The sequence below is a fragment of the Poromitra crassiceps genome (assembly GCF_964638095.1).
Source record: "Poromitra crassiceps genome assembly, chromosome: 10".
Taxonomy (NCBI): Eukaryota; Metazoa; Chordata; class Actinopteri; order Beryciformes; family Melamphaidae; genus Poromitra; species Poromitra crassiceps.
The window spans coordinates 39,440,712-39,584,890 of record NC_139631.1 but is presented as its reverse complement, the minus strand read 5'-3'; the positions used below and the strand labels follow the sequence as shown (position 1 = coordinate 39,584,890).

Below are 144,179 nucleotides of genomic sequence, written 5' to 3'. Positions count from 1 at the left end.
TGACATCACTGATGGCATCACAATACGTTGACAATGTGACATCATCACTGTCATCACTCTGTCTGTCCCCTCTGTCCCCAGTATATAGATACAAAAATATACTATACAAACTTAAGAGTGCAATGTTTTTTACTGATGCACAGATAATGCTAAGGGAAGATGTTAGGGGGTGTTTTTGTCTTCACTTGCAGAGTGAAGCATCAGCCCACAGATGGAAGGAAAACCAGGGTTGAGTTCAGCCCCGACAACACGTAGCAAACCGTTTATTTCAACGGAAACGGCGGTGCTTTGAACACCCTGTTGTGTGACGCAAGTGTTGTATCTGTTGGATCCACTGTGCACACTGCCTTTTTCAACAGTGCCAGGGTTTATAGACACGTCACTGCTCAATGGGGTAACACCTCTGACACACCTACCAAACAAGAGACAACGTACCTCAAAGCCAATGTTGCACACCGTTGCAGACCGTTTCGAAGAAACATGACGCTCAACCCGGAAACCGTAGCACACGGTGCACAGCGTGTTTCAGATTGAACACACCCCCTGATGACGCCAGTTTTCTTCTTTGGAGATCACACACACACACACACACACACACACACACACACACACACACACACACACACACACATTTAAATGATTTATTTATGTCCACATAAATACAGAGTACAAAGGACATAAACACTAATAATGCAGTCAGATGCTGGGAGACAGTTACAAAAGTGCCTAATTGGCGACCACAATAATGCGTACCAAAAAAAATAAAGGAACACCACACAGGGTGATGATGGCAGTGGCAAATTGACAAATACAGTTACACTGTAATACCAGATATTGGTTAGTATCCACTTCAAGGATACAAAAAGCAGCGCCTTCTCCATATTGAGCGGCTACCAATAATAGCAGAGACTGAGCAATACCTTGCTAGCTGTTTGGCCCTTCTCTTAGGTAGTCCAGCCATCTGGAGGCCTCTCACAACCAGTTTGTGAACATGACCCAGGCTACCGAATATGAAAACTAAAAGTTTACAACTGTAGCCCAGCTGTGAAATGGTCTGCTTCAGCTGTTGATACTTTAACATCTTGGTCAGAAAGGCCTCCTCTAGGCTGTGGTCAAAGGTACAGCCAACCTCTAGGATGAAGACCTATCTGAGATTTTCATTGACAAAAAATGCGGGGCCAATAACGACGTTTAAAATATCAATTTTCCCGATAGATTTTTGTTTTAACTGATATTACTGATGTTTTTTTATTACCCCTTCTGTGTCAGGGAAACAACCAAACAACTGAACTGTTTTGATCCCTTCATCACACTATCTTTGAAGGAGCACAAATTAAATCATACAAATTGATTATTATCACAAACAAACTTTAATATAACCTTCTTTCACATGACAAAGATTCTTTGGTGAAAAATAAGTTTCACCAGGTTCAATTCTTCTCATTGAGTAGGTAGTTGTATACAACTACCTACTCAATAAGAATTTCTCAGCACTTATACTGCATGAGTACGGTAGTCAGGCAGAAATGATGTGAACCAACTGCTATCCGCCACTGCAATTGGTGAAGTGTGAACGCCACCTTTTTTGCCGATAGGCAGTCGTCAACAAGGCCAATATCGGCCGATATATGGCCGATATATCGGTGCATGCCTACTGAACAGGGTCCGTTAATGTTTTGAGTTCTTCAAGCAGGGTCTTGTTCTTGTTCTCTAGAACAGCCACAAAGCTTTCCAGACATTTAACATAAACCTTTTTGTTCTTGCGACATTCACGCGCTGACACTCTGTTTCTTGCAAGCCGAGTTGCCCTCTTGATTCTTGGGTCCCTCTCTGGGATTGGGACAATCACACAGGCTAGGCCTAGCTTCTTCCTCCGGCGACATTCACGGACTGCCTCTCTGTTTCTCGCAAGCCGGCTTTTCCTCATCATTGGGACATCGTCATCACTCGTGCCTTGAGACAGTCCCACAGGAGAGGCCATACCTCCGCTCTGAGACAAGGAGCTGGATGTGGCTGCTGTGATCTGGTTTATATAGATCAGTTCTCCTCCTTGTACGACCATACGGTCGCTGGGCGCCATCTGCTGGCTGTCAGGTGTCTGGGCATAGTGCAGGGTGCTTTGCTGGGCTATGGAGTCGGCCAGGGGGAGAGGTTGTAGTCCCTGTATGACTTCAGACACTATGGTGGCACGTTGGATGGTGCCACTAGGAGCTATGCCATTGCTGCTGTGGTAGATTAGAGTGCTGGGCACGTTAACACCTGTCACTCCTGTGGAGGCAAGGCTGTCATCATATCCCTCTGCATTGATGAACTGCTGTACTAACGCTACTTCCATAGTCACTTCCAAGTGTGTAACTGCTCCAAGATCAAGGAGGTGTTCTTATAGTCTGCGTCATAATAGGCTACTGGTTTGACGTCATATATCACGTCATAGTGGCTGTGGCGTCTGGCCAATAGACGGTAGGTTCCAGGCAGCATTTCCCCGTTCATTTTTCCCATTTTGCCATAACTTACAGTAGTCTATTTAAGACAGGAATAACGCGAGTTCACCCCAATAATGAAAATTCAGTCATATTATCTACTCACCTCCATGACAGCAGAACATCGGGTAAATGTCAAGACGAGTTGCTGAAGCAATCAGAGGTTCGGCTGTCCATCTCGTCCTCGTGTTTAGGAGAGGAGAGGGGGCTGGGAGAGGAGCGAGGAATGAAGGAACGACGTGTTTGTGTCGCTCGTCTCGCTGTGTCTCTCTTCAATTCAAAGAAATAAAGAAACAGTAACAAATGAAACCACAATAAACATCAGCACTGAATTGCAAAACAAAAGAACATGTCAGAGGTCAGATGCAGGGTGAAAAGAGATTTGCGCATCTCGCGCAAAATGACGCTCATCATGAATGGACTTTTCAGGGCTACTTCCTGTTAGCGACCTGCTCCAAAACTCAGACAAGTGAGTCTGCGTGACAGAATGGACACTATTATGATCAGTGGGTGGACGTCGTTTTATTTTTCACACTGTGAAGAGAATATTTTGGAACTGCTAAAATCCAGAAGGTGGCAGTAATGCACAAAATGCTGTTTGCCAACCGCCATTAAACATCAGAAGAAGAAGAAGAAGCGACCTGCTCCTATGGTTACCAAGGAGAGAAGGCGTACTTTGACAACAACAGCTATGTTAGCTGTTAGCTAACTAAAAAGGTCAACTAACTGGAAGAGACGTGTCTTCACTGGATGTGTTAGCCAGGTGGTTAGCTTACATCTTTATTTGGTGTATTTTCCAAGTATGTCCACATTGTAGCCGTCGCAAAAAAGTCCATTGTGGCCTTTTAGAGGGCTTTGTCTGTTGGCTAACGTTAGCTAACGCTAGATTGTATTCGCGTATCCAGCAAAGAAGAGGACCACAGCAAAGCACGTTTCAAAGTTTTCAAGATGAGCGAACAGCTGAAATTGATTGTTGAACAACTTAACAAAGCCCCCTTCAAGAAAAACTTCAATCTCATCACGTTTTACTCCCTCGAACCAATGCAACTGCTCCAGATCCTAAACGATGTTCTGGCTGAAATAGACCCAAAGGTGAGCGAAAAGCTTCTATTCATTCATAACTTTACGCCAGGCCTGTCATTCCTGCAGCAGAATAAAGTGTCCTCATATTGTCTGTCTTTTCAGCAAGCTATTGATATCCGTGAAGAAATGCCTGAACAGACTGCAAAGAGAATGTTTACTCTGCTGGGTATGCTGAAATATAAGCTCCCTGGCAATGTTACTGATGTGTAAGTATTGATCATATCAAACATGCCCACGCCATTTGATAAGTCGAGTCAAGTTCAAAGCATGTCTCAGAGGGATTTACAGAGAATGTGTCTAGCTAAGCACTATCAATTAACAGGATTGAACAATCTTATATTCGAGGAGGGGGGAGAGAGAGAAGAGAGAATAGAACAAGTAATAGAATAGAATAGACTATACTGAGGCTGGGCAATATGGTGAAATCAATATGATAATATGGATCTTTCTCGATATCAATATATATCACAAATAGGCTTCATGTAAGCAAAATCATGTCAAATTATCATATATTATTATTATTACCGAGCAATTATATTACCATGATATGTGATAATACTGTAACGTGTCAGGTAATCCAAGTATTACCTGTAATGTGATGTGCAACATAAGTGTCTCAACGGTAGCTAGGAACTAATGTGTGTGGGTGTGCCCCTAGGGGAAACGGGGTATATATGACCAGCGGCCGGGGTGCCGGATGGCAGTCAAGCTATGGAGTGAGCGAGACCGGGTGTTGTGTGTAGAGCTAGCTCTGTGAAGCTAGCTGCTAGGAGCTAAAGAAGCCTGTGAATAAAGAACCTGTACCAACTACAACTCTCCGTTCCTTGGCGTATCACCGATACGTTACATTGGTGTCAGGCAGTAAAGCGGTAGCGCCTCTGATTCGGTCGAGAGGGGAGAGAGTGAGGAGGAACAACGGAGAATAGTTGGAGATCAAAGGCTCGAGCGACCTAGCGGTAGCGAGCTAGCTGTGTGAGCTAGCTGCTACGAGCGCCACGTGTGATGGTGCGCCTAGAAGAAAGCCTGTCGGCGAACGGGAGAAAAGAGGGGCTGACGACAGAGATCAGCTCGATGCTGGCGGGCATGGAGGCCCGTGTGTTGAAAGAAGTCAGACGGCTGGTGGAAGGAACTCCTGCCTGGGCAGTGGAGGTATTGCGGACGCTGCGAGAAGTCATGCAGCGGTTGGATTTGATGAGCGCAGAGGGAGCGCAGTGTGAAGAACAGCCGGAGGAGCCACAAAATAGACTGTGTTAGAGCTGTGGAGAACCGGGCCATGTGGCGAGGTGGTGCCGAGGCGGACCCGGGAGACGGACCGGGTATGCGGGACAACGACATGGACAGCAGGGAGCCTGCTGGGCATGCGGCGCGATCGGACATTTAGCCAGAGAATGTCAAGAAGCTGTCGGGGATTGGAGGACAGCGAGAGAGGAGAGACAGGTGAGGCTTTGTTGGGCTTGCCAGTCGCCTGAACATTTAGCTAGAGACTGCGCTAAGAGTGTGAACGCTGGAAGAGACACACAGCCGGGGGAGCAGCCCGAGCAACAAGCAGTGGAGCAGCCTGAGCAACAAGCGGCGGAGCAGCGGAGCAGTATAGAGCCGATTGTTCTGGGCAGGAGAGTGACTGTTGAGCCGGCCCAGGCTAGCTGCTCTGCATGCCAGCCAGTGGTGGGGGAGATCGCCATCAGCGACGAGACCATCAGGATAATGGGAATCGTTTTGAACAGCCAGAGGGAGGTGAGCGACATCATCTGCAGAGCTGTTACAGTCGGGGGAGCGGCGCTCGTGTCCCCGGGGGAGCGAGAGGGGTCAACGCTGGAGGAGCCGGCCCAGCCAAGCCGCTGCACAGCCCCCACGGCTGCGCTGCAGAAAGTCGAGGTGGAGATCGACGCCGATGGTGTCCGCCCTGCTGTCCTCAACACGCCGCCCCCTGGGGGAGCGGGACGGGAGGACGAGCGAGTGCAAGAGGTGGAGCAGACAGACGAAGACAGGGCCATCTGGGAGGTCGACGGGCATGAGCGGAGACGCAGACAGATGGAGGATGCGGATATCGGTCCGGTGTATGCGTGGGTGGCGGCCGGACGCCGGCCCCCTGTGGAGGAGATTCACATGTTTTCCGGTGCCACGAAAGGACTGTGGAACATGTTTTCGGACCTGCAACTGGGTGGAGCTGGGGTTTTAGAGAGAAAGGGGCACGGGAAAAGCGGGACCCAGTGGGTGGTACCCGGTTGCCTGCGAGAATTGGCACTGAAGTGGATGCACAAGGGCCCATACGGTGATCGTGGGACCGAAGAGACACTCAGCCTCATCCGTGGACATTTCTACTGGGGCAAACAAAAGGAGGACGTGCGGAGATACTGCAGGGAGTGTGAGGTCTGTGGGGCACAAAAGGTGGGACAGACGCTTTAAAAGGGGGGATGGAAATAGTGGTTGAAGTGAAGTGGGATAAGGTGAATAAGAAAAAAAGGTTTAAATGAAGGTAATGGAAAAAGAATGATGTCAATGTGATGGGTTTGAGTTAAATTGAAGATGAGTGCAAAGAGAAAAGAGGGAATGTAAATGTTGGGGCTTGTGTTAAGTGAAAATGTTGGGGAAAAGGGTGCTAATGGGAATGTGAACGGAAATGTGGGTCGAATTTAAAGGAATGGGAAAAGAGGGAAGAAATGAAAAGAAATGCAAATAGTGGTGGTGGAATGAAAATTAAGAAGTGCGCTAAAAAGATAAGAGACTATGTGGGAAATTGGGGGAATACAAAATGTTGTGGGGTGGTGTGTTTTGGTACAGGGGGATATGTGTGGGTTGTGGGTGTTAACGTGGGCGTTAACAAATGTTGGGTGAGGAGTATGTAACGTGTCGGGTAATCCAAGTATTACCTGTAATGTGATGTGCAACATAAGTGTCTCAACGGTAGCTAGGAACTAATGTGTGTGGGTGTGCCCCTAGGGGAAAGGGGTATATATGACCAGCGGCCGGGGTGCCGGATGGCAGTCAAGCTATGGAGTGAGCGAGACCGGGTGTTGTGTGTAGAGCTAGCTCTGTGAAGCTAGCTGCTAGGAGCTAAAGAAGCCTGTGAATAAAGAACCTGTACCAACTACAACTCTCCGTTCCTTGGCGTATCACCGATACGTTACAATACCACTGAAATACAATAAATGGCAATACTGAATTATCGCCCAGCCCTACTCATGGCTGTTGCTAAGGCAGACAACTTCTCGTTTGTTTTTATAATACACTCGTCTCATGTCATACAGGAGCAGTTTCAGACAGGGTCTGGTGACTGGCAACAAGCCTGTGATCCACCCTATCCTCCACTGGCTGCTCCAGAGGGTCTCAGAGCTGAAGAAGAGGTCTTACCTGGCTCGCTTTCTGGTTAAACTGGAGGTGCCTGCAGAGTTCCTGCAGGATGATGTCATCAACGACACCTATCACCAGGTTTGTCAGCTTGTTTCACAACATCACCACATCTGTTTCCTAGTATTTGAATGGGACATTGTATTAAGTATTAATGTTGTGCTTCATACTATAAATGTGTAGTATGAAGAGCTGGTGGAAGGATTTAAGACGTATCACAAGGAGTGTGAGCAGCTGAGGACTTCAGGCTTCTCCACATCAGAAATCCGAAGGGTAAAATATAACAAGACTTTTTAATATAACAGTCTATTAGAAGTCATTGAAGGCCAACTCTGCTCTCTGTATAAATTGTTGTGTGGAATTCATGTGACACATGAACATGATTCTACTAATCGTTGACTAAAGTTGCTTCGATGTATAAATAATTGGTCACTTTCTCATGCTAAGTTGATACAATGACCCAAAAACGATCGATCTTCTCCCCAACAATAGGACATTAGTGCGATGGAGGAGGAGAAAGACCAGCTCATCAAGCGTGTGGAGAGGTTGAAGAAGAGGGTAAGGCAGACTGTCTAAAGAGACGCCCGTCCTCTGATAATGCCTGGGAGTCTTTGGGCTTGACTGACAAATGAAAACATGACCCCCGTTATATAACGGCTTCCGTATTATTCCGTACAGGCATCTGATCGTATTAAACCCTACAGGCATCTGATAGTATTAAACCCTACAGGCATCTGACAGTATTAGACCCTACAGGCATCTGACAGTATTAGACCCTACAGACATCTGATAGTATTAAACCCTACGGCACGGTGGCTCAGTGGTTAACACTGTTGCCTCACAGCAAGAAGGTCCCGGGTTCAAACCCCGGTCCGTCCCAGGTCCTTTCTGTGTGGAGTTTGCATGTTCTCCCCGTGTCCGTGTGGGTTTTCTCCGGGTGCTCCGGTTTCCTCCCACCATCAAAGAAAGACATGAAGGGTTAATACTCCTGTCAGTGCCCCTGGCCAAAGGTACTGGCAAAATAACTGGAGTTGGTCCCCGGGCGCTGCACAGTGGCTGCCCACTGCTCCTAGTTCTAGGAAGGTTCCTAGTAGAGGATGGGTCAAATGCAGAGGATGAATTTCCCCAAGGGGATAAATAAAGGATAACTTAACTTAACTTAACTTAACTTACAGGCATCTGATAGTATTAGACCCTACAGGCATCTGACAGTATTAGACCCTGCAGGCATCTGATAGTATTAAACCCTACAGACATCTGATAGTATTAAACCCTACAGACATCTGATAGTATTAAACCCTACAGACATCTGATAGTATTAAACCCTACAGACATCTGATAGTATTAGACCCTGCAGGCATCTGATAGTATTAAACCCTACAGACATCTGATAGTATTAAACCCTACAGACATCTGATAGTATTAAACCCTACAGACATCTGATAGTATTAAACCCTACAGGCATCTGACAGTATTAGACCCTGCAGACATCTGATAGTATTAAACCCTACAGACATCTGATAGTATTAGACCCTACAGACATCTGATAGTATTAAACCCTACAGACATCTGATAGTATTAAACCCTACAGGCATCTGATAGTATTAAACCCTACAGACATCTGATAGTATTAAACCCTACAGACATCTGATAGTATTAGACCCTACAGACATCTGATAGTATTAAACCCTACAGACATCTGATAGTATTAAACCCTACAGACATCTGATAGTATTAAACCCTACAGACATCTGATAGTATTAGACCCTACAGACATCTGATAGTATTAAACCCTACAGACAGACATCTGATAGTATTAGACCCTACAGGCATCTGATAGTATTAAACCCTACAGGCATCTGATAGTATTAAACCCTACAGACATCTGATAGTATTAAACCCTACAGGCATCTGATAGTATTAAACCCTACAGACATCTGATAGTATTAAACCCTACAGGCATCTGATAGTATTAAACCCTGCAGACATCTGATAGTATTAAACCCTACAGGCATCTGATAGTATTAGACCCTACAGACATCTGATAGTATTAAACCCTACAGACATCTGATAGTATTAAACCCTACAGGCATCTGATAGTATTAAACCCTACAGACATCTGATAGTATTAAACCCTACAGACATCTGATAGTATTAAACCCTACAGGCATCTGATAGTATTAAACCCTACAGACATCTGATAGTATTAAACCCTGCAGGCATCTGATAGTATTAAACCCTACAGACATCTGATAGTATTAAACCCTACAGGCATCTGATAGTATTAAACCCTACAGACATCTGATAGTATTAAACCCTACAGACATCTGATAGTATTAAACCCTGCAGGCATCTGATAATATTAAACCATGCAGGCATCTGACAGTATTAGACCCTACAGGCATCTGACAGGCTTCAAGGATTTTCCCTTCAACCAGCATGTGAAGTAATGGTGTTGATTTTAGTGGGTCTTATTGACTTTGCAAAAGGGGGGGGCTTGAGCTGTTAGAGATGCTTGGTTATTTCTGCTGACCCTGTGATAACCCCCCCCCCCCCCCCCACTGCAGGCCATCATATTTACTTGTTGATCCACTAGGTGGAGTCAGTGTCCAACCATCAGCGGATGCTGGAACAGGCCAGACAGCTCCGTGTGGAGAAGGAGAGAGAGGAGTCACTCGCTCAGCAGAAGCAAGAACAGAAGAACCAAGTAATTGCCTATGACTGCTTGGTCACATTTGCTCAGAGTGGGATATCATGTTGATGTATCAGTAACTCATAGATCAAGTATTTACTCTGTACTGTACTGTCTTCTCAAGTCTTTTAGATATCTGTTCACATAATAACAATAATAATTCACACCTGTAGGTCGTTTGCTTTGTTTCCGATTCAGGGGCTTAATTGATACAATTGTTGCATTTGTGCCTTGGTTCGTTTGTGTTCACACAGCCACAAATCAAACGGTCCAAATAGTATTGCCAAGCCTCCTAGATTGGCCAGGAGACACTCCGGTAGGCTAACCTCTCGTTTTTCCTATATGATTATAAGAATGCGTTTTGTTAGACCTACATTGTAGGCTACATCGGGCGTGCGCTGTGCAAGGAGGGAGAGAGAGAGAGAGAGAGAGAGAGAGAGAAAGAAAGAAAGAGGGAGGGATCGGGAGAGAAAGAGAGGGAGAAAGTTATTTATTTATGTATGTATGTATGTATGTAGCCTATGTAAATGTATTTATTTAGGCTATTGGGAATTTGGAGATAGAAGATCAAAGACCCTCGCAACTTCTATTACTATCACGGAGACTTCAGAGGATTACGCATATGAACACCTGTCCTGTCAGGAATAAAATAAATAATGAATAAATAATTTAATAATAGCCTACGGACATTTCGAGGAAGACATGCAATCAGTCTGATTGTCTGATTGAACCAGACAATCTTATCACAAAGAAGGCTGGCTCTGATTACCACGACTTGTTTTCATTTATTTAATGGAGACCAGATAAGTTGTTCGAGTTCAAACTGCTAATGTGATGATGCAAGTCGCCAAAACAGGATCTGAATGAAGATGTTGTTTTTAAACAATAAAAATGCTCGTTCTTCAGGCCATTACGCACGCTGACTACGGCAGCTGGTTTATCCAAAAATGCGCACTGTTTCCTGCAGTTGTGTCGGATCACGTTCTCACCACAAACGAACCGCACCAGAGTTTGTTTAAAGCGGACCGAGACCACCCTTTCTTGGCGATCTCGGTCCGCTCGTTTTGTCCCGCATCCGAGTGCGATTGCTGTGTTCACACTCCCCCAAACGAACCGCACCAAGGGGGAAAACGCTGTCTGTTTCGGAACAACTGCTCCAAACGAGATAGGTGTGAATGCACCCTTACACACTAAGAGCTTTCCGTTCTTGTTTCTTGTTTGACATGATCAGAAACCCCAAAGCTGTTTAACAATTTGTTAAAGGCACATGATCTGTGCAGGAACTTCCCAACATCAGACCTGGAAATGTCAGAGATCCTGCTATTCCTAAATTAACTTGCAGCTGCAGAATCCTGGCTTTTGTTGTTTAGTGTGTGGTAGACATCAGCAAGCTGTTTATGAAGGAGCATGTTGTTTAGTGTGTGGTAGACATCAGCAAGCTGTTTATGAAGGAGCAGACTTGGTGAACAGATAGCTTCAAGCACATTTGTTGAGACATGCTGAGTTAACTATATATAACTCAGAGGTTCTCAAATGTTTTTCAACCAAGGACCCCTTACAAGATAGAAAATATACCGGGGACCCTCTCATTCTGATTTGTGATTTTGGGCTAAGCTTAATTGTTTCCACAGTAACATGCTTGACTTTTAAATTGATAGGTTTGTTAGATTAGAATGTAATCCATGAACCATTTTAGATTTAAAGTATAAAATATTTTCGTTGAACTATGAAGCTTTTGCAAAAAAAAGAAGAAGAAAAAAGTTTTTATTTTTATTTTCCTGAAAACTTTTCACGGACCCCCTGGCAAAGTGCCACAGACCACTGGGGGTCCCCGGACCCCCATTTGAGAACCACTGATATAACTAGCCATGACTTCATGTTGGGTATTCCATTTTGACTGTACTAATGGAGTTATCATTTGCATGTGCTCAGCTGTTCCAGGCAGAACAGAGACTGCAGAGATCCCAGCTGCAGTTGAAGGATTTGCGACAGGCAGCAGCAGATGCCAATCCAGAGAGTGAGTAACCACGCCCCACTGTCACTACTGTAACCACACCCCACTGTCACTACTGTAACCACACCCACTGTCACTACTGTAACCACACCCACTGTCACTACTGTAACCACGCCCACTGTCACTACTGTAACCACTCCCACTGTCACTACTATAACCACACCCCACTGTCACTACTATAACCACACCCACTGTCACTACTGTAACCACACCCACTGTCACTACTGTAACCACACCTACTTTCACTACTGTAACCACGCCCACTGTCACTACTGTAACCACGCCCCACTGTCACTACTGTAACCACGCCCACTGTCACTACTGTAACCACACCCACTGTCACTACTGTAACCACACCCACTGTCACTACTGTAACCACACCCACTGTCACTACTGTAACCACACCCACTGTCACTACTGTAACCACGCCCACTGTCACTGCCCTAGGCCACAGCTGGATGGAAGTTGAAGGACACAGAGTGTTTGTGGTGTCTCAGTTAATAGGCAGTTGAAGGACACCGCTGAGTGTTGGGGTGTCTCAGTTAACAGCCTTGCATCTATTTATGCCCTGTAATTACCCTATAATTATCATTTCCAAAATGACCTATGCAGCGCAGACTGCACAAGGGCTGCACAAGTGAGGTCATTTGTCACATTTGTCCGTGCCAAGAAAAGCACTTTGAAAACTCATGTCAGACAATTGCTGAAACTAACTAATATTAATGAAATACAAATGTCAGTGTCTAAACATTTTCACAAGATCGTGGCTTGTTTTTCCGTTCACTCAGTGGCTTTGCACAATACATTGATCATTTGTTTAATTCTCTGAGTAATAAGAACAGGTCCCACTGTGTGTGAAAGCTCACCAGGCTGATCTGATCCTGATCAAAGTAGGGATGCACCAATCCACATTTTTTCACTTCCAATCCGATTCCGATACCTGAATTTGGATATCTGCCGATACTGATATTATGCCGATACCGATATTTTTCTTGAATATACAGTATAGGCAAAGATTTCGCCAATTAAAGATTTTTTTTTAAATAGCGGCCCGTGCTGGAATTGCAAAAAAAAAAAAAAAAATCCCCCGATTCCGATCCGATTTGTGAATTAGTGCCAATATCGGCACCCGATACCGATATTGGATCGGATCGGCCCCATCCTTAGATCAAAGATCTACGTGACATCTCCGTCTCTCTCAGGCTTAATGAAGAGGCTGGAAGAGGAGATCAAGATCAACTCCTACATGGTCTCTGAAAAACTCCCCAAAGAGCTGGAGAACAAGAGGCGCACGGTGCAGTACCTGCAGAAGGTGGTGTCCGAGCCCGCCATGGGCCAGGCTGAGCTCCAGGTGCTGGAGGACAAGGTGAGGACAAGGATGTGGTACAAGTGGTCAGAGGAGACGACCACATCACTCATTTCAAAGACTGTGTCATCATTTCATAAAATCAAGATGTCTGGAAATATCTCTGATTCTTCTACAACTTACGTTTTGACAGATCAAAGAAGTGAATTCTCAGATAAACCAGCTGATCGAGAAGAGGATGATGAGAAATGACCCCATGGATGACAAACTAACTCTTTTCCGGCAACAGGTGATGACTTGATGTCTTTCATCTTGGCTTTGTCTTCTTCTCTCCTGCATGAGCTTGGTCGTTTCCATGTTCACGTTGGATAAACGATGTGTAATGTTCAAGCTCGGCGATGATTTAATGATGATTTAATGGTTCATCAATTGCTTTACTTACATTGCAAAAATGAATTTATAAATGAATGCACAATCGTCCCAAGACATTTTCAGTCGGTGCTGGTATCATAGACCTCGCATAGGCCATGTCCACACGGAGACGGAAGCGATTTTTTTTTTCCCGTTTAAGAAAAGTTTTCCATAAACACGGAATCGTTTCAAGAAATGAAACTGAATCCGCTGTAGTATATATGCCAGGCCGGTAAGTGGCGCTGTAACGCTGCCACGTCACAGTGCAACCTGTGGTCGTCAAAGCTCTCACTTCCCTATTCACATTGTATTTGCGAGGGATATATATAGAGCAGCCCGAGTATGTCCGTTACACTCAGGGTTTACATTTCATTTCATTTCATTTTGTCCAATATTAAAATATTCCAGAATTGCATGTTGTATTAAAAGTAAATATTATTTCTATCTAACACGTTTAGCCTGATTTTGTTTGTGTTATTGTAAAAACTTAGCCGCCGCTAAGCCTTCTGGGAAATATCCGATGAAGGGAGGGGAGGGGTGGATGTGTGGAGCCCTGAGGATGTACGTACACGCTGTTCTCCATGTCCACTTGTTGCTGACGGTGGTAATAGAGGAGCATTATATTTTGCTGCAAGAGCCCTAACAGGCTCAGTAGCTGCTGTAGCACGAACGCTAGTGCACTGTAAGCCTAAATTGTTGCTGGCGGAGAGAGGTGGGGCTATGGCGTCATCGGTTCAAGAAAGATGCGTATGGGTTGTAAACACGGAAATGCAAGGGTGGCGTCTTCCGATTTATTCACTCTGGGACCCGGTTTAAAAAATTAGCGTATACTCCCAGAACGTATACTCCCAGAACGCTGGTTCCGTCTGGACGAAACGTCTATACGAGAAAAAACTTTAGCGGATACACCTAAACTCGTCTCCGTGTGGACATGGCCTTAGACAAGTGAGGCGAAACGTTTGTTTGTTTGCTGTGGGAATAAGGCCTGGGAGAATCAGTGGGTAACCTCATTTCCTATGACGGAGCGCTGTAATGTGACCCTCGCAGGCCTCCATCATCATACGTAAGAAGGAGGCAAAGGCCGAGGAGCTGCAGGAAGCGAGGGAGGAGCTGGCTGCAGCAGAGAGGGAGCTGGCTCAGAGGAGCAGCCAGGCACCAGGGCAGGATGGAGAGGAGGTCGTCCGGGGTGACGAGGTACAAACACACCTGGACCTGCTTCTTCCCATCCAGCGTGGCTGCTTCTTCTCGCCACCTAATGCGAATCGCTCATAATCAGGAGCTGTGGTGACGTTTTTAGCACGTGCTGCTACAGTATTGATTTGTTTTGTGCGGAATCTGGTAGCAACAGCCAAAACGCAAGTATTTAGTGTATAATTCTCACTTTTTTTTCCTTCGTCTTTTTTGAACTAACTACCAACATTATCCCCGATGCTACACATAAGGCCAGCTTGATGAGGAGCGTGCACACCACCAGTAGACGTGTGAACCACAGAGAACACAAGAGGCTATTTCTGCTCTTATGTCAACACGGAGGGGCTCGCTGTCTAATGTGACTTATCCCTTCTCCCTGCTCTCCCCCACATTCCCATGCAGAGACATAAATAGAACACAACGGAGAGTAGCCAGAACCAGGAAGTGAACTGGACAGACCAGCTGAGAAGATGTTGGCCCTCTCCCTCATCTGTAGTGTCATCAGTCTTCTCAATCAAGTCAGCAGAGCGCATGAAACAAAACGGCCGCGTAAATCCTTCGTCTATCTTTGAACTCCCATGATGAGGATGGGTACTGTACTCCCCCTGTCAAACACACGGCGTGCTGTGCCCTGACCTGTTGAGGAATATGACCGACCTGTATTGGCAGAGAGAAAGAGCGAGAGAGCGAGAGAGAGACTCAAACTTACAGCGTCTTCGGCCGGTATAAAGCCTAGAGGCATTGCTGCTTTGTGTCAGCGTACACCTCGGTCTATGCATGCATCAAAGTCACAGATAAGGAGCAGCGCCTCCTCCTCTTCCCTGTTGTACAGACTTTAAACAGACCTGCTGTATAGATGCTGTGGGTTGTGCTGGTGAGCGTGTGCACTAGGGCTGGGTATTGGTTCAAATTTCAAGAATCGATTTTGATTCCGATTCACAAGGTTCCGAATCGATTAATCCCGATTCGATTCGATTCCGATTCGATTAATTTCAATATCGATTTGGTTAGTGATACTAAAACATGTTTTTTTTAAGCTGTAACCTGAATTACATGACTGTCCAGTTGTCTAACACAGGGGTTCCCAACCTTTTTTGCGCCAAGGACCGGTAGATACATGGGGGAAAAAAAGTTGCGGACCGGTTGTCAATTTGAATGGTTTTAGTTACACATATATTTACTCACCAGGTGGTGACAAAGGGTAAATAACAGCCTTTTCATCTGTCAATAAAGACACTTTCACAATTATGCACAGTGATTTGATTTCAGCCTATATCATTTCTAAAAGTAGATATTAATGATCAAACATTTCCATTTATGTAGCCTACAGTATTTATGTTTTTGTTTCAACTACAAACATAAACGTCAACTTGAAACTGTTTCAACTACCACACACAGCCTATAATAGTATAGCCTATGTTTATAACAAAATAATGATAATAAAAAATAATCGATCTCTGGACATATGAATCGATATCAATGGATTCAAATAAAAATCGGAGAATCAATTTTTTTTTTAACCCAGCCCTAGTGTGCACACTGTGGGCCTCAGTGTTGTTACAGCCAGGCGTTTGACGCACAGCATTATCCGTGTGCTGCCCAGGCACAGGGGACGCAGCGTGTCTGAAATAGCAATGACTTTCTCCCTGCTCTCCCCTGAGTCCTGCAGGGCTTCAGGCAATCCTTCTAGATTGTGTGTGTGTGTGTGAGTGTGTGTGTGTGTGTGTGTGTGTGTGTGTGTGTGTGTGTGTGTGTGTCTTTGATGGGAGATACTCTTCACAGGATAGTGTACAGTACAGCTGGCACGGTTCATCATTTAACCGACTTGATCGACAGAAAATTAATCACCAACTAGTTTGTCAGAATGGATTCATCGTTTAGACAAATTTTTAAGAATAAAAAAATCTCTCATTGCAGCTTCTGAAATGTGAATATTTACTGGTTTCTTCTATGACAGTAAACTGATTGATTCTCTTTGGTCAGGACCAGTGTTGGGGGTAATAATGCATTACAAAGTAACGCATTACTGTAATCACATTACATTTCTCTGTAACGAGTAATGTAACGCATTACAGTCCCTAAAACCAGTAATCACATTACAGTTACTATTCGGTAGGGGTGCGCGGTGCTTCTTCATGCATTCAGTTATGTAACACGACTAGATTGGATGGTCTGGAGGGACGGGGAGGAGGAGTCAGATGTTGTGTATGTCCTTATTAGGATCATAGATTAGGATAGAGATGTGTGCTGATATGGGCATATGTAAGGTTTCATGTAATATTGTTAACTGGCAATTAGGTGGCAATGATGCATCTCAGACGATGCTGCAGAGTAATGCAAAAGTAATGTAACGAGTAGTGTAACTAATTACTTTCTGCAGGGAGTCATTAAATAAAGTAAGGCATTACTTTTTTTAAAGTAATAATGTGTAATGTATAATATATTACTTTTTTGAGTAGCGACTCCCAACACTGGTCAGGACAAAAGAATGCATTTGAGGGTGTCATCTTGGACTTTGGGGGAAAAAGTCATCAACATTTTCCACCATTTCGTGCCATTTTATACTAATCGATTGGTCGAGAAAACAATCAGCAGATTAATCGATAATGAAAGTAATCAGTTGCAGCCCTAGTGTACACTACAGTGTCGAGAGATGAGAGCGAAAGAAGCAATGACACGCAACAAAATTGCGAGTGCTGTATCCTGCTACGTAGCATTTTAACGGGAATAAACCACATTCATTTTGAGACATTAGTATACCGTAAATTCCGGACTATAAGCCGCACCTTTTTTCCCGTTTTTTGGGCTTTTTTGGCCCCTGCGGCTTATATAACGGTGCGGCTTATCTATGGATTTTTTCCAAAAAAAAAAAAAATCTCTCTTTTTTAGCACTCTTTCTAACTATAAATCCTATATAACTATAATAAGTTTTAATTTCCTCTCTTGCCCTCTTTTCACCACACTGTATGACACTGTATGACACTGTGTGCACTGTAAAAAACAACACAGGTGGTGTTGTGTTATGTTGTTTTGTTGAAATGTTAATAAATGGGAGCTTCCTCAAACAGCCATCTCTTTCCCGACAATCCCCTCTGTGCATGAACCCTTACATATGGTAATTAAACATTAAAACACAATAAAAAAAAAAAAAAAAAAAAAAACATTAAAACACCCGCGGCTTATAGTCCGGTGCGGCTTATATAAGAAAAAAATAGTCAACTTTGCAGGTGCGGCTTATACACCGGTGCGGCTTATAGTCCGGAATTTACGGTAATTAGCGTCCGTAAATAAACGTGTACACACGTGTGAAAGAAGTGGCCTAAAGGATGATGCAGGCCTGGCTGCAGAGACGGAGAGGACACTTTGAGTCTGCACTCTGCAGATGAATGAAGTGGATGGAAAATGTTTGGTCACACACACAGGCTTTATCAGACTCCCCCGTAGTGATTGGAGGCCGTCGGGCCATGGTGGGAGATGATCGCTTTATCACAGCTATTTTCCATTCTGCTCGCCGTGTGTCATCACAGGGTCTCTCTGAGGGATGACTACATCTGCTCATCTCTGGCTGGTGGTAACGTGATACCACTGGATCCACCCGCCCGTCTGTCCTCCCATTGGTTGCATCCCGTCTCAGTTTGGTGGTTCAAACGAACGCAGTAATAAATGCTCTTTTCATCTTCAAACGTCTGCTGCTGTATGTGTGTGACAACATGCATGCAGTTATGAGGAGCATCTAGCAGCATTTGTTTTGTTGTGTTTTGGGGGGGGGGGGGGGGGGGGCTTCATGTAGGTGACAAGAGAACACTATGTAGTGTTATTCTCCTGTGCTAATTCCTCTCTCATCCTTGTCTGCCCTTGATGTCCCAAAATACGCAAAGAATAAACGCACACGCACGCACGCACGCACACACACACACACACACACACACACACACACACACACACACACACACACACCAAGCCTTGCAGGCTCCCCATGGGATATGAGACACGTTGTGTGATTTCTGGGGCTGTTCTCCCGTGCCCGTGGACATTTATAGCTGCTCTTCAGGAGTTTTGATGGTGTCCTGACAGAAGAGTCATGGTGCAGAGTGAGAGGTCCAGTGAGGTGGTGCTCACTGTCATGGTGCAGAGTGAGAGGTCCAGTGAGGTGGTGCTCACTGTCACGGTGCAGAGTGAGAGGTCCAGTGAGGTGGTGCTCACTGTCATGGTGCAGAGTGAGAGGTCCAGTGAGGTGGTGCTCACTGTCACGGTGCAGAGTGAGAGGTCCAGTGAGGTGGTGCTCACTGTCATGGTGCAGAGTGAGAGGTCCAGTGAGGTGGTGCTCACTGTCATGGTGCAGAGTGAGAGGTCCAGTGAGGTGGTGCTCACTGTCATGGTGCAGAGTGAGAGGTCCAGTGAGGTGGTGCTCACTGTCATGGTGCAGAGTGAGAGGTCCAGTGAGGTGGTGCAGAGTGAGAGGTCCAGTGAGGTGGTGCAGAGTGAGAGGTCCAGTGAGGTGATGAGGTACATCACCCAAATACATGTATGTCATATTAATCAGATTAGTAATGTTGCATGTGCAATGTGCATCCTGGATATAGTTTGTTACAATAGTATTAGCTCAAATGCTAACGTTAAACAGTATGTGGATGGACAATGCTAACGCCATTAGCACCATGTTCTGGGATGTACAGTAAAATAAAAACAGATTTGGGTGGTCTAACCTAACCTAACCAAAAACATCCACCTTGTATTTATTTATTTTGGGGGGGGGGGGGGGGGGGGGTCCAGTGAGGTGGTGCTCACTGTCATGGTGCAACGGTGGGGCCCCTCGCTGCCGACGCTAAACTTTTAGCTAACCTGTTTGCATCTATGTTCGCAATGGCATCCCAAGTATCATCATACTATTATGGGATGCGATGTGTTATGGGATGTGCGTTTCCCAGGCAACGACACATGTTGACACGTTTTGGAACAGTGCACAATGCTCCTAAAAGCAAAATGCTTATTGTTTTGAATGATTTGGCATCTTCTATTACTGTCAACAGCAGTATTGTTGTATTGTAATAATATGCCATAAAGGTTTATTGAAATTTTGGGGAGAGCAGGAAAAAAAAAAAAATATATATATATTTTTTGCATTTCCTCTTCTGGCCTGGCGGGGGCGTCATTGTAGAATGCTAGGGGAAACACTGGAGGTGCTCACTGTCATGGTGCAGAGTGAGAGGTCCTGTGAGGTGGTGCTCACCGTGTGGCTGCCAGATGGACATGTCACTGGCCGGGCGCCTGAGAGGGATCAGGTGACCGGCTCAGACCACAGCGTGGCCCCCAGCCACCTCTGTGTTGCGGGGACTGCCATGTACTAATCCATTCCCTCCCCCCGGCTCAACCCATTCTCTTCTACAACTCTCTTCTTCTACATGGTCTACATCAGAGGTGGGCAACTGGCCGCCCACTGGCCTCATGTGGCCCCCGACCTTACTCAGTGTGGCACCTGGGTCAACCCCCCCCCCCAAAAAAAAATACATACAAGGTGGATGTTTTTGGTTAGGTTAGGTTAGGTTAGACCACCCAAATCTGTTTTTATTTTACTGTACATCCCAGAACATGGTGCTAATGGCGTTAGCATTGTCCATCCACATACTGTTTAACGTTAGCATTTGAGCTAACACTATTGTAACAAACTATATCCAGGATGCACATTGCACATGCAACATTACTACCGTAATCTGATTAATATGACATATTTGGGTGATGTACCCCATCAAATTGCTGTAGCGCGGTCTGTTTTAAAGCTAGAGCAAAGTTTCTGGTGTCATCTGAATGGAAGAATTACTCAATTTGAATATGAAAAATATAAATGTTGGTATAATAAACTTTGATTACCAGTCATTTTCATCAAAGTAGTAGCTATAATTGGGAGTGATGGTGTTGCAGTAGGCTACTGGTGGAAGTGCACGGTCACAATCTGGTCCTCTGGTAGCGAGGACATTTGTTTGTGGCCCTCTCTATCATCAAAGTTGCCCATCCCTGGTCTACATGTTCTTCTTCTACAATGGTCTTCTTCTACATGGTCTACATGTTCTTCTTCTACATCGGTGTTTCACAGTATTTTAGTAGCAACATCATGGCAATTATGATTTTGCCTTTTTCATTTCCCTTTCTAAACGAGCAATGCAATTACGGGTTCTCACCTAAGGTTAATCCAGACCCTCAGAAATGTCCAAAAATGTCCAAATGTTATATTCATTTAATTAGAAAGTAATGTTCAATTGTGTCTCTTGGTTGTTCACAGCTGAAGCGCTTGGTGGGGAAGTTGCGCGGCAAGGGAACGATGCACAAGAAGAAGCGGCAGGAGATCTCCGAGCTGAAGGCAGAATATGGCGTCCTGCAGCGGACGGAGGAAGTCCTCAAACAGAAGCATGAGACCATCCAACAGCATCTGGTAACTCTTGAAAGACTTTTAATATAAGACGAGCCGACTAAGAAGAAGAACACACTCTTATTCACAGCGGCAGGCTGGAGAGATGAGTGCAGGGCGAGGAAGGCTAACACATTCACGTCGCTCACACTCGAAAGCTTCCCAATGCTACCGTGGTCTGTTGGCTGCTGAGCAGCTCCACTGGAGCAGTTACAGCGGGATTTCGAATCGCACATAGGTTATGCAAAAACCACGCCCTGTGCCCGCCTACGCAGCAGTCAAGCGCCGGGATTGGCCAGGAGCAAGTCTTTTGTCTTCTTTTGACAGCTGGAATCCCCCACACCACAACCACTGCAGGCACGCAGCCCAGCGATTTCATGAACCAATAGCGGACATTGAAATGAATTAGTGTATTAACACTAATGAAAACGTAACACACAAGCTTTTCAAACAAACATTTCCCACACACCACAAACACTGTGCCCAGCCCAGCGATTTTATTAACCAAATTGCTCTTGATTGATGAAATTACTGTAATAACGCCAATGAAAACACAAGCTTTTAACACACAATCGATTTTTAAACATTTATTTCAAAACATCATTGTAAAATTCAGGCCTTTAGCCAAAGCTTCAATAACAGAGCTCAGCTGACAGTTTAACCTGCAAATGAAAAATATAAAAAATATAAAATTAAAAATACAATAGGCTACAGCACATAGGCCTAGCTCCTCCCCCCACCCCCCACCCCCCAGTCCAGCCATTTGTTCCAGGCCAGTGAAGTCCCAACAATCTACAAAAACATGCAATAATATAAAATCATAGATAAAAAGTTGAATCATACACAATAAATAAAACCAAAAGTAAAGGGTTAGCCTTCCCAAAGGCCAAGGGCAGCATCTGTTATTCTGGCCTCATAATAAGCACTGAGGCGGATGGTCAGAAAGTCAAATAACATTAAAATACATTGTATGCTTTGGTGCGATGTAGGATTTTGTCTTTCAATATCCTCGCTGCAGCCTTGCTTGGTGTTGTTGCTTCTCACAGGAATGGTGTCCCTGTAACAGAGAGCCCAACATGAGCATGAGCGCCTGGCCAATCCCGGCGATTGACTGCTGCGTAGGCGGGCACAGGGCGTGGTTTTTTGCATAACCTATGTGCGATTCGAAATCACGCGCAGTTGCAGGGTTCAGTGTTTTTCACTTTGAAGCAGAGACCTTTTTTGCTTCTCCAACATTGAAGGCACCCTCCTGTATCCCGTCCAGCCCTCTCCCTGCTCCCCTCAGGGCACCCTCCTGTATCCCGTCCAACCCTCTCCCTGCTCCCCTCAGGGCACCCTCCTGTATCCCGTCCAGCCCTCTCCCTGCTCCCCTCAGGGCACCCTCCTGTATCCCGTCCAGCCCTCTCCCTGCTCCCCTCAGGGCACCCTCCTGTATCCCATCCAGCCCTCTCCCTGCTCCCCTCAGGGCACCCTCCTGTATCCCGTCCAGCCCTCCCCCTGCTCCCCTCAGGGCACCCTCCTGTATCCCGGCCAGCCCTCCCCCTGCTCCCCTCAGGGCACCCTCCTGTATCCCGTCCAGCCCTCCCCCTGCTCCCCTCAGGGCACCCTCCTGTATCCCGTCCAGCCCTCCCCCTGCTCCCCTCAGGGCACCCTCCTGTATCCCGGCCAGCCCTCTCCCTGCTCCAAACCGCAGGTGCCGTTTTATTGGCATCTCCCTCTTCGTGCAGGTTGTGCTCACAGTGAAGTGGTAGAAGCTTCATGGAACTGACCTGACACGTCTGCAGCCTCCCAGCTCCTGACGCAGGCCAGGCTGAGCTGCTGCTGTTTATGACGGCTGCATCTGCTTCCTCTGCCTGCATCTCACACATTTGATCAGCGCTGAATGTTCTCCTCCTCGTCACGTGTCTCCCTCGCCTGGTAACCACCCCAAATGAATCCTTCATTGAGGAGTGTGACACAACTGCCGTTCATATGGGGCTGGATAGCAGGCTAGTGTCTCCCTGCTAAGAATCATTCACAATACATGTCATTACCAGGCAGCCGGTCTGCTATAGACCCTTTTCACGGGGGCCATTTTGTGTGGAAAAGGCAGAATAAACACAGGTGCAAGCAAAACACTAATGAGGGTTTCCAAATTCCAATCGTGGAAGTTTGAAACCCTCATTAGTGTTTTGCTTGATGATAAAATGGCTCCCGTGAGAAGGGTCTATTGTTTTCACCTTGTGAGTTTGGGTGTGTCTCATCGGGGTAACATGCGGTCCTGGAGACTCCTATTGTCGTGGGAACTACCACAGAAGCAGCTTTGAGTACTTTGCCAGGTTGTTTATATATGTCTGCGTCTATGGACAGATTGTGTTAGCGCGATAGCCAATAGGGTCAAAACCGTGCGAGATGCAGTCACGAAACTTGACAGGCGTGTCGTCGACATCGAAATGAAGGAGGAGTTTGAAAATGGGCGTGATCCGAGCAACGGGGCAACGCCCTTCTTTACGCCCCCTGGTGTGATCCCATCACAAGATGGCCTCTAGTTGGTCGAGTGCTTTTCAAGGTACTCAGATGCTTGAAGATGGCAGCATGTCCAATACACTCCTTCACTTCCATGCACTCCTGTTTTCACGCTGCTGCTTTTCTGGACCAAAGGAATCAGCTGGCAGATATGTGCTTTCCTCCTCATGTAAAGGATAGCGTTACTGAATTGAAGAGAATCAAAGAGGCCATTTACACCTGGCATTAACATGCGTTTTCTGCCATCAGATTGCAATCCGATTGTATTTTATCACTTGAAAGTACAGGTGTAAACACCCCCAAAACACATTGAAGAAGGATTGCAATCTGATCACCTAAAACGCATGTTAGTGCCAGGTGTAAATGGAATCAGGCTGAAGTGATAAAATACAATCGGATTGCAATCTGATGGCAGAAAACGCATGTTAATGCCAGGTGTAAATGGCCTCAAAGTGATTCTTTGTGGTTTCGTAAAGAATGGCATGGAGAGAGTAAGTAGTATTGTTGTTTTGATGTCACGGCATTCACACATGAACCTCAGTGACATGAGGAGCAAAGCCTCCCGGCCAGGTGTCAGGCTGACTTCTTCATTGCTGCAGCTGTTGTGCCCTGGGGTCAGCTGGGGTCAGCGCTGTATTAAATCGAGGGTTACTGCTCTAACTCCACGGGCTTTGATGACAGGATGACACATGGACAATCCTGGAGGCCGCGCAGATTGTTTTCAACAGAGGAGATGTCAGACACAATCCATTTGGATGACTTAATAAGCTATTATCACTACACACTGTATTGTGAAAAATAGTTTGCCTGCCTTTATTATGCCAACAAATACATGATTAGGTCAATTCACAATGCATGGGCACAATACAAATTATATGAACACACTGTGACTGTCTGCAGCAGGCAAGCTGCCTGTGATTTAGATGAGTGGCTGTGATGCCTCCTGATGATGGCACATGTAAAGTATATAGAGTGGAGCTCACGTCACCCAACAAGTTTGAAGAGGTGCAGACTTAACGAAAGGTCAAAGTGCACCCTGACGAAGGCACTTTCGCCGAAACATGTTGGTGTAACCCATTAACACATTGAGTGCCACAGCGCTTCAGTAAAATTGTCTGGAGCCTGTGCCAGATTCACTTCCTTTCAGTTGAAAACAGCTATAGAATTTTTTCTATTAGGGCTATATGAACAGGGCTGGACTCTAATGAAACATTGGACACTCCTGCTTCTTTCAAAGAAGAAATTTTGTTTCTAGACAGTTCCATTATGAAATGACAGCCTCTGAAAGAAGAGCACTTTCAAGGGTTTTCTGCTGTCTTTTTTTACTTTTCAAGATAAAGTCACTTTTATGAATACTTTTTGCACTCTAATTTCAAGCACATTCACTGACTCTGGCTACTATTTTCTGATGTAGTGACATGGTATAGTTCTGTGCAGCCTGCGTGCCCCACCCCCCCCCTCCCCCCCTCTCCACCCCTGAGCTGCGGGCTCCTCCCCACACGCACACAGTCTGTTTTCGCAGCCTCGTTTTTGCCCCGGACGGATCCCAGCGCAAGGAAATGGCAAATGGGACTGAAGCAAAAGGTTTGGCCGTTCGGCTTCGGGTGCTGCCTTTCTGGCAGGGAATCGTGTGCAGAAACTATATGCAGACAGATAGACAGAAGCAGAAGAGCTCAGTTGTGGGCGCGGATCGAAGCCAACTGTCAGCTGCAGACAGAGCAATCTATATGGCTCTGGGTGCAGCATGCATCGGTTTCGCTTTGATCACGGCTTTCTCCGCTTTCTCCTGCACAAAGTAAAGGATCTGAGGTGGGTGGCGCAGCTCCCGTGTAGATGTTTAAGGTGGCGCCGTGTGATCCCTTGAAGGGATTCATGCTCACTGGCTGGGTACGACCTTAAACAGCAGAATTATGGAATAATATGAATTATGATTTTAGGACGTCCACAGACGTCCTTGGCACTTCTCGTTACTTTTTTTTAGGACGTCCACAGACGTCCTTGGCACTCAATGTGTTAAAACACAGCAGAGGAGACTTTGAGTGTGCAACTTCCTTTCTTTATGTTACATTTATTTACCACCAAATCTACAAAAAACGATTATTAACGATAATTATAATCTAATAATATATATATATAATTATATAAATGATAATTGTTTATGTGGTAGGAATTCATATAATTTATCATGTATATTGATTATTCATGAATTAGTTGCTCACTGTTTGATTATTAGTTATTATTACTAATCAATGTCTTTCATGTGTCAAGTATATTCCACTTAGTGACAACTGGCTTAGCCATATAACTAATGAGTGTTCAGGTTTGTGTCTGACTCTCTGATCTGGACATGACACAGCTGCATGCCACAAGTATCATCCCTCAAGTTCTGCAGACGAGGATTAAGATCAGACCAGAGCAGAGAGAGTGGGAGACTGACAAAGCTATACTTCTTCACAACCCTGGGCTTTTGCTCAAGGACATAATAGGCTTTGCTTCTGATTCATCGTTTGTGACGGTCGGACATGAAACAACTCTTTTGTTCGCCAGAACCATCGCAGACTTTGTGCAGAGCGCTGTGCCTCTGTAAGGAGATACAGACTTTGTGCAGAGCGCTGTGCCTCTGTAAGGAGATACAGACTTTGTGCAGAGCGCTGTGCCTCTGTAAGGAGATACAGACTTTGTGCAGAGCGCTGTGCCTCTGTAAGAAGATACAGACTGTGTGCAGAACGCTGTGCATCTGTAAGAAGATACAGACTTTGTGCAGAGCGCTGTGCCTCTGTAAGAAGATACAGACTGTGTGCAGAGCGCTGTGCCTCTGTAAGGAGATACAGACTTTGTGCAGAGCGCTGTGCCTCTGTAAGAAGATACAGACTTTGTGCAGAGCGCTGTGCCTCTGTAAGGAGATACAGACTGTGTGCAGAGCGCTGTGCCTCTGTAAGAAGATACAGACTTTGTGCAGAGCGCTGTGCCTCTGTAAGAAGATACAGACTGTGTGCAGAGCGCTGTGCCTCTGTAAGGAGATACAGACTTTGTGCAGAGCGCTGTACCTCTGTAAGGAGATACAGACTTTGTGCAGAGCGCTGTGCCTCTGTAAGGAGATACAGACTTTGTGCAGAGCGCTGTTCCTCTGTAAGGAGATACAGACTGTGTGCAGAGCGCTGTACCTCTGTAAGGAGATACAGACTTTGTACAGAGCACTGTACCTCTGTAAGGAGATACAGACTTTGTGCAGAGCGCTGTGCCTCTGTAAGGAGATACAGACTGTGTGCAGAGCGCTGTGCCTCTGTAAGAAGATACAGACTTTGTGCAGAGCGCTGTGCCTCTGTAAGAAGATACAGACTGTGTGCAGAGCGCTGTACCTCTGTAAGAAGATACAGACTGTGTGCAGAGCGCTGTGCCTCTGTAAGAAGATACAGACTGTGTGCAGAGCGCTGTGCCTCTGTAAGAAGATACAGACTGTGTGCAGAGCGCTGTGCCTCTGTAAGGAGATACAGACTGTGTGCATAGCGCTGTGCCTCTGTAAGAAGATACAGACTTTGTGCAGAGCGCTGTACCTCTGTAAGGAGATACAGACTTTGTACAGAGCACTGTACCTCTGTAAGGAGATACAGACTTTGTGCAGAGCGCTGTGCCTCTGTAAGGAGATACAGACTGTGTGCAGAGCGCTGTGCCTCTGTAAGAAGATACAGACTTTGTGCAGAGCGCTGTGCCTCTGTAAGAAGATACAGACTGTGTGCAGAGCGCTGTACCTCTGTAAGGAGATACAGACTTTGTGCAGAGCGCTGTGCCTCTGTAAGGAGATACAGACTGTGTGCAGAGCGCTGTACCTCTGTAAGGAGATACAGACTTTGTGCAGAGCGCTGTGCCTCTGTAAGGAGATACAGACTTTGTGCAGAGCGCTGTGCCTCTGTAAGGAGATACAGACTTTGTGCAGAGCGCTGTGCCTCTGTAAGAAGATACAGACTGTGTGCAGAGCGCTGTGCATCTGTAAGAAGATACAGACTTTGTGCAGAGCGCTGTGCCTCTGTAAGAAGATACAGACTGTGTGCAGAGCGCTGTGCCTCTGTAAGGAGATACAGACTTTGTGCAGAGCGCTGTGCCTCTGTAAGAAGATACAGACTTTGTGCAGAGCGCTGTGCCTCTGTAAGGAGATACAGACTGTGTGCAGAGCGCTGTGCCTCTGTAAGAAGATACAGACTTTGTGCAGAGCGCTGTGCCTCTGTAAGAAGATACAGACTGTGTGCAGAGCGCTGTGCCTCTGTAAGGAGATACAGACTTTGTGCAGAGCGCTGTACCTCTGTAAGGAGATACAGACTTTGTGCAGAGCGCTGTGCCTCTGTAAGGAGATACAGACTTTGTGCAGAGCGCTGTTCCTCTGTAAGGAGATACAGACTGTGTGCAGAGCGCTGTACCTCTGTAAGGAGATACAGACTTTGTACAGAGCGCTGTGCATCTGTAAGAAGATACAGACTTTGTGCAGAGCGCTGTGCCTCTGTAAGAAGATACAGACTTTGTGCAGAGCGCTGTGCCTCTGTAAGGAGATACAGACTGTGTGCAGAGCGCTGTGCCTCTGTAAGAAGATACAGACTTTGTGCAGAGCGCTGTGCCTCTGTAAGAAGATACAGACTGTGTGCAGAGCGCTGTACCTCTGTAAGGAGATACAGACTTTGTGCAGAGCGCTGTGCCTCTGTAAGGAGATACAGACTTTGTGCAGAGCGCTGTGCCTCTGTAAGGAGATACAGACATTGTGCAGAGCGCTGTACCTCTGTAAGGAGATACAGACTTTGTGCAGAGCGCTGTGCCTCTGTAAGGAGATACAGACTTTGTGCAGAGCGCTGTGCCTCTGTAAGGAGATACAGACTTTGTGCAGAGCGCTGTGCCTCTGTAAGGAGATACAGACTGTGTGCAGAGCGCTGTGCCTCTGTAAGGAGATACAGACTTTGTGCAGAGCGCTGTACCTCTGTAAGGAGATACAGACTGTGTGCAGAGCGCTGTGCTTCTGTAAGGAGATACAGACTTTGTGCAGAGCGCTGTGCCTCTGTAAGGAGATACAGACTTTGTGCAGAGCGCTGTACCACTGTAGATTCTCACTTGTTGCAACAGTTAAATTTTTTATTACTTTGAGTTTCAAGTTTCCTCAGTGGTCTTAATGTCTCAACTGCTGAAGGCACATCTTTGATTAGAATAGCACACTAACTGACGGTTCATATTAATTACGGTACAGACATTAGGCTCGACTCCCTAAGACTAATTCCAAAAGACCAGGGGCCGGTTGCACAAAGCACCTTAGGTTAAGATTAGATTAAGGTGTCCATAAAATAAAATCGGTTGCACAAAACACCCTTAAATATTCTCCTTAAGGTTAAACATTTTAAGGTTTAAAGATGAATAAAAGAAGTAATTTGTACCTGTGTACTTCACAGAGTTAACATACAGAGTACATCTTCACAAGTAATTTCATCAGGCTGAAAACCAACGGTTGAAACGCGTTGCGTTTTTTGTTGTTTCCTGTATCAATTACTTGTGAAGATGTACTCTGTATGTTAACTCTGTGAAGTACGCAGGTACAAATGACTTCTTATTAAATTTATTCATCTTTAAACTCTAAGCAGCTCATTTTTTCGCTTTGATATTCTAGTTGCCTGCTGAGTTGCTTTGGTCCACACCTTTTTGTCCGTTCCTAAACATTTTAAGGAAAACGTAAGCACAAGATTTAAGGGTGTTTTGTGCAACCAAGTTTATTTTATGGACACTTTAACTCGCACTCTAAGGAAAATCTTAACTTAAGGTGCTTTGTGCAACCGGTCCCAGGATACCGGACACAATATTTCACATGTGTAGGCTCATTTAAGATTGTATGTGACCACTTGATTTCCGTGCTGAAAAAGATATTTGTCGTGTGTGTGACTGTGTGTGTGTGTGTGTGTGTGTCTGTGTGTGTGTGTGTGTGTGTGTGTGTGTGTGTGTGTGTGCAGCAAATCATGGAGGCTCAGAAGGGCATCTCCGGCTACAGTGACACCCAGGAGGAACTGGAGAGGGTGTCGGCCATCAAGAGCGAGCTGGACGAGAAGAAAGGACGCACACTGGACGGCATGTCTGAGATGGTGACTATATGACAGGAGCATGTCTGAGATGGTGAATATATGAGAGGGACATGTCTGAGATGGTGACTATATGAGAGGGACATGTCTGAGATGGTGACTATATGAGAGGGACATGTCTGAGATGGTGACTATATGAGAGGGACATGTCTGAGATGGTGACTATATGAGAGGGACATGTCTGAGATGGTGACTATATGAGAGGAACATGTCTGAGATGGTGACTATATGAGAGGGACATGTCTGAGATGGTGACTATATGAGAGGGACATGTCTGAGATGGTGACTATATGAGAGGGACATGTCTGAGATGGTGACTATATGAGAGGGACATGTCTGAGATGGTGACTATATGACAGGAGCATGTCTGAGATGGTGACTATATGAGAGGAGCATGTCTGAGATGGTGACTATGAGAGGAGAATGTCTGAGATGGTGACTATATGAGAGGAGCATGTCTGAGATGGTGACTATATGACAGGAGCATGTCTGAGATGGTGACTATATGAGAGGAGCATGTCTGAGATGGTGACTATATGAGAGGAACATGTCTGAGATGGTGACTACATGAGAGGGACATGTCTGAGATGGTGACTATATGAGAGGAGCATGTCTGAGATCGTGACTACCGTAATTTCCGCACTATAAGGCGCACCTGAGTATAAGCCGCAGCAGCAAAATTGCCTGTTTGTTACATATATAAGCCGCACCGGACTATAAGCCGCGGGTGTTTTGATGTTTAATTACCATATGTAAGGGTTCGTGCACAGAGGGGATTGTCGGGAAAGAGATGGCTGTTTGGGGAAGCTCCCATTTATTAACATTTCAACAAAACAAGTTGCATATTTGCATAACGTATTCAAGTGTTACCATTTAGTGCAATAGTAGCTACAGAACATGTACTGTGCTGTGTAAATTTAGGGGTCCTTGGCATGAAAAAGGTTGAAAACCACTGATCTACATTATAGCCTACAGTAGTACCATAACAAAAAACAAAGCTTACAGCGCTTGACGAGGCAATATCAATGGCTAAATTAAATGTGTTTTTTTTAAAGTGCAAAATAAAGTGCCTGTAACACGACAGTAAGCGCGTAAGCCTAAAGTTGCAGTAACACGGCTGCTTAAAATATACGGTAATCAGCCTACCAGAAAAGTCATTAATCCTCGTCTTCATCTTTTAGGCTAAGGTGCAGTACACGGCTGTAACCAGAAAAGTCAAGTCATTAATCCTCATCTTCGTCTTCTTCCTGCGTACTAAAACCACCAAAGTCCTCATCTTCAGTGTCGGAAACGAACAGGCTCAGGGTGGCTTCGTCAGCCACTCTCCTCTCTCCTTCGTTGTCGCTCTCAAAACCAACGAACTCCTCTTCGTCACTGTCGGAATCGAACAGCCTCTGAAGGCCCTCAGCTGTGGCGGCGTCCTCCTCTTCATCACGCAGCAGTCCAGCCTTTCGGAACCCGTTGGTGATCGTGGATGTTTTGACACTCCTCCACGCTGTCAGGATCCACTGGCAAACTTGAGCCTTCAGTCGGATCTGAACGGTGGACACACCTCGGCCGTCTGCTCTCTGTGTCAACACCCTGATGCCAAGGTTACGTGCTGCTGCTCGATTTCCTTCTTTCCTTCTTCTTCTCGCCGCCATCGTCGTAACACAGCCAGTTCTCCATCTTTTGAAGCATGATGTTAGATTACAACGAGCTAGTTGTGTGGCTTAGCCTTCCAAAATGTTGCCGTTAGTTTTTTAGAATGTAATACATAGAATTGGGAATGTTACATTCAATTTCATTCAGACTGTCTTTCAGGCTCAATCGCTGCCATTTTCCCCCTGGAGCGAGGGAGGAGGGAGGGTGTTTTACTGTAGTGGCTGAGAGAGCGTAGTGGCACAGTGCTCCAATCAGGTCGCGAGGCACATTTTTTCCAACATCATCCAATCAGGGTCTCGCTCTCGTAATGTCTGTCTTGCTCTCGTTCTGCCTCATACCAACATCCATAGATTTTGGAGGTCCCCGAGCGACCGTTAGCTGATAAAATCCATAGATAAGCCGCACCGTTATATAAGCCGCAGGGCCAAAAAACGGGGAAAAAGCCGCGGCTTATAGTCCGAAATTTACGGTATATGAGAGGAGCATGTCTGAGATGGTGACTATATGAGAGGGACATGTCTGAGATGGTGACTATATGAGAGGGACATGTCTGAGATGGTGACTATATGACAGGAGCATGTCTGAGATGGTGACTATATGAGAGGAACATGTCTGAGATGGTGACTATATGAGAGGGACATGTCTGAGATGGTGACTATATGAGAGGGACATGTCTGAGATGGTGACTATATGAGAGGAGCATGTCTGAGATGGTGACTATATCAGAGGGGCCTTGAAGTAGAATTCACCCTCAAAAAAAATTCACATGTTGCTCCACTTATGGAACAATGATCCAACACCAATCTTCTCATGACCCTTTGGCCCTGGAAACCTACTGAAAACCCATTGTGTGTTTTCAACAATACAGCGGTCTCAATGAGAAAATAAGCATTCTTCATAACTGACTTCCTTTTAGCAGGTGCATTGTTTTCAGGCAGCCTCAGTGACATGGTATTCCTATGATCTTCCTATGATCTAGTTCAGATTTATGTCAACGAACAAGTCTTTCCCAAAGCTAGACACACGAGAGCTTTCTGGAACTGCTCCACTGACAAATGAAAGCAGATTGACTCTTTGGACTCTGTAGTAAACATCAAATAGATTTAAGTTGACTCTTTGGACTCTGTATTAAACGTCAAATAGATTGAAGTTGACTCTTTGGACTCTGTAGTAAACGTCAAATAGATTTAAGTTGACTCTTTGGACTCTGTAGTAAACATCAAATAGATTGAAGTTGACTCTTTGGACTCTGTATTAAACATCAAATAGATTTAAGTTGACTCTTTGGACTCTGTATTAAACGTCAAATAGATTGAAGTTGACTCTTTGGACTCTGTAGTAAACATCAAATAGATTGAAGTTGACTCTTTGGACTCTGTAGTAAACATCAAATAGATTTAAGTTGACTCTTTGGACTCTGTAGTAAACATCAAATAGATTTAAGTTGACTCTTTGGACTCTGTAGTAAACATCAAATAGATTGAAGTTGACTCTTTGGTCTCTGTAGTAAACATCAAATAGATTTAAGTTGACTCTTTGGACTCTGTAGTAAACATCAAATAGATTTAAGTTGACTCTTTGGACTCTGTAGTAAACATCAGATAGATTTAAGTTGACTCTTTGGACTCTGTAGTAAACATCAGATAGATTTAAGTTGACTCTTTGGACTCTGTAGTAAACATCAGATAGATTTAAGTTGACTCTTTGGACTCTGTAGTAAACATCAAATAGATTTAAGTTGACTCTTTGGACTCTGTAGTAAACATCAGATAGATTTAATTTGGGTATGAAAGCTGGGACTGTTGCAGCAGTCCACACATTTAGCACTCACAGAGGAGTGCAACTTCAGAGCAACCCCAGAAAATATCTCTTGATGACATCACATGGTGCAGTCTTTCTGGGGAGAGATTTTAGTTTTTGCAAATATAAAATGGATACAAATATTGACGAGGGAGTCAAAGATTAGTGAAATGACATAATGTATTTTACAAATTTTATGCCACAATTTCACTTGTCACTTGAAGAGATATTGTCACTGTCAGCACATCTGTATCACACACAGTCAGTGATGACTTTAGAAGAGCCTCCACTAAGCATGCATTATCCTGCTAGCTCATGAGCTTCTTCATTTGACTTGAAAGTGGGATTGTTTGCCTGTCAAAACTGCTCTTCTTTGATATCATTCATGGGAGGAAAAAAAGGTAGTAATAAAGTAATGTTATGCCAGCGTAGCTCACAGTTTAATAAAGTAATGTTATGCCAGCGTAGCTCACAGTTTAATAAAGTAATGTTATGCCAGCGTAGCTCACAGTTTAATAAAGTAATGTTATGCCAGCGTAGCTCACAGTTTAATAAAGTAATGTTATGCCAGCGTAGCTCACAGTTTAATAAAGTAATGTTATGCCAGCGTAGCTCACAGTTTAATAAAGTAATGTTATGCCAGCGTAGCTCACAGTTTAATAAAGTAATGTTATGCCAGCGTAGCTCACAGTTTAATAAAGTAATGTTATGCCAGCGTAGCTCACAGTTTAATAAAGTAATGTTATGCCAGCGTAGCTCACAGTTTAATAAAGTAATGTTATGCCAGCGTAGCTCACAGTTTAATAAAGTAATGTTATGCCAGCGTAGCTCACAGTTTAATAAAGTAATGTTATGCCAGCGTAGCTCACAGTTTAATAAAGTAATGTTATGCCAGCGTAGCTCACAGTTTAATAAAGTAATGTTATGCCAGCGTAGCTCACAGTTTAATAAAGTAATGTTATGCCAGCGTAGCTCACAGTTTAATAAAGTAATGTTATGCCAGCGTAGCTCACAGTTTAATAAAGTAATGTTATGCCAGCGTAGCTCACAGTTTCAACATTATTTATCAACCTGTCATCCCTTTGTGTCAAGGCCCAAAAGGAAGCAGTTACAAGTGATTAGGCCACATTCCAAGGTGTAGTGGTCAGGAGGCTTGTTCAGGTGGGCTGGCACTCTGCACATTTGGCAAAGGACAGGCCACTTTCAATGATGGATTCAGATATCTCTGGCTTCAACCTGAGAGTAGACTCACTCTACTCGCAACCGGCACATGCCCCAGAAAGCCATCAGAAATTACTTCCTCAGCCCTACCAGCAACCTCTCCAAGACGTTCAGAGGACATTGACACTGTAATGATTGTCAGCTTAATGATGTATGTTTGTCGGGGCATGGTGGTGCAGTGGTAAGCACTGTCGCCTCACAGCTAGAAGGTCCTGGGTTCAATTCCCACCTGGGACGCTGTGAGCGCTGAAGGAATGCGTGCCCGTCCGCATGTCCTCGAGTGCCCACCGCCCGGGTGGGGTCGTCAAAAGGGCCTTTCTGTGTGGAGTTTGCATGTTCTCCCCGTGTTCCCTGGGGGTTTCCTTCATATAGGAACCCCACACCAAAACATGCAATATCCTGGTTGCTAATGTGGTTCCTCCTCTGGACGTTCGGGGCGCCTGTTCGGAGGGAGGGGAACTCGTTGGAATAGCGTGATCCTCCCACGTGCTATGTCCTACCGGTGAAGCTTCCCCTGTCAGGTGAAAAGAAGCGGCTGGCTACTGCCCATGTCTCGGAGGAAGCATGGAGCCAGTTTCGGCTCTCCCCAGATTGGCAGAGGGTGGAGCAGCAACCAGAATAAATATATTTAAATTAGCACTAACGGGGGATAAAAATGGGATAAAAAAATCTGTAAAAAAAAAAGTACGTTTGTCAGTCTGAATGCACTGTGTGCTTTTGGTCTCTCACAGGTGAAGAAATTGAACTGTGTGATCGTGGAGAAGAAGTCTGCTCTGGCGCCGATTATCAAAGAACTCAGGTCACTGAGGCAGCAGTGTCAGGTGAGGATCAAACCTCTACTACTGTGAACTCAGGTCACTGAGGCAGCAGTGTCAGGTGAGGACCAAACCTCTACTACTGTGATCACTCAGGTCACTGAGGCAGCAGTGTCAGGTGAGGATCAAACCTCTACTACTGTGAACTCAGGTCACTGAGGCAGCAGTGTCAGGTGAGGACCTAACCTCTACTACTGTGAACTCAGGTCACTGAGGCAGCAGTGTCAGGTGAGGACCAAACCTCTACTACTGTGATCACTCAGGTCACTGAGGCAGCAGTGTCAGGTGAGGATCAAACCTCTACTACTGTGAACTCAGGTCACTGAGGCAGCAGTGTCAGGTGAGGATCAAACCTCTACTTCTGTGAACTCAGGTCACTGAGGCAGCAGTGTCAGGTGAGGATCAAACCTCTACTTCTGTGAACTCAGGTCACTGAGGCAGCAGTGTCAGGTGAGGACCAAACCTCTACTACTGTGAACTCAGGTCACTGAGGCAGCAGTGTCAGGTGAGGATCAAACCTCTACTACTGTGAACTCAGGTCACTGAGGCAGCAGTGTCAGGTGAGGACCAAACCTCTACTACTGTGATCACTCAGGTCACTGAGGCAGCAGTGTCAGGTGAGGACCAAACCTCTACTACTGTGATCGCATCAAACAATCCTCACATTGAGTGCGTTTACATGCACACCAATAAACTGTTTATTAGCGGATTTCTGAGTTACCTGATTATTCAAGTGGTCATGTAAACAGCATAAACCGATAAGCTTTATCCGTTTATGGTCATAAACGGGTTATGAATAAACCGATAAACACACCTAGGTTTCTGGCCAATAATCGGTCTTCTCTCTGCATGTATACACCTTAACCGGGTTTCTTTCGGGTTTATATATCTGCGCATGTACGAGTTGTGGGAGAGAGATGCACAGGAGCGCGTGAGGTAGGGAGAGACGCGCTGCACTCACTGGCCCCTCTCTCCTCCCTCTTCCCCGGCCACAGCGGGGGGAGAGCGGAGCGGAGCGGGGAGCTCTGCTCTCTCTCCCCCGGTGTCCCTCTAACAGGCACCGCTGCTGCACTGCACTATCATGTTGAAATGTCGATATTCTACAGGAGACGACTGTGGTGTCTGCTTGCACGAATAAAGTCCCCAGTGCCATGCCGTGAACATTACAGGGACGAACATTTGTCTCGGATTGCAAATAGAATGATGAATTTATTAATAAAACGCATTGTCCAAGGTGCGTGCGTGACGATGTTTTTCAGATGACAGATTAAAAAAAACACGTAGCCTACGGACAACAGACTCAGTCGTTCAAAACACAAGACACACATAACGTTAATATCCGTCACAAATTCTGTCCGTTTTCTGACAGGTAGAGTATTTCAATTCAACACACGTTGTGGGTCATGAACATTTGACGTGCTTAAGTCACCTCACCTGCCTGCCTCTGTGCTGTGTGCTCGGTAAAGTTGGAAATATTATTGACAGATGCACTTCCAAAGTGACGCGATGCCTATTCCAATTTTAGTAAAGTAGACGAGATACACAACCTAATTTTCACCTAAACCATCCTCTGCGCTGGACAAATAAATTAGGAAAATGTGATTTTGCATTTTGCAACTATATTCTGTTGTTTTATTGCGGAATTAATGCTGCCTTTCTGGAGAGAAATCCGACTAATTGACTGAATCATGTAAACCCGGGTTTCTCCTATTGTCGGATAATTAAAGTGCATGTAAACGCAGAAATCAGATTATTGCCATAAACTGATTATTCTCAGTTATCCGTTTATTGTCTGCATGTAAACGCACTCATTGTGTCCAGGTCTAAATATGAGCCTTCAAAGGGCTTTACAAGTGATTATTGTTACAATACACACACTCCCTTTCACGCCCGCGACCCAGGTTTATAATGACCAACAGCGATCACAACTTTTTGGGGGGGCAGTTTGACATTGTTTGTAGACTGCGGGCAAATTTGTTCACCTTCCTCCAGTGATGGCAAGAGACATTATTTTCAGTGGTTGACCACTTCCCATCTGCCATTCACACATCTATACAAGTCTGTCCATTTAGCTCTGTGCTCTTCTATACAAGTCTGTCCATTTAGCTCTGTGCTCTTCTATACAAGTCTGTCCATTTAGCTCTGTGCTCTTCTATACAAGTCTGTCCATTTAGCTCTGTGCTCTTCTATACAAGTCTGTCCATTTAGCTCTGTGCTCTTCTTGAACTGTATCTAGTAACTGAAAAAGACGATTGCCCAATGGACACATGTTATAAACCACTGTCCAATAAACTCTCCGCACAAAGCAAAAAAAACAAACACATGATCAGTTGTAAGTGAACTGTTGCTTTTCTTTTGATAAATGTCTTTATGGCCTTAATCTGTTTTAAGTTTGACAATGGACGGGGGAATCCATAAGCACATGCCTCCAAGCCAGTAGGAGTTGACTTGTATTGTGTGTTATCATGACAGAGTCCATTAAATATAATTTACATGCTCCATAAATAAAAAGTGTGATAGGGAAAGCCCCCCCACATTGCTGCACTAAAGCCCAGGATCATATTTTCCTACACATGTTCCCAGAATTGCTCGGCCATCTTAATGAAGAGCTCCATCAGGAAGACATAAATAGACTTTATAAGACATAAATAGACTTTTATAAGGGCCAGTTGTAAGTCAAACTGCTCAAATACCGGCCCCCGTCCAATGTTGAGGATGTGAGACGGTATTAAGACTGCTCAAAATAGTCTCTTTTTTATGTTTTTTTTTTATTATTTTTATTTGTGATGCATATTCCCATCCTAACAGGAGCTAACCCAGGAATATGACGAGAAGAAGGCCCAGTATGAAAGCTGTGCTGCTGGTTTGGAGAGCAACAGATCCAAATTGGAACAGGTATAATGATTGCCCTGTGATTTCAACAATACGCTGGTACCAAGGGGAAAATAAGCATTCTTCATTCCTGACTTCCTTTTTGTGGGTGTATTGTTTTCATGCAGCCCCAGTGACATGGTATTCCTATGATCTTCACTAGTTCAAATTGAATGGATTTAATATGACGCGATGTTATCGTCCTACACTATTATATCCTATGAATTAATTTAAATAAATGTGCGCTTATTCATCCGGTGTATTTGATATTGGCGGTGTGTTTTTTGCTCTTCCATAACAACACGTGCGTCTGTCCCTTACAGGAGGTGAAAGCGTTGAGAGAGGAGACGGGTCAGGAGGAAAACCAATACCATCACATCAACAGCATGACGGAGGCAAGGAGCTTGAAAACGCAAAGAAACACTCGGGGCAGGAAACTAAACTGGCTTGGCCACTTTTAACAGTGGCAGGTGTGCCCAGTCATCTTCAATATTTAATGAGGCCAATTTAAAACCTGAGAGCAGAATATTTGAATTGAAAAGGAAGTGTGAGCACTGAACATTTGGCTAGTGGCCGGCCCCCCACACCCACACCCACACCCATCCACACAGTGAGTGTAACCCCGACACCCACCTGTCTGCCCTCTACAGGTCATTGAGGTGCAGATGCAGCGAGCCGCCGACGAGACCAAAGCCTACGTGTCGTCTGACCCACAAGAGAAGAAGAAAGCCATCAGGTGAGCATGAAGAGCCACGCCTGCCAGCTGCTTTCAACACCAAGACCCTTTTCACCTCAGCAGCCTCCTGTTACGTTGTAATAGGAGTGTTGTAATCATTACAACAGCATCCTGCTCATGCTGCTGCTGCCACCTCAGACTTGCATCAAAGCACGCACAGTGATCCACTAACGTGTCACCACCACACCGAAGCAAACGAGATGTGCTGAGACATCCCACGTTGATTGAAAAACACTGCATGAGTTAGACACATTGAAATTGCATTGGCCTACAATTGAAGTGTACCTGCCTGGCTCTTTTGCAGGGAGGTGTACATGAAGAACATTGCAGAGCAAGACTCACTCGGCAAGGTGAGCGCAGTGTGTCTTTACCTACCTCAGTGTGTCTTTACCTACCTCAGTGTGTCTTTACCTACCTCAGTGTGTCTTTACCTACCTCAGTGTGTCTTTACCTACCTCAGTGTGTCTTTACCTACCTCAGTGTGTCTTTACCTACCTCAGTGTGTCTTTACCTACCTCAGTGTGTCTTTACCTACCTCAGTGTGTCTTTACCTACCTCAGTGTGTCTTTACCTATCGCAGTGTGTCTTTACCTACCTTTAAGGTGAGCGCAGTGTGTCTTTACCTACCTTTGCTATCTGCTTACTACTTCATACTTGGAGTTATTTCTTTTTTATTCTGTCAAGAAGTGAACGTGGTTGGCGTGCAGACAGGGTAAGACGGAGAGGCTCATTGGACGAGGCAGACAGGGTAAGACGGAGAGGCTCATTGGACGAGGCAGACAGGGTAAGACGGAGAGGCTCATTGGACGAGGCAGGTTAAGGATGATGCAGCAGAAGTGCAGTAATGGTGATTAAACCAGACGGACAAAGCCCGTCTTTATGAAGCGGTGGTCAGCTGTCTTTATGAAGCGGTGGTCAGCTGTCTTTATGAAGCGGTGGTCAACTGTCTTTATGAAGCGGTGGTCAGCTGTCTTTATGAAGCGGTGGTCAGCTGTCTTTATGAAGCGGTGGTCAACTGTCTTTATGAAGCGGTGGTCAACTGTCTTTATGAAGCGGTGGTCAGCTGTCTTTATGAAGCGGTGGTCAACTGTCTTTATGAAGCGGTGGTCAGCTGTCTTTATGAAGCGGTGGTCAGCTGTCTTTATGAAGCGGTGGTCAGCTGTCTTTATGAAGCGGTGGTCAGCTGTCTTTATGAAGCGGTGGTCAGCTGTCTTTATGAAGCGGTGGTCAACTGTCTTTATGAAGCGGTGGTCAGCTGTCTTTATGAAGCGGTGGTCAGCTGCGGTGAAATGCCCGGGGACCAACTTCTTCCAACCGCCGCTGGTCAGACGACCATCTTTTGCATTTTTTTTTAGTGGGGGGTTATATATGGAGGAAACCCCAGGGGAGCACGGGGAGGACATGCAAACTCCACACAGAAAGGCCCCTTTCGGCGAGATATAGCCCACCTGGGCAGTGGGCACCGAAGGGGGGAGCACACCCTCAGCGCCCACAGCGTCCCAGGCGGGAATCAAACCCAGGACCTTCTAGCTGTGAGATATATATAGTTTGGTGGCCTGCAGAAACCCTTCACATGGTGACAATTTGACATTTTCTATTTTTGACATTTCCACAAATTAGAAACTTTCCCCTATATATCACTTTTTGAATGACTGAGATACTGTAGCTCTCTCACATCAAAAGTTATTTAAGCAATATCACACCAGAGGGAGTGCTGTTGTTGGCTAATATCGTCACGACTGTGATTCGGTCGTAGGCCCGAGGCCGCAGGCCGAGTGTCAAAGAGAAGTAATTTGCAACAACAGATGATTTATGTCTGTTATTCGCCTCGGCCAACAAAAACAGTTGCCTCAGGATTTCATTACCAACTACCAAGTCGTGTTGGCAAGCAAGCAACAACAGGTAAACTTCATGCCTGCAGTTCCCTGACTGCAAGCTAGCTAAGCTAACATTAGCTACTTTGAGGTTACCGCAGATGACGATTTCAGCTTACCGTTCATAATTAAAGGAACACTCCGCCCATTTTCAACCAGCTTTGTATCATTAGAACATCAGTAGTATATCAGAAAACTGTAAACTGTTTTGAAGTCTGTCATTTAATTTGACAGTTATTGAGTGTTAAAGTGTGTACCAGTGACATCACTGGTCCACACTAACTCAAATTAATAACTCATGAACTCAAATCAACTCTCAATAACTGTCAAACTATTCATCATTCATCTAGTTTGACAGTTATTGAGAGTTGATTTGAGTTAATGAGTTATTAATTTGAGTTAGTGTGGACCAGTGATGTCACTGGTCCACACTTTAACACTCAATAACTGTCAAATTAAATGACAGACTTCAAAACAGTTTACAGTTTTCTGATATACTGATGTTCTAATGATACAAAGCTGGTTGAAAATGGGCAGAGTGTTCCTTTAAGGTTAAATCCGTATCGTCGTCCCTGGGTGCGAGCGCTGTTTGAACGCAGCCTAATCCAGGAAACGTTGAGAACAGCTGTGAAGTGGAGGGATATACACACAGTGAAGCGCCCGTGATGTTACCGTGAAATATCAGCACTGCTAAGATCCCTCTTGTCCAATCAAATTGCTCAGCCGGAACTAACTGTTGTATAAGAGTCGACCTTTGGCTCATTACCACCAATGTGTAGCAGCAACATGTGAAGGGTTCTCCCAGACCGCCACATACACATACACACACACACACACACACACACACACACACACATACACATATATGTATATAACATCTTAAGCTTAATTTATACTTATTAGAAAGTGTCGCTCAGCACATGGTCGCAGACGAAAAAGAAAGTGTCGCTCATGTTGCTGCATTTATACTTCAGTGAACGTTCGCCTCGGTTCAACGGTCATGTGACACTCGAACGCTATAAGCAGACAGCCAAGAGAAGAGAGGGAACGCACAGTGAAACCACCTCGGAGGCAAGATGTAACGTACTTGACTGCAGCCGCATATAAACGACACACAACCACACAACTCACCACCTCGCTCTCTGGGAAATTGGAAATCACGATGTTCTTTGTGATTTTAACGAAGGCATACATCAAGGACAGGCAGATAAAAATAGCGGGGACGCGTTCATTCATTTCAATCAAGTGAAAACCAAAACAAGGAAGTCATATAGCCAATCAGACTTGCGCGATATTATGACGTAGTCAGCGACACTAGACATTTCACCAGGTAGCAGACACTGCTGCTCGCCGACACTTTCAAGTGTCGACTCAAGTCCTCATTTCTGTCGGCGACCGTTTCAAAAGTGTCGGCAGACAAAGCATACATTTGGGCTTTACTCATACGTCCTGTCAGTGTAATCAGCTACAGAGACCAGGTGCATGTTGTATAGAAAAGAGACTTATTTCCTGAAGTTTTTGTGTTTCATCTAGCACTTTCATCTTTTCGTGTTGGGTTATATTTAGTGTAAATCTCTCCAGACAGACTTCAGACTTTGTTCTTACCCGATGGCTTCCCAGATTGTATTTAGTCTGACCTGCGTGAGAAAGCCACCAAGTCACATTCCTTGTATTTGCAGACTAACTTGGCCAGTAAAAGTGATTCGGATCACTGCTATAAAAAGAAGACATGCTAATGTACTTGAATGAAGTAAGCATCTTTGAGTCCTTGAAAAGCGCTATATAAATCCCATATTCATTATTATTATTATAAGTGTGTATTATTATATATATTGAATAGAACACATCCAAGTAGGGGCGGACATGCAAACTGGCTGTTAAAGGAAAAAGCAAAGTAACAAACATCCTCCAGTGGTGCTGACTGTTCTCCTGCTCTCTGTGTGGTCCTGACTGTTCTCCTGCTCTCTCTGTGTGTGATGCTGACTGTTCTCCTGCTCTCTCTCTGTGTGATGCTGACTGTTCTCCTGCTCTCTCTCTGTGTGGTCCTGACTGTTCTCCTGCTCTCTCTCTGTGTGGTCCTGACTGTTCTCCTGCTCTCTCTGTGTGGTCCTGACTGTTCTCCTGCTCTCTCTGTGTGGTCCTGACTGTTCTCCTGCTCTCTTTGTGTGATGCTGACTGTTCTCCTGCTCTCTCTCTGTGTGATGCTGACTGTTCTCCTGCTCTCTCTGTGTGATGCTGACTGTTCTCCTGCTCTCTCTGTGTGATGCTGACTGTTCTCCTGCTCTCTCTCTGTGTGATGCTGACTGTTCTCCTGCTCTCTCTGTGTGATGCTGACTGTTCTCCTGCTCTCTCTGTGTGGTCCTGACTGTTCTCCTGCTCTCTTTGTGTGATGCTGACTGTTCTCCTGCTCTCTCTCTGTGTGATGCTGACTGTTCTCCTGCTCTCTCTGTGTGATGCTGACTGTTCTCCTGCTCTCTCTGTGTGATGCTGACTGTTCTCCTGCTCTCTCTGTGTGGTGCTGACTGTTCTCCTGCTCTCTCTCTGTGTGGTCCTGACTGTTCTCCTGCTCTCTCTGTGTGGTCCTGACTGTTCTCCTGCTCTCTCTCTGTGTGTGATGCTGACTGTTCTCCTGCTCTCTCTGTGTGTGATGCTGACTGTTCTCCTGCTCTCTCTCTGTGTGATGCTGACTGTTCTCCTGCTCTCTCTCTGTGTGGTCCTGACTGTTCTCCTGCTCTCTCTGTGTGATGTTGACTGTTCTCCTGCTCTCTCTCTGTGGTGCTGACTGTTCTCCTGCTCTCTTTGTGTGATGCTGACTGTTCTCCTGCTCTCTCTCTCTGTGTGATGCTGACTGTTCTCCTGCTCTCTCTGTGTGGTGCTGACTGTTCTCCTGCTCTCTCTGTGTGATGCTGACTGTTCTCCTGCTCTCTCTCTGTGGTGCTGACTGTTCTCCTGCTCTCTCTCTGTGTGGTCCTGACTGTTCTCCTGCTCTCTCTCTGTGTGTGGTGCTGACTGTTCTCCTGCTCTCTCTGTGTGGTCCTGACTGTTCTCCTGCTCTCTCTCTGTGTGATGCTGACTGTTCTCCTGCTCTCTCTGTGTGATGCTGACTGTTCTCCTGCTCTCTCTGTGTGATGCTGACTGTTCTCCTGCTCTCTCTGTGTGATGCTGACTGTTCTCCTGCTCTCTCTCTGTGGTGCTGACTGTTCTCCTGCTCTCTCTGTGTGATGCTGACTGTTCTCCTGCTCTCTCTGTGTGATGCTGACTGTTCTCCTGCTCTCTCTGTGTGATGCTGACTGTTCTCCTGCTCTCTCTCTGTGTGATGCTGACTGTTCTCCTGCTCTCTCTCTGTGTGATGCTGACTGTTCTCCTGCTCTCTCTCTGTGTGATGCTGACTGTTCTCCTGCTCTCTCTCTGTGGTGCTGACTGTTCTCCTGCTCTCTCTCTGTGTGGTCCTGACTGTTCTCCTGCTCTCTCTGTGTGATGCTGACTGTTCTCCTGCTCTCTCTCTGTGTGATGCTGACTGTTCTCCTGCTCTCTCTCTGTGTGATGCTGACTGTTCTCCTGCTCTCTCTCTGTGTGATGCTGACTGTTCTCCTGCTCTCTCTCTGTGGTGCTGACTGTTCTCCTGCTCTCTCTCTGTGGTGCTGACTGTTCTCCTGCTCTCTCTCTGTGTGGTCCTGACTGTTCTCCTGCTCTCTCTCTGTGTGATGCTGACTGTTCTCCTGCTCTCTCTGTGTGATGCTGACTGTTCTCCTGCTCTCTCTCTGTGTGGTCCTGACTGTTCTCCTGCTCTCTCTGTGTGATGTTGACTGTTCTCCTGCTCTCTCTCTGTGTGATGCTGACTGTTCTCCTGCTCTCTCTGTGTGGTCCTGACTGTTCTCCTGCTCTCTCTGTGTGTGATGCTGACTGTTCTCCTGCTCTCTCTGTGGGCTGCAGAAGCTACGTGAGAAGCAGAAGGCGGTGAGGGAGAACCATGCTGCCAACATAAAGCAGATGAAGATGTGGAGCGACCTGCAGAAGCTGATGGAGTGCAAGAAGCAGTGCTTCATCAGAGCCCAGAGCCAGGCCTCCATCGGCCAGGTCATCCAGGAGGGAGGAGAGGATCGCCTGGTGCTGTGAGCAGCGCCTCACAGGGTCCAGCTGCACCACCTCCATTCACTCCAGAGATCACCCAGCTCAATGTTGTTTAGCGTTCTGCACATCTGTTTTACTATCTGGAGAGCTTTTAGCTGAGCTGCTGTGTGTTTGAATGGCAAATGTGAAAGCATTGTTCCCTGGGTTCATGGCAGTGTAGGACATTAAAAAATATATTTTGGAGGCAACTTTTGCCCCGACTGTCTAAGAAAACACAGCCAGGTTGTGAAGTAAGCGCTGCAGGTTTATATTAGATGGCGTCTGTTGAGGCTAAGCACAGAGACTGATTTGATTTCAGGTGTGCATGCTTCTCCATAGCATCCCCGGATGTTCATTCATTTCCCCTTTTCGAGCCTGGGGGAGGGGCTTAGGCTACAGACATCTCGGCACAAACTGAAATCCCGTGCTACAACCCGTGCTCACGTCTCGGCCATAACGGACGGACAGACACACATGTCACTTATAGAAGTGGCTGCACCGCTTAAAGGAACACTGCCCATTTTCAACCAGCTTTGTATCATTAGAACATCAGTAGTATATCAGAAAACTGTAAACTGTTTCGAAGTCTGTCATTTAATTTGACAGTTATTGAGTGTTAAAGTGTGGACCAGTGACATCACTGGTCCACACTAACTCAAATTAACACGTTCACTGCCAACAACGTGTAAACACGTTTTCAGAATCCAGCTGTTGACTGCCAGCGACGTGTAAACACGTTTTCAGAATCGATTTTTTTTTTTTTGACGGTGGGACGTTGATCTAACCCTTTTACGTCTCTTATATAAGTATTGGACGTGTACAACGTGTACAACCCATTCCACCGACCCACTAAGTGGCGACAAGGAAGTAGGAAGGCAAGCAAAAAGCAGTGTGATCCATTTCCATTCTCATGAAAATGGATTGGCGGAGGCGCTTTCGTTTCCGCGCTGATTGCTGGCGGTGCGGGATTGCAAACGTGCATGGTGGATTGCGGATGGAGCACACTTTGAGGCACGCAGCGTAAATATGACCAGAGTCGCAGGGGCTTCATCGGAGCTCTCGGCCAGGGCTCCGGGAGGCGGGCGAGTCCAGCCGGGCTTCCTCGGGGAGCGGCCACGCAGACAGGCACAGCCAGGCACAGCCGCACAGCGGCAGCGGGGCAGTGAGACTGGTGACACGCTTGTGGTGCAGCAGGCTATTTTGCAAATTGGAAACAGCCATAAAAGGCTTTTAGAATGGGATTTTCAACCCATTCTTTTTTGTTTCTTTTTCGCTCTAATTTAGAGTAATTTAATTTCTATTCAGAAATTTATTTGAGAGGTCGAGAGTATGAGAAAGTGCATTTGCACAGGTAGGAAAGTGCTTGTGACAGGGCGCTGCAGCCAAGAAGAACGCCCACGGAGGGAGGAGTTGAGCAGAGGGGAGTTTCCTGCTGTTATGGAGGAAATTACTGTTCAAAACTATTGTTTAGGTCTTACTGATGCCAAAAATGAATGGTTAAAGTGATCGAATTTCACAAAAAGCCGTTTATCTCTGAATATTTTTTCTGACGCTAAAACCATGCTGTATTCAATTGCTAATGCTTACATAACTACTAACTCTACAAACTAACTCTTTTAGACAGAGAAAGTACACATTCTATTAGTACTTTTGAGATATTGTATGTTCACAAACTCCAAGCAGAAAATAATCCTCGGCTCTTGTAAAATGAGCCAGAATCCTCAAAAAACGGCTTGGCAGAAGCTACCTACAGCAAAAAAAAACGGCTGGCAGTCAATGTGTTAATAACTCATTAACTCAAATCAACTCTCAATAACTGTCAAACTAGATGACGGTTTTGAAGTCATTCATCTAGTTTGACAGTTATTGAGAGTTGATTTGAGTTAATGAGTTATTAATTTGAGTTAGTGTGGACCAGTGATGTCACTGGTCCACACTTTAACACTCAATAACTGTCAAATTAAATGACAGACTTCAAAACAGTTTACAGTTTTCTGATATACTACTGATGTTCTAATGATACAAAGCTGGTTGAAAATGGGTGGAGTGTTCCTTTAAAAATGGGGGCATTTGCAAAACTAGGCAGCTCTTATGACATCACTGATGAATGACATCACTGATGATGTCACAACTTTGCATCTTATGACATCATCAGTGATTTATGACATCACATAATCAGTGGGACTTTATGACATCACTGATGACATCATCAGTGATGTCACAATGCCTCCTTGTGTGTGATGACATCGTCACTGATGACATCACTGATGACATCACATTATTAGGTATTTAGGGCAATCACCTAATTAAAAAATCTGGCTGCGTCAGTTCACCCGCACAGGTGCTCTTTACACCACTTGAAAGTTTCAGCCCGATGGCATGTAAAACGACATAGCTGTGGCCGGCACAAAAATGGAAACAGAGTAACATTGCCCACATGCTCCCTTTTATTATACGATTTTGGGGGCACTTAATTTTTTTTAAATTGGGCGTCTGGGTAGTGTAGACGTAAAAGCACTCGCTTAGCACCGCTGAGACCCGGGTTCAATTCCCGACAGACAGCGGTACTTCTGGCTTGGTCAGACGTTCCTACAGACACAATTGCCCGCGTCTGCAGGTGTGGTATCTGTCCTGGTCACGGCACTAGCGCAGTGGTCGGTCGGGGCGCCTGTTTTGGGGGAGGGGAACTGGGGGGATAGTGTGATCCTCCCACGCGCTACGTCCTTCCGGCGAAACCCCTCGCTGTCAGGTGAAAAGAAGCGGCTTTACAATTGGAGAGAAAATGGGAGACAATTCTGAAAAAATAATGAATTAGTGCATTAATTTGCTAAAGCGTGGCCCACTGACTTCAAACATGCCCCGCAGCCTCCATTCACTTTCTCTGGCCCACTGACTTCAAACATGCCCCGCAGCCTCCATTCACTTTCTCTGGTCCACTGACTTCAAACATGCCCCGCAGCCTCCATTCACTTTCTCTGGCCCACTGACTTCAAACATGCCCCGCAGCCTCCATTCACTTTCTCTGGCCCACTGACTTCAAACATGCCCCGCAGCCTCCATTCACTTTCTCTGGCCCACTGACTTCAAACATGCCCCACACAGCCTCCATTCACTTTCTCTGGCCCACTGACTTCAAACATGCCCCGCAGCCTCCATTCACTTTCTCTGGCCCACTGACTTCAAACATGCCCCGCAGCCTCCATTCACTTTCTCTGGCCCACTGACTTCAAACATGCCCCACACAGCCTCCATTCACTTTCTCTGGCCCACTGACTTCAAACATGCCCCGCAGCCTCCATTCACTTTCTCTGGCCCACTGACTTCAAACATGCCCCACACAGCCTCCATTCACTTTCTCTGGTCCACACTGACTTCAAACATGCCCCGCAGCCTCCATTCTGACACATGTTTAAGAAGACACTTTGAACGTGTCTAACGATAACGCCCTACAAAGTGGTGCACTTAGGACATGGCTGCACTCAGCTATTTCTGGCAACAAGAGCCATGACCTCGATCAGGGAGTCTTGCCAATTTTGGAATTCTCCGTTGTTTCCGGCAGGGCAGATGAAATAGCCATGGTACTCTAGTTACTTCTATGTTATATCAACTCAGCATCATTTTCTACATTAGAACTCATTTCAGGAAAATGTAAGTAAATAAATAGTTGTGTATTTTTTACTTGTATCTATTTTCTAATAAATGTTATATTACTTTTGACTCACGTTTCATTATTATCACTTAACTAATAAATAATTTATTGCACAAAGAATACAGTTTGACTGCATAATGTCTCCACATAGCTGTTACAGGATCCCCTCTCCCTCCTCCCTTAGCAACTGTTGACAGCTCGTGTTGGTGGCTCTTGTGCCAGGTGGATCAAGTGTGGATTGTAGTAGGCATCTTGATGTGGAACTCGGCAGCACGGGCACGGTGCTTGTTATTATTGCAACACAGGATCAACCTTGTGCTACTTGGGGCCTCATTAAGATGTGTCAACAGATGAGGCATGATACAATGATATTGACACCCTCAGATAAACACCTTAAAGGGAATGTTTTTCAGTGTAACAATATAGGCGGTGTGTGCTATAGGCCAAATGATCGTGTGCTTTGATGTGGCTAGGCTTGGCTACCTTTGCACCGTGGTGGATGGTTGACCAACTTGGTCATCTGTGTGGGTCTCTGGGTAACCGACAGGGGAGGGGTTAAAAATGACAGCTGTCAGCTACCATAATACGTCACATTTGGCTTAAAAAAAAATCTGAAAAAAAAGATAGTCATCCGGGTACTTGCCAAGCCAAGCGGACCATAAAAAGAAAGATTTTAGACCCTTGGAACAGGAACTTGTGGAATACAGCTGGCAGTGCGGAGCGGAGTCATCCACATGTGCTGCTGACGCCAATAAAATATAAAGGACGTTTTTGTTTACTGGCGACGATAACAAAAAAGAGATACGTGTTTTGAATGGGAATGTAGTCCGCGACATGCCATTTCCTGGTTACTTCCTGTTTTTCCTGCTTTTTGAACAACGTAACGGGCACCTTTCGTCCAATGATGTTATTCCACATGCAGGGCAGGGGAGAGGAGAGGCCAGAGGGGCAGTAGAGAGGCACTTTGATAAAAGCACAATCTCTCGGCACACTGTACCTACTAGCACACACAGAGCTGCACCACGCCACGGTGAGGCAGAGCCCAGCACAGAGGAGAGGACTGGACCGGGTGGTGAATGCAGTCCTCAGCAGGGGCGACTGGCTGCTGCATACCCTTTTCCACCATTTTTGGACACTCAAAGTAATCTTCATCGAGAGAGGGCAGAGATATTTTAGCTCCTCACCCAAACATTGACGTGGATTTTTTTTTTTTTTTTCCCGGACAAACATTAACAGGGGAGAAGAGGGGACACGTTTCAGTTATTTATCGCTACCAATCCACGGCCAGTTAGCTGTCGATAGCTATCCGAGTGTGAATGCACATCTCTCAGTTGGCAAACTCTTTCGTCTGCTGTTGAAGGGCTGGACATTGTAAAAAGAGCCGGGGCGCATCATCATCGGGTAACGCTGTGTGGGTATAGGAGCCGACCTGTCCGCCGCCATGGAGAACGCTCATACGAAGAGTGTTGAAGAAGTTTACACTTATTTCTGCGTCAATGAGAGCACGGGACTTGCCTTGGACGAGGTGAAACGACAGAAGGAGAAATGGGGCCTAAACGGTACGCTAATTATTAATGAACCCCAAAGTGCATGATGATGGTTGTGATGTGAATGAGAAAGCCGGGCTGCTAAATGTGTGTAGTCACTGTAAACCCGGCCAGTCACGGTGAATAGACGATCCTGTATGTAGGCTAAATGTCAGCAACATCTGCCACACCGGCCGGTGTGTCTGTCGGCCCCATGGTTAGTCATTTGGCTGACGTCATCACTGATGGGTTTCCCCCATCTGTCTTATGCAAAGTAACACATTAATAATGACACTTTGCTTCACATGTAGTCTGCTTGTTATTACACGGTGTCATGGTAACTTTGGTGGTGAACACGATCGATAACCAATTTTGAGCATATTATCTCTCTGCACTGTGAGGTGTTTTATAACTGATGTTTTAGAACGGATCATCACCAAGTTGCTGTTCCCTTGGCAGTCTCTCTCTCTGTACATCCTGATGCCTGTCGAATGTCAAATGTTGCCATATTTGTTTTGTAACGAAAACAAATCGCATCATGCTAACAATCATTTTGAGCATGGCAACATTGTTGCACTTATAGACTGTTGAACATTGTAATTTAGTCAACGCAATATAATGTTGAACATGGTATCATGGCAACATTGTGTCCAACGTGACTGTGCATTGTAATGTTAAACGCAATAACATTGTTGAGCATAGTCACCTTATTGTACATTGTTGAAAGCAAAAATGCAACAAACAAACAAATACATTCATTCATTCACATCAGCCCTGTGTCTGCAGATCTGGCAGGCATTTGACACTGAACAGGTCACAGGATCACTGAAGTAACGCTATCCTTCAAAGTTAAGCTCTCCTGTCCCAGGCTTAAAACAGCTGTTTTATATTAATATAACCGGGGGTGTAGTGGAGCTTAAACCCACCTAAACACACTTTAAACTTGATTTAAATCCTGACATGAATCTTCACAAGACAAATCTATCGTTTAAACATAAGATGTGCTATATATATAATTGATCTTGGTGATTGTTTGTCAGACGGGACTCTACAAGCCACCTTTTCATTTATGGTACAGGGCAAACCTCTGCCCCTATCAGCCATTAAATGTAGCAATAACCGGTATGACAGTAATGACACTCTGACTACATCATCACTGAGTAACTGGTATGACACACTGGCCCCTATATTCCCACTGGCCTTAGGCGCTAAAACTGGCGTTAAACGCAAAAAAACGCACCTTGCGCCTCGGGAAGATAGCATCATGGTTTTAGGCCCCAAAATGAGGCGTGGCGCAGTGCCAGAATAGGCCAGAATGGGCGTTTCGGCCTTAAATACCGGCCTAACGCTATCTTCCCCCCTGGCGTTAATTCAGCGCTTAGCGCTTTTCAAAACCAGGCCTTATTCAGTGCGCCGTGGATATTACGGTGTGTGCGTAATTGCACGCAGCTCTCCTCTGCCATCTCACCCTCTCCCCCCCCCCCCCCCTCTCTCTCGCGTGTCAAACAGGCACAATGACCGATGAAAAAAAAGTTGTTATACTGTAGTTTTGAGTTTAGAGAAAACTCTATCATTCTGCCCGAACATCATCACTGAGTAACTGGTATGACATTCTCACGTCACGTCACTGTTTGTTTCCGATTGAGATGTACCATCAAGGTGAGGGGCCTAGGCCTCGCACAGCCAGTGAGCTTGCACTCCTCTCCTCTAGGAGCCTGCAGGTCCCTTTAGAAGAGAAACAGGAGTAGATGGTCATATTACATGATGCTTCAGGTTAGATCTTTAAAGTAATCGCACTCCACTGACTGCCCTGTTCATGTCTCTTTCTCCCCCCTCTATGGTTCCTGGATCGACGCCCTCTACGCACACAGAGTTACCAGCAGAGGAAGGTAATCACTTGTCACTGATATTATTGTCATCATTCTGTAATAACACGTGGATTGTTTTGTTTTTTAATAACTCTCCTTTTCTGCAGGGAAATCTTTATTGGATCTCGTTATTGAACAGTTTGAGGATTTACTTGTTCGAATTCTTCTGCTGGCCGCCTGTATATCTTTTGTAAGTATATCACTAGATGTTTTTTGCTGCTACACACTAATAATCACTCATCTAATCTATCATCTCATTCTGAATTTAGTGAATGAACGTAGATATATTATTTCCTGTGCTTGTGGCTTTGTGAGTTCAGGTTACCCTCTTGATCTGAGTTGCACCCCCCCCCCCCCCCCCCATCACTGCTTCCTGCTTTAGCCTGTCCGGTACAATACTGTAGAAAGATGATGGAGAAAGAAGTCTCTCTCTCCTCACTCTCGACTGAAGGAGATGGTGTTTCTAACACGTTAATGGCAGACAGGAATATGATTGTGATGAATGGCAGGGTGACAAAGTGACAACGTGTGACATGTCTTCAGTTTGTGTAGCTCAGCTGGGGTTACACTCAGGGTGGCATGTCTTCAGTTTGTGTAGCTCAGCTGGGGTTACACTCAGGGGTTGGGGAGGCAAACAGCTGATTGGCTAGCAGCCGTCTGAGGAATGGTGACAACAGCAGGAAGGGCTATTGAGTTGCTGTCACCATGTGCCAAGTAAGACATTAGAGGTGCCCTGCAATGGCTGCTGGGTAATGACTTCTCCAGGCCTCTGCCTCTGACTTGCCATTACATAGTGCTAGAAACGCTCAACGTTTTTATAATGGACTGTCATGAAGTCATATCGCCAGAGGGGGTGGTGTGTACAAGCCCGATCCCAAGCTAAATCAAATTTAAAATAGCCAAATAGTGCTGCTACGGTATTTAATAATGTGATGTGATTTTAGGCCATGTATGTATTTGTGTTAATAGCTCTCCTGTATAGACAAGTTTCCTGGGCACTTCCGGTTTGCTTCCGGACTCGGGCCGCGATATGTCTGTCTCTTCTGGAATACAGAGAAGCGTAACGTACTAGCGTAGTAGCCATAGCGACCGCCGAAAAAATGCAAACTTGGGATCATTCTCCGAGTCTCCTGTCTAACGAAAGAGTGTCTATCCCACACCCGTTGACAGTGGACACATGGGAAGATAATATGTGTAAATGGCCGAACGTAACTACAGGCAGGATTATAGCGTATTTTGAGGAATCAATGGAGGTGGACGGTAACGCGATGAACTATCTCAAAAGCTCCGAAGCGTACCAATATCTCCACAGCAACAAAGTAGGTTGGGTATGTTGTAAGTTAACGCTATGTATTTCATCAAATTACCCACAGTCAGGCTATCTCCCGTTGTGAATGAATATTACGGCTATTATTCCAGTGTTGTCATTAAGAGGCCATTTCGCAGCAAGAATATATAATTGGTCGGCATGTCGTTCTCGGTAAGGACGCTTTCGTTATTGAAATAGACAACATGCATGCATGCTCCTACTGTAGCCTATCTATCTGCATTTGCAGACATTCATGAACCCATATCTTCTGGACATATCTTCTGGACATTGCCTTGATGAAAAAACAACGCAGCTAAAAGTAATAAGTGATAGTGTCAGTGCAGACAGCGGACACAACTTGAATCTCCAGCAATAGGCTACGCACCTTAATCTCTCCCACTCCACACCTGGCACCTGCGTCAGCTCTCCTGCACTCGTTCTCGGCTCACATGTGGCTTTATTTGTGGTAAGCATTTTGATTCATCTCCTCATCATACGAGCATCGGGCAACAAGCGCGAGCCATTGATTGATTGATTGATTGATTCGCCCAACGTAGGTAAAAAGGCTTTTTACCTCCGCTAAATTGACAGCCTACGTCGGGTCTCTTTCGCTTTTGACGGCGGCAGACACGCTTCTGTTTCTTTCCAATCGTCTTGCTGGCCTCGGCTGAAGTAGGTTACTTGTTGCATGATCTCAATTAAAAAAAGGACTGGCCTAGCAAGGGATGTCTGTTTTGACATTTCAGTTTCCTCCTGTGTGTTTCCTCACAGCGGGTCCAGCGCTGGCCGGCGGGACTGATGCTGCTTGTGCGGCTTTTAAACGGCGCTCTACACTAACGAAAGCGTCTGCTATTTTTTTCTTTTTCACCAACACTCAACATACAGGGGGCGGAAAAATATGATGTAATAAGTCTCTATTTAAGTCGTAGCTGGCAACTTCACTTAGGCTGCTGTGGACGCAATGTGGACTTAACCGGAAGCCGGGGACATATAAGGCTGCTATGGCGCCGCCCTAGGCCAGCGCTGGGAAACTTGTCTATACTACGGCTGTGAATCTTCCATTCGATTAGGATTCATCATCTGTCTTCGATTTGATTCAGTTCAAAGTATCGCAGCTCCAAGTATCACATCCTCAATGTTCTATATTATTACTGCACATGGCTACTTTTTCATCAAGTAATACAAGCAGTCAGATCAATATCAAGTCCCTTTTTATGCCTCCGCCGGCGATAGCCAGGCCGGAGGCATTATGGATCCGGGTTGTCCGTCCGTCCGTCCGATGTTCGTTAACACGATATCTCAGGAATGCCTTGACGGAATTTCATTAAATTTCCCTCAAACATCCACTTAGACTCAAGGATGATCTGATTCGATTTTGGTGGTCAAAGGTCAAGGTCACTGTGACCTCTCGAACACCATTTTCAAGCTTGTTAACGCGATATCTCAGGAATGCCTTGACGGAATTTCATCAAATTTGCCTCAAACATCGACTTGGACTCAAGCATGAACTGATTAGATTGTGGTGGTCAAACTAGGTCAAAGTTCAAAGTCACTGTGACCTCACACACCCAATTTCCAAGCTCTGTAACACAACATCTCAGGAGCGCCTTGACGGAATTTCTTCCAATTTGCCTCAAATGGCGATTTGGACTCAAGAATGAACTAATGGCGGAGGCATAAATGCGCGGTGCGGTCGTTCTAGTTTATTTAGAAAGTGCTTTAAAATCTGAATGTCATCATGCTAAATTTTAAACAAACGATTCAACGATTCATCATGTCCGCATCGCGATGCAGCTTAAAAATGATTAATTTGGACTAGTGATGTCACGGTACCGATAATTCAGTAGTCGGTACTGGTACTAGTGAATTTCCACGGTACTCGGTACCAATTTCTGTACCACGGTGAAAAAAACAGACTGATATTTCTTCAACATATTCTCCTTTATTAAAGTATGCAACCATTTCAAATGGCATGTAGCCTTCAACTTTAAAACAAAACAATGTGCTTCTGCTTACTTCTTACATTCAACTCTGTATGGCAGTGAGTGCAGACAGTGCAACACCAGTGGCATGTAGCCCTCAAGTATTTAAAACAAAAACAATATTGTGCTTCTGCTTACTTAGCCTACATTCAACTTTTTATGGCAAGGGTAACGCATCCAATCTCGCCAAGCACCTGAAAGACAGGCACCCAGACCTGTTCAAAGAATTCAAGGTGGGTTCATTCTTTCAAACGGTGTAAAATAACACGTTTAACAACATATCAAACGGACCTTATCCTGTCACATTAGTTTTTCAGATAGCTGGCATCAATGCATTGTGTAACCAAAAAACGTTTGGCTAACGTTAACGTGTTTTGTAATGGAATCCTTATGGGACACGGCTAATACCTGGCACAGCGTTAGCTAGCATAGTGTAGCACGTGTGCAATGCAATGTTTGTAATGGAATCATTATGGAACTATGGCTAAGTTCGGCTATTAGCCGTGTCCCATAATGATCCCATTACAAACATTGCATTGCACACGTGCTACACTATGCTAGCTAACGCTGTGCCAGTATTTTGATAATTGAGGCCCCCCGTCTGCCTGTGTCGGCTGGTATGTAGTGTGCAGTGAGCAGTCAGGTGATACAGAGGTGTGAGTGGCTGCTGTCTGACAGGGGCACAGAGCAGCACTACTCAAGACCAAATTTGGGCCCCCTGACCCTGGCTGGGAGGGCACTAATGTTGGCATGTTGGCAACGTTGTGGCACCCAGTGGGCACGTTGCCCACTGGGTGGGTAACGTGTTCATCCCTGACGTGACGTGGCACTAACGACCTCTGTGTCACTAATGACCTGTGTCGTATGAATAGATCGGCCAAATCAAGCTCGACTTAGAGATAATCCAGTCCTGCTAGGCTGCTAGCACAGTTATTCAAGGATGAAAGAAAATGGCGTAGTAGATGTTATGAAGGGTCGCAAGGCCACGGTCCAGATTGGAAAGAAAAAGCTAAATTGTTGGCCAGCTGGGTGATTGGGGTTGGCTTCGAGAGAGCACTCATGGAAATCCTGCTCCTATCTTGACATAAGAGGATCCCTGTCTCTGTCCCGGCGTGCGAACGCTGTTTGAACGCAACCTCATCAAGATGGCGTTAGAACAGCTGTGAAGCGGAGTGATATACATACAGTGAAGCGTCCCGCCATGTTATAATATCATCACCACTGGAATGCCTCTTGTCCAATCAAATTGAACTAACGGTTGCATAAATGTTTGTTTTCTCTTCTGCGTGTGATGGAGGCAGAGGGCTGGGTGGGCTGAGCAGTGTCAATGTTTGGATTGTGACCGGCTACTTGAATAACTCTGTTGTCAGATATTGACACAGCTACCCAGAGTTATGCTCGTCATTTGACTTATGCTATTGAACAAGTCTTTGGCATCAACTGCAGCAGCCAGGTCGCTCTCACTGCAGCCAGGTCGCTCTCACTGAGCTTGATCGCTTTATTACATTCTGGGACAGCAGCTAATGGCCATGACACACAGGACATTTTTAGGGCAAACATTCTGATTCACAGAGACAGGAAATACAATAGAGACTGGGAAGAGGGGGGGGGGGTTTATAAGTGGTGGGGGCAAAAGTGTATCACTGCCTGAAAGTGAAAGTAGTTCCACCTATTTGATAGGGGTGTCAAAAATAATCGATTATAAGATGCATCGCGATGCGGACCTGCACGATTCTGCATCGATTCACAAATGTCAAAAATCTTTCTTTTTTTTATGTTTTATATAATCAAATAAAATATAATGGAAGTACATGCAGTTGTTTATTTTAATTATGGATCATAATACAATGCAATTCTAAATGCACTTTTATTTTAAAAGTAGCCACACAGTGAGAAAAAAGAAAGTGAGAAAAAATATCATGTATTCGGGAAAAAAAGTGATGCATCGATTTAAGATGCATCGCGATGCATCGATAATCGTTATCGAATCGTAATCGAATCGAATCGTGAGGCCAGTGAAGATTCACAGCCCTACTATTTGAGAGCCTTTCTAATCATAACGTTGTCTTCATCTGGGGAAGCTGAGTTGATTGGATTTAATTACATTGAATGTAATCAACTGTGTGTGTGTGTGTGGGGGGGGGGTGGGGGGGTGGTGCTGACTGAGCATGGGGATGCGGCATTGTCCGGGGAGGAAGCATGTACACAGCAGTTATCCTATAGTAATATGAATGATTATAGAAACATGCACACAGCAGTTATCCTATAGTAATATGAATGATTATAGAAACATGCACACAGCAGTTATCCTATAGTAATATGAATGATTATAGAATCATGCACACAGCCGTTATCCTATAGTAATATGAATGATTTTAGAATCATGCACACAGCAGTTATCCTATAGTAATATGAATGATTATAGATTCATGCACACAGCAGTTATCCTATAGTAATATGAATGATTATAGAAACATGCACACAGCAGTTATTCTATAGTAATATGAAGGATTATAGAAACATGCACACAGCAGTTATTCTATAGTAATATGAATGATTATAGAAACATGCACACAGCAGTTATCCTATAGTAATATGAATGATTATAGAAACATGCACACAGCAGTTATCCTATAGTAATATGAAGGATTATAGAAACATGCACACAGCAGTTATCCTATAGTAATATGAATGATTATAGAATCATGCACACAGCAGTTATTCTATAGTAATATGAAGGATTATAGAAACATGCACACAGCAGTTATTCTATAGTAATATGAATGATTATAGAAACATGCACACAGCAGTTATCCTATAGTAATATGAATGATTATAGAAACATGCACACAGCAGTTATCCTATAGTAATATGAAGGATTATAGAAACATGCACACAGCAGTTATCCTATAGTAATATGAATGATTATAGAATCATGCACACAGCAGTTATTCTATAGTAATATGAAGGATTATAGAAACATGCACACAGCAGTTATTCTATAGTAATATGAAGGATTATAGAATCATGCACACAGCAGTTATTCTATAGTAATATGAAGGATTATAGAAACATGCACACAGCAGTTATTCTATAGTAATATGAAGGATTATAGAAACATGCACACAGCAGTTATTCTATAGTAATATGAAGGATTATAGAAACATGCACACAGCAGTTATTCTATAGTAATATGAAGGATTATAGAAACATGCACACAGCAGTTATCCTATAGTAGTATGAACGATTATAGAAACGTGCACACTAGGGGTGTCAAAAATAATCGATTATAAGATGCATCGCGATGCAGAGGTGCACGATTCTGCATCGATTCACAAATGTCAAATCGATTATTAAAAAATAAATAAAAAATAATAATCAAATAAAATATAATGGAAGTACGTACATGCAGTTGTTTATTTTAATTATGGATCATAATACAATACAATACAAAAGAAAGTGAGGACAAATAAATCATGTATTGGGGAAAAAAAGTGATGCATCGATTTAAGATGCATCGATAATCGTAATCGAATCGTAGCCCTCTGAATCGTAATCGAATCGTGAGGGCAGTGAAGATTCACAGCCCTAGTGCACACAGCAGTTATCCTATAGTAATATGAATGATTATAGAATCATGCACACAGCAGTTATCCTATAGTAATATGAATGATTATAGAATCATGCACACAGCAGTTATTCTATAGTAATATGAATGATCATAGAAACATGCACACAGCAGTTATTCTATAGTAATATGAATGATTATAGAAACATGCACACAACAGTTATCCTATAGTAATATGAATGATTATAGAATCATGCACACAGCAGTTATTCTATAGTAATAAATGATTATAGAATCATGCACACAGCAGTTATTCTATAGTAATAAATGATTATAGAAACATGCACACAGCAGTTATGTAAGGGATAATGTATACTGAGCCGGTGATTACTGTGGAAATAATGACCGACAGGTGAATGATTTAGCCCGACGCGCAGCGGAGGGCTTAATATTCACCTGAAGGTCATTATTTCCAGTAATCACCGCCTCAATATACATTATCCCGCTTAGAACACGGCCTACAACTAAATCATTCAATAATCTGACAAAAATAATTATTCAAATAGATTTTTTAATAGCGTTTTCAACACAAAGCGGTTTCATTCGTAATTGGCACACAAGACACCACAGCTGCAACTGGTTGGCCTAATTAGTAGCGTCTGCGGACAAAATGCTCTTACCAACTGATTAATCCAGGTGTGGCAGAGCAGCGGTCGGTTGTCGAGAAATAATGACCGGTGAATATTGTTGATTGACCAATCAGAATCGAGTATTCAAGAGAGCCGTGTTCTAATCTATAGTAATAACATGCACACAGCAGTTATCCTATAGTAATATGAATGATTATAGAAACATTACAGGCAGCAGTGTGTCTGTGCTGTGAACACATGACTCGGCTGCAGCTGCCCTGATCCTTCAGAAAGGATGGATTTCTGTCCGCTGGCGTGTTTTGGAACGCCAACGCTATGAAAACGCCTCTGTCCGTCCAGAAGAAGTTCATGTGTTTCAGCCCCGCCCCCTCCTGTAGCCCCGGCCACACCCCCTCCTCTCCTGTGGCCGCAGTGTTGGCCGTTTCAGCAGGCTAACTGTCTCTGCACACCTTCTGTTCAGCTGGTGCTGCTGGCTGGCTCTCATGGCCTGCTCTGCCCAGCATCTCCTACAGTGACCATTTCAACCTCTTCTGGGAATGCAGGAAGCTATTTAGAAACATTGCCATAAATTGGCTGCGTGCAAACGATCCTCTCACATGTATGTACTTTGTAGCCCACTCAGGTCACGCTGTTCCTCTCTGCCAAAACATTTCCTCCACGTCCACTCGTTCTGAGTTCTCACCAGCCTCACAAAAAACAATAAATATCCCTATAAATATCCTACCTATATACCTACTAGGGGTGTCACGATAGACTCAGTTCACGATACGATACGATACACGATATTGGATTTACGATAACGATACGATATTTTAACAATATTTGTTTGCGATCGATTTGTAAGTTGAGGGGGCATCCTCCACGCTAATTTGAGTAATCTCACCATTTTCATCCTCCGTGTCTGTAACGTCCCTCGTCTGTTCAAACAAAGCAATGAAAAGGAGAGCGAGCATGCAATCAGACGCAGATCAGTGCCACCATGTTCAGCTTCTTTTTCTCGCGATATGAGATTTCATCTCAATGATACATATTGTCACGTTTTGATATCGTGATATATTGTGACATCCCTAATACCTACCCAACGAACAAATAGTGGAACGTCCAGGTCATGAATGGGCTGTGCAGCCTGATCTGCAGTTAAAAAGTCAATACTGTCATTAGACATGTCCACAGGAGAATATCAACACTTGCTCACAGTGAACATAATTAATACATTATGAATTGCTATGCATTTTGCTCATTGTGCTTCGGCCTAAGTGGCTAGTTGTCAGATGAGTAAAGTTCAGAAAAGGAAGGTTCTGTAGCGTATACTTCTAACTGAAATTAAATGGCCACTGCCACATGTCTTTCTCCTGTGTGTTTAAGGTGTGAGTTTAATATGTTAAATACATGTTTGGGTTTAATTGTGTGATAGCACATGATCTTTCATATAAGAAATGTGTGGGAACTCAATAACAATTTAGGTGAGGTGGAAAAAAGATGTGTGGGATGATACTCCTATTAAAAACAGACATTCTCTGTCTTTGATATCTGGCCGTAAGCAAACAGCGGAAAGCCTCACATTATTGCAAAGAAATATTGCTTTTCACCAAAAAAGCCCTCTGTGTAAGAGCTGAAAACCTGTCCAGCTCATTTAAACGCATCATTTGTGATTAACAACATGAATGTCTTCAATAATCAGGGACAGGATTTTCAGGTTTTTGGTTTTTATATACAACCTTCGTTCATTTCTAAAGGGCTGTGACACTTCTGTTCTTTCTATCATGCTTTTGATCTTTTCTCATCTCTCAACAGAAAGCTGACGAGCTGCGTCAGATCATTTCATGCTGTGTGTGAATCGTCTTGAATGAGTACCGGTAATGACATGTTTGTTGTTGTGTTTGCAGGTCTTGGCCTGGTTCGAGGAGGGAGAAGAAACCATTACCGCATTTGTGGAGCCTTTTGTAATCTTACTCATTCTTATAGCCAATGCCATCGTGGGTGTGTGGCAGGTGAGAGATCTCCAGATTTAATATGTGGCATGCTACATCCTGGAGCACCAGGCACCATATTTAGAGCCCATTAAATCAATTTATGATTTATGATCATTAAGTCTATTTATGGAATATGTCCGGGTGTAACTGGAAATGTTCTGATGCCAATTCTGATACTTAAGTTCAATTCTTTTCTTTGTTGAAGGAAAGGTACATTTCATTATGCAACAGAGTAAGTTGTAATGAATTGTGATGCATTTAAAATAGATGCATTACCAAAATGAGCATGGCATTGATGAGTAGCCCTTAGCCTATAGAGAGCCAAAGTGGAATGTCACTTCCTGCTTCAGCACTGTACCAGAGATTTTCATCCGCCATTTATTTTGCCATAGACATTTGGTAAAATGCTTGTAAAAATAGTTTTATTTCGTCAAACCAAACGGTTCAGATATATTTAGAAACAGGAGAGAGCACATAACATTTCACTCAGACCAAAACGTAAAAAAAAAAATCATGGATTTAAAGAAAATACTTTTTCTGTTGTTTTTTGTTTTGGTCAGAGTTAAATGTTCTATGGTCTCTCCCGATTCTAAATATAGCTGAACCGTTTGGTTTGACGAAGTAAAACAATTTTTATAAGCATTTTGCGAAATGTCCATGGGAAAATAAATGGCGGATGAAAATCTCTGGTACAGTGCTGAAGCAGGAAGTAGGCAAAGTAGTCTGCCTCTCTATTGCTTTTCCGTACCTATCTCTACTGTGGGACGTGGAAAAGCAGTATTGTTTTAGAGCCTGTAGGATCATCAGCAGAGATGAGACAACTGGGATATGCTTGTCAGTGCTGCACAGACTAAGATCTGTAGCTCTTGTCAATGCTGCACAGACTAAGATCTGTAGCTCTTGTCAATGCTGCACAGACTGATCTGTAGTTCTTGTCAGTGCTGCACAGACTAAGATCTGTAGCTCTTGTCAGTGCTGCACAGACTAAGATCTGTAGTTCTTGTCAGTGCTGCACAGACTAAGATCTGTAGTTCTTGTCAGCGATGCACAGACTAAGATCTGTAGTTCTTGTCAGTGCTGCACAGACTAAGATCTGTAGTTCTTGTCAGCGATGCACAGACTAAGATCTGTAGTTCTTGTCAGTGCTGCACAGACTAAGATCTGTAGTTCTTGTCAGTGCTGCACAGACTAAGATCTGTACTTGTCAGCGATGCGCAGACTAAGATCTGTAGTTCTTGTCAGCGGTGCACAGACTAAGATCTGTAGTTCTTGGCAGCGGTGCGCAGACTAAGATCTGTAGTTCTTGGCAGCAGTGCGCAGACTAAGATCTGTACTTCTTGTCAGCGATGCACAAACTAAGATCTGTACTTGTCAGCGATGCACAAACTAAGATCTGTACTTGTCAGCAGTGCGCAGACTAAGATCTGTAGTTCTTGTCAGCGATGCACAAACTAAGATCTGTACCGGTACTTGTCAGCGGTGCGCAGACTAAGATCTGTAGTTCTTGTCAGCGATGCACAGACTAAGATATGTAGTTGTCAGCGATGCACAGACTAAGATCTGTAGTTCTTGTCAGCGATGCACAGACTAAGATCTGTAGTTCTTGTCAGCGATGCACAGACTAAGATCTGTAGTTCTTGTCAGCGATGCGCAGACTAAGATCTGTACTTCTTGTCCGTGATGCACAGACTAAGATCTGTAGTTCTTGTCAGCGATGCGCAGACTAAGATCTGTAGTTCTTGTCAGCGGTGCGCAGACTAAGATCTGTAGTTCTTGTCAGTGCTGCACAGACTAAGATCTGTACTTCTTGTCAGCGATGCACAGACTAAGATCTGTAGTTCTTGTCAGTGATGCACAGACTAAGATCTGTAGTTCTTGTCAGTGATGCACAGACTAAGATCTGTAGTTGTCAGTGATGCACAGACTAAGATCTGTAGTTCTTGTCAGCGATGCGCAGACTAAGATCTGTAGTTCTTGTCAGCGATGCACAGACTAAGATCTGTAGTTCTTGTCAGCGGTGCGCAGACTAAGATCTGTAGTTCTTGTCAGTGCTGCACAGACTAAGATCTGTACTTCTTGTCAGCGATGCACAGACTAAGATCTGTAGTTCTTGTCAGCGATGCGCAGACTAAGATCTGTAGTTCTTGTCAGCGATGCACAGACTAAGATCTGTAGTTCTTGTCAGCGATGCACAGACTAAGATCTGTAGTTCTTGTCAGCGATGCACAGACTAAGATCTGTAGGTCTTGTCAGCGATGCACAGACTAAGCTCTGTAGTTCTTGTCAGCGGTGCACAGACTAAGATCTGTAGTTCTTTTCAGCGGTGCACAGACTAAGATCTGTACTTCTTGTCAGCGGTGCACAGACTAAGATCTGTACTTCTTGTCAGCGATGCACAGACTAAGATCTGTACTTCTTGTCAGCGATGCACAGACTAAGATCTGTAGTTCTTGTCAGCCACCTCTGTTTGCTTTTCAATGGTTGAGTAGAGGCAGACGAATGTGGGTCTAGAATGTGGGTCATGGCATCATTTCAGAAAATGTAGACATGCTGCTGCTAGTTTAGTATTGAAAGTTATTTTTGTCTCTGTGTGGTGAAACCACTGTATTACCATATTGCCGTCCATGTAGCCATCCTAATTGTTTGGGAAGGAGCAGTCTAAATGTGCTCTCAATCTGTGAGCTACTTTGCCATTATGCTAATACCATTATGCTAATACCATTATGCTAATACCATTATGCAAATACAATGGATACAAGCTATTTTCTTTCTTGTGGTTAGATCATGTGTGAGTGATCATGTGTGAGTGGGCAGTCTACTTGACACAAGCATTTCTCCTGCAAGATGTTGGTGAAGAATAAGAGCGGGGAAACAATCAAGAGGAGAAAGGAGCTTGTGGGATTGGGCCCTGGCCAGTAGGAACGTGTTGTGTGTGGTTCCTTGGGGGGGTCTGTCTGACCTACTGTACCATGTCCTACTTAGACTTTCAGTTGAAATTTATAGTAGTAGTAAAATAATAATAGAAATAGCGTGATGTGTATTCTCAGCTCGTTCCCATTGAGGAATAGTCAGTAAACAACTGTGTGTAGTAGACGGACTAAACTCTTCCTGCACACCCAAGTCACTGTACTGAACAGGATATGATGTAGCTGGTCTTCTGAACAGGATATGATGTAGCTGGTCTTCTGAACAGGATATGATGTAGCTGGTCTTCTGAACAGGATATGATGGTCTTCTGAACAGGATATGATGTAGCTGGTCTTCTGAACAGGATATGATGTAGCTGGTCTTCTGAACAGGATATGATGTAGCTGGTCTTCTGAACAGGATATGATGTAGCTGGTCTTCTGAACAGGATATGATGTAGCTGGTCTTCTGAACAGGATATGATGTAGCTGGTCTTCTGAACAGGATATGATGTAGCTGGTCTTCTGAACAGGATATGATGTAGCTGGTCTTCTGAACAGGATATGATGTAGTTGGTCTTCTGAACAGGATATAATGTAGCTGGTCTTCTGAACAGGATATGATGTAGCTGGTCTTCTGAACAGGATATAATGTAGCTGGTCTTCTGAACAGGATATGATGTAGCTGGTCTTCTGAACAGGATATGATGTAGCTGGTCCTCTGAACAGGATATGATGTAGCTGGTCTTCTGAACAGGATATGATGTAGCTGGTCTGAACAGGATGTGTTGTAGCTGGTCTTCTGAACAGGATATGATGTAGCTGGTCTTCTGAACAGGATATGATGTAGCTGGTCTTCTGAACAGGATATGATGTAGCTGGTCTTCTGAACAGGATATGTTGTAGCTGGTCTTCTGAACAGGATATGATGTAGCTGGTCTTCTGAACAGGATATGATGTAGCTGGTCTTCTGAACAGGATATGTTGTAGCTGGTCTTCTGAACAGGATATGATGTAGCTGGTCTTCTGAACAGGATATGATGTAGCTGGTCTTCTGAACAGGATATGATGTAGCTGGTCTGAACAGGATATGATGTAGCTGGTCTTCTGAACAGGATATGATGTAGCTGGTCTTCTGAACAGGATATGATGTAGCTGGTCTTCTGAACAGGATATGATGTAGCTGGTCTTCTGAACAGGATATGATGTAGCTGGTCTTCTGAACAGGATATGATGTAGCTGGTCTTCTGAACAGGATATGATGTAGCTGGTCTGAACAGGATATGATGTAGCTGGTCTTCTGAACAGGATATGATGTAGCTGGTCTTCTGAACAGGATATGATGTAGCTGGTCTGAACAGGATATGATGTAGCTGGTCTTCTGAACAGGATATGATGTAGCTGGTCTTCTGAACAGGATATAATGTAGCTGGTCTTCTGAACAGGACATGATGTACTGTAGCTGGTCTTCTGAACAGGATATGATGTAGTTGGTCTTCTGAACAGGATATAATGTAGCTGGTCTTCTGAACAGGATATAATGTAGCTGGTCTTCTGAACAGGATGTGATGTAGATGGTCTTCTGAACAGGATATGATGTAGCTGGTCTTCTGAACAGGATATGATGTAGATGGTCTTCTGAACAGGATATAATGTAGCTGGTCTTCTGAACAGGATATGATGTAGTTGGTCTTCTGAACAGGATATAATGTAGCTGGTCTTCTGAACAGGATATGATGTAGCTGGTCTTCTGAACAGGATGTGATGTAGCTGGTCTTCTGAACAGGATGTGATGTAGCTGGTCTTCTGAACAGGATATGATGTAGCTGGTCTTCTGAACAGGATATGATGTAGCTGGTCTTCTGAACAGGATATGATGTAGCTGGTCTTCTGAACAGGATATAATGTAGCTGGTCTTCTGAACAGGATGTGATGTAGCTGGTCTTCTGAACAGGATGTGATGTAGATGGTCTTCTGAACAGGATATGATGTAGCTGGTCTTCTGAACAGGATGTGATGTAGCTGGTCTTCTGAACAGGATGTGATGTAGCTGGTCTTCTGAACAGGATATGATGTAGCTGGTCTTCTGAACAGGATGTGATGTAGCTGGTCTTCTGAACAGGATGTGATGTAGCTGGTCTTCTGAACAGGATATAATGTAGCTGGTCTTCTGAACAGGATATGATGTAGCTGGTCTTCTGAACAGGATATAATGTAGCTGGTCTTCTGAACAGGATATGATGTAGCTGGTCTTCTGAACAGGATATAATGTAGCTGGTCTTCTGAACAGGATATAATGTAGCTGGTCTTCTGAACAGGATATGATGTAGCTGGTCTTCTGAACAGGATATGATGTAGCTGGCTGTCGCTGATGTGATTGGGTCCTGGAAGCTGGCCAGTGGCCACCAACAGATAACTAAATGCTCCAAACCAAAAGTTATGGAATAAACCTGTATACATGGATATGTCACATCTAGGACTATATTTTAGAGCCCGACCGATATATCGTATATATTTGATCTTTTTTCTTAACTCAAGTTATATTTTATATTTGTTAAAAAAAAATTTTTTATTTCTAGTTATTTATAATTAAATTCCCAGTGAAGTTTACAGTTTCATTACATTGATGTCATCTTGGACAATAAAGTGTATTGATAGGCTGTAAAATATCCTCCCTACATTACATATCTCAAGTCATGTCAAGTCATATCTTTGTCAAGTGTTTGATATTTGAGGGATCATCGTAAAAAAATGGTGTAATATAATATATATAATATTAGAATATCGGCCGATACATCGATATCGACTTTTTTTTTACTCCCTAATATCGGTATCGGCATCGGCCTCAAAAATCCAGTATCGGTCGGGCTCTACTATATTTTAAAACTATATATTTATACATACATATAAATGTCAAATGACCATCTTCCTTGTTGTATAGAGTTGTTTTATCTAGTTTGCTTAATAGAGAACCGCAGGGATGACCTATTTTTGTCGGCTTAACCAGAAATCGCCGACAAATTGGTTCTTAACACATTGACTGCCAGCCGTTTTTTTCTTGCTGTAGGTAGCTTCTGCCAAGCCGTTTTTTGAGGATTGTGGCTCATTTTACAAGAGCCAAGGATTATTTTCTGCTTGGAGTTTGTGAACATACAATATCTCAAAAGTACTAATAGAATGTGTACTTTCTCTGTCTAAAAGAGTTAGTTTGTAGAGTTAGTAGTTATGTAAGCATTAGCAGTTGAATACAGCATGGTTTTAGCATCAGAAAAAATATTCAGAGATAAACGGCTTTTTGTGAAATTCGATAGAACTGTCACTTTAACCATTCATTTTTGGCTCTCTCTCTCTCTCTCTCTCCCTCCCCCTCTCGCTCTCTCTCTCTCTCTCTCTCCCTTCCCCTCGCTCTCTCTCTCTCTCTCTCTCTCTCTCTCCCTCCCTCTCGCTCTCCCTCCCTCTCTCTCTCTCTCCCTCCCTCTCGGGAGGGAGACGCACTAGGTTTAATCCTAGTGAGAGGGGGAGAGGGAGAGAGAGAGAGAGAGAGAGAGAGGGAGGGAGGGAGAGAGAGAGAGCGAGAGAGAGAGAGAGAGAGAGGGAGAGAGCGAGATGGAGAGTTGCTTCAACTCCTCCCTCTTCTTGGCTGCAGCGGCCGTCACAGTCTAAGTGCTTTGCTGCTGCCTGTGCCTGTCTGCACGGCCGCTGTTTGAGGAAGTCGGCATGGACTTGCTCGCTTCTTGGAGTTTTGGTTGAGAGAAGCTTTTGCGATTCTGGTCATATTTATGCTGCGTGTTTCAAAGTGTGTTCCAACTGTAATCTATTATGTAAATTTGCAATCCCGCATCGCCAGCAATCAGCGCGAAAAAGAAAGCGTTTTCCCCCATCAATTTTCATGAGAATGGCTGGGGTGAGAATGGCGTGACAAGTTAAAAAAAATGCTTTCCTTCCTCTAGCCAGGAGAGCACTGTTGCCACTTAGTGGGTCGGTGGAATGGGTTGTAAACGTTTGGTGGCTCCAATAATTATATAAGAGATGTAAAAGGGTTAGATGCACAACCCACCGTCAAAAAAAAAAAATCGATGCCAAAAACGTGTAAACACGTTGTTGGCAGTCAACAGCTGGATTCTGAAAACGTGTTTACACGTTGTTGGCAGTGAATGTGTTAAGGGGAAAAGGCTGTGGGATTTTAGAATGGGGATTTTGGTTAAATGCATGGACATTTGTGTTCAGCAGGATAATCTCCACAAACGAGGACTATTTTTATGACTTTTTAAATATTTTCTGAAAATTGCGTTCATAAAAAAATGCATTTATGCTTCAAAAGTCAAAAAAGTGGCCCCACGTTTGTGAAGATTATCCTGCTGAACACAAATGTCCACTCCCATAAACCTTTGTTAACCTCCGACCTTATTTCATGCATTTCAACCGAAATCCCCATTCGAAAAGTCCATTCACTTTTCCCCTCATGAACCAAAGTGCTACTTCTGGACTCCTTCCTGCGGTGCTCTACATGCATGTTCAAAAGGGAATCCCCTCATAGCATTTAGTTTGGCAGTGCCACCTAGTTGATCTGATATGATCAGTTGCTATCAGCTGTTGTGTTGACACTCAAATCCATGTTCTCCTGGCCAGGAACGTAATGCCGAGGATGCCATTGAGGCCCTTAAGGAATATGAGCCAGAGATGGGTAAAGTCTACCGCCAGGACCGGAAAACTGTGCAGAGGATCAAGGCCAAAGACATCGTGCCCGGTGACATCGTGGAGATCGCTGGTAAGTTCTCCTGATCTTCATCATGTGTGTTTTCAGTCTATTTTGTCAAAACGATTCTAAAAGATTGTCTTGAGAAAATGCTTTCTACAGTATCCATCATCTTCAGCTGTTATTTCTCTACTGGCCTCTTCTGTCATACATGATCATTCTTGGGATGCAGGGATATGTGTTATTCAGCGTCCCTCTGGTCCCTTGGAGGTTCTGGAATATCACTCGCATTTTGAGAGGTTAGGGATCGGATAAATCCTCTCGGGAAGTCTTTGCCAGGGTCCAGACTTTGAAACCGCCCACTCCACTGAGTTGGCTGCTTCTGCTCTGGCATCATGACATGCAACAGCCATTTCCTCGTCTGCAAAAAAAAACATTCAGTCCAATGAGCGCCGAGGGAGACTAACAATTAACCAATCAGCGTCTATAAACAATTAGCCAATCAGCATCTATAAACAGCACTCTAACAAATAGCCAATCAATCAGCATCTATAAACAGCACTCTCTGTAAAAGGAACTTTATTCTGTCTCACGCAGGTGATCAGAAAAGCCACCAAAAGATCTGGTGTTCATTTAATAACAAGAATATATTCTCTTGTTGATATTTGGCTCTGTCTCAGGTAAAGTCTATTTTTAACCCAGCATATGAATCCAGGTATGGTCATAGATTACATTTAGCACAAGCTCTGCCACCCCCCCCCCCCCCCCCCACTGCAGAGGTGACTCATCCTGTAAGAATGGTATATTTTGAGATGCTCCTATTAACCCATTGTCTCAGAGGACTGTGCACACTGCACAAGTGCTATTAAGGCCCACTTATTTGCGCGTGTGTTTTTCCTCACGACCATCCCAGTTTTGTCTACACACATCCTGCATGAGGCTCTGTTGAAGTTAACTGCTCAGATGGGCACCGGCGCACGCTGATGTGTTGTGGTACAGTACAGCTACACAGAGGGATGAACACAGACTGATGTGTTGTGGTACAGTACAGCTACACAGAGGAGGGATGAACACAGACTGATGTGTTGTGGTTCTGTACAGCTACACAGAGGGATGAACACAGACTGATGTGTTGTGGTTCTGTACAGCTACACAGAGGGATGAACACAGACTGATGTGTTGTGGTACTGTACAGCTACACAGAGGGATGAACACAGACTGATGTGTTGTGGTACAGTACAGCTACACAGAGGGATGAACACAGACTGATGTGTTGTGGTTCAGTACAGCTACACAGAGGGATGAACACAGACTGATGTGTTGTGGTTCTGTACAGCTACACAGAGGGATGAACACAGACTGATGTGTTGTGGTACAGTACAGCTACACAGAGGGATGAACACAGACTGATGTGTTGTGGTACAGTACAGCTACACAGAGGGATGAACACAGACTGATGTGTTGTGGTACAGTACAGCTACACAGAGGGATGAACACAGACTGATGTGTTGTGGTACAGTACAGCTACACAGAGGGATGAACACAGACTGATGTGTTGTGGTACAGTACAGCTACACAGAGGGATGAACACAGACTGATGTGTTGTGGTACAGTACAGCTACACAGAGGAGGGATGAACACAGACTGATGTGTTGTGGTACAGTACAGCTACACAGAGGGATGAACACAGACTGATGTGTTGTGGTACAGTACAGCTACACAGAGGGATGAACACAGACTGATGTGTTGTGGTTCAGTACAGCTACACAGAGGGAGGAATACAGACTGATGTGTTGTGGTACAGTACAGCTACACAGAGGAGGGATGAATACAGACTGATGTGTTGTGGTACTGTACAGCTACACAGAGGAGGGATTAACACAGACTGATGTGTTGTGGTTCTGTACAGCTACACAGAGGGGTGAACACAGACTGATGTGTTGTGGTACAGTACAGCTACACAGAGGAGGGATGAACACAGACTGATGTGTTGTGGTACAGTACAGCTACACAGAGGGATGAACACAGACTGATGTGTTGTGGTTCTGTACAGCTACACAGAGGGATGAACACAGACTGATGTGTTGTGGTTCTGTACAGCTACACAGAGGGATGAACACAGACTGATGTGTTGTGGTACTGTACAGCTACACAGAGGGGTGAACACAGACTGATGTGTTGTGGTACAGTACAGCTGCACAGAGGGGTGAACACAGACTGATGTGTTGTGGTACAGTACAGCTACACAGAGGGATGAACACAGACTGATGTGTTGTGGTACAGTACAGCTACACAGAGGAGGGATGAACACTAGGGATGGGCATCGAATTTCGAATTTTCGAATAATCGTTGTTATTATCAAGGTCGACTTTTATTATTGAAATTCGAAATTCGAAAAAAAAAAAAAATTTTTTTTTTTTTTTTTTTTTTTGAGTGAAATGTTGCATTGTCTCCCCTGATTCTAAGTATAGTCAAATCGCTTGGTTTGAGCAAGTAAAACAATTTTTATAAGCATTTTAAGCAAGGTTTATGGAAAAATTAATGGCAGATGAAATCCCATGAAGAGGGAGAGGGGGTGACTTTGGCACCCCTTTGGCACTCAGACCTGAGCCTACTAAATATTTAATGAACCACTCATGATTGTCAAAACTGTTTTTTATTTTCGAAAATGTCAATGTCATGTAACATGTTCTTTACTTCAGTGGTGCAATGCTTGTTTGAGCTAAAAATCCACAGCAGAAGCTTTTTATATTAATTAATAAAGCCGTAGACTTAGAATCAGGGGAGACAATGCAACATTTCACTCACAAAAAAAAAAAAAAAAAAAAATTTTTATTTTTTTTACATTTTTTTTATTTATTTTCGAAATTCGAATTAAATTCGAATTTGGCCAGCGAATTTCGAATAGTGTTTTTGCTAGAAATGCCCATCCCTAATGAACACAGACTGATGTGTTGTGGTTCTGTACAGCTACACAGAGGGATGAACACAGACTGATGTGTTGTGGTACAGTACAGCTACACAGAGGAGGGGTGAACACAGACTGATGTGTTGTGGTACAGTACAGCTACACAGAGGAGGGATGAACACAGACTGATGTGTTGTGGTACTGTACAGCTACACAGAGGAGGGATGAACACAGACTGATGTGTTGTGGTACAGTACAGCTACACAGAGGAGGGGTGAACACAGACTGATGTGTTGTGGTACTGTACAGCTACACAGAGGAGGGATGAACACAGACTGATGTGTTGTGGTTCTGTACAGCTACACAGAGGGGTGAACACAGACTGATGTGTTGTGGTACAGTACAGCTACACAGAGGGATGAACACAGACTGATGTGTTGTGGTTCAGTACAGCTACACAGAGGGATGAACACAGACTGATGTGTTGTGGTACAGTACAGCTACACAGAGGGGTGAACACAGACTGATGTGTTGTGGTACAGTACAGCTACACAGAGGGATGAACACAGACTGATGTGTTGTGGTACTGTACAGCTACACAGAGGGAGGAATACAGACTGATGTGTTGTGGTACTGTACAGCTACACAGAGGGATGAACACAGACTGATGTGTTGTGGTTCTGTACAGCTACACAGAGGGATGAACACAGACTGATGTGTTGTGGTACTGTACAGCTACACAGAGGGATGAACACAGACTGATGTGTTGTGGTACAGTACAGCTACACAGAGGGGTGAACACAGACTGATGTGTTGTGGTACTGTACAGCTACACAGAGGGATGAACACAGACTGATGTGTTGTGGTACTGTACAGCTACACAGAGGGGTGAACACAGACTGATGTGTTGTGGTACAGTACAGCTACACAGAGGGATGAACACAGACTGATGTGTTGTGGTTCTGTACAGCTACACAGAGGGATGAACACAGACTGATGTGTTGTGGTACTGTACAGCTACACAGAGGGATGAACACAGACTGATGTGTTGTGGTACAGTACAGCTACACAGAGGGATGAACACAGACTGATGTGTTGTGGTACAGTACAGCTACACAGAGGGATGAACACAGACTGATGTGTTGTGGTTCTGTACAGCTACACAGAGTGATGAACACAGACTGATGTGTTGTGGTTCAGTACAGCTACACAGAGGGATGAACACAGACTGATGTGTTGTGGTTCTGTACAGCTACACAGAGTGATGAACACAGACTGATGTGTTGTGGTTCAGTACAGCTACACAGAGGGATGAACACAGACTGATGTGTTGTGGTACAGTACAGCTACACAGAGGGATGAACACAGACTGATGTGTTGTGGTACAGTACAGCTACACAGAGGGATGAACACAGACTGATGTGTTGTGGTACTGTACAGCTACACAGAGGGATGAACACAGACTGATGTGTTGTGGTTCTGTACAGCTACACAGAGGGATGAACACAGACTGATGTGTTGTGGTTCTGTACAGCTACACAGAGGGATGAACACAGACTGATGTGTTGTGGTACAGTACAGCTACACAGAGGGATGAACACAGACTGATGTGTTGTGGTACAGTACAGCTACACAGAGGGATGAACACAGACTGATGTGTTGTGGTACAGTACAGCTACACAGAGGGATGAACACAGACTGATGTGTTGTGGTACAGTACAGCTACACAGAGGGATGAACACAGACTGATGTGTTGTGGTTCAGTACAGCTACACAGAGGGAGGAATACAGACTGATGTGTTGTGGTACAGTACAGCTACACAGAGGAGGGATGAATACAGACTGATGTGTTGTGGTACTGTACAGCTACACAGAGGAGGGATGAACACAGACTGATGTGTTGTGGTTCTGTACAGCTACACAGAGGGGTGAACACAGACTGATGTGTTGTGGTACAGTACAGCTACACAGAGGAGGGATGAACACAGACTGATGTGTTGTGGTACAGTACAGCTACACAGAGGGATGAACACAGACTGATGTGTTGTGGTTCTGTACAGCTACACAGAGGGATGAACACAGACTGATGTGTTGTGGTTCTGTACAGCTACACAGAGGGATGAACACAGACTGATGTGTTGTGGTACTGTACAGCTACACAGAGGGGTGAACACAGACTGATGTGTTGTGGTACAGTACAGCTGCACAGAGGGGTGAACACAGACTGATGTGTTGTGGTACAGTACAGCTACACAGAGGGATGAACACAGACTGATGTGTTGTGGTACAGTACAGCTACACAGAGGAGGGATGAACACAGACTGATGTGTTGTGGTACTGTACAGCTACACAGAGGAGGGATGAACACAGACTGATGTGTTGTGGTTCTGTACAGCTACACAGAGGGGTGAACACAGACTGATGTGTTGTGGTACAGTACAGCTACACAGAGGGATGAACACAGACTGATGTGTTGTGGTTCAGTACAGCTACACAGAGGGATGAACACAGACTGATGTGTTGTGGTACTGTACAGCTACACAGAGGGATGAACACAGACTGATGTGTTGTGGTACAGTACAGCTACACAGAGGAGGGATGAACACAGACTGATGTGTTGTGGTTCTGTACAGCTACACAGAGGGATGAACACAGACTGATGTGTTGTGGTTCTGTACAGCTACACAGAGGGATGAACACAGACTGATGTGTTGTGGTACAGTACAGCTACACAGAGGGATGAACACAGACTGATGTGTTGTGGTACAGTACAGCTACACAGAGGGATGAACACAGACTGATGTGTTGTGGTACAGTACAGCTACACAGAGGGATGAACACAGACTGATGTGTTGTGGAATGCCGCGGTCCTTGAAGCACTCGCGTTATCAATGCTACTCTGTTTAACCCTGAGCCACGGAGGTGATGCGCTGTTTCTGTGCATAGTGGGAGGGCTATTTTTAGCCATCATAGGGCTGTTTAGATTAAGGAATGTGTTATTTATAGCAGGCAGTGACAGTAGTGAAGATGACAGGTGTCTGGCCCCGCCCCTCCGTTGCAGCGGGTGACGTGGGACAGTGTTCAGCACGACTCCAGAGTCACCTTGACAAGGGCAAATGTGTAGCGAGTGTATCAGGAGGACGTTTCCACCCGTTTTCTTGCATAGATTTAGTCTGTGGTCGAGGATCAAGCTGAGCTTAGTGAGCTAAGCGAAGCGTGAGATGGACTTGGTATGATTGATTGTATAGAATAGGCCTGGTTATGTAAACGGTCCTGCTGAAGGTCACTGGAGGTCGTGCTGTCTGCAGCTTGAGTGTTCCTCTGAAACGCAGCCCAGTGGACAGCAGAGAGGATGCAGGCAGGCATCTTACCTGCCAAATCCTCCAAGTCTCCTTCAAATGCTCTCATGTCAGACTGTGCTCTTTGCTGTCAGGCAGGCAGTCCTCTTATGAATCATTCTTTCCCCAAAGCTCCACACTGACCCCCTGCCATGCACAAGAGGAGTGTGATGACGCAGGTGCCGGCCAGCTCACTGCTGAGCCCAGGCAGAGGACACACGGAGAGAGAGAGACCCACCCTGTCTGTCTGTCTGCCTGTCTGTCTGCCTGTCTGTCTGCCTGTCTGCTCCTCTGTCTGTCTGTCTGCCTGTCTGTCTGCCTGCCTGCCTGTCTGTCTGCCTGTCTGCTCCTCTGTCTGTCTGTTCCTCTGTCTGCTCTTGCAGGCTTGATAAAGGACGTGCTTCAGCTGCTTTCTCCGCAGCTCTGCTGGCTGCTCTGAGTAATGCTGCGGTACACCACAGCATTAGATACATTAGGTACACCACAGCTTAACCCCAGGCCTTTTCCAACCACTCATTTGCTGCCATTCCAGATCCTTCATCTTCTCTGAGGAGCTTGTCACTGTGGAATCATGCTGTGCATCGTACAGATTAGACTCATGTCCATAATGCTTTCCCACGGCTTACCTGTGAAACCTAAAGAGAAGCTGGTGGAGCTTTGCACTCATTCAATCAGGATGGAACGTGCCACCATCTAAATGCTGAGAAGTTCTTCCACTCATCCAACCACTTTTCTGGCTAAAGAGATAGTGTGGCTGGCTGTTAACATTCAGCTGCTGTAGCCAGTAGATAAAAGGTTGGTTTCCTGCCCTGATCATAACACAGGACAGTGTGTGTTGCCAGTTGACAGTGTGGTGTAGAGACTAGAGAACGCTCAGAGACTTGGACACGTGCCTTTCCTCAGAGCAGCAGCGCTGCGTGGGTTTCTTCTCTGCTGCATGTGAAGTTTTAAAAAAAACGATTTCCGACGGACAAGCCCGTCTTTATTGTCACACGGTTACACATCAACACATGCACGGAGGGCCACAAACACACACATGCTGACGGTGGCCGGTGAAATTTTTCCTCTGCATTTAACCCATCCTGGCTTTGTCCTTTCCTCCGGGGGGCAGGCCAGGAGCAGTGGTCGCTTTCTCGTACAGCGCCCGGGGACCGACTTCGGATGTTGTCGTCACTGGTCGGATGACGATGACGATCTGATCTTCTGCATGTTTTTAATGGGGGGGGGGGGTTATATACGGAGGAACCCCCCTGGGGGAGCACGGGAAAAACATGCAAACTCCACACAGACAGAAAGGCCCTTACGACGAGATACCCCACCTGGGCAGTAGGCACTGAAGATATGGGGGGAACACAACCACAGCGCCCGCAGTGTCCCAGGCGAGAATCGAACTCAGGACCTTCTGACTGCGAGGCGACAGCTCTACCACTGAGCCACCGTGCCCCAGTTGTGCAGGTTGCTGGTGATAGCGGCCTGTATGGGCGGTAGCAGCACAGGGGGAGGGTCTCTCAGGCCTGTATGGGAGGCAGCAGCACAGGGGGAGGGTCTCTCAGGCCTGTATGGGAGGTAGCAGCACAGGGGGAGGGTCTCTCAGGCCTGTATGGGAGGCAGCAGCACAGGGGTAGGGTCTCTCAGGCCTGTATGGGCGGCAGCAGCACAGGGGTAGGGTCTCTCAGGCCTGTATGGGAGGCAGCAGCACAGGGGGAGGGTCTCTCAGGCCTGTATGGGAGGTAGCAGCACAGGGGGAGGGTCTCTCAGGCCTGTATGGGCGGTAGCAGCACAGGGGGAGGGTCTCTCAGGCCTGTATGGGAGGCAGCAGCACAGGGGGAGGGTCTCTCTGGCCTGTATGGGCGGTAGCAGCACAGGGGTAGGGTCTCTCAGGCCTGTATGGGAGGCAGCAGCACAGGGGGAGGGTCTCTCAGGCCTGTATGGGAGGCAGCAGGACAGGGGTAGGGTCTCTCAGGCCTGTATGGGAGGCAGCAGGACAGGGGGAGGGTCTCTCAGGCCTGTATGGGCGGTAGCAGCACAGGGGTAGGGTCTCTCAGGCCTGTATGGGAGGCAGCAGCACAGGGGGAGGGTCTCTCAGGCCTGTATGGGAGGCAGCAGCACAGGGGGAGGGTCTCTCAGGCCTGTATGGGCGGCAGCAGGACAGGGGGAGGGTCTCTCAGGCCTGTATGGGAGGCAGCAGCACAGGGGTAGGGTCTCTCAGGCCTGTATGGGAGGCAGCAGCACAGGGGGAGGGTCTCATCTGCTCCTATTGTGCGGAGCGTGAGATGACCTTATAGGGAAGTGCTTTGTGGATAACGATCCCAAAGCACAGACCCTACCCATCAGCACCCACACCCTCAGGCCCCACTGAGATTCCAGACACCATGGATAGCATGTGGCATGTTCTATGGCCTGGCAAGCATCCCTTGTCACTGAGGGACTGTCTTTGGACGAAGGTCTGCTCCACCAGGTGTTCTGTGTTCCCGGCTTGTCAGCATGACGGAGTGAAATGGCTTACAGTCTTGAAATACAATGATAGCCTAGTCTACCACTCTAGAATTGTACTTTCACAGAACTGAGTGAAGTCCGTTGCAGCACTGGTTCTCTACCGTGTGCCATGGAGACGCGAGTGTACAGTGGAGGAGGTGTTTTACTGGAAGCTCCAGACTGATCATGTCCACATGGCTGAGAACCAGGCCACAGAGTTTGCATCGCTTAATGTTCCACCTGTTCTGTGGTGTTGAATAACTCAGTAGTTAGAGTAGTATGGTAGTACCACAGCTATGTTTTCAGTACTCACTGGGGGTTGCCCATGCTGAAAATAATGTATGCATTGAAGGCTCTGTGTATGTTGAGTATAAAAGCATTTGGCAAATATCTCATGTTAAAGGTGTGGTATTAAGCAATATATTTGTGTTAAAATAAGTGTTATATGTGCTCTAAATTCGGACAGTAATCACTAATATAGAGTGTTTGGTCAGTAACATGGGTCTCCCATAGTGCCCGACCGATATATCGGTCCACCGATTATTATCAGCCGATAACCGATATATCGGTATCGGCCGATATGTTGGCCGATATTGCAGATATTTTTTTATTTTGTGTTTTTTAAGTTATAGACAGCTTTAATGTGCAGCGTATAGGGGGAGAGCCAGCCTCCACGAGTAAGCTTTAATGTGCAGCGTATAGGGGGAGAGCCAGCCTCCATGAGTAAGCTGTAATGTGCAGCGTATAGGGGAGAGCCAGCCTCCATGAGTAAGCTTTAATGTGCAGCGTATAGGGGGAGAGCCAGCCTCCATGAGTAAGCTTTAATATGCAGTGTATAGGGGAGAGCCAGCCTCCATGAGTAAGCTTTAATATGCAGCGTATAGGGGAGAGCCAGCCTCCATGAGTAAGCTTTAATATGCAGCGTATAGGGGGAGAGCCAGCCTCCATGAGTAAGCTTTAATATGCAGCGTATAGAGGAGAGCCAGTCTCCATGAGTAAGCTTTAATATGCAGCGTATAGGGGGAGAGCCAGCCTCCATGAGTAAGCTTTAATGTGCAGCGTATAGAGGAGAGCCAGCCTCCATGAGTAAGCTTTAATATGCAGCGTATAGGGGAGAGCCAGCCTCCATGAGTAAGCTTTAATATGCAGCGTATAGGGGGAGAGCCAGCCTCCATGAGTAAGCTTTAATATGCAGCGTATAGGGGGAGAGCCAGCCTCCATGAGTAAGCTTTAATATGCAGTGTATAGGGGGAGAGCCAGCCTCCATGAGTAAGCTTTAATATGCAGCGTATAGGGGAGAGCCAACCTCCATGAGTAAGCTTTAATATGCAGCGTATAGGGGAGAGCCAGCCTCCATGAGTAAGCTTTAATATGCAGCGTATAGGGGGAGAGCCAGCCTCCATGAGTAAGCTTTAATGTGCAGCGTATAGGGGGAGAGCCAGCCTCCATGAGTAAGCTTTAATGTGCAGCGTATAGGGGAGAGCCAGCCTCCATGAGTAAGCTTTAATATGCAGCGTATAGGGGGAGAGCCAGCCTCCATGAGTAAGCTTTAATATGCAGCGTATAGGGGGAGAGCCAGCCTCCATGAGTAAGCTTTAATATGCAGCGTATAGGGGGAGAGCCAGCCTCCATGAGTAAGCTTTAATATGCAGTGTATAGGGGGAGAGCCAGCCTCCATGAGTAAGCTTTAATATGCAGCGTATAGGGGGAGAGCCAGCCTCCATGAGTAAGCTTTAATATGCAGTGTATAGAGGAGAGCCAGCCTCCATGAGTAAGCTTTAATATGCAGCGTATAGGGGGAGAACCAGCCTCCATGAGTAAGCTTTAATATGCAGCGTATAGGGGAGAGCCAGCCTCCATGAGTAAGCTTTAATATGCAGCGTATAGGGGAGAGTCAGCCTCCATGAGTAAGCTTTAATATGCAGTGTATAGGGGGAGAGCCAGCCTCCATGAGTAAGCTTTAATATGCAGCGTATAGGGGGAGAACCAGCCTCCATGAGTAAGCTTTAATATGCAGCGTATAGGGGGAGAGCCAGCCTCCATGAGTAAGCTTTAATATGCAGTGTATAGGGGAGAGCCAGCCTCCATGAGTAAGCTTTAATATGCAGCGTATAGGGGGAGAGCCAGCCTCCATGAGTAAGCTTTAATATGCAGCGTATAGGGGAGAGCCAGCCTCCATGAGTAAGCTTTAATGTGCAGTGTATAGGGGGAGAGCCAGCCTCCATGAGTAAGCTTTAATGTGCAGCGTATAGGGGAGAGCCAGCCTCCATGAGTAAGCTTTAATATGCAGCGTATAGGGGGAGAGCCAGCCTCCATGAGTAAGCTTTAATATGCAGTGTATAGGGGAGAGCCAGCCTCCATGAGTAAGCTTTAATGTGCAGTGTATAGGGGGAGAGCCAGCCTCCATGAGTAAGCTTTAATATGCAGTGTATAGAGGAGAGTCAGCCTCCATGAGTAAGCTTTAATGTGCAGTGTATAGGGGAGAGCCAGCCTCCATGAGTAAGCTTTAATATGCAGCGTATAGGGGAGAGCCAGCCTCCATGAGTAAGCTTTAATGTGCAGTGTATAGGGGGAGAGCCAGCCTCCATGAGTAAGCTTTAATATGCAGCGTATAGGGGAGAGCCAGCCTCCATGAGTAAGCTTTAATATGCAGCGTATAGGGGAGAGCCAGCCTCCATGAGTAAGCTTTAATATGCAGTGTATAGGGGAGAGCCAGCCTCCATGAGTAAGCTTTAATATGCAGCGTATAGGGGGAGAGCCAGCCTCCATGAGTAAGCTTTAATGTGCAGCGTATAGGGGAGAGCCAGCCTCCATGAGTAAGCTTTAATATGCAGTGTATAGGGGAGAGCCAGCCTCCATGAGTAAGCTTTAATGTGCAGCGTATAGGGGAGAGCCAGCCTCCATGAGTAAGCTTTAATATGCAGTGTATAGGGGAGAGCCAGCCTCCATGAGTAAGCTTTAATATGCAGTGTATAGGGGAGAGCCAGCCTCCATGAGTAAGCTTTAATATGCAGCGTATAGGGGAGAGCCAGCCTCCATGAGTAAGCTGAGCTGCTCCTGTACAGATTGTGTGGCTGCATTCAGTGCGCCGTGCTCTGTGCTCGACTCGTTAACCTTGAGATCTACTGCATTGACTGCTGGGAACTCCTGCTGTGCTGCGGTGTGAGAGGTGCCACGGTGTGAGAGGTGCCACGGTGTGAGGTCACACTTTAACCCAGAGCCGTGTGTAATGAGGTGTTGCTCAAAGTGTTGACCTTAAGACTTGAGGGGAAAGTGACAGAAACCTAACCCAACAGACCCGCCTCCACACCTGGGCATGTCTGTTTCCTATTCACTGTAGCTCTCACTGCAGCCTCGTATTAGACCCCGCCTCCACACCTGGGCATGTCTGTTTCCTATTCACTGTAGCTCTCGCTGCAGCCTGGTATTAGACCCCGCCTCCACACCTGGGCATGTCTGTTTCCTATTCACTGTAGCTCTCGCTGCAGCCTGGTATTAGACCCCGCCTCCACACCTGGGCATGTCTGTTTCCCATTCACTGTAGCTCTCACTGCAGCCTCGTATTAGACCCCGCCTCCACACCTGGGCATGTCTGTTTTCTATTCACTGTAGCTCTCTCTGCAGCCTGGTATTAGACCCCGCCTCCACACCTGGGCATGTCTGTTTCCTATTCACTGTAGCTCTCACTGCAGCCTGGTATTAGACCCCGCCTCCACACCTGGGCATGTCTGTTTCCTATTCACTGTAGTTCTCACTGCAGCCTCGTATTAGACCCTGCCTCCACACCTGGGCATGTCTGTTTCCTATTCACTGTAGCTCTCACTGCAGCCTGGTATTAGACCCCGCCTCCACACCTGGGCATGTCTGTTTCCTATTCACTGTAGCTCTCACTGCAGCCTGGTATTAGACCCCGCCTCCACACCTGGGCATGTCTGTTTCCTATTCACTGTAGCTCTCACTGCAGCCTGGTATTAGACCCCGCCTCCACACCTGGGCATGTCTGTTTCCTATTCACTGTAGCTCTCGCTGCAGCCTCGTATTAGACCCCGCCTCCACACCTGGGCATGTCTGTTTTCTATTCACTGTAGCTCTCGCTGCAGCCTCGTATTAGACCCCGCCTCCACACCTGGGCATGTCTGTTTCCTATTCACTGTAGCTCTCACTGCAGCCTGGTATTAGACCCCGCCTCCACACCTGGGCATGTCTGTTTCCTATTCACTGTAGCTCTCACTGCAGCCTGGTGTTAGACCCCGCCTCCACACCTGGGCATGTCTGTTTCCTATTCACTGTAGCTCTCACTGCAGCCTGGTATTAGACCCCGCCTCCACACCTGGGCATGTCTGTTTCCTATTCACTGTAGCTCTCACTGCAGCCTGGTATTAGACCCCGCCTCCACACCTGGGCATGTCTGTTTCCTATTCACTGTAGTTCTCACTGCAGCCTGGTATTAGACCCCGCCTCCACACCTGGGCATGTCTGTTTCCTATTCACTGTAGCTCTCACTGCAGCCTGGTATTAGACCCCGCCTCCACACCTGGGCATGTCTGTTTCCTATTCACTGTAGTTCTCACTGCAGCCTGGTATTAGACCCCGCCTCCACACCTGGGCATGTCTGTTTCCTATTCACTGTAGCTCTCACTGCAGCCTGGTATTAGACCCCGCCTCCACACCTGGGCATGTCTGTTTCCTATTCACTGTAGTTCTCACTGCAGCCTGGTATTAGACCCCGCCTCCACACCTGGGCATGTCTGTTTCCTATTCACTGTAGCTCTCACTGCAGCCTGGTATTAGACCCCGCCTCCACACCTGGGCATGTCTGTTTCCTATTCACTGTAGTTCTCACTGCAGCCTGGTATTAGACCCCGCCTCCACACCTGGGCATGTCTGTTTCCTATTCACTGTAGTTCTCACTGCAGCCTGGTATTAGACCCCGCCTCCACACCTGGGCATGTCTGTTTCCTATTCACTGTAGCTCTCACTGCAGCCTGGTATTAGACCCCGCCTCCACACCTGGGCATGTCTGTTTCCGATTCACTGTAGTTCTCACTGCAGCCTGGTATTAGACCCCGCCTCCACACCTGGGCATGTCTGTTTCCTATTCACTGTAGTTCTCACTGCAGCCTTGTATTAGACCCCGCCTCCACACCTGGGCATGTCTGTTTCCTATTCACTGTAGCTCTCACTGCAGCCTGGTATTAGACCCCGCCTCCACACCTGGGCATGTCTGTTTCCTGTTCACTGTAGTTCTCACTGCAGCCTTGTATTAGACCCCGCCTCCACACCTGGGCATGTCTGTTTCCTATTCACTGTAGCTCTCACTGCAGCCTGGTATTAGACCCCGCCTCCACACCTGGGCATGTCTGTTTCCTATTCACTGTAGCTCTCACTGCAGCCTGGTATTAGACCCCGCCTCCACACCTGGGCATGTCTGTTTCCTATTCACTGTAGTTCTCACTGCAGCCTGGTATTAGACCCCGCCTCCACACCTGGGCATGTCTGTTTCCTATTCACTGTAGTTCTCACTGCAGCCTGGTATTAGACCCCGCCTCCACACCTGGGCATGTCTGTTTCCTATTCACTGTAGCTCTCACTGCAGCCTGGTATTAGACCCCGCCTCCACACCTGGGCATGTCTGTTTCCGATTCACTGTAGTTCTCACTGCAGCCTGGTATTAGACCCCGCCTCCACACCTGGGCATGTCTGTTTCCTATTCACTGTAGTTCTCACTGCAGCCTTGTATTAGACCCCGCCTCCACACCTGGGCATGTCTGTTTCCTATTCACTGTAGCTCTCACTGCAGCCTGGTATTAGACCCCGCCTCCACACCTGGGCATGTCTGTTTCCTGTTCACTGTAGTTCTCACTGCAGCCTTGTATTAGACCCCGCCTCCACACCTGGGCATGTCTGTTTCCTATTCACTGTAGCTCTCACTGCAGCCTGGTATTAGACCCCGCCTCCACACCTGGGCATGTCTGTTTCCTATTCACTGTAGCTCTCACTGCAGCCTGGTATTAGACCCCGCCTCCACACCTGGGCATGTCTGTTTCCTATTCACTGTAGCTCTCACTGCAGCCTGGTATTAGACCCCGCCTCCACACCTGGGCATGTCTGTTTCCTATTCACTGTAGCTCTCACTGCAGCCTGGTATTAGACCCCGCCTCCACACCTGGGCATGTCTGTTTCCTATTCACTGTAGTTCTCACTGCAGCCTGGTATTAGACCCCGCCTCCACACCTGGGCATGTCTGTTTCCTATTCACTGTAGTTCTCACTGCAGCCTGGTATTAGACCCCGCCTCCACACCTGGGCATGTCTGTTTCCTATTCACTGTAGCTCTCACTGCAGCCTGGTATTAGACCCCGCCTCCACACCTGGGCATGTCTGTTTCCGATTCACTGTAGTTCTCACTGCAGCCTGGTATTAGACCCCGCCTCCACACCTGGGCATGTCTGTTTCCTATTCACTGTAGTTCTCACTGCAGCCTTGTATTAGACCCCGCCTCCACACCTGGGCATGTCTGTTTCCTATTCACTGTAGCTCTCACTGCAGCCTGGTATTAGACCCCGCCTCCACACCTGGGCATGTCTGTTTCCTGTTCACTGTAGTTCTCACTGCAGCCTTGTATTAGACCCCGCCTCCACACCTGGGCATGTCTGTTTCCTATTCACTGTAGCTCTCACTGCAGCCTGGTATTAGACCCCGCCTCCACACCTGGGCATGTCTGTTTCCTATTCACTGTAGCTCTCACTGCAGCCTGGTATTAGACCCCGCCTCCACACCTGGGCATGTCTGTTTCCTATTCACTGTAGCTCTCACTGCAGCCTGGTATTAGACCCCGCCTCCACACCTGGGCATGTCTGTTTCCTATTCACTGTAGCTCTCACTGCAGCCTGGTATTAGAGAGGGGAGCATGAGAAGCCTACTAAACGGTAATCGGGAAGTTTGCAGTCATCAATATATTTATACACATATTTCATCATGGTGATGTAAAGTTGGAGATAAAGTTGAACTGAGGTCTCTTAATTTCCACCCAGTTTGCGAAAGAGGTGCTTTTCCCCCCTATAATGCCTGTTTTTTTCCTGGTCAAATGTAACCTGAGACAGTCAGAAGTGCTTGTTTGCTTTGCAGCGTACAGTACGTGTGTGTGTGTGTGTAGCTGCAGTGTTGCATAGTGACAGATATGCTGTGGACTTCAAAGTGCAGCTGTATCTTCTTTACTGGCTGCTAAGCTCTCATACAAGACGAGCCTCACTGCTCACAGTCCTGGGACGGCTTCTGTTGCTATGGCAACAGAAGCCCAATCTCCTGTTTAACATGCACAACAGATGCCATGCGGCTCTCAAAGGGGGGGGGGGAGGCGGTGAGATGCTGCTGACATCACCGAGGTCAGAGGTCAACATCACCTCCAGCCACACGTATGAGTCCCTGACACGCCATCGGCATGGCAGTCGGCAAATGTCGTCGTCAACGAGTCTCCGTCTCGAGTCGCTAGTGTTCGAGTCACCAAAGAAGAGTCCGAGTTGAGTCCCAGCCCGGAGTAGTTACTGAACATGAGCACGAATGAATCCACGTAGGTGGAACACACACACCTGCTCTTGCATGAAATTGAATGTCACGGTATTAATATAGCTATCGATATCGATCAAAAAATTAGGAGGGCCTATTAGGGGAAAAAAGTCGTTATCAATTAACAAGTCTTCGTCTTTCACTTCCGACGAGTCCGAATGCATAATTGCCCGAGTCAAGTCGAGTCACGAGTCCTGAAAACGAGTGGTGGAATCGAGTACTACAACACCGGGTTGGTATACAGTATGTTCTTATTGTTGCAGTCCATTCTTGGGAGTTGCCATCTTCCTACAATGTGGAATTCTTCAAGTCAAGTTGTCTTTTTTGAACAAGCACCTCTATGGCAGAGACGTGTGTGGTAACTTATGCTGGCACACCATCACAAAAATAGACCTGTGGCTGCTATGTTTGTCTGTTCCACCATCCACTTACTCAGCCAACCACACATCACTCAAAGATCCTGCTCTGTTTGCCTCTCGTTGGCTGGAAAAATAGTGAAACCGACACCAGTGAATTTTGGCACATACGAGCCACTGTGGCCAACGGGCAAAACAGTTGGTTGCCTCACCTGCCCTGATAGACTTGCACACAGTGACCACTAAATGGCAGAGATGGGGACTTTAGACTTGGACTTGAGTCGCACTACTTAAGTCACACACACAGTGACTTGAGACTTGACTTGAGACTCGTCCTCAAAGACTTGAGACTTGGACTTGAAGGTTTGGGACTTGTGAACAATCTTTATTTTTCTTTATTTTATTTTGTGTTGTTTTGGTGGATTAACATGAAGGAAATGTCTCCTCCTAATGTCATCTCTAATCATTGCTGCTACTGTCTTCTAACAGATAAGGAGTGAGGATAATACAGTACATGCTTTGAATGCCTTAGTTTTAGCTATGCAGTGTTCTAAGCAGACCAGATGGCATCATGCAGCAGATGATAGAACACTCGTTCCATAGGGACTTGAGACTTGACTTGTGACCAAAGACTTCAGACTTGACTTGGACGTGCAAAAAAGGACTTGTGAGCATCTCTGCTAAATGCACACACAAAAATGCAACTGTAATGGGACCTACTACGTATGTACACACAATATTCTGATGATGTTAGTGTGATTGTTTTGCTGAAAAAACACATTTCCTACTTGGAAATGTCACATGAACGCGCTCAGCAGCCCACTTGTAAGTGTGAGATGTTGGACCTTCCCACCAGCATGTGAAGTCAACACACATTTGTGGATTGGAGAACTGAACCTCTGCCAGACATCTCAAATCCCAAAACAAATGCAACCAAATTCACATGTGTCAATGATTTTGTGAATACAGATTCACTTAGAAGAGACACACTGTCTTCACTTGCTCAAACAGGAATTTATTATAACAACGTTTCAGTACAAGACCTTTTTCAAGTGTGTGTATATATATATATATGTATATATGCATGTATAAAATATATATATATATCTTGAACCTGATGAAGCAGCAAGCCTGCGAAACGCATTGTTCTTCATAAAATAAATATGATAATTTGATACAGCATTGGTCACCCTGTTCTTCTGGAGTGTGCGGTCAACTTCATATGGACTTGTTCCTGTAGAGACTGTTTTTATGGTATATATATATATGTATATATGTATGTATAATATTATATATATATATATACACTGTATACTGTATATACCGTGTGTGTGTATATATAGATATATATATAGATATATAGATACAGTATATAGATATAGATATATAGATATGTTATATAATGTTTCCCCTACCATTCTACAGGTCTGGCGGGCCCGCCTCCACACCTTTTTAGATTTTTTTTTCTGCTCTCCCCAAAATTTCAATAAACCTTTATGGCATTTTATTACAATACAACAATACTGGTGTTGACAGTGTGGAGAGTTGTTGTGCTCGCAGGAGCTGGTTTGGTTATGAAATATGATTATTAATAATTATGAATTATTAATATTCATAAATTTATTAGATTTGACAGAAAATATTGTATTCTCTGTAAGATTCGGGGCACCACTGTAGTTAAGGCTACAGACCTGTCTAAAAGTCAAGTTATGACTTGTTTAGACACCAAACCAAATTGTCATATCAGTCTCATAATGATATAGTGTACATTGTACAGTTAATTGAAGGTCAAAGTTCGTAAGCTTCTGTCACAGATTTCCACAGATAAAATACCTCATGAATAACAACCAAGATTCATATAATTATGTAATAAAAAGATTTAATAAATCACAATATCAATTGACATTAACATAATGATTAAAATATCAGTTCATCACATTTACTTTACAACTAATAGTCTACCACATCTATAGCTAATAACTAATATGAATAAGCATTATATCAATTGTGTGTGTGTGTGTGCCTGTGTGTGTGTGTGTGTGCAGTAGGGCTGTCAATCTCCCTCTATAATCAAATTCGAATTTCAGTGCTTTATACATTTTAATATTCGAATTATATTCGAATATTTTAATTAATTTTTAATTGAATTTAAAAAAAAAAAAATTTTTTTTTTTTTTTGTCTGAGTGAATTGTTGTCTTCTCTTATGTTGTGTTCTGATTCTAAATATAGCTGAATCTTTGGGTTTGACCAAGTAAAACTTTTTCTAAGCATTTTACCAAATGTACCGTAGATGGAAAAGTGAATGGTGGATGAATATTCAAAATAATATTAGGCTTATCACAAATAGTCCAGCAATGATGTTTATTTAAGAAAACATGTTCCTTGTACAATGTACATACATTCATTGCATTAGAAAATAGGTCAGATAACCAGAGCTTAGTTAATATTCATCAGTGATGTATTGGTGCTGTCTGAAATGCTAAAATAAAATAATTGATAATAAAAAAAGACACAGCCTTTGTTTGAGCTCCTTATCAATAAACAACTAAGTAAACTTTGCCAAAACAACAATGAGCCATGAACAACAAAAAAATCAGTCACGTATTGCACTTAAGAGCTATAGGTTTACATTCAGTATAGCAGCTTCAACAGTCAACTTCAGTTAACAATGAATGAACATACATTTTAAGAGCTACAGGTAGGTTTACATCAGTATAGCAGCTTCAACAGTCAACTTCAGTTAACAACACTCTTTTCTTCAAGTATGTTGTCAGAACTTGTCACTGTTCTAGTGTTCTAAAAAAAAAAAAAAAAAATTTTTTTAAATAAAAAAATATTCGTTTAAAAAAAATAATAATAATCGAATTTCGTTCATAATTATTAAATTCGAATAATATTCGAATATCAAAATTTGTTTCAACAGCCCTAGTGTGCAGTGATTTAAGTCTGCCTGGCGGAGGCAGGCTTGAATGTGTGTGTGCGTATGTGGGTGTTACTTAGCATTTGTGTGTGTGTGTGTGTGTATGTGTGAGAGAGAAGGAGGGCGGAGAAGGTGGAGTGTCTTATGTCACCCCAGGATTGGCTGAGGGGCGGTCTGGTCGTGTGAAGACCGCCTCCTTTTCAAAATGGCGGTTTTGTCAATTTTGTGGAAGGAGAGAGAGGGGAATCGACAGAGAGAGAGAGGGAGAGCAGGGGAGAGAGAGAACACGCTGGTGGCCTCAATTCTCACAGATCGCTAACAGTCACATACAGGATACTGTAATCAACACATATGATAATGCATTTTAACCGCTAACTCTGCCCAGAACCATTAAACCATAAACTCTCACGTGGGTCTCGCTCCGAGAGGGAGAGCGAGTAGGGAGAGTTGCTCTGCACGCGCCTCTGGGGTTGCCGTGGAGCGGATGGCGATGGCCTGCAGCGCGGTTCACCCTGGCCTGGGGAAGCGTGCAGCGGACGTCTGATGGGGGTTGACGTGCCTGGGGGTTGACGTGCCTGGGGTTGACGTGCAGTCTCTCTGCTCGTTGGGTCGAAGGAGTGGGTGGCTGCTCTCTGTGGCTGGCACCACGGTGGGTCTTTTGCGTCCTTCGTCGGCTGTTGGTTCTGCGACTGGGGCCACGGTGTGTCTTTTCTTCAGCCGTTGGTTAGGCGGTCTTGCCTGGAAGCTTGATCAACAGCTGGCGTTGTGCCAGGCTGTGGGACGTCTGGAAGCTTGATCTACAGCTGGCGTTGTGCCAGGCTGTGGCAAGTCTGGAAGCGTAAGGAGGTTTTTCCCTGCGACTTATAACGCTAAACCGACTTGAATTAAACTGAGATTAAGTAGAGCTATCTCAGTTACGCATGCTCTGTCTGGTGGGACTTACGGCCTTTCGTAGGCGATCCCTGGGCCTGCTGTTGCAGTCTGGTTGAGGCCTGGTTCCTTCTGAGGCCCTGGTCAGGCCTTTGTTGCAGGCCGCAGGGGGTGCAGCGAGCGGGGGAGGGGAGCTGGCTTCCTGGCTCCTCCAGACCCTTCCGCTGCGCACGAAAGCTTAGTTGAGACTCCTAGTTAAAACTGTTTTCCAACAGTTTTGGTACTGTCTGGGGAAAATCACGAAGGGTTCTCATTGGCCTCTCATGTGTCTTTTGTGATGGTTCTGGCCAATGATAGCGCTCTGTGAGCTGGACTGTGCCCATTCTGTAAGGTGAGGCAAGGGAAAAGGGGGTTTTATGGCTTGATTACCCTTAGAGATAAAACAATGGCCGGAATCCTTTGAGGCTCTGAGAGGTGTGAAACGTCCTGGGGCAACCACAAAAGCCATTTGTCTCCTCTGAATAGAGGTTTCTTAGCTAGAGAGGACAACATGTTAAATCATAATATGTTCATTCATATTTCTCATGATACAGTACAGTCCATAATGTGTCGATCACAACAGAGTAATGGAAGATGCCAAATCATTCAAAACGATAACCATTTTACTTTTAGGAGCATTGTGCCAGCGTGCGGCACTGTTCCAAAACGTGTCGACGTGTGTCGTTGCCTGGGAAACGCACATCCCATAATACAACTGTTCGCATCGCATCCCATAATAGTATGATGATACTTGGGATGCCATTGCGAACATAGATGCGAACAGGTTAGCTAAAAGTTTACCGTCGCCAGCGACGGCCCCCCACTGTTGCGGTCGAGGTACGTTTCGAAATCCCTCCAGGCCTGAACATTTTTCTAGGGGAAACACTGTGTATGTACGTTGTACCGAAAACGTTGTATAATAAAGCAAGTGAACATCTACTCCACCTACACACCTGCCACAAGACTTCTCAGGTGTGCAAGAGTCTTTGGGTGAATACAGATTCAACATAAATGCAATAAAAACTAATGTTTGTTTTTTACATACTGTAAATATGCACAAGCACTTCAAATGCACCTCTATCCCAGGAAACTTAACTAAACTTCCAATTTGGAAATACACACGTAGAGTTTCAGATTTTTTGCAGACAGAAAAATACATTTGTGATCTATATTCCTAAATGTTGAGCATTTATTATTGAGACAAATCTGAGACATGAGTCAAAGTAAGCATAATCACAGGCATGTGGAGTGCTCACCTAAATACAGATCTGACACGACATGTTTACACCTTTTCATCTGTGTGAGCAGGTTACCTGTGTGTAGCTGGTAGGGCTGAGAGTATCACTACTCAATACCTTTTTAAGGCAGTGGTTCTCAACGTGGGGTCCGGGGACCCCTAGGGGTCCTTGAGGGGGTTCCAGGGGGTCCCCAGCAAAAAGAGTAATTTATTTTCAATAGAAATCCAACCCTAAGTATATAACAGAATGTAGGACTATTTTGGTCATGGGTTTCATTTTCTGTAATAAAACATCTAAAAGTGTGACGACCCTCCAGTCCTCCTGGCCTTGCAGGAGCCTGGTGTTGGGGTCACACGGTGGGCCCTGTTTACTCACTGGGCTTTGGAAGACCTTCAGACCATTCAGTCTCTTTATCCTTGCTGACGTACCTTTTGTTCTGTTCGCTTGCTTAAAGTTTTGTATTTAGTTAGTTTCCCTTAGTTTTAGTTAAATAATCATTGTTTTTACTTAAAGTAACTAAACAAGTTACACAAACTACATCAAACTATCAAATTATGAGGTGGAGTGCGCCTTATTAGCCCTCTGGGTTTTCTTTGCCTCCTCCTGCACAGTACTCCTGTCTGTATTTTAGCCCTGTAAATATCTCATCTGACTTTGTCATTTGAACTGTCATATGTCTTTGTTTTGTTTCTACTGTGCGAATAAATAAAACATAAAAAAAAAAACCCTAAACAAACAAACAAACAGAACAAAAGGTGCATCGTTGAGGAGGGAGAGAGACTGAATGGTCTGAAGGTCTTCCAAAGCCCAATGAGTACACCAGTCTCAATCAGACCCAATCAGCCTAAAGCCCGGAACATACTCCATGCGGGCAGGGAGAGGCGGAGCTCCGCAGACTGCGTGCGCACCCCGCGTTGGGACAGACGGGGTCATGCTGCTCAGAGCACCGCTGTTTACACAGTACAGTGAACGGCCCATGATAAGGTCAATGGAATGCCATTATGTTCAGTAGACTGCGGTTTCACTCTCAAACGATTGTATCAGCACATGAATAGAATCGTCAATCCTGTTTTTATTGAATGTAAATAGGCCTAGATCTCTTTCTCAACACAGCACATTACTTGAAATGACTCAAAACTAACAGTTAGAAATCAAAGTTGACCACATGGGTGAAGAAGACATGTGGTCAGAACATGGCTCAGTGTAGCCTACTTACTTGTTAATTTCATTAAAAAATCTGGCAACACGCGCTTACGGCTACGGTGGCCCCGCCCCCACCGCGATGACGTCATATTGGCCACACGACCCTCGCGGTTGGAAGCGCGCGGGGAGTATGTCCCGCCCCTAATGACCCCAGGCTCCTGCAAGACAGGCCCAGGAGAGTGGGAGGGTCGTCACAAAAGCTACAGATCAGATGGAGACCCTGGGACAAAATCTTCTCAAATGGGGTCCGTGGTTTAATTTGTGTCAGTTTAGGCTCCTTGACATGAAAAAGATTGAGACACGGTTTTAATAAGGTGTCGACTGAAATAGCCCAGTAAAATAGTATCAAAACTTCTCCAGTCAACGATACCTGCATTCGATCCTTTTTGTACAAAGAGCTAAAAAAAAGGCTATTTGTGTGGTTTTGCTCGCAGCCAATCACCGCAAGCTTTCTGCGATGTAATGCGACGTGTGATTGGCCCACTACCCCAGCAGCTACAACCCATACAGTCTGTGGTGGTGAAGTCTACAACCCATACAGTCTGTGGTGGTGAAGTCTACAACCCATACAGTCTGTGGTGGGGAAGCCCGAACGCGCTGTGTGTGACAGAGTAGGCAGTTCAGCGTGTCGAGATGCCACCAGAATGCTCAAAATTATGGCTAACAAAAAGGGTATCGAATATGGTACTTTTAGGGTACTGGTATTGGTACTGGTATATCATAGTTTTTTAAACAATACCAGCCCTAGTAATTGGTGTCTAACTCATGTTGTTCTGCCATTTTATTTGTATTTAATTTTTGTCGTTACCATTTCGGTCCTTGCAAAAAACACGTCACATGTAAACGTGTAAAGCAGATGATGTGGGGATATGTAATCACACTATTGTGATCAAGTTAAAGTGAAAGTGATTCTGATTCTGAAGTTGTCTTGGAAAGAGAACCTCAGAACCCGAAAGAGAAACTTTATTCAAACTCCAATGAAGGAGTGCACACAGCTGACCTTTGAATGGTTATGGTGTAGCTTCTCTACTAGTACACAAGGCTCCCAAACGTTTCATTCAAACCAATCAGGGAACCTTTTTTTAGGCTTCCTGTACAGCGCGGATCTTCCGCCCGGGACGTCCACTTCCGCGCAGCGGTGCCTTTTAAAAACATCCATTGCGTCGCTTTTATTTTGAAGGCTAAACGTCAAAATTCGTATATACTCACGAGCGTTCGGGACCGGAACTCTTATATTCACCGGTACAACAACGGAGCGGAGGCACTGCGTGGAGGTGGAAGTCCCCGCGCTGTACAGGAAGCATAAAAAAAAAGTTACGGCTGTCCCAGAGTCTAGTTACGTGCCGGAATCAACTCTGGCTTCCCAGATTGCCTCCAAACTACTTCAAACTTTTGTGTCGTACATTTTGATCTCCACAAACTATTGACAGCACGGCGGCTTAGTGGTTAGCATTGTTGTCTCACTCAAACCCCCGGGTCCGTCACAGGTCTTTTCTGTCCGTGTGGGTTAAGTTTCCTCCGGGTGCTCCGGTTTCCTCCCACCATCAAAGACATGTATGTCAGGGTTAATACTCCCTGTCAGTGTCCCTGACCAAGGCGCTGGCAATCGAAAACTGGCAATGGAGTTTGGCCCGCGGACGCTGGCTGCCACACTGCGGCTGCCGCACTGCTCCTAGTTCTAGGAAGGTTCCTAGTAGAGGATGGGTCAAATGTGCAGAGGTTGAGTTTCCCCCACGGGGACAATAGAACATAACTTGTTGGCCATCGTGGCATTATTGTGTCAGAACGCTGCAGGATGGATCGCCTGTCCACTGGGCTTCTGAAATAGACTTCCCCATCGGCCCGCCACCACGCACGCAATTCCCTAATAGACCTGCGGGGGGACAGGTGTCAGTCAGAGCTGGCAGCGTTTGACGCCATGCCTGCCTGTTCAAAGGGCTGTTTGAAGGGGGGGGGGGGGGGCACTGGGAGTCATATTGGGTGCCAAAGTCCTTTGTCACTGTAAAAAGGTTTGGGAAGTCTCCGACCTGTCGACGAGTCCAGAGAGAGGTGAAGAAAAAAGCACTGGTGTTGAGGAGACAGTTGGAGAGCTGCCAAGTAGGATGTTGACTTTGAAGGGACAGATGATTATACACACACGGCCATCTAGAGCAGGCCTGCGATGTCACACGGCTTCAGGACAATGGCAGCACTGCACGGAGCCAGCCATAACACTCAGCGCTGGTCTCCAGCGTGTGTTAGCACGGAGCCAGCCATAACACTCAGCGCTGGTCTCCAGCGTGTGTTAGCGGGCCTAGCTAGCCATGTGTGTTGTCTCAGCGCGCTCTCTCTCTCTCCACTTCTCTTCCAAAGTCATGACTTGAGCACAGGAAGTCTGACGCAACCACTAGGATGTAGTTGTGTAAAGCCATGTGACTTCTAAGGGAAACATTGGATATTTTCCTTCCTGTTGCCAAGCCAAAGCCAGTCCTTTTCATCCTTCCACGGATGTCATCTATTTTATTTATTTCTTTATTTATCCTTTATTTAACCAGGAAGGTCCTATTGAGATACAATATCTCTTCTGCCAGGGAGTCCTGGTCAAGATGGACAGCAAAAATAAAAGGTTTCATATAAAAAATACAAACGGGGACAAATAACATCACAGAATACACAAAGAAACACAACAAGCAAACACAAACTACAAGGATTAAAGGCTGAAAAGAAGGGCTAAATTAACTTGACAATCGCACATTTCACATGCAATGACATTGTTCTGTAAAAACAGATTTTAGAGTATTTTAAAACATGTCAAGAGGGGGTAAAGATGTCATGTTTAAAACACCTTGTAACTCGTTCCAGGCATGTGGTGCATGAAAGGAGAAGGAAGATTTACCTAGCTCTGTTTGGGTTTTGGGGGCCAAAATAAACTAGAAATATACAGCGGTAACTTACCTAATAAAGCTTTTAAAATAAAAATTAACATATGGGTTTTTCTCCGTAGACTCAGAGAAGTCCATTGAACCATTTCATATAATTGACAATGATGTGTGCGTAAACTTGCATCAGTTACAAAGCGCAGGGCACCATGATAGACTACATTCAGTTTGTTCAGAAGAGCAGAAGCAGCATGCATATTATAGATGACATCACCATAGTCTAATACTGACAGAAAGGTACTTTGAACCAACTTCTTTCTGGCAGTAAAAGGAAAACGTTTTTTTAAACGAAAATAAAAACCTAACTATTCTTGTCCAATTTAGTCAACTGAGGAGCTGGATTTTCACCATCAATTGAAAATTGAAAACCCTAACCCTTAAGAAAAAAGGAAAAAAAGGTTGATATATTCAGTGTATAATTATCACGCTCTATCATTCGATATGTGAAAGTTCATCTTATGTTGAATTGAAAGTGAGCTGAGCTGACCGTGAGCCTGCACCTGTCCACCTGTGATCTGGGTCTGAGCCTGCACCTGTCCACCTGTGATCTGGGTTGCGTTGCCTTCTGAGAAGGGAAGCTTCCATTGTGCCTGTCGTTCCACATTTAGATGGCTCAAAGATGCAACCAAAGTCTTTCTGAGAAGAGCTGTCAGCCTGTCACACTCAACTCTGTCTCTTGATTGGTGGATGAAACGCTGTCACTGTGTCTCTTGATTGGTGGATGAAACGCTGTCACTGTGTCTCTTGACTGGTGGACGCCCGGCCCAACCCACTGACAGATAGATCCCAGTTCCTGGCAGCGCTGTCGGGACATCTAATGAGTTGACTCTGGTCCAGCGACTCACCAGGTCGTCTCTCACAGTCGGATGTCAGCACTCAGGGAAGCAAGCCTGTTGATGTCCACAGTCAGGTTGTTCTGAGGCTTTAAACCCCTGACACACACACAGCCCATGACGGGCAGTCGGCGATGTCGGGGCGGTCGGTGAGCGTCTGTTGCCCGTGTCTTCGTCTTTTTTATTTTGTCCTTGAATAAAAAAAGTTGTAACTTCTATGTTTCAGAAAGTTATTTACATGTTTCAGAAAGTTATTTACATGTTTCAGAAAGCTATTTACATGTTTCAGAAAGCTATGTACATGTTTCAGAAAGCTATTTACATGTTTCAGAAAGCTATGTACATGTTTCAGAAAGCTATGTACATGTTTCAGAAAGCTATTTACATGTTTCAGAAAGCTATTTACATGTTTCAGAAAGCTATTTACATGTTTCAGAAAGCTATTTACATGTTTCAGAAAGCTATTTACATGTTTCAGAAAGCTATTTACATGCACAATGTTGTTAACAAATGTCCTCAATGGAGAATGACAATGAAACAAAGGGAATGGACAGCGTTGTGGTCAAGCCTAGCATGTTCAGTTAAAGTGGTCTTAAACAATATAGTGTTGCTTGTAACACATTTATGCACGCCTATTAATAAGGGTAAAAAAGTAGCCTACATGGCGAATAAAAATAAACGAATAAAAATAATTGATGCTAAGACCAGCACAGGACACTTGCAGCTATTTTGGCTGAACAAAAAAGATAGAAAACGGTATTGAAAATCATACCGTCTGGATTTCTAAATACCCCGGTATGCCTTAATAGCGCACAAGCCTAGCGTAGAGGAAGTGCCGCTTGGTCTCTGTCCTCCATTGAGTGACGGAGGCTGGTGCCCCACCTCTTCCTGTACTGTAGCCCCACCTCTTCCTGTACTGTGATGAAGATGATGAGGAAAGGAAACTGCTGCCATCGGGGAACATATTGAAATACTTTCCCATTTTTGGCTGCGTCTCATTTCTATTTTCTCCTCCCTTCTCACAAGGGCACAGGAGGCTTTGGATTACTGTATGTTTCCCTCAATAGGGAAAGCTGACGTTGGTACGTTGTCGTTTTTCGCATCCTTCCGCATTTTCGGTCATTCTCTTTTCCCATGCAGAGGTTTGAGCTTTCCCCTCAGCTTTCTCCTGTTTGACCACATCAACTTTGCCTTTTTGCGTTTGTGAGATTCCTGCTTTACTTGGGTCTCTCTTCTGAGCTGTGAGCCTACCGTCTTCTTGGTTGGAGTCTCTCAGATTTATCGGACACAATTTGCATTGTTAACAAAGTAGGCCTATATATATATATATATGTACCGTAAATTCCGGACTATAAGCCGCACCGGTGTATAAGCCGCACCTGCAAAGTTGACTGTTTTTTACATATATAAGCCGCACCGGACTATAAGCCGCGGGTGTTTTAATGGTATTTTTTTTTTTTTTTTTTTGTGTTTTAATGTTTAATTACCATATGTAAGGGTTCATGCACAGAGGGGATTGTCGGGAAAGAGATGGCTGTTTGAGGAAGCTCCCATTTATTAACATTTCAACAAAACAACATAACACAACACCACCTGTGTTTCTTTTTTACAGTGCACACAGTGTCATACAAGTGTCATACGGTGTGGTGAAAAGAGGGCAAGAGAGGAAATTAAAACAGAAGTGGATTTATAGTTAGAAAGAGTGCTAAAGAAGAGAGAATTCCATTTTTTTTTTTTTTTTTTCTGAAAAAATCCATAGATAAGCCGAACCGTTATATAAGCCGCAGGGGCCAAAAAAGGCCAAAAAACGGGAAAAAAGCCACGGCTTATAGTCCGGAATTTACGGTAGATTAGATTACGCACAAGGATCTGTGCCATAGCCTGGTCCATTTCCCCACTTTCCATGGCCTTCATGTACTATTAGAAGCCTGGTCCATTTCCCCACTTCCCCATGGCCTTTATGTACTATTAGAAGCCTGGTCCATTTCCCCACTTCCCCATGGCCTTTATGTACTATTAGAAGCCTGGTCCATTTCCCCACTTCCCCATGGCCTTTATGTACTATTAGAAGCCTGGTCCATTTCCCCACTTCCCCATGGCCTTTATGTACTATTAGAAGCCTGGTCCATTTCCCCACTTCCCCATGGCCTTTATGTACTATTAGAAGCCTGGTCCATTTCCCCACTTCCCCATGGCCTTTATGTACTATTAGAAGCCTGGTCCATTTCCCCACTTCCCCATGGCCTTTATGTACTATTAGAAGCCTGGTCCATTTCCCCACTTCCCCATGGCCTTTATGTACTATTAGAAGCCTGGTCCATTTCCCCACTTCCCCATGGCCTTTATGTACTATTAGAAGCCTGGTCCATTTCCCCACTTTCCATGGCCTTTATGTACTATTAGACGCTGAATTGGGTCACTGCAATTCAGATGGGCCCAAATTGGTCTTTTCCTTTGAGACGGGCCTTTTATGGCTCACAAGTCCTCCATTTCCTCCTGTTTCTTTGGCTCTCCTCCTCTCTCCTAGTCTCACAGTGCAGCTGTAGATGTTATCTACGTCTGGAACACAACTCTGAAAAGTGGTTAACGCCCACCCCCCCAAGCCAAAAAAAAGGATGCGTGACAGATATCTGAATTGACCAACCGGGGACCTCGTGGCCGGTGCATTCGGAATGTGTGCCATCGGCTAAATCGACCCCGGGTGAACTGCAACAACTGCAACAAACACGTCCTTGAGAGCATTGAGAGCATCTACGCTGTGGACACTTTCTGTAACGCAGCTGTTAAATGATCTTGCCCACTCATTCTTCCTGCAAGACAGCCTAGCACTACTTTCTGGTCTCTCCTGGCCACTGTGAGACTAGTCTCTCTTCACGGCGCTTCACCATGTTCCACTCACTGTACGTGTTTCCTTGCCGGACTGTAATGTGGGAGGAGGCGCGCTGTGCGACGCGCTGTGCGACGCGCTGTGCGACGCGCTGTGCGACGCGCTGTGCGACGCGCTGTGCGACGCGCTGTGCGACGCGCTGTGCGACGCGCTGTGTGACGCGCTGTGCGACACGCTGTATGATGTCACTTCCGTCACAGCGCAGCCAATCAGATTTTGTGTCCAGCATCTGACCGGAGCCCCGGAAGTCTCAGTGTGATTCAGAGACTTGTCATTCAGAGCCGTTGGTTGCAGCCCTACTTCAAATTAGACTTTTAAGAAAATGTCATTGGTCATCTATTCTAATTCCTATATATATATCATTCCTATATACTAGGGGTGTCACGATACACTCATTTCACGATACGATACGATACACGATATTGGGTTCACGATAACGATACGATACGATATTTTAACAATATTCTTTTTAACAAAAGTAAATCATTTTTATGTATTTATTTATCATTTATTTAACCATGTGAGTCCCGTTGAAATCGAAACCTCTTTTCAAGGGAGCCCTGGGAAAATACTGGAAAAATAGTCTTTCATTTGAAATACACAAAATACAAAACAAATCCTGTTTTTGGAAATTGTTATTATAATAACTATAAAACAACATGGAAGATAATGCTTCTCTTGCAACAGAATGTGTCACACTGTCACAAACTAAATGTTTGTTGCATGGTGAAAGAAAAATAAAGTATACAATCTATTTCTTAAATAACTCATGCTCAATGGTCCCTAAACTTATGTAATCTTATGTACCCCTTGAGCTGTTTTGCCATGCCAGTAGTAGTCTGCCCCCTCACTCATGCGTGTTGATTCTGCTAAATTTGTTCTATTATTATTCAGGAGCAAAAAATAATCATAGTAATATTATTATATATATTTTTTTATGATATCATTTTTTTCTGACGATACGCATATCGTGACGTTTCGATATCGCGATATATCGTGCGACGAAATATCGTGACACCCCTACTACCGTAAATTCCGGACTATAAGGCGCACCGGTATATAAGCCGCAGCACCAAAATTGACTGTTTTTTTCTTATATAAGCCGCACCGGTCTATAAGCCGCGGGTGTTTTGATGTTTAATTACCATATGAAAGGGTTCGTGCACAGAGAGGAATGTCGGGAAAGAGATGGCTGTTTGGGGAAGCTCCCATTTATTAACATTTCAACAAAACAAAACAAAAGTCAGGTCACTAATCCCCAGACAAAATCACACAACAATAGGCTATATGTGCAGCAAACGGCTGTAACCAGAGAAGTCAAGTCACTAATCCTCGTCTTCCTCTTCTTCCTGCGTACTGAAACCACCAAAGTCCTCATCTTCAGTGTCGGAAACGAACAGGTTCAGGGTGGCTTCGTCAACCACTCTCCTCTCTCCTTCATTGTCACTCAAAACCAACGAACTCCTCTTCGTCACTGTCGGCATCGAACAGCCTCTGAAGCCTCTGACGGCCCTCAGCGCCAGCTGTGGCGGCGTCATCCTCTTCATCCCGCAGCAGTCCAGCGTTTTGGAACCCGTTGGTGATTGTGGATGTTTTCACACTCCTATAATATTCCGTGATCTTCCTTTGTGTGAATTCGCCGAAGTTTGTGATTTTCTCCTGGTAGTCGGGAGGGAGTTGTTCAGTAGTTCTCGCCCGGACGGACAGTCCCTTTCGTCTCATGAATCGGAAGCACCAAGATGGCCCACCTCTGAAATGTTCAATTTTCATTTCGGTGGCGACTGTTTTGGCCTTCAGTCGGATCTGCACCGTGGAAACGCCTCGGCCGTCTGCTCTCTGGGTCAACACCCAATCTTCAAGGGAATCTTCAAGTTCGGGCCATCTGCTTTTATGACCTCTGAAGGACTTTTTGGTCTTCTTGCACTGAGACAGTTCCTCCTGCTGCACCGTCCAACGCCTCACCATTGACTCATCGATGCCCAGGTTACGCGCTGCTGCTCTGTTTCCCTCTTTTAATGCGAGATTGACTGCTTTCAACTTGAAAGCTGCGTCGTGTGAATTTCTGCGTACCTTCCCCATGGTAAGTGAGAGTGTTGCTTCTACTGCTCGTCTTGTGAATATTCCTTGATCTTCCTTTGTGTGAATTCGCCGAAGTTTGTGATTTTCTCCTGGTAGTCGGGGGAGGGAGTTGTTGGCCGAGTGGCCGTTTGCTTACCGTAATTACCATATGTAAGTGGTCACGCACAGAGGGGATTGTCGGGAAAGAGATGGCTGTTTGAGGAAGCTCCCATTTACCGTATTACCGTAACATTTCAACAAAACAACATAACACAACACCACCGTTGTTTATTTTTACAGTGCACACAGTGTCCGCGGTGTGGTGAAAAGAGGGCAAGAGAGGAAATTAAAACAGAAGTGGATTTATAGTTAGAAAGAGTGCTAAAAAAGAGAGATTTTATTTGTATTTTTTTTTTTTTTCTGAAAAAATCCATAGATAAGCCGCACCGTTATATAAGCCGCAGGGGCCAAAAAACGGGAAAAAAGCCGCGGCTTATAGTCCGGAATTTACGGTATATACTGTTCTAGCTGTTCCCCGTTGATGTTTCTGTATGTTTTTCATCATTTGGCATTGTGTGTTCTTGTGCGCTTCATCTCTAATTGTGGCTCTTGTTTGACTCTAGTTGGAGACAAGGTGCCTGCTGACATTCGCATCTGTTCAATCAAATCGACGACGCTGAGGGTGGACCAGTCCATCCTGACCGGTGAGACAGATCTGATCTGCTGACTTCTGGCTTCACAGCCAGCACCATTCTTTCCTTTACATTGTTTCACACCATTTTTGCATTTTCCTCTTAACAACACAGATATCTTTGGGATAGCTTTAGCTATGAACTCTTTAGTCCAGCTCATTTCATGTGCTGATGATGAACAATGAGGTTTGCTCATTGTTTCCACACAAAGGCTCATCAATCAGCAGCTCACCAACTCCATCATTCATGCAGAGCAGACTGTTAGACGTTGATGAATGGAGCAGCCTGCAGACTGTTAGACGTTGATGAATGGAGCAGCCTGCAGACTGTTAGACGTTGATGAATGGAGCAGCCTGCAGACTGTTAGACGTTGATGAATGGAGCAGCCTGCAGAATGTTAGACGTTGATGAATGGAGCAGCCTGCAGACTGTTAGACGTTGATGAATGGAGCAGCCTGCAGACTGTTAGACGTTGATGAATGGAGCAGCCTGCAGACTGTTAGACGTTGATGAATGGAGCAGCCTGCAGACTGTTAGACGTTGATGAATGGAGCAGCCTGCAGACTGTTAGACGTTGATGAATGGAGCAGCCTGCAGACTGTTAGACGTTGATGAATGGAGCAGCCTGCAGACTGTTAGACGTTGATGAATGGAGCAGCCTGCAGACTGTTAGACGTTGATGAATGGAGCAGCCTGCAGACTGTTAGACGTTGATGAATGGAGCAGCCTGCAGACTGTTAGACGTTGATGAATGGAGCAGCCTGCAGACTGTTAGACGTTGATGAATGGAGCAGCCTGCAGACTGTTAGACGTTGATGAATGGAGCAGCCTGCAGACTGTTAGACGTTGATGAATGGAGCAGACTGTTAGACGTTGATGAATGGAGCAGCCTGCAGACTGTTAGACGTTGATGAATGGAGCAGCCTGCAGACTGTTAGACGTTGATGAATGGAGCAGCCTGCAGACTGTTAGACGTTGATGAATGGAGCAGCCAAGCAGACTGTTAGACGTTGATGAATGGAGCAGCCTGCAGACTGTTAGACGTTGATGAATGGAGCAGCCTGCAGACTGTTAGACGTTGATGAATGGAGCAGCCTGCAGACTGTTAGACGTTGATGAATGGAGCAGCCTGCAGACTGTTAGACGTTGATGAATGGAGCAGCCTGCAGACTGTTAGACGTTGATGAATGGAGCAGCCTGCAGACTGTTAGACGTTGATGAATGGAGCAGACTGTTAGACGTTGATGAATGGAGCAGCCTGCAGACTGTTAGACGTTGATGAATGGAGCAGCCAAGCAGACTGTTAGACGTTGATGAATGGAGCAGCCTGCAGACTGTTAGACGTTGATGAATGGAGCAGCCTGCAGACTGTTAGACGTTGATGAATGGAGCAGCCTGCAGACTGTTAGACGTTGATGAATGGAGCAGCCTGCAGACTGTTAGACGTTGATGAATGGAGCAGCAAGCAGACTGTTAGACGTTGATGAATGGAGCAGCCTGCAGACTGTTAGACGTTGATGAATGGAGCAGCCTGCAGACTGTTAGACGTTGATGAATGGAGCAGCCTGCAGACTGTTAGACGTTGATGAATGGAGCAGCCTGCAGACTGTTAGACGTTGATGAATGGAGCAGCCTGCAGACTGTTAGACGTTGATGAATGGAGCAGCCTGCAGACTGTTAGACGTTGATGAATGGAGCAGCCTGCAGACTGTTAGACGTTGATGAATGGAGCAGCCTGCAGACTGTTAGATGTTGATGAATGGAGCAGCCTGCAGACTGTTAGACATGATGAATGGAGCAGCCTGCAGACTGTTAGACGTTGATGAATGGAGCAGCCTGCAGACTGTTAGACGTTGATAAATGGAGCAGCCTGCAGACTGTTAGACGTTGATGAATGGAGCAGCCTGCAGACTGTTAGACGTTGATGAATGGAGCAGCCTGCAGACTGTTAGACGTTGATGAATGGAGCAGCCTGCAGACTGTTAGACGTTGATGAATGGAGCAGCCTGCAGACTGTTAGACGTTGATGAATGGAGCAGCCTGCAGACTGTTAGACGTTGATGAATGGAGCAGCCTGCAGACTGTTAGACGTTGATGAATGGAGCAGCCTGCAGACTGTTAGACGTTGATGAATGGAGCAGCCTGCAGACTGTTAGACGTTGATGAATGGAGCAGCCTGCAGACTGTTAGACGTTGATGAATGGAGCAGCCTGCAGACTGTTAGACGTTGATGAATGGAGCAGCCTGCAGACTGTTAGACGTTGATGAATGGAGCAGCCTGCAGACTGTTAGACGTTGATGAATGGAGCAGCAAGCAGACTGTTAGACGTTGATGAATGGAGCAGCCTGCAGACTGTTAGACGTTGATGAATGGAGCAGCCTGCAGACTGTTAGACGTTGATGAATGGAGCAGCCTGCAGACTGTTAGACGTTGATGAATGGAGCAGCCTGCAGACTGTTAGACGTTGATGAATGGAGCAGCCTGCAGACTGTTAGACGTTGATGAATGGAGCAGCCTGCAGACTGTTAGACGTTGATGAATGGAGCAGCCTGCAGACTGTTAGACGTTGATGAATGGAGCAGCCTGCAGACTGTTAGACGTTGATGAATGGAGCAGCCTGCAGACTGTTAGACGTTGATGAATGGAGCAGCCTGCAGACTGTTAGACGTTGATGAATGGAGCAGCCTGCAGACTGTTAGACGTTGATGAATGGAGCAGCCTGCATGTGTGCTTTTCAACTGAAAGCTTCAGAAGCATGTTAAAGGAATAGTTCACTTTTTTTTTTTTTTTAAAGCCTAGCCCTATTTGCTACTTACCAATGATGAGGTTGATTGGTAAAGTTCTTTCTCTGCAGTTGGGCAAAAATGTATGCAAGGTCGTTGGGGTCACGCTCCTCCTGTATGTACAGGCTGACTGAGGCTCACTGAAATGTCATCCACAACACACACACACACACACACACACACACACACACACACACAGTACATTTCAGTGAGCTTCAGGCAGCTTGTTCATACAGGAGCATGACCCCAGTGACCTTGCGTTAGTTTTTGCTCAACTCTGCAGAGCTACTATGAGGAACAGGATGGATACCGATCAACAACATCATTGGTAAGTAAATAGCAAATAGGGCTAGGCTTTAAAAAAATGTGAACTATCCCTTTAAAGTGTACGATCAGTGAAAATAATTGCAAACCTTTATTCTCAACCGTTTTGTGTGCGTGTGTCCCTCCCCCTCCCCCTCCAGTTTTGCAGTTAGCATGAATAATTAGCAGCATAGCTTTCTCTGCAGAGGCGCGTGTGGAGTGGAAGTCTGTCTGTACTTTCTCCCTAGACGCTTGTGCTGCAGAGACACGGATGCAAATAGCTTTGACCCTTTGCCCTGTGTCGTCTTTTGCAGGCGAGTCTGTCTCCGTGATCAAACACACCGACCCTGTGCCTGACCCACGTGCCGTCAACCAGGACAAGAAGAACATGCTCTTCTCTGTAAGCTCTCCACACATCACATGTCCTCTTGGTGCCCTTCAAACCACATGTTTGTTTGGCTTTCTGCAACTTCATGGGGCAAAATGTGCCCCTTTGTCTCTGTTTGTCAGCAGGTTCTCTCCAAAAAAGTTCTGAACGGATTTGCACAAAACTTGGCTTAATAGCAGGTCATGGGCCAACGTAGAACTGATTACATGACCACGCCCTCTAGACAAGAGGGGGCGTGGTAATGGGCGTGTTCAGTGAAAAAGAGAACGATCCGCACACCAAAACGAGCTCCCGTTAGGTTTTTTTTTTTGCAAAACGTGACGTTTCGGGCCAATGGGCGTGTTCAATCACAAAAAAACGTGACCTAACTTCCAAATGGATTGACGTAACACCACGGAACTTTGTTGAAAGTTTGGCGGTATGCACTCTAGGGATGGGCATCGAATTTCGAATTTTCGAATAATCGTTGTTATTATCAAGGTCGACTTTTATTATTGAAATTCGAAATTCGAAAAAAAAAAAAAAAAAAAAAAAAAGAAATTTTGAGTGAAATGTTGCATTGTCTCCCCTGATTCTAAGTATAGTCAAATCGCTTGGTTTGAGCAAGTACAACAATTTTTATAAGCATTTTAAGCAAGGTTTATGGAAAAATGAATGGCGGATGAAATCCCATGAAGAGGGAGAGGGGGTGACTTTGGCACCCCTTTGGCACTCAGACCTGAGCCTACTAAATATTTAATGAACCACTCATGATTGTCAAAACTGTTTTTTATTTTCGAAAATGTCAATGTCATGTAACATGTTCTTTACTTCAGTGGTGCAATGCTTGTTTGAGCTAAAAATCCACAGCAGAAGCTTTTTATATTAATGAATAAAGCCGTAGACTTAGAATCAGGGGAGACAATGCAACATTTCACTCACACAAAAAAAAAAAAAAAAAAAATACATTTTTTTTACATTTTTATTTTTATTTTCGAATTTCGAATTAAATTCGAATTTGGCCAGCGAATTTCGAATAGTGTTTTTGCTAGAAATGCCCATCCCTAATGCACTCTAGTGCCCTCTAGTTCAGGGATACTCAACTTGCTTTTCCCGGGGGCCACTTTTGTGAAATGATAGAAGTCCAGGGGCCAGTTAATAAACAAACAATATACATTTTTCTGTAGTGGATTGTAGGTTTTTGGGGTGTCAGCCAGAGTTTAGTCTGACAATGTTGTGCACACTGGATAGTTAGTTAGGTTAAGTTAGTTAGTTTAAGTACATACATAAGTGCCTGGGTAGCAAGCAGACGGCAGTATTTGACAATTTAGCTGCAGCTCAGCCAAACTTTATTTCACGTTAGTTTTCATTGTGAATTAGATTCTAATTCACAATGAAAACTAACGTGAAATTTTTAGAAAATGTTCGGGGGGGCCACTCTGCACCCTGTCGCGGGCCGCATCTGGCCCCCGGGCCGCAAGTTGAGTATCACTGCTCTAGTTTAAAGATGCATTATGTGAGATTTGATCCTTTGTATCAGAACCACCATCATATACTTTCTGTCTGTTCAGGGTACCAACATTGCAGCCGGCAAGGCGGTGGGCGTGGTGGTGGCCACCGGCGTCAACACGGAGATCGGTAAGATCCGTGATGAGATGGCGGCCACCGAGCAGGAGAAGACGCCCCTGCAGCAGAAGCTGGACGAGTTCGGCGAGCAGCTGTCCAAAGTCATCACCCTCATCTGCATCGCCGTGTGGATCATCAACATCGGCCACTTCAACGACCCGGTCCACGGGGGCTCCTGGATCCGCGGCGCCGTCTACTACTTCAAGATCGCCGTGGCGCTGGCCGTGGCCGCCATCCCCGAGGGCCTGCCCGCCGTCATCACCACCTGCCTGGCCCTGGGCACGCGCCGCATGGCCAAGAAGAACGCCATCGTCCGCAGCCTGCCCTCTGTGGAGACCCTGGGCTGCACCTCCGTCATCTGCTCCGACAAGACCGGGACCCTCACCACCAACCAGATGTCTGTCTGCAGGGTGAGTCACACGCGCACGCACACACACGCACGCACGCACGCACGCACACACACGTGCACGCATGCATGTGCATGCACGCACGCATGCACACACGCACGCACACACACACACGCGCACGCGCGAACACACACACACACACACTAGGGGTGGGGGTGGGGAAATTGATAAGCATAGGATTGCGATATTTTGATGCGGCAATATATAAATAGTCAGGTGCAACGTTTCTGACAGGGTTTTATGACAGTGTTGGTCAGTCATGAGATCCCATTTTGCTGCAAGGAAAATGATGGAAGTGAGATGAACAGACTGGAAGTGAGATGAACAGACTGGAAGTGAGGTGAACAGACTGGAAGTGAGGTGAACAGACTGGAAGTGAGGTGAACAGACTGAAAGTGAGGTGAACAGACTGGAAGTGGAACCTTTATCTCATTAGATAAAACACATGTTGATCAAATCGAGGGGCGAGAGTCAGAAAGGGCGTAAATGCCATATTTGTGGGGTGAGAACCAGAAGGGCCTAAGTGACATTTGACTTTGTCCTGACTTTGTTTATTAAATTCATTCAATCTTTAATATGAAAACTTCATAAACATGTGGATGACTATATACCTAATGAACAATATTTTGACATTCATCGACAAAATATGTTTCTGTCTTTTTTAATTGGGAAGAAAGCCATCAGGGCCAAATAGTTGTGTGTGTTCAGTGTTCAGTGTTCAGTGTTAGGTCTTTTGTTTTGATCAATAACTCTGGATTGCTATAGAATTAGCATCATGTGCCCTTAAGGGCAGAGCAGCAAGAGCTCATCAAGAGCTTTCATTTGATATACTTGATATATATACGTAACTCATTTTATATATATACGTAACTCATTTGATATATATACGTAACTCATTTGATATATATACGTAACTCATTTTCATGTGTCCATCAACACTACAGCCATATCTCTTGCTGAAGTGCCCTTTAGCAATACTAGGCGCTAATCTCCAACATAAATGGGAGCTCGGGCTCTGTCTGTCCCACTGTGATTGTCCCACAGTAGTGTGATTGTCACTACTGTGACATCATCCGTGATGTCATAAATCCCACCGTGACATCATCAGTGATGTCATAAGTCCCTGATCCCACTGTGACATCATCAGTGATGTCATAAATCCCACGGATGATGTCATAAATCTGACATCATCAGTGATGCTGGTCTCATTGGCCACACAGCAGCCGAGCTGCGAATGCGAGCTGCAGGGGCAGCTTGGCGAGCTGCAGGACGGGCGAGGCTGCGAAGCGGCCGAGCTAGTAATAAGAAAATCCGGCTCCGTCATCACTGATGACATCATCACTGATGACGACATCACTGATTACGACATCACATCATTAGCTAATTAGCCTAATAAAATAATCTTATCTTGTCAGGTCACCTGCACACGTGCCCTTTACACACCCTGAAGGGTTCAGCCCGATCGCGCATAAAACGGCATAGCTGTGGCCGAACACAGAACTTGAAACAGACAAAATCCACATACTTAATGTTATATATAGATACTGTAGATAGAAGGTAGATATCAAACCTCTACCCACTCCATCATTGTAACTCACTCTGCTTATGGTTGCCAGTTGCAATGCCAATGATGTGGGTGTGAAGGGAGAGGTGGAGTGTTCTCTGCTAGAGACAGACTAAAGGCTATTGAACAACATGCTGCCGCTGCTGTCATCTACATAGAGCCGTTGGACGACTTGCTGTGTGTGTGTGTGTGTGTGTGTGTGTGTGTGTGTGTGTGTGTGCGTGCGTGTGTGTGTGTGTGCGTGCGTGTGTGTGTGCAGTGCTGCTGTTGCGTAAGTGACCTTGCGTCACAGCAGGCAGCGTGTGGTATCTTCCTCAGTGTGAGGAGGACAGTCACATGACACATGTGATCCAAGTTGAATCGTCTTTGTGTTGATGTCCTCACAGCTGTTGGCTCGGCTGCTTTCAGAAGCTGCTATTGATCAGGTTTCCAGTCACACTGGTTTAGGTCTGCGTATTCTTTGGCACCTCATCATTCTGTTTCATTTACACCGGCCATGATTTAATAGCTTAGTGATTCCGCAATGATTGCTGTTTTTGACGGCCCTGACAATACATCCTCCACCCATTTTGTGTCTAAAAGGCAGGAAGTAACACAGGTGTGAGCAGAACATTAAAAAACCCATCTAAAAGTTAAAAAAAATCTTATCAGATGGGGGACCCTGGGACAAAATCTTAGCAAATTAGTGCTATGTTAGCACATGTTAGCACATGTTAGCAAATGTTAGCACAGCACCACATTGCTGTTAAATGTAACTAGTGAGTTCAAAACCAATGAGACCACTCCCAGCAGGAATATGTTAATGTCAGTTTCCATTCTATGCAGGCGGACCTGAGTGTGTGAGAGATGTAAGGGCCATGATCCTTCTTAGATTGATTCAACAATCTCAAATATGAACCAAAGTTAAGCCTAAAGGAGCGCAGCAGCTGCAGCACGTCGCCCAGTCTTTGAAGTTTGGCCCCTCGCTTGACTGATCATCATCACCCTCCTTCCCAACTTGAGTCTCTGTGACCAGTCTCCCTACAGTAGCTGTGTGTGTGTGTGTGTGTGTGTGTGTGTGTGTGTGTGTGTGTGTGTGTGTGTGTGTGTGTGTGTGTGTGTGTGTGTGTGTGTGTGTGTTAGGGGTGCACCGATCGATCGGCAAGCAATCTGTATCGGCCGATTTTGACCTCAAATATGCGATTGGCTGATTGCCGATATTTCGGCTGATTGCCGATATTTATTTTATATTATTATTATTATTATTTTTTTTTAATAAAAAAAAAAAAAAAAAGCCCTATCACTAATCAGGCTTTCCAACGATATAAAATACAATGCCAATTGGTATTATTAAAGGGGAGAAATAATCGACCTAAAATAACGTTTCCAAACTTTTTTTGAGGAGTTTATATATCGGTGATCGGTCGATGATCGGTTGGGCAGATATTTCCCATAGGCGATCGGCAATCGGTGATCGGTGGCAAAAAACGTGATCGGTGCACGGTCTGTCCTCCACTAAGATGGAAGCTTCCTGTGGGAGCTGGCCTGCCCCTGTGACAGCTTCCTCCTTCTGGGCAGCACTCGTCTCTTTGCTCCCTGGCAGCCTGACCCTCACCCAGACACCACCCAGCCTGACCCTCACCCACCCAGACACAATAACACCACAGGCTGAATGAATTGTCTTCTAGTTGTCACTCAGCTCTGTGCTGTCTACTCTGCTGCCACCTACTGTACTGTGACAGTAAAGACAACTGGCACTCCATTCAAACACTGGTGACATGATCACTTTCTGTCTGCTTTGGCTAAATTCATTTCATTTAAGGACACCAGTAGCCACCCCGCCCATGTCCTGTTCTGGCTCCGCCCATGTCCTGTTCTGGCTCCTCCCATGTCCTGTTCTGGCTCCTCCCATCCAAAACACATTAGCGGAGCCTCAAATCACACAGGACACCACGTGTGTCAGTAAGAGTGTCTGAACAGCTGAACCATAAGCACATGCACCGCCCTTTGTTACTTTAATATGGAATGTTATTGTGTACTGTGTCTGTATGCTGTGTGCTATGTTTGTGTATTGTGCTGTATATTGTATATTGTGTGTATACACTGAGTCTATAGTCTATGTGCATTGTGTAGCCTAGATAAGGGCTTTTTCACACTACACTTAGCCAGGGTTAAGTCAGTGTCTTAGCCTGGGGCTACGGCTACATTCAGACCGAAAGCGTTTTTGGAGCTGCCAGCGTCTTTCTGCAATTCATTCTCTATATAAGGACGCGCTAGACGGGCTCCTCTTTTAATGAACGCACCTGGCGTTTCAGCGCTGGTGGCGTCTGTTGTTTTTGGAGGAGCGCTGTGGGCGTTTTAAAGCTGAACAAAGTTGAACATTAGAGGAAAAGCGCCCTGATCGTCTTTTTCACTCCTCCTACCTTTTCTCCTCCCGAGGGATTTTCAACCTCCGCTGCTGCCAGAATTAGCAATAATCTGGCTTTCATGTTGACAGTGAACAACATCAAACAGACAAAACTAGCTGGTTGCCGTCCTTGTGGTCGTTGTGTTCTGATCCGTACTGCACGCGTCTACAGGGGAAAACAAACGGAGCACAAAAAAAACCGCTCCGTGCGCTGTGTTTTGTGCACAATGGAAGCGCTCTCAACATGATTTTCATAGGGCTTAGATAGCCCCGGGCTAAGATAGCCCCGGGCTTAGATAGCCCCCGGGCTAAGAGCATGTAGTGTGAAAAGCCCTATAGTCTATGTAGGTCTGCACTTTCTTTTTCTGTTGCTTTCTTGTGATCGTGTCCTTTGCGTGTTAAGGCAGAGAGAGCCAAAGAACGCTGTTGTGTTTATACACATGACAATGAAGTTGAACTTGAACGTGAACATTTGTCTTTATAATGTCCCAACTTGTCTGTTGGTCTCCAGATGTTCGTGGTTAACAAAGCCGAAGGGGACAGCTGCTCTCTGTCAGAGTTCACCATCACAGGTTCTACCTACGCACCCGAGGGAGAAGTGTGAGTATACTTACTCCATATTCAGTGGTTCTCAATCAGGTCCTCAGAAACCAGAGCTCTGTTTGTTTTCTTCTTCTTCTTCCCCCCTTCAGAATGAGTTGTCCCCGGTGTCAGAGACTGCTTATGATCTCTTATTGAATGACTTTCAATTGGAAAATGTTTTAAAAATGATGATGAATGATTAGATAGAGGTTATTGGCTGGCCTTTGAGCCAGGTGATGTTACCTTCTATTGAGTACAGCAGGTGGCGCAAAGACCAGCCATTAGCAGAAGGGGGTGCAACGCAATATTAAGAAAATGTTTGTATTGCTTCATAACCTGTGTGTATATACACACACACACACACACACACACACACACACAGACTCACTCAGGTTCTTGTTCTATACTTTTGCTCAGGTACCAGGATGGCAAAGGAGTGAAAAGCTCCCAGTATGATGCGCTGGTTGAACTGGCCACCATCTGTGCCCTGTGCAACGACTCCTCCCTGGACTTCAATGAGGTGTGAACCAGCCCTCTCCACACTTTCAGCCCCAGACACACCACGCCTCTGTTATCAGCCAGCGTCTGACACCACAGAGAATCCACTCTGATTGGCTGAAACCACAGAGAAACCACTCTGATTGGCTCAGACCACAGAGAAACCACTCTGATTGGCTGAAACCACAGATAAACCACTCTGATTGGCTGAAACCACAGATAAACCACTCTGATTGGCTCTCTTTCATTTGACTTCATCTCATCTGATCATTCCAATAATACACCCAATATTCTCACGACGACGTGGCCTTCGTGAAAGCCCCGTGAGCCCGCCGCTGTATGATATCACCCATTTCATACGGTTTCTGCTTATTTTGTCCCGCCTCTACCTCTTCCTTTCTCACTAGTGTCATTTGCAACTTTCTATCAGACATATTCTGGATCAGAACTAGAAGAAGTTCTGTTACAAAAGCATCTGAGTCACTGGTGTCAAACTCATTAGAGTTCACATCACGGGCCACTTGGGACCCAGTTGGTCTCAAGTGGGCCAGACAAAGAAGATCCATGCATAATAACATAACAAGCCCAAATGTTCCTCTCTTTGACTGTAAAGAGTTCGTCCTACAGGTGTATTTTAAGAACACGGTTTCACATCGGGTTTTCTCATCTACGATATCAAATCTACTGTCTGTAACTGTGCATTCCAATTGACGGCAACTGTGCAATTCTTCTCTATATTCTAATGAAAGTACTTTACCATTTAGTGATGAATACAGAAAACATGAATTGGCTACTGCTACTTCATATTGTCACTTGCTCCTGGAAGCCGGTACCTCTTAGCGCTCACAAGTGCTTCAGTATTAGGTCAAATAATCCTGATATTGAAAAAATGTGATTGATTGAAGGACTTCTCATTGCAATTTTCACACTTTGCAAAGTCATCCTGTGAACTGGATCGGACCCTTTGGCGGGCCGGTTCTGGCCCCCGGGCCGTATGTTTGACACTCCTGATCTAAGTGGTGAGCAGGAGTGGTGTTGAAAATGGTATGCAAACGCTGCTGCTTTGCTTCATGTATGTATCTGGTTTGTATATCTGCAGTCCAAGGTCTCACACAGGCGGAGAACGTGCGTGCTAGTTGACCATCGGCTGTAGTCTTTGCGGGGTGTAGTTGACGGTCGGCTGTAGTCTTTGTGGGGTGTAGTTGACGGTCGGCTGTAGTCTTTGTGGGGTGTAGTTGACGGTCGGCTGTAGTCTTTGTGGGGTGTAGTTGACGGTCGGCTGTAGTCTTTGTGGGGTGTAGTTGACGGTCGGCTGTAGTCTTTGCGGGGTGTAGTTGACGGTCGGCTGTAGTCTTTGTGGGGTGTAGTTGACGGTCGGCTGTAGTCTTTGTGGGGTGTAGTTGACGGTCGGCTGTAGTCTTTGCGGGGTGTAGTTGACGGTCGGCTGTAGTCTTTGCGGGGTGTAGTTGACGGTCGGCTGTAGTCTTTTTGGCCCCGACACAGGAGACGTGAGGCGAGGCAACAGTCTGCCTTCGTTGCCGCTAGTTCTTTGCCCTGGGCCCGGTGTGTCTGGGGCGGGGCTTAGGGCTTAACATGCCTGACTTGGTGTGTCTGGGGCGGGGCTTAGGGCTTAACATGCCTGACTTGGTGTGTCTGGGGCGGGGCTTAGGGCTTAACATGCCTGACTTGGTGTGTCTGGGGCGGGGCTTAGGGCTTAACATGCCTGACTTGGTGTGTCTGGGGCGGGGCTTAGGGCTTTACATGCCTGACTTGGTGTGTCTGGGGCGGGGCTTAGGCCTTTACATGCCTGACATGGTGTGTCTGGGGCGGGGCTTAGGGCTTTACATGCCTGACATGGTGTGTCTGGGGCGGGGCTTAGGGCTTTACATGCCTGACTTGGTGTGTCTGTGGCGGGGCTTAGGCCTTTACATGCCTGACATGGTGTGTCTGGGGCGGGGCTTAGGGCTTTACATGCCTGACTTGGTGTGTCTGGGGCGGGGCTTAGGGCTTTACATGCCTGACTTGGTGTGTCTGGGGCGGGGCTTAGGGCTTTACATGCCTGACTTGGTGTGTCTGGGGCGGGGCTTAGGGCTTTACATGTCTGACTTGGTGTATCTGGGGCGGGGCTTAGGGCTTTACATGCCTGACTTGGTGTGTCTGGGGCGGGGCTTAGGGCTTTACATGCCTGACTTGGTGTATCTGGGGCGGGGCTTAGGCCTTTACATGCCTGACTTGGTGTATCTGGGGCGGGGCTTAGGGCTTTACATGCCTGACTTGGTGTGTCTGGGGTGGGGCTTAGGGCTTTACATGCCTGACTTGGGTAGAGTGGAACAGTGGCTCACATGCATATTTCTGCTATCAGGCTAAAGGTGTGTACGAGAAAGTTGGCGAGGCCACAGAAACTGCTCTGACCTGTCTGGTGGAGAAGATGAACGCCTTCGACACGGAAACCCACAACCTGTCCAAGATCGACAGGGCCAACGCATGCAACTCTGTGAGTGACATCACCTCCCTCATCTCCACACACTGCAGATCTCCACCGCTCCCTCTCAGCAGCTTTTCTCACTCTGTCTGTATCTGCTGTATCAGGTGATCAAACAGCTGATGAAGAAGGAGTTCACCCTGGAGTTCTCCAGAGACAGGAAGTCCATGTCTGTCTACTGCACCCCCAACAAGTCCCGCTCCTCCATGGGCAAGATGTTTGTCAAGGTACAAGATAGGGTTCCTATGACGGTCTGAAAAAGAATGGAGAAAAAAAGATATACTTTCCGGGCCCTAAAATTCTTTGAACTGAACAAAAAGTCTAGAGAAAGTACTATTGCTCAGTCCTGATAGGCACATTTTTATGTAGTTGGAGATACATTGCATATGGTGTCACACGTATACGGTTGCAATCAATATCACGATAATCATGAGGATTTTTTTCGATATTGATATGACGGCTCACATAAGCAAAATCACATGAAATAAATTAATGTTCATAATAGTGAACCGAATGTTAATGTTTAGTGTGATGTCAAACTCAACAGAAATGTTCACATAATATTCCTACCTTCATTTTGTCCGAGAGTCTCTAAATAAAGTGTGTTTGTTCTCATCAGTTCAGACAGACGATATCCCCAAAATCACCATCTCATCACAATATAATCCCACTGAAAGATGATCAACGATAATAATTGAAATATTGCTCAGTAGGGCTGTGAATCTTCACTGGCCTCACGATTTGATTACGATTCAGAGGGCTACGATTCGATTCGATTATCGATGCATCTCGATGCATCTTAAATCGATGCATCACTTTTTTTCCGCAATACATGATTTATTTTTTCTCACTTTCTTTCTTCTCACTGTGTGGCTACTTTTAAAATAAAAGTGCATTTGGAATTGCATTGTATTATGATCCATAATTAAAATTAACAACTGCATGTACTTCCATTATCTTTTATTTGATTATAAAAAATAAAAAATAAGTACGGTAGTTTTTTTGTTGTTTTTTAAATAATCGATTTTTGACATTTGTGAATCGATGCAGAAGCGTGCACGTCCGCATCGCGATGCATCTTATAATCGATTATTTTTGACACCCCTATTGCTCAGCCCTAGGCAACCATGATGTCAATTCTGTGTGAATCTGCGACCATATGCTTCACATTGAACCCTGTATCTCTCCTGCCCCACAGGGCGCTCCAGAGGGCGTCATTGACAGGTGCACTCATGTGCGAGTGGGCAACAGCAAAGTTCCCCTGAGCAAAGGCATCAAGGACAAGATCCTGTCGGTGATCCGTGAGTACGGGACAGGCCGGGACACCCTGAGGTGCCTGGCCCTGGCCACACGGGACACCCCGCCTAAGAAGGAGGACATGTTGCTGACCGAAACCGCCAAGTTCTCAGAGTACGAGGTGAACTCTCCTCTCATTTCTGCTCTCGTTATTTCACCTTTTTACAACACTTTTGGCTGGTATGTTTGGTAGTGAGAAGAAGCCCAGGAACATTTGAAATGTGGCAGTCGAAACTGATAATAATCAGAATAGGAATCAGTGTATTTGCCATGTAGGATGCGTATACAGAAATGTCTCTTGGTAACACAGTGCATACTGACACTTTGTAGGACTATAAGATAGCGCTTCAACTATTAGTCAATTCATCGCACCTGTTCAGGGCAGAAGGGAACTTGGTGGGAATAGCGTGATCCTCCCACGTGCTACGTCCTGCTGGTGAAGCTCCCCGCTGTCAGGTGAAAATAAGCAGCTGGCAACTGCGCATGTGTCGGAGGAAGCATGGTGCTAGTCTACGGCTCTCCCCAGATCGGCAGAGGGTGGAGCAGCAACCGGGGCAGCAGGGGGAAAATGGGAGGGAAATCAGAAAAGCAAGAAAAAAAGGGACAGCACAGGATGCACACTAGGCGGTAGACGACATGTATCATCCTATGAGTACTCATCACACATCTTTGTGTCTCTGGTCCAGTCGGACCTGACCTTCGTGGGCTGCGTCGGCATGCTGGACCCTCCGAGGCAAGAGGTGGCCGCCGCCATCAAGCTGTGTCGCCAGGCCGGCATCCGCGTCATCATGATCACCGGAGACAACAAGGGCACAGCAGTGGCCATCTGCCGGCGCATCGGCATCCTGTCGGAGAGCGACGACATCGACCACATGGCATTCACCGGCCGCGAGTTCGACGACCTCTCGCCCCACGAGCAGCGCGAGGCCGTCACCCACGGCCGCTGCTTCGCCCGCGTCGAGCCCTCCCACAAGTCCAAGATCATCGAGTTCCTGCAGGGATTGGATGAGATCACAGCTATGGTATACAGAGTACAGACTGCTCTCAAATGGTCCTTTCACACGATCTGTGACTGAGGCAATAAACAGCATGACAATCGCTTTACCATTATGCAGGTTTTATTGAAGTAGATGTTGATGTTGACCATTTCTTTACATTTAGTGATATTTACTTTAGTCAATAAACAAGAGTTGTGTAGTTTCACCAAAAGATATGAATGTGACCAACAATAGCATCAAGTTTATTATTTTGTATTATTACTATTATTATTATTAATAATAATAATAATAATAATAATAATAATGTTATTATTATTGTTGTTGTGTTGTATTATTATTGAGTTATTCTATTATTTATTTTTGTATTACATTACTTGCACTTCAATTGTTCAGATGCATGTCCAAACTGATTATGCCAAACGTGTCCCAAGATTATTTTTATTTATTTATTTTTTTAATCTTTTTCTCAATTCAGTTGGATAGTCTGGCTTTGCCAGTGTTTTGTTTCTTTATTTTTGTTGTTAACTTGGTCGTAAATCTAATTCCAGTTAGCATTAAAAAGTCCTAGATTGGTTTTCCCCAAACCAAGTCTTTTGTGTGGTGGTGTCAGGCGTCCTCTAACAGTGTTTCTTCACAGACAGGTGATGGAGTGAACGATGCACCTGCCTTGAAGAAGGCAGAGATCGGCATCGCCATGGGCTCTGGCACCGCCGTGGCCAAGTCCGCCTCGGAGATGGTTCTCGCCGATGACAACTTCTCCTCTATCGTGGCGGCTGTGGAGGAAGGCCGAGCTATTTACAATAACATGAAGCAGTTCATCAGATACCTGATCTCCTCCAACGTGGGAGAGGTCGTCTGGTGGGTCTCCTCAACATTACACAGGAACACTTTGTATCTCCTATCTAACTGGGCTCCTCAAGTCCAAGCAATGCTGCAGAGTAACTGAATATTTTAAAGGCACAGTTCACCCCAAAATCAATTTCCCCCCCCTCTTACCTGTAGTGCTATTTATGCATCTAAATTGATATCGTTTCAATGTGAGTTGCTGAGTTTTGGACATATGGGCCAAATACAAGGGAAATGGATGGTAGGCTTAATGTAGGAACTATTTTCTTTTGACCGAACTACACCCAGAGAGCAGCAGCTAATGCTAGCAGTAGCGAACAGTTTCATGTAGGAACTATAATTTTATTTCAACCAAACTACACCCGCTAGCTAGAAAATAGTTCCTATATGAAACTGCTCACAACAAGGTCTGTGGATTATCTTGAGTAACCGGGTCATAATTTGTAGAAAAAGACATTGCTGTGGAGTTTTTCACATTTCAAATTGTGTTGAGCACCACAAGACGAGTGCCATCCAGTTCCATCGTATTTGAGAGAAGGCAGACATCTCTATGTCCGATATGTCCAAAACTCAGCAACTCACACCAAAACGATAAGAGGAAAAATATGTATTTTTGATTGTCGGGTGAACTGTCCCTTTAAGACCTTTGTATATTATGTAAAACATCTTTTAGTTGTTATTGGAAACATTTCAAAAGACATTAAACATTTGTAAGCAAGGCACAACTGATACTAGTGCTGCTGTCAATGCACAGGCAGCTTTCTTGCTCTGTGAATGTCTCTATTTTGCCTCCTATGGACAAAATATTCAGTGTGTTCCAAACAAAACTGGGCATTTATTTCAACAACTTCAACAAAATAACACTCACCAACTGAAATCTCTTTAGATTTAGTTTGACACAGATCATTTAAGTGTTATCTTTTTTCATGAAACGGAGTCATTTTGTTTGTTATGCAACATTCGGTGTCTATTCAGACTCGCCCCTGTGCATCAGTAGCATAGCACAGCCGCTAACTGGAGTCTTTCTGTGGGCAGCATCTTCCTCACCGCTGCGCTGGGCTTCCCCGAGGCTCTGATCCCAGTTCAGCTGCTGTGGGTCAACCTGGTGACTGACGGCCTGCCTGCCACCGCTCTGGGCTTCAACCCCCCCGACCTGGACATCATGGACAGGCCCCCCCGCAACGCCAAGGAGCCCCTCATCTCCGGCTGGCTCTTCTTCAGATACTTGGCCATTGGAGGTTAGTGAATGTTGACTCAATGTGCTCCTGTATGGGGCAGAGCATCGGCTGCCTTCGCCAAAAAACCGAAGCGCTCAATGCTACTTTCAGGCTATTTGGATAAAAGCGTCCACAGCATGGCTTGTTATGTTACTTAATGTCTCGGTTTCCTCTTTTTTTAACCTGGAAAAGAATATGTAACGTACCTTCATATCCTTTTCTCCACGAACCGGTTTGCTCAGGTAGTCTTTGCCACGGAAATGTGATTTGGGTGTTTTTACTCTAGGCTACGTGGGCGCTGCGACGGTAGGAGCTGCCGCCTGGTGGTTCATTGTCTCTGAAGACGGACCTCAGATCACCCTGTACCAGCTGGTGAGTCTGCCTCTCTGAGACGCCGGCCTTCCCCTCCGCTCAGCTCCCTGACCCCCTTGCCCCTGACCCCCCTGACTCCCCTGTGGTTCCTCCCCTCGCAGAGCCACTTCCTCCAGTGCTCCCCGGACAACCCGGACTTCGAGGGCCTGAACTGCCACGTGTTCGAGTCCCCCTACCCCATGACCATGGCCCTGTCTGTGCTCGTCACCATCGAGATGTGCAACGCTCTGAACAGGTGAGCGAGCGCCTTCCAGAGAGGCCCACCAAACAAGCCGTCTCCTCTAAAGGCTCGTTTGCGTTGAGGAGATGAACAGGCAAAGTGTACAGCAGAATAAATGAAGTGCCATCTGTGGTCACCTTTTCCCTCTCCTCTCCCAACAAGTCTGTCGGAGAACCAGTCCCTGCTGCGCATGCCTCCCTGGGACAACGTTTGGCTGCTGGGGGCCATCTGCCTCTCCATGTCGCTCCACTTCCTCATCCTCTACGTGGAGCCTCTGCCTGTAAGTGTTGCACCTTAAGGGCAAATGTCATATTTACAAAAGGAAACATTTGGATTTATTCTGAAAGAAATCAGAATGAGCTGACTGGCTTTTCCCAGTGCCTGTTATGCTCGGTGGAACAACTGGGACTGAAGGCCAAAGCTTGAGCTCAGGACTTTGTGGTTTCGGTCCCCCTCTAGTGGTTGTATGACTGACTGTATTACATAAATATAGTGAAAGCTGATGTGGACTACATGTAAAGTAATGCAAAATAGTTAATTCATCGTGCGTATCGCAAGGCTGCTCCTCACTAACTCTTCACTTCCTAGACCTGATCATCCATGTTCATCACCTCCTCTTCTCCTCGTACGTCGTGGTCCTGGGTAGAACATGGCACTACCTACAGTGCTCCTGTGTCGTTCACTGGGGTAGAACATGGCACTGCCTACAGTGCTCCTGTGTAGTTCACTGGGTAGAACATGGCAGTAACATTTCCATGTTTAAGGGGTGGATTTCCCACTGCAGGCACCCACACTAACGATGTATCCACTATCCACTCATGGTACTGGAAACCTGTGTGTAAAGGTTTGACCGTATGGTGCAGGTTCTGTTCAACATGTCCCGCTCTCTCCCCAGGTCATCTTCCAGATCACCCCTCTGGATCTGACCCAGTGGGTGATGGTGCTGAAGATGTCCCTGCCCGTCATCCTGCTGGATGAGGTGCTGAAGTTTGCGGCCAGGAACTACCCGGAATCTGGTAAACAGCTGGACAAGCCAGCCAGCAAAGGCCGCTCCCTGTCTGCATGTACGGAGGGCATCTCCTGGCCCTTCGTGGCCATCTCCCTCCCCCTGGTGCTGTGGATCTATAGCACTGACACTAACGTGTCCGCCATGCTTTGGCCCTGACTGACTCCAGTACACTACCTTCCCTGTGCACCAGTGTGAAGTGGACATTAACACACACACACGTCTAACACAATGACATTAACTTGGAACAACTACGCCGACGATATCATGAGAGCTCCGGTCAACACTCGCAACCGCTTCTGACAGACGTGCTCTGTCTGCTGTTAGATCACTTCTATTACAGATGTTTTCACCATTCCATTTTTTATTCGTTGACATTTTGGGGGGGGAGGGTTGGGGAGGTAGGCATCTTTTAATGACTGTGACATCTGACATTATGTCCATGTGTCTTAAGTTAGCATCTAGGTTTTCTTTGTTTTCATCCCATTTTTCTTGAACAAGCAACATGGCCCACCATGTAGGAACTGTATGTTGAGCTGTACAGAGAATCTACTCTATTTTATCCTGATTAATGTTTTTTGTAATTTTGGGAAGAGGGGTGTGGACAAGAATTATGGGTGTGCAGGGGATGACCGTATAGGACTAATGTATTCTTTGAACATAACTATCTGGACAGAGACTTGGATGCATTTGCCCCGGCATGAGCTCCAATCTGTTCTGCATCTTTGTATCTTATTTTGCTCATTGTTTTCTGCGTTAGGCAGAGCACAGCTACCTCAATGCTGTTGATATGACCGTTACGTCCCATTTGTCCCACAGCCATTTCATAGATGTTGTCATATTTCAGTGTTGAGGTATGCACACATTTGTTTTGCAGTAGACACACGGCCTAAAAGCCTCACACAACTTTTCATGTTATTTAACACCAAAAAAAAAAAGTTTTTTTAAGTTAAATATTTCAGTTTCATTTTCTACGTTCTTTGAGGGAAGAGAGGACAAATATGTAAATATTTACCTTGGTTTCATTCAAAGCCATTTTTGATATATAGACTGTCGTTAAACTTGTTTACTTGAAGAAAACGCGTTGTCTTGATTTCTTTCTAGGTTCACTTTTTAAGATTCAGTCTCAATTTTCAGTCTTAATCTTAAGTCATACTTACAATAATCTTTATGATTTATGTATGTGCACATACTGTACTTGAATATGTAAAAAGGCACCAAGAAGCTGATAAACATATCAGTTGAGCACAAAATGTACAAACTCTGGGGGACCAGTGTGTTTTAGACTCACTGGTGTATACAGTAGGGCGCGCCGAGTGGTGCACACTGAAATTAACGGCAACATTTTAAATGTGTTTGGGTCTCAATTTTAGATCCAAACTTGAAACTTAAAAAAAAAAAGTGTTCTGAGTTTTTTTCAAAGAAAAGTTAATTATGACAAAGTTGATGCTGTAAATCTGGTAGAAAGTGACTTAAAAATCCACAAGACTTTTTTTAAACGTCTGGAGTTAAATGTGGCAAAATGCTGTTCATTTCAGTGTGCGCCACTTTACAATCGGCGCCAGTATGGGACTGGTGTGTATCAACTAGTGGAAGACTGTTCACCACACCGCTCTGGAAGGCTAAAGAGACAGGCTGGTGGAACAGTCTGTACATCTGTATATAGCACACAAAGTACTACTTGTATGTATAGATTTGTTTTCCATACCTTTACACTAGTTGACTTGAGTGTTTTCTTAGCCTTCGGTAGATATCCCTGCATGTCACCTCCAATAATACCAGGCCAGTGAGCGCTTGAGTTTTCTTAAACCCTAACTGTTGTTTCTTCCAATGCCTTCCACCTGTTTACCCACAGAGTGAGTACACTTGACCTTTGACCTGCATGCCCACAGTTCACTAGTGCTCTCTCACCTTGACATGGATGCACCTTTGCAGTCTGTTATTGCTCATAGTCAGGCTGCTTAAAAGAAGGGTTTGGTTTGAAATGACAGCAATAACAGCTCCTCTTATTTTGGATCTGACTTCATTTGAGCAGTTTTTTTTTCATATTATTTGAATGGTACGTGTAAAGTGTGATAGGGTGGGTTTGTTTCAAAAATGCCTTCAATGTCACAAAGTGCCAGGGACACACTGTGTAGAAATAGCCTTTGGTATTGTATGTCCTGTATGTCCTGGTAGAATATCACTTGTGCCAGTTAGTTTTGATGGTAGAGTGCAGGGCCATCAGCAGCAAGACTTGACAACTGGCAGACGCTGACATTTAAGTGCCCACTTTTTTTCTTCTTCCATAATTTTATTATTACAGCTCGAATATGTCCCACTTCTGTGCTTGCACATGGCATGGCCTTTTATTTGCTCTGTATATGAAAGGAAATATATATTAGAGATTAGCTTAAATTATTTGCTGCCCGCCATACTGTCCGATGTTTTGACCTTGGCCTGTAATCCATATTTCTGTCCATTGATTTGCTTCTTCCCTCTCTTGTGTTTCTCTGCAGCTATGGCTGAGTAAGCCCACCTCTACTCTAAATTCCTTGCAGAAACTGTAAGGATTTGTTTTCGTGTTGTGCATGTGTGTTTTGAGCAGCGTCACATCTTCCAAGATCTGCATGTCCGTTAAGAAATGCAATCAAAGACATGGCTCATAAGAGTTCATCAATCATGTTTATTGAATGTTCAATTCAAACTAGCCAATCCCACGTCCTCAGCCCTTCCACCCTCCTGCATGAAGAGCCTTTAGATGATCCTTCAATCTAGAGAGGAGCGTTCTCATGCCATCTTTGTAGACTACGATGTTTAGTACCCTGTACAGTAATTGTACAATATTCCATGGTGCATGTCCTCTGAATCAGCCATCTGTTTGACCAGATCTGTGTAATAGGCAATGTATAGTATTAAAGAGAATAGACATTCGTCAAATAGTACAAATGTTAAATAAGCTCAAAAACACCGGTCATCTTTCCTAAGGAAATACTTTTATGGGATATGTAAAAAAAAAAAAAAAAAATTTTGCTTTGCACAGACAAGTGCAACATGTTAAGGCGGATATGTGGAATCTGGAGGGTGGAAGTGCAGCCGTGCAGTGATGCATTCAGAGGCAGTCAGTGCATTTATTTGGCATGTTTGCCAAACTGCTGTACTGTAAATTTCAGAGATGATTGTACAATGTATCACATGAATTGTGGTTTCAGGTAAATAAACTATTATACATGAAATGTTTGCAACTGTTTTTCCATGTACTTGATATTTAAAGTTATATTCCTGTCCAAAATTGTCATCACAATTCATTTATAAATATGATCTTTAGTATATTTTTATGTATTCTCCATCATTGTGTTCTATGAAACTGAATGAATTGGGAACTGGGGGCGTCTAGTGTCAAATCACTTCCCTACCACCGCAGAGACCCAGGTTCAATCCCCGGCAGGAGGTACTTCCGGCTTGGTCAGATGTTCTGCAGGTGGGGTATGTGTCCTGGTCGTTGCACTAGTGCCGCCTCTGGTCGGCCCGAGGTGCCTGTTTGGGGGGGGAGGTGAACTGGGGCAAATAGCGTGATCCTCCCACGCACTACACCCTGCTGGTGAAACACCTCGCTGTCGGGTGAAAAGAAGCGGCTGGTGACTGCACATGTATTGGAGGAAGCATGTGCTAGTCTACCGTTTTCCCCAGATCGGCAGACGCGGTGGAGCAATGACCCGAGAAAACACGGGGACTTGGCCAACTACAATTTGGAGAAAATGGTAGAAAAAAAAAGAATACAGTAGTAATCAAAAGGAAAAAAAGAAATGGCAACGGACAGTATTTCACGATTTTATTATACATTTTAAAAATATGTACAAAATGCTATAAACATTTGCCTTGAAATGGTTAAGTAACATTTCCCAACTCAAGAATGTGTCAATATAATGGGGGTTATTTGCTATACAAACAAAGGCAGACTCCAACTAAGAACATCTTACAGCAAAATAATGAGAAGCTAAATGGAACAAAAGAAAAACAGGCGACAGAAGTAAAGGAGGACATTTTGAACAGGAGCGCAGCAGAAATACGGTACATAGTTGTTTCTTTAACAGATCTCCTGTTCTCTCTTTGCCTTATCAGACAAAGTCATGGCAAATTCACACAGGCTTTATTCCAATACTTTCTCATGGCGTCCATGCCTTGTTTCTGTGGCTCTGACAAAACATCACACACACACTTCAAAGCAGAACGCCATTTCCTGGAACCAGTTCTCCCATCATACTCAATTTCTATTCAGCCAGAATCTTGACAATTGCTTCACTGTAGAGCTACTTGCATCTTGGTTGAGTCCTATAGGGCCAATAACGCTCCCCCAGAAGCACCTAAAGCAGGTATTTATCAACACATTGACGCTCACTCTGTAATGAGACGTCTATATACTTAAAGGGATACGGCAACTTTTGGGGAGTTTCGCTCATTTGCCAAATCCCCCATCGATAACCAAGATACATACTGTCTTCACCGTCACTCTCCACGCAGGATACAGTGAGCTACAGTCGTCAAGTTAGTACCGCCATAGTCCAGTCCTGGAAACCCCACAGAGGAAACGTAAGCATTTTGAAGGACATAGTCATAGGAGGCAAAGTACAGTCGTACAAAAACACATGTGCTTTGGGTACTCATACCACGCGATGATGAAATATGAATCCAAAATGCAGAGAAATTATATTTTTTAAGGTAAATAGATAGCCGGAATTACTTTCTAAACATGGCCGCCAGGCATGCGCTGTGTACAGTGGAGGGAGGCGCTCTTTACAGGCAAACAAGGAAGTAACTCGGTGTGGGGCTTCAACTCCGAAAATGACGTTTCACATAACTATGGATTAATATTTCTTCGCGTGCTGAGTACCTGAAGCACAAAGAGCTTTTTGCCGCTGTTTAGATGTGTGTTTTTGGTGATTTTGAACAGCTGTACCATTTGTCTCCATTCTATGGCGATACTAACTTCACTGTAGCTCACTGTATCCTGCGTGGAGCGTGACGGTGAAGACGCTGTGCGTCTTGGTTATGTATGGAGGATATGGCAAATGAAGGCAACTCCCGAAAAGTTGGCGCATCCCTTTAATTTTCTGTTCCTCCATGACCTGACAACTATTTTATATGACTTTCAACAGCCAGAAAACAACAGTAACAAACAAGATTAAACAAGAAAGTGCCAAAGTGAAGGCCGCCATGGTAGCTTCAAAACGACAAGAAAGGCGTGGCTAGTTTTAAGCTCTTTTTTTTACCAACATGGAAACAGAGCAAGCAATCAGTGCTGGAAAGAGACACGCTTTAGTTGCTTCTGGGGCTGATTTTGGTCCATTAGCCTTGTAGGACAGTCTGGGAGAGCTGTGCACTCTGGAAAACAAGACTTCAGTAGCTCTATATAGTGATTGACTATTGACAAGACTTTGGACAGAATGGGGAAAGACGGCAGAATAGGATCCAGCTCTGTTATATTTTAGCCTGACGTCCTGCTGTAGCCTACAGCAAACCTGTGCATCGGTTCATCCAAGGATGCAAAACGTGGATATTTTGCGATGGCCTCCCGCAGGCCACAGTGCGTTAGTGCAGGGTGACAGACCGTGCCTGCTCGGACGGACGGCCCTGGGTCACTGCATGCCGAACCACTGCTCCTGATCGGCCCACTGGGCCGCTTCGCTGTCGCTGCCCTCCAGGTCTCCGTCCTCGCCGCTGCCTTCCATGTCGTCGCCGTCCAGCTCCACCGTGGCATCTGTGGGGCTCTCCTCCTTCTCCATCTTCTGCATGCCTTCCAGAGACTTCTGGTCATTGGGATCCAGGCTTGTACAGAAAGAGACAAAACACACAGATTTAGCTCATGTAAAAGAGGCTGGGAGATGACATACAAATGCAAGTGACCCTACTTAGTCTAGTGCCAAAAGCCTAGCATCAGGTCTTCCGGTAGCAGATCTGGCGGATGCAGAACTTTTCTGTGCTTCCAAAAAACAGTTCTGCTCTGAAAACAGAATAATGTAATAGTGATGTGAGTTATTATCTACAGCGGGGGGGGGGGCAACTGGCGGCCCCCGACCTCACTCAGTGTGGCCCCGCCCCCTGGGTCCATTTCTTTTTCCCTTCTTTTCTTTTAACAAGGCAGATGTTTTGGGTTAGGTTAGACCACCCAAATCTGTTTTTACTTTACTGTACGTCCCAGAACATGGCACTAATGGTGTTAGCATCGTCCATCCACTGTGGAACGTTAGCATTTGAGCTATAACATGAACGATGTTGTAACAAACTACTGTATATCCAGGATGCACATTGCACATGATGCAACATTACTAATCTGATTAATATGACATATGTGGGTGATGTACCCCATCAAATTGCTGTAGCGCGGTCTGTTTTAAAGGTAGAGCAAAGTTTCTGGTGTCATCTGAATGGAAGAATTACTCAATTTGAATATGAAAAATATAAATGTTGGTATAATAAACTTTGATTACCACCAGTCCTTTTCATCAAATGAGTAGCTATAATTGGGAGTGATGGTGTTGCAGTAGGCTACTGGTGGAAGTGCACGGTCACAATCTGGCCCTCTGGTAGCGAGGACATTTTTTGTGTGGCCCTCTCTATCATCCAAGTTGCCCATCCCTGATCTACAGCTATGTAGCTAGGCACAAAAATGAAGTAACACCATATAAAACTATCTTTCTATGGGGGAACAAAATAGTGCAGCACAAAAAGCAGCAACACTGCTGGATGTGGGGCGGGTCTTAGGGATGTGGGGCGGGTCTTAGAGATGTGGGGCGGGTCTTAGAACTGTGGGGCGGGTCTTAGAGAGGAAGAGCGAGCACTGCCACTAAAAGAAACCAGCATAGCGTTCCATTACCCATACTTGTACTTCTTTCTTTTAGTATGTACTGCCGCTGCCCTCACAAAGTATGGAATGTAGTGTGCAGCATGCATGCAAAATGCATACTATTGGGACACACTACATCTGTCGTCACGTGAGCTTCCTGAACTCCGACCTCTTGCTCACTTCCTCCGACGTCCGCAGCGCCACATTTGAGTTTGTTTGTGCTCAAACCTGTCAAAATGCCTGGCGATCTAAATACATATTTGAGAAGCAGCATCGCCTCTCGCCAAGCTCTCCAGAGACGTGCGCACACCGTCGGAGGCTCCGGAGAGCTCTGTTGCTGTTATATTGTAATGTACGTTGTTGTTTCTAATAAACTGACGTGATGATACTTACATGCAGTCTCATTCTTAACAGTATAATAACGTGCATATTTCTGTCAGTGTTTTTATCATAGTTATTCACGTGTTCACGTAAACAATAACAAGCCTATAGCGACGTAACTTCCGCTGCGCAAAGGATTGTGGGGCAGATTGGCTGGCGCAGCTACCCACTTGCTAATTAGCAGCTTGGTTTTCCAGCACCGATACAATAATAAAAGACAATATACAAAACACAGCAATCAAAGATGGGAAGTGAAACTCATCGCTAAACTCATGGTTACCTAAGTGCGATGCTGTACTGATCCATGGCTTCTTGGTAATCGTTGACCGCCACCAGGAAATCCCCCAGCATTCTGTGCAGGACACAGTCACTCTGATTGGCCAGGGCATTCCGGAGGAGAGCGATTCCTTCTTCGTATTTCTGTTCGCGGCCTGCGAAGATGAACAGAGGGCGAGTGACACCTCTAACATTGATCGGTTTCCTTCTTGTGATTGAATATATTGAAATGTCTGCACAGCAAAATGTAGAAATGGAATTAACTTTACAGTGCAGCTGCCAAAGTGATTGGTGGTTTTCAAAATGTAACCAGCCACTTTCAATATTTTACCAGCTAAATGGATTTTTATTTTTTAACAGAAAATAACCTCTGGTAGAGTAGACACTAGACAAACTCATGCCCAAAGATGTATGTGCATCTGTTTGATTGCTGGTAATAATTTCCCTGCCTGAACAAATGTCAATCTAACAGCTGTACGTACTCAGCAGCTCGGCCTTTTTCACCACAGCCTTGGTGTAGTCCGGCCTCTGGGCGAGGGCTTTGTCCAGCAGGGTCTTGGCTTTCTCCTGGGTCACGGGGTCTTCCAGGCACACTGTTGCAAGGATGGTCAGAGTCTGAGCATTGGCCCCCAGCGTCTTATAGATGTTATTGGCCATCCCCATGGCCTCTCGAATCCCATTGGATGCCAGGTAACAGTCAATCAGACCTGGGAGGGGAGAGAGGATGGACATTACTTCCTAAAAACCAATGTGACAACACACAAAGGGGGAAAGGGGAGCGCATGAGACTGATCAAAACACATTGGAGAAGGATGACTCTTACCTTCATAGCAGTCGAGCCGGCAAGGTGCCAGACGCATGGCCTCTCGGAAATGGATGATGGCCTCCTGGACACGGCCCATGTTCCTCAGTGCTGCCCCCTTCAGGAGGAGGGCCTGCACACTGTTGCTGTTCAGCTGGATGGCCTTGGCCCCCAGGTAGAGTGCCCGAGAGTAACGCTTGCTATAAAAGCTATGGCAACTGAGGATTCATACAAAAATGAATAGGAAAACATTATTTCATGTAGCAGATTATATCAACCAGAATAGACTACCGGTACTTGCACAACTCCACTACTTCCTGAAATGAGTAGGGCATCTTGGTTTCCTGTCCTACACTATTGGATGAACTGATTAATGTCAGGTGTGCCTGACTGCTGCAGTCACAACAACAGTGATCAGGCACACCTGACATTAATCAGTTCATCCAATAGTGTAGGACAGGAAACCAAGATGCCCTACTCATTTCAGGAAGTAGTGGAGTTGTGCAAGTAGTCTATTGACTACTATTATTAAGACCAAATAATAATAATTAATATATCCTGAAATGAATTGAAACACTAAGGTAAAGCTTATTCAAAATATAAAACATCCATATTCCATCATGCTCTGTGTGGTTTGCTTTGCAGACGTTGCATTTAATTGCCTGAATAAACCAGGCTCTTCAAACGACTGCATGTCATTAGCAGAATATGTTTGCTCACTGGCACACCTGGTGGTCTGGATGTCTGAATTTGGATGAATGAAGCTGTGCTGTATGCATCAATATCGGGCCTTTGGTCTCCCTCTGCCCACTCTGACTCACCCAGAGATGACCCAGGGTTCGGCATGCTGGTCTGAGATGTTGAACAGTCTTCCCCCCAGGACCTCAACGTCCTCCAGGTGGCCCTCACGGGCCATCAGGTAGCCATACACGTCCATGCCTGACAGCATACAAACAACGCAACTTGAACTTAGCATCTACCTTGGATGGTGTTATTAGCAAAACATGTTATTATTCAAAATGTACAGGTGTGAGTCAGGCTTTGGTGGAGGACATAATGCTGCACTGTTCTTTTGCGTTTCAACATTTTCTTTTATTACGGTTTTTCTTTTGTCTCTATTCTACTTTTCTTTCACATTTTCTCCCCAATTGTACTTGGCCAATTCCCCCTGCTGTCCCGGTCGTTGCTCCACCCCCTCCGCTGATATGGGGAGAGTTGTAGACTAGCACATGCTTCCTCCGATACATGTGCAGTCACCAGCCGCTTCTTTTCACCGGACAGTGAGGAGTTTCACCAGCAGGACGTAGCACATGGGGGGGATCACGCTATTCCCCCCAGTTCCCCCCCCCCCCCCCCCCGAAAAGATCAACCAGAGGAGGCACTAGAGCAGCGATCAGGACACATACCCCACCCGCAGACGTGGCCAATTGAGACTGTAGGAACGTCTGACCAAGCCGGAAGTACCGAACTCAAGCCTGCTAGCAGAGTGTTTTTACCTCTGCACTCAACTTACCTCACAGGGCATCAACTTGTGACAGATGTTATAAAATGTGCTGCACTGCACCTTTAATGAGGTATGGGTCCAGCATCTGGGCTTGTTCAAACTTGAGGATAGAGTTCTTGGTGTCGCCTGCCCTGAAGTAGACATCTGCCAGGCTCACCAGCAGGTCCACGTTGTCCCGCAACAGAGACTTCTTCTCCAGAGAGCTGAGACAAGACAGGGGAGCGGGTGGAGACGGTCACATTAAATCAGGGGGGTGAGCAACATTTAGTTCCTGAGGGCCATCCTGACTTACATCAAGTAAGTGAAGGGCCACACATTGGAGATTATACCTGCCAACACTCCTGATTTTCACGGGAGTCTCCCTATTTTTAACCCTCTCTCCCGTTGTGATTAGTGTCCTCTAGTAAGAGAGTGGCGTCAGCGGAGGACCAAAATGCGAGACTCATTAGCCAATGAACAGCCAGGAATGGGTCTCGCGCTACTTTTGCATGCGAAAATAAAGCCGATAATGTACAATTTGATTCATTTCAAGGGATGAAAAACCCTTTCAAAGTACAACACTGTCTATTTTGTTGCAACTCGACAGTGCTGCTTTTTTTACTCAAGAGTTCCACTTTCTACTTCCTGGAAAAAAACTGGTCCATTGGAGTGAATGGAGATGTCGGAACTCTTCTATTATACGGCTCTGGTTGTGATCGGTGTTGGGAGTAACTCATTACAAAAGTAACATATTACATGTAATATATTACTTTTAGCAGTAACTCAGTAATATAACTTATTACTTATAGGATTTCAGTAATATTATACCAGTTACTTTGTCAAGTAACTCAAGTTACAAATTGAGTTATATTTGATTCAATCAAAGCACATATTTAAAAAAGATAAATCATTTCCTAAACAAACTGTGTTTTTATGCAAATAACCACTATAGATGACAATAACAAAAGGAAAAGAATAACATTTAGAATGTTGGATTGTTTACACTGATTTCAAGGTGGTTGAAATAATTTTTCGGGATGGTCCCGGGGCGGCGATGTCATTCTGCTGCTGCTGTTGTTTTGGTAAAAGTAATGCAAAAGTAGTGTAATAAGTAATGAGTTACTCTACACAGAAAGTAATATTGTAAAGTAACTTATTAAGTAAAGTAAAGTAACTAATAATATGTAGTATATTACATTTTGAAAGTAACTTGCCCAACACTGGTTGTGATTATTCTTGTTAATCTCCTGATACAATAGTGATACAAATCCAATGGCTGTAGCAGATAAGATTTATTAACATAATTCTGCCTTTTATTGAGTTTTTGGTGGTCGTTTTGTTTTTCTTTGAGTCCGGCCCGCGGGCCGCATTTTGCCCATGTGTGCATTAAATTGTACTTTTAGAAGCCATCCCTCTGCAGAAAGGAGAACTACTGGGCTCACCAAATGGTGTTGATAGCTCTGTGGTTGTCCCCTGAATGTATGAAGGCATACGCTTTGATCCAGACAGAGAGCCAGTCCAGGTTGGGGATACTCTGAATCACATCCATAGTCATAGACGCCACCTCAGCTCCCTTCACTGACAGAGAGAGGAGGCCTAGAGGAAACAAGATGAGAGAGAGCTTTCCACTATCTGCTGAAGCACAAAAGAGACAAAACATAGAAACACAAGAGACAGAGCAGGTACAATACAAACTCCAAGACAGAGGGCCAGAGCGTGTGTGTGTGTGTGTGTGTGTGTGTGTGTGTGTGTGTGTGTGTGTGTGTGTGCGTGTGCGTGTGCGTGTGTGTGTGTGTGAGAGCCTAGCCAAGATCTTAAAGCAGGGATACTCTACTTGCTTTGCCCGGGGGCCACTTTCGTGAAATGATAGAAGGCCAGGGGCCAGTTAATAAACAAACAATATACATTTTTCTGTAGCGGATTGTAGGTTTTTGGGGTGTCAGCCAGAGTTTAGTCTGACAATGTTGTGCACACCGGATAGTTAGTTAGGTTAAGTTAGTTAGGTTAAGTACATACATAAGTGCCTGGGTATAGCGAGCAGGCAATTTGACAATTTAGCAGCTAAATCATAGATTATTGAAAGGTATTCCATATTCCAGACTGAAATGCTATAACAGAAGTGGAGTATTGGCCAGAATGACATGAACATTTGGACACTTATTCAGCGGGTATCTTACATGTTGCGCCCCATGTGGCCCGCGGGCCGCAAGTTGAGTATCACTGGCCTAAAGTTTAGGCCCTAAACGGTATAGATCAGCGGTTCCCAACCTTTTCTGCGTCAAGGCCCACTTGAAAATCTCAGAAATGTTTGTGGCCGCCTACCAACAGGAGGGTCGCAGGTTCGCACCCCCGTGTTACCTCCGGCTTGGTCGGGCGTCCATACAGGCACGATTGGCTGGTGTCTGTGGGTGGGAAGCCGGATTGGGGGTGTGTGTCCTGGTCGCTGCACTAGCGCCTCCTCTGGTCGGTCAGGGCGCCTGGTCGGGGTGGAAGGGAACTGGTGGGAATAGCGTGATCTTCCCACGTGCTACGTCCTGTCGGTGAAGCTCCCCGCTGTTGGGTGAAAAGAAGCGGCTGGAAACTGCGCATGTGTTCGGAGGAAGCATGGTGCTAGTCGACGGCTCTACCCAGATCGGCAGAGGGTGGAGCAGCAACCGGGGCAGCAGGGGGGAATATTTGCCAAGTATAATTTGGGAGAAAATGGGGGAAATCAGGGGCGGGGGGATGTTTTTTTTTTTGCCCCATCTGACCATAAACAGTACGGAGGCCAAAATGTGTTCTGTCCATCAGCAGCAGACAGAAAGCAGAAAGTAAAAGTGAGGGGCTGTCTGCAATAGGCTAATTAACAAATCCTTAATTAAATAATTGATTACAAATTAAATTGCGGCATCATTCAACAATGGAGAAATGCATTCTCATACTAATAATAAGTATGAGAAAAATGAAAGACAAAAGATTATAATGTTTTGGAAATGATTTGGCAGCCCACTTGCAAAACCTTCGTGGCCCACTGGTTGTGAATGGCTGGTATAGAGAGAGGAGATCAACTTAAGAGATCTGACTTCAGCAAGGAAGTGCTGTAAGCAGTAAGCAAGCCAAAGCAGGAGGGAGGCGTCTCTGTGGACATGCATACCGATGATGGCGTCCAGGGCGAGGGGACACTGCCTCAGGACCTCTTTGTAGCTGGTCACCGCAGAGCGTTCCTGACCAGCCTTCCTGTACAGGTTGGCTAGCATCATGTTGATCTGAGGCAAGGGGGAGAAATCACTTCAAATCTCTATGAAAACTGGAAGGTGGATTATGTCAAAGATGATCAGCCCAATTATTTTGCTCAATATTGTGATCATTATATTCTCAATTCTTCACTGATCAGCAGGCCCAGACGGAATCTGCGCACGCAGAACTCCGCAGATTCCGTTTGGGCCTGCTGATCAGTCTTGTCACAATGTGTGCGCGCCCTTATGACATCACTTTTGACATAATCACTGATGACATCACATCATTAGCTAATTCACGTAATTAAACACCCTTTACACACCCTGAAGGTTTCAGCCAGATCGCACGTAAAACAGCATAGCTGTGGCCGAACACAGAACTTGAACCAGACAGAACCCACATACTTCATTGGATATATAGATAGATAGAAGGCACACGGTGAATGAAGATCACGGTAGGGTTAGGCAGCCTACTGTACCTTTGGAGTTCTCTGTCTGGAAGGAATCCCATCAAGCACTGCAATAGCATCTTTGTCCAGTTTCAGGATGGTGTAGCACTCAGCTATCTTGTATTTCACTTCAATCTCTGAGGGCAAACTCTGAAAGACAACAATACAGGTGAGCTTCAAAGTTGCAAGGCACTGTAGGCCACCACAAAGACAATAGCAATGGAGAATAAATACTACTGTATATTATATTTTTTGCAGTTGTGCACATTAGGCACTCAGGAACATTCTTATTTTATTTGTTCTGAATTTTCTCCCCAATTGCACTTGGCCCATTCCCCTTGCTGTCCTTGGTCGTTGCTCCACCCCCTCTGCCGATCTGGGGAGCGTTGTAGACTAACACATGCTTCCTCCGATACATGTGCAGTAGCCAGACGCTTATTGTCACCTGACAGCGACGGGTTTCACCAGCAGGACGTAGCACGTGAGTGGATCACGCTATAGAGGGTATGCACACCCACTGGAACACGCCCCCTCAATCGGGAATGAGTGTCAAAATGAGTGTCAAATTCCTCCCTGAGCAGCAGGTGTCAGTTATCTAGGCTGATTACTGCATTCAAGCTCAGTCTTGCTGTGACTCAGTGGGTGTGACCCCACAGTGACTTCTGCCTCTGTGACATCACATGCATACCCTCTATTCCCCCCAGTTCTCCTCCACCCCAAACAGGCGCCACGATCGACCAGAGGAGGCACTAGTGCAGCGACCAAGACTCATAACCCACCGGCCTCCCACCTGCAGACACGGCCAATTGTGTCTGTTGGAACTTCTGACCAAGCTGGACGTACCAGTGCTGGGAATTGAACCTGGGTCTCCGTGGTCGTAGGAGAGTGCTTTTAGCTCTACACTACCCAGATACCCAGGCAGGTGCATTGTTGAATCCCAATCAGATTACAAACAAAAAATAATAATAACACAAATAAATAAATAATAATAAAGAGGTAGCATGGGTTGATTACAGTTTCAGATTGATAGGTTTTACATGACATACCTGTGCCTGTATGTTGGACGCTCCCCCAACATTAGAAGTACGAACTTTAGATGTTTTGCTGAGGACCTTCTTCTGCTGCAGGGCCATGCTGTATTTGCAGGCAGCATTGCGGTACTCCTTATCATGGAAGATGGCATCGGCGTGGTAAACCAACAGTTGGTACTTCTGGGATGGTGAGAACAGCTCTCTGTAGTCAAAGAGATCCAGATAATATAAATTAATGTAGAAAAATGTCTCTGTGTCATCATGGCAGCAGCAAACAGCAATAGACTACAGCAGGGAGAAAACACAATTAGCCTAAAAATGAGATACAAACAAGAATATAGCAAAATTTGGTTATAGAAACATGTGCAACTGACAACTAAAATGAATAAAGAAATTATAGAAGAATGGATGGTTAATTACCCCCCCCCCCCCCCCCCTTCCCCCAATAAAAAATAAAGGTCCAGAGCACTGGGATGCTAGCCGTATGGGTGAGAGCAGTGACCTGCTCTCAGGCTTACCCTGACTGAGAACTCTGAGACCAGGTCACGTGGGGGCTGGGTTTACCCAGGCTACTGGGATGCAACAAGCAATCCAGGATAGTTGATAAGCACATTGTTGTGTGGACACCCTGCTTGGACAGGAAGCATTGTCAGGGTTCCCACTCTTTTCTAGAAATCATTTTCCAGGACTTATTCCAGGACCTTTTCAGTGATGATCTAGCTGGTATGATAGAGAGGGATACAAGATGTTCTTCTCTGTGGATGTCTGATTTAATAGATGTGCAGTCTATGGCTATAACTTAGCAATAAAATCATCTCTTACATGCTCAGAGATGATGACAAAGTGATCATAGAATAAACACACCTGCAGAGGTAAATAGCGATGGAAGTTAGACTTTTAAGAGGGGATGTGTTCTTGTGTAAACCTAATAAAAACTACCACAGTCACCAGCCAGCAGTCCCTAATATTTACATTTGAAGGATAATGTAACTTACATCATTCTGAGTTTTGGTCAGTTTTAATGCCATCTAACCTGCATGTGCTATCATGTGACGTGACGTGACTTTGTGGTGCGTTCACAGTGTTTCCACAACATAACAGAGAGAAGCCGATTCAAAATACTCTTGTTTATGAACTACCATTTGAACGTTTGGATCCTGAACATACTTTAGCCCTTTCAGATGGCAATGTTATCCGTTTTGATGAGCTCTGATAGATAGCCTAGTAGAACATGCTCAGCTAAAAGAAAATATGGGCATGGTGAAATAATCATCCAGGACAACACAAGCTTTTCCACAACATTTTACTATTTGTCTCATTTCCCATGTGTTCTCCTGACTGGAAAATTGGTCAACAATGTCCCAGTTTTTAAATGCAAAAGTTAAATACCCACAGTTACGAGTAGAGCATATTAGAGGAACATAGGAGCGTCTTTCAGTCAAAGAGAACCACTTTAGACCACAGACAGTCTATGAGCCAGTCCCAGACAGTCTATGAAGATCTTTGTTGTCTGTCTACACTCACTGTAAGTGGAGAGTAAAACATCTGATCAGAAAAGTCCTTTCTTTCATGGTGCTAATCTAACTTCTAATAAATGAGGCAACAATGAAATTAAACGATATGTTCCTTGTTTTACTGGGGACCCTAAAGGACCCCAGGCACTATACGTTGCTCTACTTTACCATGGCCATTTGACTTTGCAGTAGGCTATTCCCTGGAACTTAGATAGCGTTATAGATAGCGTTAGCTATAACGTTAGCTTGATACAACAGTATACTAAACCGTCTACATTGTGGAAGAAAATATGTGAAGAGAACGTATCCCATAACGTTTAGACACGTTTGAGCAGGAAACTTCAAGCTAAATTAGCTTGCAGCTGACATCATTGAAACCCTGTGTAGGCTACTGTGTAGTTTGCGATCATGTTGAGATTAGTATGGTGGCTAACTGGCTGGCCTACTACGTTATGGGCTATATAATAACCAACTAACGCTAACGATACTATGCTGTCACTCGCTAAATATGAGCAAACACAACAGAGATGACTATTCAGCAAATAGACGGAGCGCGCTAACGCTGCTAAGCTAAGCTAACGTTACTCACGGGTTGTTATTGCTCATCGTCAGTAACAAACTGCTCATGATCCGGACATTGGAATGAAGTCCAGCAGCAGCCATGTCCCGTACATGATCTATTACATTCATTTTGAATCGCGCTGAGGGTTTACTTTCAGATTCAAGGCTGGAGTTAAAAGTTTGTGGCTTGTAAACAGCTAACGCTAGCTAGCTTACAGCTCCAGTCGTGTGACGTAATTAATATGGCGTTTTCCCCCAGCAACATCCCAGCAACGATGGGCGTGGCCTATTTCATGCAGCGTCTCTATTGGCTCACCTGAGCATGAGTATGGCCAATCCCGGCGCTTGAATGCCTATATATTTGAAAGTTTTAGCGGAAAGTTTTCAGGTGCTCGCTTTTTTTGACGCAAGCAGTCGACACACTGGACTCGCTCCGTCAATTCAACAGTGAACGAACACGAAGAACTACGAAGGATACACCGCCCAGAGACGACATCGCCTACCCTTTCAAGGTAAGAATGCACATTATTTTCCACCGTAGAAAAATATGACACTTACTTCTGTGTTTAACACGTCTGGTTCCAAACTGCCTAACATAATTCAGCTTGAAGGTAACGTTAACGTGACACAGATTCCTTTCACCCGGCCTTGCACATTGGTGACCATAACCGTTTTAAACTGAAAATGCTCGCTGATCAAGTCAATTGCCCGTCAAGTAGGTTCTAACCCGTTCGTTTTCAAGAGTGTTGTCTATCGAGAGACTGACGCTCCATTTAAAAATCTAGTAGTTTTAATGTGGGCTTGGTTATTATCTGTAGCCCCGCCCTCGACGAGATAGGTTAATGTTATAATAACGGCCTTGCACGTTGGTGACGTCTTTTCAATGGAAAAAATGCTCGCTGATCAAGTCAATTGCCCGTCAAGTAGGTTCTAACGCACTCTTGGAGTGCTGTGCTTGGAGTGCAGTGCTCGTTGCAACCCTATTTATGTCGATGGTTGCAACACTGTTGTGTGTCGAGAGAGACTGACGCTCCATTTAAAAATCTAGCTATTTTAACGTGGGCTTGGTTATTATCTCTAGCCTCGACGAGGCTATAGGTTACCTGCAAAAGTAAATACGGATTATTAAGACATTTTCTGAATTGCTACCATCCGCTCTTCAGCACTGATTTTCAACTTTTGTAACGGTTCACCTGTTATTCTTACACAGTTGTGATTTTATTGACATAAAGTCCTACTGTTTCAACCGAATTTACAGTAACAGTAACGACTTGTAAAAGGCCACTCATGTTGGATTATTAACGACTCTCACTACTTATTCCTTTTGTCCACTTGTTTTACAGCTCCCTCATCTTCACAGTCAACTTCCCATCAAAGCTGCTGTCAGTCTGTCACCATGGTCTATAAGAATGTAAGTGATTCAGGGTCGGTTACTGTCACAGCACACAACATGATGAATGATGTACAACATAAATCATGTAGGCTAATATACAACAGTGGTTCTCAACCTGTGGTCGGGGGACCAGAAGGGGTCCTCAGTGAGTTTTCAGCAAATTGATGAATTGTTCAACTTCAGCATTATTTTATTTACAAGAAGTTCTCACAGTGTAGAATAATGATGATGAAATAGTTTATTTGCAAATGTAAAAAAGACTCAGATTTGGGTCAGAGCTCAAATCTCATCAAATGGGGGTCCGTGTCTCTAACAAATTAGGGGTCCTTGATATGAAAAAGGTTGAGAATCACTGACAGACAACTGCACTCCTCCACCGCTCTTGTGTAGGCTATGTGTTTATTGTACTTTCATGTAGCTACTTTATTTTGAGTGATTTTAATTGATTTAGGCTAAAGTCACTTTGTATATGTTTCTGAGTATAGGCTACTATGGATGTAACATGTGGACAGGGTTTATTGTGAGGAAGACGTCCTTCTTGTAACAAATAGAAATGCAGTGGAGGTGTTTGTCATTGTGCTGTTGTTTTTCCCTCATCAGAGACGTGCCAGGAGGTCCGATAAGGACTCTTTCATCCTGCGTGAGTGTCCTTGTGGATGGGCAAAGATGACCAGTGCCAGGGGCCTGGTTGTCCACCAAGGAAGGAAGAAGTGCCAGGTAGAGAACAGACAGACACAAAGTTATGAACCAACATGCGTTGTGTTGAACTTATTAACAGTATGTCTGACTTTGAGTGACATTCAATTGTACTTTCAGAAGCCCGGACCAGTCAATCCAAAACGGGTTCAACCCATGCGTGCATGCGTGCACACCAAAGCAGAGAAGATGGAGACGGCTGATGTGAAGCAGGACATAAAGGACATTGATGAGCAGGACGGGGACATGCCACAGCTGTGCGCCGAATACGTTGAAGACATTTATGCCTATATGCACCTCCTTGAGGTAATTCATGCTGTCCGCCACCGTTTAATTTCTTAAATTCAGGAGGAACCAACATGTCATGGGACTACAATCTAATTCCACCCTGATTAGTTTATTTTGAGCTGCTATGCTCTTTCTTTGCCATTGGAGTGTGTATTTGATATTGATATATATTTGTTGTGTGTCCACAGGTGCAGCAGGCCGTGCGACCCAATTACATGGAGGGTTACCAAATCAATGAACAGATGCGAGCCAAGGTAGTGGACTGGATGATCGGGCTTCACTTCCAGTTTGCTCTGCATCAGGAGACATTGTACCTCGCCATCGCCATCCTGGACCGTTTCCTACAGGTACACAACTGTTTTAGAAGTGTTCTTGTTTCTCTTTCTGTGAACTAGCTTTCTGTGAACTAGCTTTCTGTGAACTAGCTTTCTGTGAACTAGCTTTCTGTGAACTAGCTTTCTGTGAACTAGCTAACACTATTCTTAATGTGCTGCAGGTCAAGCAAGTGCCTCATACTAAGCTGCAGCTTGTAGGAGTGACGGCTGTGCTGCTCGCCTGCAAGTACGAGGAGATCTACAGTCCTCCGGTTGCAGAATGTGCCGACATGACCGACAACACCGTCACAAAGGTCCAGATTCGTCGGATGGAGCGGTTGATATTGAGGACACTCAATTTCGATCTGGGACGACCTCTGCCGCCGCACTTCCTCAGGAGGGCTTCAAAAGCTGCCAACGTGAGTCTTGTCTACTAAATACCTCCCAACACCATACACGTAATGAATAGAAGGATTCATTTGGGCTGGTTACCAGGCTAATAATTGATGTCATCAGGGCTCTCAAAGTGACTGTCTTCTGTCTGTCTGTCTAGTCTCCTATAGAAACACAAATGCTGGCCACATACTTCATGGAGTTGAGTCTCCCCGATTACAACCTGGTGCACTACCGGCCATCAGAGATCGCGGCTGCATCTCTCTGCTTCTCCCAGCTGTTGCTGGATGGACGGTCCTGGGTGAGTTGACTGAGGTCTATAGAGCTACAAATAGATTGAAAGGCTGACTGAAGCAAGTCAACATGAGTTTGATAATAAGACACATTACATGACTTCAAGAATGAACTAACACATGAGTGAGTTGATCTCTCTTTTGTGTTGCAGTCTCCCACTCAGCATCACTATTCGGGTTATGACGAGGCCCGCCTCAGGCCCATCATGTGGCGCATCGGCAGAAATGTGATGGCTGCCAATAGGGGGGAATTGGGCTTCATGGTGAGTTGGTTGCCAACAACATTCAAAAATTCCAAATAATTCTTCTGTTGGCTAAGTTCCTTATGTATAGATGCATGTCCCATCAATTCAAAAAGTGGCACCTTCTGTTTCAGAAAGCTATTTGCATGTTTCAGAAAGCTATTTACATGTTTCAGAAAGCTATTTACATGTTTCAGAAAGCTATTTGCATGTTTCAGAAAGCTATTTGCATGTTTCAGAAAGCTATTTACATGTTTCAGAAAGCTATTTACATGCACAATGTTAACAAAATGTCCTCAATGGAGAATGATAATGAAACAAAGGGAATGGACAGCGTTACGGTCAAGCCTAGCATGTTGAGTTTAAAGTGGTCTTAAACAATATAGTGTTGTTTGTAACATGTATACGCCATGCCTATTAATACGGTTCAGAAAAGTCTCCTACAAACGCTGAATACAAAAACATTCATTAATAAAGGCTAAGTCCAGCATAGGCAAGGACACTTGTGACTATTTTGGCTGAACAGAAAAGATAGAAGCATCTTTTGCCGGTATTGAAAATCCTACCTTGGGGATTTCTAAATACCCTTGTATACAGGGTAATATATACAGTAATAGCTCAATACTGCCCAAGCCTAGTTATTAGTGTGACCTAATGCCTTTTTGTATTTCCCTCCAGATGGTGAAGAACAAGTACGCAAGGAGTGAGATGATGGAGATCAGCCTCCTTCCTGAGCTCTACAACTAACTCTTACCAACAAGACACATGGCCCTCCTATGCCAACGCCCACCAGTGGTACCAGGACAACATGCCCCCATGCTCAGTATGACTGCCCCACACACACACACACAGAGCGCTGTCCAATGGCTACTGCGCCCCTTCCCCTCATGTGAACAGCCCACTGTTCTCTACGCTGAGCCCCAGTCTGACTCATTACTACAGACACACACATATGAGGAACCTTTCTGAAGACAGCCTGTTATGACTCTGTAACAATCCAGTTTGTGATTCACAAGTCTGTGCTGCACTATTTAATTTAAGCCATGTTCTGTTCTGACTTGTTTCTTTTAGGCATAGTTTTAATATGCAAATGTTTTTTATAAGATGGTCAAAAACCACATACTTATTTTTTCATTACAGTGCAGCTAAATATGAGGCTATATTAATTATTGCTGTGCCTTATTTTTTTTATATGATCCTTTGATAGATTGTTACTGATCAAACTGAGTTCTATAGTTAAGATCAAATATGAATGCCAATCAATGGCAATAGTTCCTCCATGAAACAGTTCATAACGAGGTCTGTGGATTATCTTGAGTAACCGGGTCATGATTTCTGAAAAGAGACAATGCTGTTGAGTTTTCCAAATGTATTTCTTTGGCACTTTGAGCGCCACAAACTGAGTGCCATCCAGTTCCATTGTATTGGAGAGAGAAGGCAGAAGCTCTGCGGCCGATATCTCCAAAACTCAAGCAAATAACACAAAACGATATGGATAAATAGCACTATAGACGGTTTTCACGGAATGGTCAGTCCTGCACTTGAATGTTTTTTTTTCTTTTATGTCCATAGCAAACACTGCAACAGGAAGTGAGCGGGGGTTCAATTTAGAATGTTTTTGTTGTCAAGTTAAAACCGTCTATAGGTGAGAGGGAAAATTTATTTTGGATTTTAGGGTGAGCTGTCCCTTTAATGCTTTACATTTAGATACCCACCTGACTTAATGCACGTGTGCAGCACATTGAGGTAATGCTGTTTCATCTGGCGTCTCATGTGCTCTGTGCTGTAAAGAATGAACAGAATGTACGGCTATTTTGGTCATGGGTGGGTTTCATGCACTTTATGTAATAAAACATCTAAAAGCAAAAATCATATCAAATGGGGGTCCGTGGTTCGGGGAAGCCCACCTCCCCTGAAAACCTCTGCTGTAGACAAATTACCTCCTTCAAACCATGTTGGCACTGTTGACAGTAAAAATGACAAGGACAAACAGCATCTGTCCAAGTCTGAGCTGCGTACCTGTAAGAAGGGCGTCATCATCATAGATGTGGGAATGTGTATGTTCTTCTTCATCTGCTGACCGGCAGCAGACACCTTGGTGTGACGTGTTCCTCTGTGCAGCTGATGACCAGCTAAACATTCAAGGCCTGTCAAAGATGACATATTATTCCAATGTAAATAGTTTTTTTAATGTAAATATTTTGTATAAATGTATGTTTTGTATGTTTGTACAATGTTTTATATAAATGTGTTTTGTATGAATTCCCTAATTTGACTTTGTTTGGATTTTTTTAAAGGTCATTTTATTATTTCATTCCGAAAAACATGGTGAAAATTGATTTTTTTTTAATGACTGTTGACAGTATTTTCTGATTTATGGAGTGATAAAATGAGATATCCTCTGTAAAAACGTTTGGTTTAATATACCTGGCTTCATCCAATGTTCAGAGTTCTGTCCTGGAAATGTATGCATTCTCATTAAGTAGATCATGCCTCATTTGCATATTTAAACATAACATCAGAAAACTTGTCATACAAAAGTAAATAATCAACTGGGGAAGTTTCATGCTCATATCAGTTTTTTCTTTTTACCATATTCACCTGTCATGTCTCACCTTCATTTTGGGCTAAATGTTACAACCATTTTTGAACTTTCCAATGTCCATTCAACTTGCCATAATACACAGGTAGGTTGGAGTGATCTTACACAGAGCCAATAACAAACTGATTCCACACAGTGATTGCAGTTTAGTCTGTTGTTTATTGTAGAGATGAGATGAACACAGCAGTTTGTTTCCAATGCTGCTCTTGGCTGTGGTCTGTTTGGTCTGTGTGGTTGGTTTGTTCTCAACAGTGTGTTTTTAGCACTTCTCTTTGACCATGTAAATATGAAGACATCAAAATAAGCTATTTTGTAATATTATATCTCTAAATACATGGTACCTTTTTACAATCAAGTTCACGTCTCCTGAGTCTTCCTTATTCAGTGTACATCAAATGTATTTTGCCTCCTCTCCCGTTCCTGACATCTTCTGATCATTAGCCTATACTTGATGATATTTAGCTCCCACAGTTATTGTAAGATATTTATGGTAACAGGGTGCTACACTGGCCTTACCGGTGTTCAGACACTACTATTGGGCTGCTTATGTCAGAGCTTTAATGTTTTGGTGGCAAGGTATTCAAGGTAATTTAATTCTCGGGGCCCCCCTGTGGCTAAAAATGGAGGCCAGCTCTATTGCAAACTCCTCCCTGTCAGCTATGCTGTTTTCTAAACTGGGGAAAGCCTGGGGCTTTGAGGAATTAGAGTTTTGTTGTGAAAAACTCGATCAGAATTCTGAATCAGGTCAGGAAAGTTTGAATATACCGGACATTTCAGTCCACACACCGATTTGCTTTAATCATTCTTTTCTGGCCCCATGGTCAGACAGAAGCTACCATGCCTGGAGTGAGAAGGGGCTTGTTTCTGTCAGAGACTTATACATAGATGGTAATTGTGCATCCTTTGAACTTCTGAGGGGGAAATTTGAGTTGCCTAACACACACTGGCTCAGATACCTTCAAGTTAGACATTATGTTTGATCCAATATTCGTGATTTTGAAGTTCTCCCAAATGAACATGCTTTTTTTTTATGTTCTGTTGAGCCCCCCCTCCCCACTTCAGACATATTATTTCTAGATTTGTGTACATGTTTGATGGCTGTCGGGGCCTCCACTGAGAGGATCAGAGAGGCATGGCAGGAGGAACTTGTGTGTTGTATTGTCCTAAATTTTATATAGGGACGGCATTAGCTCGGGAGGTAGAGCAGGTCGGCCAATGACTCAAGGGTTGGCGGTTCGAATCCCGCTGCCTCCCAGCTGTTGTCGTTGTGTCCTTGGGCAAGACACTTAACCCTCATTGCCTCGTATGAATGGGTATGAATGTCTATGAATGTTGGTGGTGGTCGGAGGGGCCGTAGGCGCGAAATGGCTGCCACGCTTCCGTCAGTCTTCCCCAGGGCAGCTGTGGCTACATCACCCGTAGCTTACCACCACTGG

At 45.2% G+C, this 144,179-nt stretch overlaps 4 protein-coding genes across 5 annotated transcripts; 3 read left to right on the top strand and 1 right to left on the bottom strand.

The window, feature by feature from the left end:
• Positions 1 to 3,428: 3,428 nt before the first annotated feature.
• Positions 3,429 to 44,704, top strand: ift81 (intraflagellar transport 81 homolog; the record flags this gene model as incomplete). The annotated part of the gene is made up of 18 exons (XM_083644201.1): positions 3,429 to 3,572; positions 3,666 to 3,769; positions 6,812 to 6,992; positions 7,095 to 7,184; positions 7,404 to 7,469; positions 9,508 to 9,618; positions 11,536 to 11,620; positions 12,820 to 12,983; positions 13,117 to 13,212; positions 14,382 to 14,528; positions 20,803 to 20,952; positions 29,409 to 29,537; positions 34,931 to 35,020; positions 37,823 to 37,909; positions 38,209 to 38,280; positions 38,536 to 38,621; positions 38,926 to 38,971; positions 44,429 to 44,704. 18 exons carry the CDS (start codon positions 3,429 to 3,431, stop codon positions 44,609 to 44,611), a joined length of 2,031 nt encoding a protein of 676 aa, XP_083500327.1. The 3' UTR covers positions 44,612 to 44,704.
• Positions 44,705 to 49,319: 4,615 nt separating this feature from the next.
• On the top strand, positions 49,320 to 123,050 carry LOC310783482 (sarcoplasmic/endoplasmic reticulum calcium ATPase 2-like). 2 transcript variants are annotated; one of them, XM_083644345.1, is made up of 21 exons: positions 49,320 to 49,813; positions 51,652 to 51,669; positions 51,756 to 51,838; positions 61,044 to 61,148; positions 68,666 to 68,804; positions 100,965 to 101,045; positions 104,435 to 104,520; positions 106,059 to 106,523; positions 110,982 to 111,070; positions 111,470 to 111,572; positions 113,913 to 114,044; positions 114,140 to 114,259; positions 115,231 to 115,449; positions 116,015 to 116,350; positions 116,964 to 117,184; positions 118,208 to 118,410; positions 118,676 to 118,761; positions 118,863 to 118,996; positions 119,144 to 119,261; positions 119,877 to 119,997; positions 122,486 to 123,050. In XM_083644345.1, the coding sequence occupies exons 1-21, from the start codon at positions 49,696 to 49,698 to the stop codon at positions 122,497 to 122,499; spliced, it is 2,991 nt and encodes a 996-aa protein (XP_083500471.1). In that variant the 5' UTR covers positions 49,320 to 49,695; the 3' UTR covers positions 122,500 to 123,050. The 2 variants fall into 2 exon arrangements, with proteins under 2 accessions (XP_083500471.1, XP_083500470.1); XM_083644344.1 differs by having other exon boundaries at positions 119,877 to 123,050.
• Positions 123,051 to 123,784: 734 nt separating this feature from the next.
• On the bottom strand, positions 123,785 to 136,736 carry anapc7 (anaphase promoting complex subunit 7). The gene is made up of 11 exons (XM_083644161.1): positions 136,551 to 136,736; positions 134,463 to 134,649; positions 133,447 to 133,566; positions 132,886 to 132,997; positions 131,195 to 131,348; positions 129,834 to 129,976; positions 129,091 to 129,208; positions 128,291 to 128,487; positions 127,950 to 128,174; positions 127,472 to 127,622; positions 123,785 to 125,792 (listed from the first exon to the last, which is right to left on the bottom strand). The coding sequence occupies exons 1-11, from the start codon at positions 136,649 to 136,651 to the stop codon at positions 125,603 to 125,605; spliced, it is 1,698 nt and encodes a 565-aa protein (XP_083500287.1). The 5' UTR covers positions 136,652 to 136,736; the 3' UTR covers positions 123,785 to 125,602.
• A 1,182-nt stretch (positions 136,737 to 137,918) lies between these two features.
• LOC310784434 (G2/mitotic-specific cyclin-B2-like) lies at positions 137,919 to 140,888 on the top strand (the record flags this gene model as incomplete). Its single annotated transcript, XM_083645433.1, has 8 exons — positions 137,919 to 137,933; positions 138,516 to 138,632; positions 138,732 to 138,917; positions 139,088 to 139,246; positions 139,396 to 139,632; positions 139,767 to 139,907; positions 140,052 to 140,162; positions 140,820 to 140,888. The coding sequence occupies 8 exons, from the start codon at positions 137,919 to 137,921 to the stop codon at positions 140,886 to 140,888; spliced, it is 1,035 nt and encodes a 344-aa protein (XP_083501559.1).
• Positions 140,889 to 144,179: the final 3,291 nt, after the last annotated feature.

Coding starts and splice junctions, on each gene's coding strand:
- anapc7 (XM_083644161.1), bottom strand. CDS start 136,651: ATGAATGTAATAGATCATGTACGGGACATGGCTGCTGCTGGACTTCAT. Junction 134,650..136,550: donor ACGATGAGCAATAACAACCC/GTGAGTAACGTT, acceptor CTTTGACTACAG/AGAGCTGTTCTCACCATCCC. Junction 127,623..127,949: donor GAAAAAGGCCGAGCTGCTGA/GTACGTACAGCT, acceptor TCATCTTCGCAG/GCCGCGAACAGAAATACGAA.
- LOC310783482 (XM_083644344.1), top strand. CDS start 49,696: ATGGAGAACGCTCATACGAAGAGTGTTGAAGAAGTTTACACTTATTTC. Junction 115,450..116,014: donor CCAAGTTCTCAGAGTACGAG/GTGAACTCTCCT, acceptor TCTCTGGTCCAG/TCGGACCTGACCTTCGTGGG. Junction 119,262..119,876: donor TCTACGTGGAGCCTCTGCCT/GTAAGTGTTGCA, acceptor CTCTCTCCCCAG/GTCATCTTCCAGATCACCCC.